At 47.5% G+C, this 136,456-nt stretch overlaps 3 protein-coding genes and 1 long non-coding RNA gene across 4 annotated transcripts; 2 read left to right on the top strand and 2 right to left on the bottom strand.

The window, feature by feature from the left end:
* The first annotated feature begins 15,818 nt into the window (after window positions 1-15,818).
* On the top strand, window positions 15,819-45,071 carry CD80 (CD80 molecule). Its single transcript, XM_021299677.2, has 7 exons — window positions 15,819-15,954; window positions 16,094-16,193; window positions 29,945-30,274; window positions 32,890-33,171; window positions 35,138-35,263; window positions 38,196-38,319; window positions 42,580-45,071. Exons 2-6 carry the CDS (start codon window positions 16,112-16,114, stop codon window positions 38,300-38,302), a joined length of 927 nt encoding a protein of 308 aa, XP_021155352.1. The 5' UTR covers window positions 15,819-15,954; window positions 16,094-16,111; the 3' UTR covers window positions 38,303-38,319; window positions 42,580-45,071.
* Window positions 45,072-46,876: 1,805 nt separating this feature from the next.
* Window positions 46,877-54,912, bottom strand: TIMMDC1 (translocase of inner mitochondrial membrane domain containing 1). The gene is made up of 7 exons (XM_065065263.1): window positions 54,720-54,912; window positions 54,412-54,577; window positions 52,960-53,048; window positions 51,094-51,161; window positions 50,091-50,169; window positions 48,425-48,535; window positions 46,877-47,855 (listed from the first exon to the last, which is right to left on the bottom strand). Exons 1-7 carry the CDS (start codon window positions 54,812-54,814, stop codon window positions 47,756-47,758), a joined length of 708 nt encoding a protein of 235 aa, XP_064921335.1. The 5' UTR covers window positions 54,815-54,912; the 3' UTR covers window positions 46,877-47,755.
* Window positions 54,913-55,278: 366 nt separating this feature from the next.
* Window positions 55,279-72,574, bottom strand: POGLUT1 (protein O-glucosyltransferase 1). The gene is made up of 11 exons (XM_065065257.1): window positions 72,416-72,574; window positions 72,011-72,101; window positions 67,512-67,655; window positions 66,935-67,070; window positions 64,250-64,371; window positions 62,547-62,606; window positions 61,407-61,506; window positions 60,609-60,667; window positions 58,351-58,518; window positions 57,788-57,844; window positions 55,279-57,155 (listed from the first exon to the last, which is right to left on the bottom strand). The coding sequence occupies exons 1-11, from the start codon at window positions 72,486-72,488 to the stop codon at window positions 56,999-57,001; spliced, it is 1,167 nt and encodes a 388-aa protein (XP_064921329.1). The 5' UTR covers window positions 72,489-72,574; the 3' UTR covers window positions 55,279-56,998.
* Window positions 72,575-87,883: 15,309 nt separating this feature from the next.
* Window positions 87,884-90,709, top strand: LOC135579612 (uncharacterized). The gene is made up of 2 exons (XR_010473084.1): window positions 87,884-88,186; window positions 90,123-90,709. It is a non-coding gene; the product is annotated as an uncharacterized LOC135579612 (long non-coding RNA).
* Window positions 90,710-136,456: the final 45,747 nt, after the last annotated feature.

Below are 136,456 nucleotides of genomic sequence, written 5' to 3'. Positions count from 1 at the left end.
GTGCAGCCGGAAGGGCAGAAGAACATAGAGGAAAGCTGCAGGGTTCCCCAAAGGGACAGGAAAGTGGGAGAATGTCTCTGAATCAGCACAAAATGCCTGCAGCCCTGAGGTCTTTGGATGTCATCATTGTTTCCTGGTTCCTGAGCTCTTTCAGCTTCCTAAAAACTGAAACCAAGATGCACAATGGAGTTAAGTGACATGTGAGATGTGTCATGGAAAAACTTCAAGGGCTCCTCGCTGGCAGATAACAGGCAATGAGCAAACCTGCAAACACGGGGTGGGGAGGGCAGCAGTTTTCAGGGTCGAATGCATGCATTGATGTCAAAGGGATCTCCTTGTGTGAGTCCCACAGGATGCCCACGAGGTGGGTGAGGAGAGCACTTTCCATCCAGGAGCACCTCCAGCTCCAAGATGGTGCAGGGCAACGTTGCCCTGACTCACCCTGTGGCACGGTGAGATGGGCATGACCACTCCTGCTTGGCAAGGGTGGCCTTCTGGTGCTGAGCCATGCAAAGAGTTAAAGACTCACTGACCTCTCTTTTTGCCGTTTATGTTTGTTTGTATGTTTTTTTTTGTTTTGTTGGGGTTTGGGTTTTTTTTAATGAAAATTTGGGCTGTGGTGGACCAATGGGCAGGATCTGCCTCCTGGAAAGTACCACCTTGGAGCAGCTCACTGATGTGTCCCTACCATGTGTTGGACACTGTGGTTAGCACTCGCTTAGACTCAGAATTTTCCTTCATATTCATCTGGAAAAAAAGGGTAATTCTTTCTGACTAAAAAAAAAAATGTGCCTCTCTAGATGAGCCCAGAGTTGAGGGCTCCTATTTGGAGGGGCTGTGAAGGGTAGCACTGCACTGCTGGAGCTACGTACTGGTTTAGACCCTGTGGGACATTGCCTCAGAACTACATGAGACCTTCAGACCAAGAGCTGGAAAAAGGCGAACATCACAAATGCACAGTGCACCCTCTTAAAAATGGAAGTGCCCCTGTTCTAAACCCTACAGCTGCCCCCAAAACAGGACTGCAGGATAACATCTAGAATTCTCATTTTTCACCTCTCCTATTCATCTTCTGCTTGCCCCTCAGGTTCAAAGGCGACTTTCCAAGGGACCTTCTGGAGCCCTCAAGCATGTTCCTTTTGGACCAGTGCCAACCCCTTAGCAGTCTCTCATTCTTTTAATAGCGCTTTTTTCTCTGTAAGGCTAGCAGGCACTTTTTTGAGTGGGGAATATTTGTGGGCTTACCCTAATTCTCAGTCCCCAGGTGCGTGTCTCTCTTTGTCACTGGCCAGTAAATAGTAATATGCTGTAATGGGAGATTCAAAACAGGGGCAGCAAATGCCACGTGAGGTCTGCCGGGGACCTGGCGGGCTCACTGCGGGGAGCCCGCGTGGCGATTGCTGGTGAGGCAGTGGGGCATGACCCCACACACACACGAGAGGGATGCTCGGGGCTGCTGCCCTCACCCTGGCTGGATGTTGGCAGCAGGAGATGGGCACCTGGCAGCAGCAGTTGCTTCGGGCTCTGCGCTTCCTTCACCCTAGGCATGGCAGGACGCTTTCTGCCTTGGTTTCTCCAGCTGACCCTAGTGAGGTGGTGACCCTCATTTGTTGCCTGTCTTCCCGTGGTAATGATGCGGGGAGGCCCTTGCATCCCTCTGTCCTGTCCAGGGAAGCACAGCTGACGAAGGAGAGAGTGTTCCTGCAAACTCAGCCTGTGCCTGAGGGGAAGCCAGTTGCAAAGAGGTTCTTCTGCCTGGACATGGGATCATGCATGGCCATATTTGGGGAATAGTGCGAGAAGTTTTGAAGGTCTTGGCTGAAGCAAGTTTTGGAGATGGCAGCAGAGGAGGTGGCCAATTTGGGTGGCCAATTTGTTTTCGGAGAATACTGGACTTTGGCCTCTTAATCAAGAAACCAGATGTCACCGCTTAAATATCTGCCTCTTTCTGTCCAGTCTTACCTCCTTCCACAGACTGTCCAAGAGAGCATCTGCCTCGCTGCCCAGGGCAAAAGGCAAACAGTGGAAAATAAGTGTGATCTGGGCATTGCAGCACCTGTCACTCTCCTCAGGATGCTTCCAAAAGTCCTCTTTAACACAGATTTTAAAAGAAAAATTCAAAATATACAAAATACCCCACAAACCACTAAGTCTAGCTGTTTCAAATAACTGTAAGTCTGCAGACTAGAAGAAGTAAGCAGGGTAGTTGCTTTACCACAGAGAGAGGCACTGCAATACTGACTTGGGAGAATCAGAAAGGTCGCTGATAAAGGGAACATCTCCTGGGTGAGCTGAGGGCTGCAATCAACTCTCTCATGTCCACATCTAGCAAAAGGAACCTCAGAATCATCTTTACTGCCCCTCCATTAGGTTTTTTGGTTGACTTGCGGGAAGACAGGAGTGTGTAGGACTGGGACCTCCCCAGCAGGCTACAAGTCCTGCTTTTGAGCCTGGGGACATGCACGAAGCAAACTTCACCGGTGCCTGTGCTTCTGGGGTTTGGCTGAAGCAGCGGATCTGAGGCTCCCAGGCTGGCAGGCCGGTTACTCCTTGATGTAAATCAAGTGACATTTTCATTTTCGGTTGTGCGCCAGCACTGGCACTGTGCTCCCCACCTGCAGGGTGAAGGCATCTGTGGGCCTGCATTGCTGTCCCTTCTGCCACTTGCTTTCCACAAGCTGCTGGTGGTTGCGACCATGCCCTTTCTGAGTGTATCAGGGGGACTAGCGGAGCCCATTGGAGGGGTGCCGTGCCTGTGAGCAGGGGGGCCCACCAAGCCTGCCTTACAGCCCCTCTCAACTCTACCTTATAGCCACTGGCAGGCCGAATTTGGAGGTTCCTGGCACGTGCCGATGAAGATAAGTCCTAGAGGGATGTGGTGGGTTAAGCATGGCCAGCTGCCTAGAGATGGGACGGGAGGAGATTTCATCATGCTGTAGGTTGTGAAATGTCATGTTCTTCCTGTATTGCAGAAGCAACAATGTCTGAAGTGTTAAATGTGCTTTCTGCTTTGAAAGCATGTTTCGCTTTTCTATATAAAAAGATATGATCTGGGGAATATTATTGCAGGCTGTGCTGTAGAAAAGATGTGTCAGGTTCAAGGAATATGAAGAACAGCCACAGGAGAGGGAGTTCAGCCTTCTGGGACACAGAGCACAGTGCATCTCGTAGCCCTGACAGTAGCTCTGCTGAGGCTTCTGATTTTGCAACAGCAGCAGATGTGACCAAGCACTTGTGGTTCTCACAAGCAAGGTGTGCTTCCATGCTACAGCAGATGCAAATTCACTACTGGGCCTCTCCAAAAACTACTGCTCCTCCTCTTTCCTTCCGGCTTTCCATCCTCCCTGCTGCATGCATCCTCCTCCTACTATGAGGGTCATCCTCCTGCAGCCTTAAGCCTGTTTGGCCCTCCATCCTGCCAAAGTAGAGCTACATGGAGGTGAGAGTATAAAAATGAGGGTGGGAAAGGAACAACGCTGGGGAGTAGGGTCTCCTTTTTCTTTTGCCAGCAAGTTGCAAGTATGCTCAAGCTGTCTAAGGAAATCGCAGGTTGTGTACAGGCGTGAGAGCTCAGTGTGAGTGAGGAAGAGGTGGAGGCACTAGCTGAGGTCTGGGGAAGCAGGTGGATGGGAACGGTGCTCAGAAATTCTTATTAGCATATTGGGGAGTGCTAATAGCACCAGAAACCTGGCAGGCTGAAGGGTGACTTTCCTTAGATTGAATGACTTAAACTGAGACTAGGCAAAATCTTAGGTATGGTGGGTTAGGAAAAGCCCTGTGGTGGCTTTGAGTTAGTTGGTTGGGTGGTTATTTTCCACCACAGGGATTTCTCTGATGCTGGATTGTGACCTGAGCCTTCTTTTCTGCTGTTCTCTTCTGGCTATTTCTTCACCAGCTCCCTCTAAAACACCACTGTTCCTGAGCATGATTCCTATTTTTGACCATTTACCCAAAGAACCAAGTGGTATAAGAATTAGTGTGAAAGGGCTTAGGGGCAGCAAAACACGACATTTGAAAGGTTACTTCTGTATTTGATTTTTCATGAATTAAATTTCAGAGAATTGGGAAGTGCTAGTGTGTCATGGAAGAGGAACATGTGAACAAGACCACTGAATGCTGTTTTCTCCATTGCTCTCACAAGGCTTAAAAATATTTGCCTGCTTCCTTTCTGTACTTGCGTACTTTGCATGATGCAATTCAATGGTGACATTGTCTTGATGCATGGAGAAGTCCTGGCAGGAGGAGCAGGGAGGTGTTGCAAGAGGTCTCCCTTCTTCCACCTTCACCTTCACCCCATGCATGTACCCAAACTCACAGGGGAATGAAGGCTTTGGAGGAGTCCACCAAAGACACCTCTGTGTTTAGCCCTCTGGTGTGTTCCCACACCAGCCCTGATATGACAGAAAGGGTGGGCAAGCTCTTGGCAGCAATCACTAGGAAAAGGAAGCTGCTAATTTTGAAATCTCTTGCTCTTAAAACTGAGATAGCATTTGAGATATGGGGGGAGATGTTTTGTCACTGGTCTGCCAGATATGTGGCTGCACAAAGCTGCAAGACAGTGTAAGGGGATATGGTTTGGGAAAAGAAAACAAACAAAACAAAAACCAAACATATTTGATTGGTGATACATGTCAAACCTCAGGTTGTGAAAAGTCAGCTGAAAGTTAAGAAAATCCCAGCTTCAGGAGACAGAGGGAGTTGTGGGAATAAGGATGCTGAGTCTCTTGTAGATCCAATATTGCTGTGGTCTGTAACGCCCCAACAACTGTGGCTCTGCCCTGCCTCGGAGCAGTCACTTCTGCTTGGAGCAGAGGAGAAAACAACACTTGCACCTTTGTTCTGTATCAAAGACCCCTTTGCGGTGTTTTATCCCAAACCCTCAGCAGCGGGAGCACAGGACCGCTTCTTGTTTGACACGGATATGACAAGAACATGAGCTCAGGGGTCAGGCTTTGTGTCAGAGCAGGCATTTGCTGGGTGTGGGAAATGTGTTGGTCTCCAATCTGTCAAAGCAGCCATCGTTCTGGAGTAGCTGGGGGGCTGTAAGAGGCAGAGGAGTGTGAGGTCTCTTCGCATGCTGTTCAGTCATCTGCTTGCACTGGGACTAGTGCTTGGGAAGTGAAATGTTGCGTATCCCATCCTCGGTCTCCAGAGCCTTCTCATTTTTGCCACTGAATATCCCTGACGTGCCAGCCGCTTTGATGTAACCTAGCCATGCGTGGCTTAAGTTGTCTTGGCTGTGATAGTGAAACCTGTGAGGCCACGCTTGGACTGACACAAATGTATCCAGCCATAAAAGAGGCTGGTATGAGGAACCCGTAGGTGCCTTGTGCCATGGCCAGGAGGAGGCAAACTAGAAGAGCTGATTGCGCTCTTTGCTGAAAAGGGGGTGGTTGTATGTGTGGTTAGGGGGAAATGAGGGGCAATATAAGCCCCAAGTTCAGGAGCTGGTATGTGAAAGCACAGTCCATAATTTCTACCAGCAGAAAGGAACGTAGCAAAGGTCATTGTTATAATTAAGAAACCGAGGCTGGAGAAGTATGTGAGCTGGGATCTCCAAGCAGCCAGCTAGCCTGACCTCAGTAAATGGGAAATGAGATAAAGTGCAAAATGAGTTTACCAAGGCTATCTCATTCCAGGCTATCGAAGTAGGTTTATTTTGATAAGATAATTGACTATGTAGACAGAGGACTTCAGGAAGGCAGTCCTTACAGTGCTACAGGCAAAGCCATTAAGCTGGAGAAACGGGATTAATGTGAGCGTTGTAAGGATTTACCGAAAGAAAGGGTGTCATGAAGTTGTGCCTCAAGGGAAGCAAGCAGGGTGGAAAGGGGTTATTAATAATGCTCCTCAACAGGGTGATCTTGTTTACCCAGCAGGAAAACAAGCTCTAATAAGATTCACTCAGATTTGAATGGCAGTCACTGCAGAGATTGCTCAGGCCACAGCACAAGAAGAGCTGATGGCACCAAGGACTGAAATAAGGGAAACAAGATGAAAGTCAGCAGCACAAAGCACAAGATTGCATGTACAGAGAGAAGCTGTAAGATGTTTTGCTCCCAGCTTGTCCCCGCCTTTCAGAAATTAGAGAGAAAGCTGAGTTTTGATTGATCAATGACGAGTCCTCACCATAGTGTAACCGAGAAAAAGGTGGTGGTGACCACAGATGAGAGCTTCCCAGCTGATTGAAAGACACCTTTGGGTGGGCATGCAGCAAGCATGGGGGGTGGCTCTGGGCAGCCCTGCCAAGCTGACAGAGGACAGGGCAGAGAGGGCCAGGCTCAGAGGGAGAGCCCACTGTGTGGGGAGAGACTGAAACAGCATGGCCAGCACCCAAAGGTGTGCAGGGGCATGGATGCTGAGCAGGAGAAGCTCCTTGTCAGTGACAGTGTCAGTGACAGCAGGGTGCTGATGTGGGAAGATGGACAGTGCCAGTGCCTCACCAGGGCAAGGGGGAAGCAAGTCTGAGAATGCTTCTCCAGGTGAGCCCACTGCAAAGCTACGCTCACCCAACAGGGCTGGTGATGCTGGGTGTCCACTGCTCGCTGTGCCACCTTGCCCTGAGATATATCATTCCCACAGTAGGAGAGACAAGCCTGGGTGCTTGGGAAAGCTCTTCCAGACCCATCTGCTTCAGGCTCATTTCCAAAGGCGATCTTAGAGTTGCTGGTGGTGCCTGCAACCTTCTTCTGAAGGTCCTCACCATGGTGCAGCCTTCTTCAGAAGGGTGAAAACTTGTGAAAACCAGAGCTTGGCTGTGGGTGCTGGAGAGGGAACCTGCATGTATACGGGCAAGGGCAGCACATTTGCCAAACAGGCCAAACACAGCACCTCTGCCACGGGATCACTTTGTCTCCTCTCTTAGCTTCTCATGAGCACATTTAGGTCTTGAGCCCTCCCTCAGTCTTTGCTTCTCCCAGTGCCCTAAATGGAAGACAAGATACATTGGCAGAGCAGCTGAATTTAAGAGACAGGCTTAACCTGAGCCTCACAGCGATGGATAGTGCCTCTGAAGAAAGGCACAACAAATGAAAAGGTAACCGTGCCCCAGCGGTCCGACGTTTTCCATCAAAAAAGTGTGATACCCATGTAAACGGGGAAGTCCCATGGCTCGCACTTACAGAAAATCACTCTTTTTTAGGTTCAAAGGGAAAAGAAACAAACCAAAGCTGGACAACACATTTAGGTTTGAGGTTTAAGTGTTCTCAGGTTTGGTTCTTGTTTTAGGCTTTGGGGGCTTTTGCTTTTGTTTGTTTTCTCCTGAACTCCCCCTCCCACCTACAAATGTCAACCTGGCAGGTTTCTGGAATTGAGTCCTGTTGAGCTTTGCTTCCTGAAAGCCCTGAATTTGCACTTCCCATGTTGCCATCCGATTTGTGTGTACACCAGAGCGAGCTATGTCTGTGGATGCATCAGCAAGGACAGATACATAGCTGTCTCTAAATAAGCAGATCTGCCAAAAAATGTTGTGTTTGGCAAGAAAAGGACTCCAACATGAGGAGTGGCTAGTCTGCAGGTTGCCAGCACAACCTTGCTGCAGATGGAGGTTTTGGAGTCTTTTGGTACAGATCCCTCTACTTGAGCACATGTAAACTGAAACCACCTAGTGCTTTTTAACATACACATGGGCATATTTTTTCATAGGGTCAGAAAAAGCAGGATCCCTGACAGTGTTTTTTTGACCATTGGATTTGTTGTTCCAACACAGAAACAAGCCAGAGCCCAGTAAACATATATAAGCACAACCTCAGCACAAGGAGAAAAAGCTTCTTATTTTCTTACTGTTAGTCTTAGAAATAGAAGTTCCTTTTCTCCTTTTTTTTTTTTTTTTACTGGATTTTTTAATAGATCAGTCTAAACCATATCTGGTGTATAAAATTTCATCCCAGCAGAGCTAATGCCTTTAAAATGAAGACTAACCACAACCAAAGCAGAGGATAACAATGCCTAGCAGCACTGATTACAGGTAGTGCTTTCAGCTCTGCTTTTAACAGAGGGTATAATTCTGCTCTTCAGGCATGACTCCTGTTGAAATCAGTGTTGCTTTGTATATACAAAGCTGTGTCAAAATGGTATTCACACTTGTAAACACTGTGCTTGACCATATGGGGAAATCGCAGGTAGGAAGCTTGGCTGCAAGGTAGCGGCATGCTCATCGATTCTCGTTAACTCCTCATTTACATACTTAGTGGGCATGAGGTGTGATTTGCCTTACTCCGTTCTCAAAGACAGGAGAGGTCTGAACACAATGGTTTGAGTGAAATGAAATACAACAGTCAGAGCTGATTTAATGCCCAGTTTTTGCCAAGAGGGACCTATCCCTTCTCTCTGCCTTCAGCCTACCAGATCCTGTTACTGAGACTGGTTCCTGGACTCCAGTAAATTGATGAAACTGACAAAGATGGCCAAGAAAAGCTATTTGATTTGATTTGTGTTCTTCGTGGGGTTAGCATGTTGAAACAGATTCCAAGGGGGCACTGAGGGATGAATGTTTCAGGGTGAGATTTGTCCCTCTCTCTGATCGACCGTATGGAAGTAATTCTTGGGATTTTTTGCAAGCCTACATCTTAGAAACCAAGCGCCATGTGAATCAGCTGTGGATTACTAAAATCAAAACAATATTCTGAAGAGAAAACCTACTTACAGGTTGTCAGCCCTTAGTCATATTGACAAACTCCTCAAGTTGGCAGGACAAATGTACAGCAGACCTCATGTAGAAGGCATATGTAAAGAGCTAATTCTCAAACATACTACTTCATAACTTGATTCATTCATTTTACACGTGCATTTTCTTATCCGCATGTCATCATATTGGCACACTTGTTTAAACATTTGCTTGCTTACATTTGCACTGTGCCAGTTTCTCACTGTCACTGTGGTTTTATGATTAGGACATCTTGAACTTCCGTGGACCTTTGCGAAACCTCTAGGACCGAATCCCTCAGACCTCACCTTCATGCGATCCACCCTGAAGCCGACTAAGAGCCTTACGCTATTTTCCCCAGTGCACGCAAGGGCAGGCTCTGTTCCCCAGGTAACACAGAGCAATACTGTCCTGTCTGGATCAGAACCAGACTGAAAATCATCTTCCCCATGGTGCAGTCACTGGTGCCAAATAGCAAAATGCCTGATTAGGCAGGCTTTCCAGAGACCTGCCTGTCCTCAGCTGCACCCGGCACTGCTAAAACCAGGAGCTGGGAGCACAGGTGCCCTGCCTGCCTGGAGAGAGAAGGCTCCAGCAGCCCTCTCAGGCAGGAGAACAAGGCAGGGAGTGTTCTGTAAATGTGCATAACACACAGCAGCAGCTCTCTGAGGTCAGGCAGGTCCCTTTCCAATGCTTGTTCATCGCTGCATTTAAGTTTCTTACATGTAACAGAATCATAGAATAGTTTAGGTTAGAAGGGACTTTCAAAGGTCATCTAGTCCAACCCCCTGCCATGAGCAGGGACATCTTCAACTAGATCAGGTTGCTCAGAGCCCCATCCAGCCTGGCCTTGGATGTCTCCTGGGATGAGGCATCTACCACCTCTCTGGGCAACCTGTGCCAGGGTTTCATCCCCCTCATTGTGAAAAATTTCTTCCTCCTGTCTAGCCTGAATCTTCCCTCCTTTAGTTAAAAACCATTACCCCTTGTCCTGTCATAACAAACCTTTCTAAAAAGTCTGCCCCCATCCTTCTTATAGGTCCCTTTTAAGCACTGAAAGGCCGCAACAAGGTCACCCCGGAGCCTTCTCCAGGCTTAACAATCCCAACTCTCACAGCTTGTCCTCACAGGAGAGGTGTTCCAGGCCTCCTCTGGCCCCTCTCCAACATGTCCCTGTCTTTCCAGTACTGAAGTCTCCAGAGTAATAGCACAAAAACCTGAAAATACAGCCCAGCATGTACTACCAGGTGCTGCATTTCAGTGGTGTTTACCTGATCACTCACCTGGTGCAGCAGCCAGTAACGCTGCACATGGTGCTGTGTTGTCCCTCCTGCTCTCTGTCCCTGAGCCACAGTGAGGGCAGTCAGGACCAGGCCATCGCAGGCACAGTTGTGCTCCCCCCACCAAGCTGCCATGGCCTGACAGCCAAAGCTGCTTGTGACAACAGGACCAAGGCTCTCAGCCCCTTGTGAGCCAGCAGACGCCTACAAAGCAACCAGCACAAATAGCAACTTAAAGCACAGAACAGCCAACAACAGAGTTTGAGCCACCCATGTCCTGAAATAGTTAGTGCAAATGTTAAAAAAAATCAGACCAATTCTTCCTTACAACCTGCTTCTGCCAAGGGCTGTGACTCTCTGGCAGGGAGAGCTGGCACAGCCATTGCAGGCAGCGCAGCCTGCTTTGTTGAGGAGAACCAGTGTATCTGCTGCTCTGTCTTCACACGCTGGGGTGGAAAGCAGGGAAGATCAGATTCCCCTTTATGAGCAGGTGAACCACTTCTGCTGCAAGAGGAGATTTTGCGGGAACTAGCCTGGGGGGAGGTGGTGGATGAGGACAACTGTGAGCATCAGTTTGCATACTGTGGGGCAGCAACCCACTCGCTCTTTCCTGCATGGACCATGTGGGCATGTTCATCTTCTGTGTGGTGGGTACACAGTGATGCCTCACAACAACAGCATGCAGTGACCAAGTGGATCCCATACATCAGTTTGCTGCAAGGGTAACTGAAGAAGGCAATGCCAGATTATTAAGGCAACTTTGCTTTTGGCAGGAAGCCCTGGTGCTCTGAGCAGTAAAAATCAAATATTCACACAGTAACAGGGATGAAGTTGCGCTTGCCAAACAGTGTGGGTACATTTTGCATTTACCTCACTTGAATTAATTTCCCACATTTCCTCCTCTCTGTTTCTGAGTCCAGAAGATTTTTTTTTGACTTTATTTGTCACTCCTGACTTACAATGGCACAGCAGACATACATCACATCAGCAAAGCACGTTATCTGCCTGTGCATGGCTAGTCCAGCACCAAGCAGTGCTGCCTGCCCTAGGCATTACTGGACTCTGGTCCCAGCTGGGCACTGTACTTGTGATACTTGTCCTGTCCCCAGCACACCTGGACAGCAGTGACTCTGTGCCTTGATTTTATGAGGGCAGAGTTGGGCCCTTCAGATTACTAAGCTAAGGAATCTGTGGATTTGACTAGTTGAGTGATAACGGGAAACAGACTCTCTCTGCTAGGTTGGATGTTGTTTGATTGCAAAGCCCTTAGCCCTCAGAAAGGCTTGCCACAGCATATAAACCTCTCCTGAAGGCCGGAGCACCGCTGATCTCTGGAGCGTGCATCACACTGGATGGGCTGCAGAACAATGGTGCACCAAGCCCAGAACACTGTGCAGGGGAAGGGCACAAACACTGGCTCCAAGCCCACCTCCCAGGTTTAAAATGGCTCTTACAGGTCCAGTGACAACTTCCTTGGGCACAGGAAGGTGGGGAAGTACAGTACCAAGGGGATGATACGAGGGGTGGATCCCAGCAAGCACGTGTGACCTTTGCTGAACACAGGGAGAGAACTGAGCCCCGCACAGGGACACTGCCCCAGGTTTCTTCCTTCAGTTCACCTGAACACCAGTGCACATTGAATGCCAAACCCCTTGAAGTGGGCCATCACCCAGTGGCATCTTTGGATTAAAGTAGTTTTGAGACCTCTCAGAGAAGCGTCTAGGGCACAAAATGGGCAGGCTCCCTCCCATGCTCTGAGGGGCTGGAGATGTCTGTCCTGCTCTGCTGAAAGTATATTACCCATGTGAAACATGCCTTTGTTTCCTGGAAGTCTCTTTTTTTCTTCTTTTCTTTTTTTCCTTTTTTTTTTCCTTTTTTGCCTGTAAACAAGACCATACTTGAGCTCTAATCTGTGCTGAGATGAAGGATTTAACTTCTTCAAATCTTGCCCGCTTTACAGTCTGAAGGTTGGGGATGGCTAGGGGGAAAAACAAGAACAAGACATTTCTTGAGCTGTGGGGTTTTTGTTATTGTTATTTTCCTTTGTAAAACGAAAGTGTTTTTCTGTAGCTCGAAACTATTGGATTTTCCTCTTTTCCCCCAACGTTTTTTGTTTTGTTGTTGACATTGCGTAGGAGACAGTCTGTCTTCGTGTGAACGACCTAACTTCTTGGGATGCTGGGACTTGTTTGGTAGGGCTGCCTTCTGCCCTTCTCTTACAGGAAAAAAAGAAAAAAAAAGATGTCATTTACTTCCACTGGTGAACAGATGAATGTTATCAGCTTGATTCAGTTCATTACTCCATATACCTTGTATTCCACATGCTGGTATTGGAGCCATCCAATGCTGACAGGATGAGAGGAAACGGCCTCAAGGGAGATTCAGATTGCATATCAGGAAAAATTCTTCACTGAAAAGGTTGTCAAGCACTGGAACAGGCTGCCCAGGGAAGTGGTTGAGTCGCCATCGCTGGAGGGGTCCAAAAGATGTGTAGACGTGGTGCTTAAGGATATGGTTTAGTGGTTGACTTGGCAGTGTTGGGTTAACTGTTGAATTTGGTGATCTTAAAGTTCTTTTCCAACCTAAATGGTTCTATGATTCAATGAAAAGCTTCCTAAAAAAGTTACTTTGCTTTGCAATAGGATCATTTCACTGACAAAGATGTTTTTGGAGCACCTGCAAAACTATTTTTTGGTGATGTACATCTCTGGAAACACATCTTGGATACTTCTCATCCAACCTAGACATTATTGTATTAAAAGTACGCAGATGTGCTTTTAGTTCAGATTAATGCAGATGGGAATATCCATTTACCTTAAAACCAATAAAAGGGATCCCAGTTCTGTAGGAGGGAATGTGGTTATGAATCCTCACCAGAGAGTAGGTGCAGTGGTTTTGTTTTCAGTATTTACACAGTTCTGCCCTTTATGATATTTCTCTGAGATTTCTGATATGTCAACTGAGAAATAAGGAGGGGCTGTGTTTTGTTTTGTTTTGTTTTTACCAGTCACTAAATGTTCAAAATAACAATGTTTGACTGCACCAGAATTATGTTTCTGCAGTGGTGGCTCTGCCATTCAGAAAATATTGGTATATCAGATGGTTAAACGTCAGGGGGTCTACGGGAGGAATCTAGCAGCAATATATTTAACCAGCCTTCCCTTTGAGTGCAAAGGATTTCTACCACAAGTGCTGATTAGTGAAATTAATTTCCTGTACATAGCACATACGCTGCAGAATTTCACTTGTCTTTTCTGCTTTTTTCCTAACGGTTTTGTGTGAAAGCAAAGGAAAAATGTGGTGTGTGTGACGCTTTCGCATCTTCCTTTTTTTTCCACAGTAATTGTTTTTAGCAGAATTTAAAGGAACTTTCTTATTAAATTCAAATCTCTGCTTTCATTCTGCAATGCTTCTTCTACCTGTTTAAACCTTTTTCTGGAGCACATACAGGTGAAATGCTGAAAGCCTATTAAAGTGTGCGAGAAAGCTTATTCCTATGGGGATTTCTCTGTGAATTAGTGTTCTTATAGAACCCACTACAGTGCTTGTATAAAGAAGCCTCTTCTGAATTGTGACTTCAATATGTATGAAATTAGCATCCTAAATGTTAGGGAAAGATGCATAATACCTCTTCCCTTGAAGAGGTGGCTTCCAAGAATCAAGGATATGCGCTTAGGGAAGCTTTAATTGATGGAAAAAGTGTGACTTCTGCCCCTGATCAAAGCAGAACAACGCACTTGGCTGCTATGCCCTCTCTGTTCTTGCAGTCTCCTGGAAATCAGGGAGCTCTCTGAAGAAGATACCAAGAGCCATGATACCTAGAAAAAGGGAAGGAGCTTTAACCGATAATACACTCCTTGAGATCAGCTATCTATCGAAAATTTAGGCAGTCTTAATAAAGTGATTAGCTGCCCTGGGTTTCTCTGTGGCTAAAAAGCGGGGGTATGACGCCTTCTTGCTAGAGACTGGCAGCTGAGGAGCTCAATCACTTTCCCTGGGACTGCTTGTCTAAGAGTAGTGTTAAACCCCAAGCAAGAAATGCAGATGTGGATGTAACAGACTGGAGTTTTCTTTCTAGTTGTAATACACTAATGGCAGAAATATTTAAAACAAAAACAAAAACAAGGCAAAAAAAAGCACTTGAATTTAACATGAAAGTGACATGGTAAACTGTAGAGCTATAACTGAGTTGCCATAACTCTATAATGATGCAGGACACGTGATTAGGGTAGGAGTAGAAAGTGAATGGACCCATCTGACAGTCCCTATTTGCCTAAAGTGCTGCACGGCTGCGTGGGACATGCAGTGAGGGGAGGATGGACCAATGGCCGGAGAACTGGGACTGTGACTTAGGGAAACAATGGATGAATTACTATAGTCATGATATCTTTTTCTTCTCTGAGTGCTATGAATATACTTGTATATAAACACATGGTCCTAGCATTTGCCAGTTGTGCTGGTCTTCCTGTTGGAAAATGCATGGGTAGAGTACAAATGTACAGGATTTAAATCAGAGCCTGAATCTCCAAACATGTGTGCTAGAAACCCCACAATGGAGAGACACAGTCCCAGTCTGACTCAATGGCAAACTCCTTTCTGCCCTTTCATATGGAATCATTTTTTTCTCTACGGAGAGCTGTAAGCTGTTCTTGTTCTGCCATTTGATTTCTCTGTAGAATACCACCTAGTTAGTTATGCCAAAATAAAACTCTGATTTGTATTATGATCCAATGAGCCCAATTCACTTCTACATTAGTACATCTACTCCATCTAATCCAAGGCATCTATACTGAAGAAAAACTGGAGCAACGTTGTGGCAAATAATTTCCGATAAAAAGGATGCATTTGCTTTAAATCAAAGTAATTTAAATCAGCAAGACAGAAATCTGCATTTAAATAAATTATTTTCATCTTGGTTTGCATGTGCACTTTATTTTTTTTCCTTCGAGACAATCAGGTTTTCATTGCTGTGTATCCCTCTCACTGTGATTATTAGGGCTAAATATAACCCCTTACACTATGCCGGGGTTTGTTTTATTTTGCAGTAGGATGTGCAATATCTGTACAAATCTACATCACTTAGCACGTTTCCTCCCACGCGCTCTTATTTACTAAGTGTTTTGTTTTTCTGGTTAGGATTTGCTTCAGGCTGGTTTTGTTTGGCCGCTGAGGCTCACGAGGGCTCTACCTTTCCAGTCTTTAGAGCACAGACATCCCACACCTCGCCCTTGAGCTGGGGCAAGCTGGGGAGCGGGACAAAGGGGCTGGTGGTGGGTGCCATGGGCACCTTCTGGAGGAGCTGTGGGTGTCATGGGCACCTTCTGGAAGAAGAGGACCCGACACTGGGGAGGCAAGGTCTCCTCCATGTCTCTTGCCAGGGCTGATGGATGCTCTCTGGAGTCCCTTCGGTCCTGGTGACACATCCGGAGGCTGCTCCCTGTCCAGACGCTCGGCTGTGACGACCAACACGTTGCAGCTTTGGTGGTCTTTCTTAAATCTTCTTTGTGTAACTGAACTTGTTGGATTGCATCCGCCTGGACCTGAAATAATGGTGTGTGGGGTTTTTAATTTCAAATATAATTTTATAGGATTATTCCCACAGTAGTGTCAGGTGTTTCACTTAGCTGCATTTTAAACTCCAACTTGAGAGGCTCCACCAGTGCTGGCAATGCCCAACACTTACACTCGATGCCAACCGATCACAGGCAGGGCCCTTTTCTGCCCCATCAACCCAAAACTCTCCCTCCCCCGTGCTGGACGTGCATCTGTATCGTCAAGGAGAGGCGAAGGCGGCACCGCGCACACCGCCGCAGCCTCACACACGCCCTGTGAGGAAGCCGTGGGTGGGCGGGAGGCAATTTATGAGGCCGAGCGCCCGCCTGCTGCCCGGCCTTCCCCCGCGCCTGGCGGGGAGCAAGCGTCTGGGTGGCTCTGCAGCAGAAGCCAGGTGCCTATGGCCAGGCACTGACCCCCTGCCTCCTCCCCATCTCAGGGGGTGGCCTTGGGGCTGCTCGCCCAGGGAAGCCACAGGTACCCCGTGGCGCCACGGCACACCGGGCTTGTGCTCGTGTTTTTTTGAGGCGGCAGCGGGCAGGAAGGAAGGGGGTGTAGCGGGTGCTGTGGCTCCTCAGGCACCATTCCCCTTAACTGTGTCCTCCTCTCCTCCCAGCCCAGGAGCTACAGGAAGATGGTGTGCCTGCCCGCCGCCCCGCTGGCCCTGAGGAGGCAGCTGGGGCTCTGGCTCTTGGTGGGGCTCTGTCTCAGCGCGGGTAAGCAGGAGCGGCCGGTGGGGGAGCACGGGATGGGGTGTGCTGGATGCCTGCCTTTGGGGGATGGCAACCCCCCAGGGCACTCGTTCTGGTGTCTTCTGCTGGGGCTGAGGCTTGGGGGCAGCTGGCTTGCTAACCATGGTGGCGAGTGCTGGGGACCCATGTCTGCCAGCTCCCGGAGAGGCGAGGTGGTCACCCATCCAGGCTGAGGTGAGAGCAAGGAGGGTGATTTCAGGGTGGCTGATGTCCACAGTGAACATGTGGCGCAGCCCCTCAGGTTTTAGCTTCGGTGGTGGGGTGGTTTCTGCTTTTTTTTGGACGACTGAAAGTGAGCGCACAGTGGGGACGACCAGGCAATGGCAGTGGGTTGGAGGGTTTTCTCCTGCAGCACAAGTTCCCATGAGAAGGCTGCAAGGGCTGCCCCCTGTTCTTCTGCGAGGACCTGCCACAAAGCTTACTGAAGTCCACAGGTCCCCCCCAACCTCAAGAGGCTTGGGATGAGTCTTCTCAGCTGTGTGAAATGTTAACCTTGAAATGACACAAAAGTCACTTCTCAGCTGCGTTTCGTTGTGGATGCAAAATAGGTTGTGCTTATTGGCAATTTTAGTGTCTCATTGCAGCTAATGATACTCTGGAACAAAGCGAGGCTGAACTGAGGCTTTGATTAAAAATCAAGTGATGCAAAATTAGGAGTTTTTCATGCTGATTTTGTGAAACTTGGAGATACTTGATGCTGACTTTCATTTTGAGTTTCAGTCTCAGAATCTTAAAACAAAACTCAGAGAATTTAACAGGGATCGAAGCACAAAGCTCACTTGTGAAGAAAGTAACCACCTCAAACACCACCCATGAGATCTTTGCTCTCCTGTCTTCCCCCGCACTCCTTCCCCTACCTCCGTGCTTGTGAAACTCGTGTCAAGCGTGGATGTATTTTGCCCGTACTGAAATAGGCAAACAATCCATCATGTGCAGAATGGTTTCCTTCTCTGTACTGTAAGAGCTTGTGATTAATGAAATTGTGAGCATGTTGTAATTAGCCAGTCATGTAGTTTCTCTAAAAAGGATTTGGATTCCATGGACAAAAATGGGCAATAGCTGGATATACAATCTGATGCATGCTAATAGCCAGTACTAGAAATAGGAGTTTGATGGTAGAAAACTAGATATTCTTGTAGTTGTACCTTTTTTTTTTTGTTAATATGGCTTACTAAGGGAATGACAGTTTTTCCTGCTTTCCACGTCTCCTTCTGTTTCTTTAGGCCCCTGCTCACAACTTTCAAATCCCCTGCCCACTTTCAACCAAATTTGACAGGGAGGCAAAGATGGCAGAGATGCGGCATCCTCGACCACTGCATAGAAGCCTCTGGCTAGCCACAGGCAGCACCCAAATAGCCAGAGAAAGGGTAGGAGGCAGCTGCAGGGGCTGTGAGAAGTGTGGTGGCGCCAAGGGCTTGGTGAGGGACTGTAAGGCAGGTCTAGACATGCCTGGGCTGGGAAACAACTCCATCTGCCTGTAGGGTTTGGTCATCCTGTTGCTGAGACTTTCTTCTCCAAATCTGATCAGTTACAAAATTCTGGGGTTTAATTCTGCAAGAGGCAGAGAGGAAAGAAAGGTTTTTTAAAAGCATTACATCAGCTTTTGAGGCACAATTGTTAGATGTTTCCCACACAATGACTCTGTGGAACTCCTGGTTCCTCAGCAGCAGGTTGCTTGGCAGGCTGAAAAGGGCAGCACACTCAATATGCTCTCTTTCTCCCTCTGTATGCACATGTACACACCCTGCCACCTTTCTCTCCAAAAAGAGGTATTCCTACACAGTGAACCCTGAAAATACATGCTACAGTACCCACAAACAATTGGTTTTAAAAGCTTTACTGGGACTTAGAGGTGATGCATTCCCTAGGTCACCCACAGGGACCACAAGGACCAACTTCTGACCTTGTCATGGCAAAATGGTGAAGCCCAGAAAGGGAGTTTGCCATGACCCTGCCAGTGACTTCCCACACGTTGTTAAGCGGGTCACCAAGGCCAGGATTTACAGAACTGACCTCATGTGGGACTGGTCATGACCACAGCAAGGCACAGTCAAAGCTGGCACAAAGAGCCTGCGGCTGCTTCTTGCACCCTTGGGTTTATTTAGAGCCCAGGGGTTCTGGCGCTTGCACATCTCCACACCGTAGTGATCTGAAAGGTCAAGTAGGGTGCTAGGATGAGAGCAGATGTGTTTCATATGCCCTACCTGAGTGAAATAGCAACACAGGGAACGCCAGGCTGAATATTTACATCATAGCAGAAGGCATCTTTAAGAGGTCTTAATTAAAAAGGATGATTTGAAAGTTGTATTTCATAGGAAATCATGTATGCCCAAGCTACATAGATATATTTGTTTCCTCTGTAATTCAATTTTGCTACTCTGGGCTTCACCTGAAGTGACCCACTGAAATGCAGGAGTGATTTAGAGCTGCTTCTGAGATGTCATCTGCTGCTGGAGACACTGATGTGTATGGGCACCCTGCTGCCTCAGCACAGGGGAAAAGTGGCAGAACCAGCCTTGATTACAGCCTTGATTACAGCACAAACTTATTTATTTACGGTCTGCATGCATCGCCGATATCCCCATGGGCTTGTTTTTCTCCTGCCATTTCACCTTTACACCTACCTACAAATATCAGGATGTTCTCAGTCCCAGTTTGGTGTATCAGGAAGAAGTTGCTAGAAATCACCCCGTATGGCCTTTCCCTGCCCTAGCCCTAGGCCGACAGAGGTTCCCCTCCCCCCTACTCTGCCCTGGTGAGACCACACCTGGAATATTGTGTCCAGTTCTGGGCCCCTCAGTTCCAGAAGGACAGGGAACTGCTGGAGAGAGTCCAGCACAGGGCAACGAACATGATTAAGGGAGTGGAGCATCTCCCTTATGAGGAAAGGCTGAGGGAGCTAGGGGTCTTTAGCTTGGAAAAGAGGAGACTGAGGGGTGACCTTATTAATGTTTATCAATATGTAAAGGGTAAGTGTCACGAGGATGGAGCCAGGTTCTTCTCGGTCACAACCAATGATAGGACAAGGGGCAATGGGTACAAACCGGAACACAGGAGGTTCCACTCAAATATGAGAAGAAACTTAGTCTCAGTGAGGGTGCCAGAGCACTGGAACAGGCTGCCCAGGGAGGTTGTGGAGTCTCCTTCTCTGGAGACATTCAAAACCCACCTGGACACATTCCTGTGTAACCTCATCTAGGTGTTCCTGCTCTAGCAGGGAGATTTGACTAGATGATCTTTTGAGGTGCCTTCCAATCCCTGACATTCTGTGATTCTGTGATTTCTGTGTGCAAATCTGGCATAAGCACTGCTTGCAGGGCCCCAGTGAGCCTGGGTTTGTCCGTGGACTATTCCTTTTAGACATCCCTGGAGTTTTCATCTGACCGGGGACTGTCTAGCTCTTGGTTTCTTCCCAGCATTGAAATTTTTTGGGAAGTTTTGAGGAAAATCCCTACAGCTTTTTGGAGTTATTGGAGAGTCGGGAGGGCGGGGGGAATAGCTACTTCCCTCCGCGCTGTGAGCGAGCGCTGGCTCACAAGTAACTCACTCTGGGAATCCCCTCTCACATGTTACTGCCAATGAAGAGCTTGGAGCAGAGCTGGGTTTCACAAGGGGACAAAGAGGGTTCGAACAAGAAAGATTCGCCGTTTTGTGGCCCTGCCAAATATTGGAGTGTCTAGCAATGAGCTTGAGGTGCTGGGCGGCTAACTTCCATGCCAGCTCCAGTGTGGATTGTGCCTGGGGCAGATTTCATGGCGGGGATAACAGAAATTTTTCTTTATGTACCAGATTTGCCCGCTTGATCACTAGATGCAAATTGAGTTTCTGTCTTATTGCTTTTGCTGCCTTCAGCTGTTTTTTTAATTTCTTTTTTTCGGATGAGTTTCTGTCTCCTCCTATTCCAGACATGCAGAAAAGAAACATCTTTCGTTCAAAACCAAGAGCAGCAGAACTAAGCAACTCCTTTTTCTGTCTGTCTGTCTGTCTATCTATCCAGAGTGAAACCTGCTGTAACAGCTTGTATGGAGAAACGGAAACTCAACTAAAGTCTCTTGCTTTTACTTACAGATGTCTTAATTTCTTCTGTTGTGTTTTCTTTGTTCGTTTTAATGAAATAATTCCTTAGAAAAACACAGAAAATTAAACATTGACAAGCTACATTCTTACACAGTCAAAATACAGTCATACGCCTGCATACCGAGTTTGTAAATCTACCAGTCAAACGTTCCTTTCACTCACTTCTTTTTTTTCCTTTTCCAGTTAGATCCGAATGAACTCAGATAACTTCAGTGATCTCACATTACTCTGAGGGGAACAGCTTTTTTGCATTTCTTGGATCACTGAGACATTTGTAACCTTTTTTTTTTTTTGCAGCGTGACATTCCTGCATTTAAACATGCAAAGTTTGGGGCTGAAGTTTTTAGGTGCTGTGGTAGGTTACCAGCAGAACTTGCCACCCTGTCCTCCCTCACACCTTTCCTGCCCACTGCTGCCTCAGTTCTGAGAGATTGGCTTAATGGCCATAATTAATCTAACAGAAATGAAGGCTGCCACTTATCCCCCTGCCTCACTTGTGATGAGTGAGACTTTTGCGGGGGTCAGCCTGCTCTCTTCAGTGCCAGTCTGCTTTTACACACAACTCTTTGTACCCTGGAGGGGATGCAGAAGCGCAGCACAGCTGAGGGGACCAAACAGGTCCTTGCCACCCAAAGTGTGATCCTGCTCCTCAATCCTCCGCTTCCGTCTGCACAGTCCGTCCCTCCTTTACACTAATTCTGGCATGTCTCTGATCCTTGAATGAGCTAATTCAACTCCCAGCTTAGCAGAAAGTTTCTGGGGCTTTTTGCTCCTTCTTTTACACCAAAGTGGCATGTTGAGCCATCTGCAAGGAAAAGAGTGGGAGAATGTGGGGTTGGAAGGGAAAGGGGAGCCAGATCACCTCTTCTCGCGTGGAGAAGACATGAGATGCATGTCACTGTGTCATCCGGCTGCACCCTGAGGTTGTGCCAGGCTGGAGGAGAATTTCCACGTTCAGAAAAACTCTCCTTCCTTTTAAGCCTGTGTTTCCCACTACCAGTGCTGCATGCGTGTAGATGTGGTATTTTTATGAGGTGGCAAGGCAAATGTGTTGAATACAGTGAAGGCTGTTTGCTTGGCAAAAAGGAGGTCAGTTTTGGTTTTAAATAGATTAACTTAGTTTAATTGTAGCTGTTCTGTCCCCTTGGAGGAACATCACTATCGGGAGTCTCAGAAGGTCATTTGAGAATATGTAAATCTTTCCCAACACGGAAATGCCACAGGCTTTGCTTCTGCTTTTTCACTGTTATGCTTTTAAAATATCATTGGTCCCAGGGGACTCCCTGGCTGAAAATAAAAGTGCTGACTGCTGGCTAATGGTGGCCTCTCTTGCTATACTGCACTCCTAGGATGTTCACCTTGTGGCGAGCCCAGAATGCTACCATATCATATAAAAAGTTGTTACAAAAGATCACCAAGGCAGGTCTTTCTGTGCACCGCTGCTCTCGCCATAGCAGGTAACCTCCAGTGTAATTTTACATGCCCAGCAAACAAGGATTTCATCCCCATGCCAGGGAAAGTACTTCAGTCTGAAGAGACATCGCTGTCAGACGCTGCTTTGCACCCTCCAAGAGCCCCTTCCCTGCGCTGCCCTGCGTTGCCGCCAGCCGCTGCCTCCAGCAGCCCCTGCCCAGCTCTCTCATTTCACTCCCTCTGCAGCTTTTGTAGCTTTCAGACACCTCTGGGCCACTTTGGTCTCGTTTCACTAGTCACCCTTCAGTTAATTACCACTTTCCACGCAGCACTCACATAGGGCCGTTTCCTTTCTCCTCCTGCCAGGCCTCCAGCTGTGGGGTTATTGTCAGGGTTGCTGTCTGCAGAGCATTCATGAGTTAGTGCCTGAGTGGGGACTCAGGTTTTTATAACAAGATAATGGCTGGCAGGTCTGTAGCGTTGGTAGCTGCACTGGTGAATATTGCTATGGCTGTGGGCAAGTACTTTAGAAGAAAAAAAGTAATAATTTTTCTACATTTGATTGGTCTTATGTGAGAGGTATCGTACTTGATTTTCCTGGTTACTGGGCACTTTCAGCTTCTATTAGTTTCCAGAGTGGGCTAGCTACTTCGGGAGTATGCGAGGCAGTGAGATTTAGCAAGCACTGAAGAAAACCAGGGCCTGAAGCAGTGGGGAGAATCTCAACTTCAAAAGCTCTGCTGCGAGGACAGCAGTATGCATGGCCGTGGTACTGGAGGAATTAGGAAAATTATCTGAGAACATCTTCAGCTGGGAGATAAATATAGAGGAAGTACAAAGTGATCCAGTCAGCGAGGGACAGAGTCTGCAGGGGAAAAAATTAACAAATTTATTTTTGTCTTTGTGTGCAACAAATCTCCCCCAAAGGCCTGTCTTACACAACTGCCACATCTAGTTTCTGCCCCCATGCTGGGAAACCGAAAGAGTGCTGAGCCAGTTGAAGGAATTTCATCTCAAAAGGAAATAAAATATGCAAATCCCCTGAGAACATCCAGATTTTGTGTTCTCCCCCCGTGCCCTTTTTTATTCTAATAGGGTCACCCACTTGTGTGCTAGGAACAGAGGAAAGAGGAAGGTTCAGAAAGGCTCTTCCCCCGGTCAAAGGTGTCCTTCTATCCCCATCGCTGGTGTCCCTGCTGGTATGCAGCACAGGAGATAAGCAAGCCCTTCTTCTTCTCTTCCCCAACCAACACCCCTGCGGAGGGCTCTGCAGAAAAGGGGAAGGTCTTAAGACACAATATAGTCCCCACCCCACCTGCAAGTACTTTGGCATCTCATCTCCATCTCCTTGCTTGGATCTGACCTCTTGGCTACTGCCAAGGTTAGAAATTTGCCCGCTGACTTGCAAAGAGTTGCGATCTTACTCATGCTATAAACAGAGCAAACTGGACATACCCAAGCTGTGGGCTTGTCCCAGCCGGGGCAGAGGTGACTCAGAGAGCAGTAGATCTATATCTCAAGAAGTACCGAAACAGAGCTGGGTACCACAGGAGCAAGAAGGAGGGGTCCCGGCTGGCTAGAGCTGCCGCAGCACTGCACTGAGCCCTTTACCAAAGTATTTCAGGTTCTTTTTCATCTTCTCAGTTGCCGATTACCAATCATGGAACTTTTCTGTGATTAATGGAGTTTCCTTCCCTTTGAAGCCAGGTTTTTGACAGAGTCATGACTCAGTAAGGGCAATTCCTTTCATTCCTGGTCTGGCTGTGTCGCCTTGCTGGTTTTTGTGGCAAAAGGCTATCAGGGGGGTGTGAAATCTGCTTTCTGATGGTTAAGACAGGAGAAAGCAGAGCGTTCAGTCTGCAACCTGCAAAGGAAAATGTAGTCGGAGGGAGAGCTTTGGCAGGAGTAGTGTGTGTGTCTAAGACACCAGCATGTCTTGAGAGCACCCTGTGAACACTCTAAAATCACTGCTTATCAAAGTATGCTCAAGGAGACAAATAAGATTGATAATTTCATTTGTCATCAACAGAACCTCAAGTTAACATGCTGCTGGAAAAAAAATCAATGGGATTAGTGCACAGTCCCAAAGATGGGCTGTATTTCTGTAAACACAGGATGGTGTCCTCTGGTTTTCACAGCTGCTTCAGGATTTCAAGAATTTTTCCACTAAAGGCTTTGCATGTGAAACAAAACAGTGTTAAAACGGAATGGAGGTTGCTGAAGGAATCAGGCACCAACACATCATGGGAATATTATAATTGTTGCCAAATCACACAGTATAGAGCGGGGTGAGGCAAGTTTAGTGTTTTGTTTGTGAGGAATGTGGCAATGTGAGGATGGGAAGTGCATAAAGCCATGAAAGGCAGGCCGTGCCCTTGCTGTACCGCTCTGAGCATGGCAGCCCGAGGTTACAGCACAGAAGCAAGCAAAGCTGAACTTTTAGAAAAACCTCTTTAAACTGTTCCCCTACCTCAGGCAAGGCATCACATCATCATAAACCAGGATTAATCCCGTGACTTAATGGGCGCGGGCACACTCAACTAGTATGAGTGGGTACACGGAAGCGAGACTGAGTGGGACTGCTGCCGAATGAAGTGCGTCGCTGTTCTTCTTTGGGACGTCTTCTCTTCTGCTTCTCTCTCTCACCACATTTGCGATGAGTAAGGGAACACGACCCCACAAGAGGTCACCGTGACATGAGCAAAGCAAACTGGGTTCGCAGCTGCTTGGCTTTGCCAGAGCAGCTGAAGGGCAGCAGAAGGCCTGTGGCTTCTGACTAGAAGTTTGGGCTTGGGATTGTGCAAGGGGAAAGGGCCATTCCTCCCTTCTCTGCATGCTGAGACCTCCTTTTGCATGCCTCTACCTGCTGAAGTGGAATCTGGGCAGGAAAAGCCAGGGAGGCTTGCCAGGCACTTGTGCCCAGGTTAATACACGGTCACAGACTCATTAAAGAGGACAATAGCACCACCTTTTCTCTGTTGCATCCTATCTTTCTCATTGCACAGGGTATTTACTGCAAAACGCAGAGGAAGGCAGTGTTTTTATGTGCTGTTGGGCTGTCATGAAGGCTCCATGCAGAAGTCATCTGGGCATCTAATGGGGTCTTCTCTGTGATCAGTGCGTTCACAGGAGTCTGTCACAGCACTGATTTGAATACAAAGCATTTCCTCATGTATCCCGGTGTAGAACAAGACATTTGATGAATTTTAACTCCATGGAAAGCTTTGGTAAAATCTTATTCCTCACTTGTAAAATCACCTGGGATAAAGAAAAGACCAAAGGGGAGTTTCTAGTCCTTTAAAGACTCAACTTTTCAAAATCTCTCATTTTTCAACTGATTATCTGTCTTCCTCAGAAATCCCCCCAAAATACTTTGTCCTCATTGTCCTCAAAGGATAAATCCTGCAAGTTTGGGGTGAATGTGCTGCTCACAGAAAATGAGGAGCCTGAGCTGCAGAATTACCCGGGGACTGTTGGGTATGATTCCCTCACTGACCCCAGGGGATGGCCAGCAGGAGAAAGCCGCAGCTCCACGAGACGTGTTTTCCTTGGCTGGCCCAGCCCCAGTTACCAGAACTGCCCTTGCCTCACCATGGCATGATGTACACCTCCTCCCAGAGCTGCCCCAACTCCCTTTTTCCAGTCCACGCACCGGCAGAGGGCAAAAAAAGGTATCATCAGCAAAGCCAGTGGTGCCCATAATTCAATATTAGAGAGACCAGGTGCTGTTGCAAAGCACCTTATGGAATAAAAGCAATGCGAGGCTGTTTTCTCCCAGTTTTGGTGTGCCACAAACAATTTGCCTCAGAGCTTTTTGCAGGACTGTCAGTCCAAAAAATGTGCAGATCCACTGTTTTACCTGATGCTTACACAGGGGCAAGGGAATCATAGAATAGTTTTGTCTGGAAGGGACCTTAAAATGATCTAGTCCAACCCCCCTGCCATGGGCAGGGACACTTTCCACTAGGCCAAGTTGCTCAAAGCCCCGTCCAACCCCTGGCCTTCAACACTTCCAGGGATGGGACATCCACAACTTCTTTGGGCAGCCTGTTTCAGTGTCTCACCATCCTCATGGTGAAGAACATTACAACACTAAACACTAAACTCTCAAATAGCTGAAATTACACAGTCCAGTCATTGCAAAATCCAGGCGCACATCTCTTGAGAACAGTTTTCATCTAGCAAATAACACAGCATGCATATAAATCCAAAGTAGCAGTAAGACTTCCCCTCCTTCCCTCAGTGAAGGTAAATCATCTATGAAATAGAGAGCACCAAGGGAGATGTGATAAATTCTGTCATCTGCCATCCCAGACTCAGGATTACAGGCCCACCAAGAAGGACATTTCCCTTCATGTGCATTGCTTTGGGGGTTGTGTCTAAAGCAAGGTAACCCAAGCTAAAACCAAGAAAAGGCAAAGCGGTCCAGAAGGGCAGAAAAATGGAGAACAGAAGGGAAAGAGAATGGCTTTGGGGTTTCTGTTCACCAGGAATTATCTGAAGAGCTACAACAGCTCAACGCTGCTTCTCTAGAGCGTTGTGTCGCCTTTTACAGTCAAATATCTCTCAGGACTTCTGTCCCAGAGTCAATCTGCCATCCCCTACTGCCTGATTGTATGTGCGGCCGGGATAACAAAGGTCTCTGTGACCATGGAATTTCTGAAACACAGCTTGGGGAAGGAATGAAGGAAACAGGGATACAGGCTCAACAGCTCTCCTGCTTGTTGACTCTTGGAGCAAATGAGAAAGGACAGTTTTCCCCTACACTCACCTTTCTGTTCTAACTGGCCTCACCACATGGGGCATCTGCAGCACAGGCATAGTTTGAACTAAACATGTTTTTCTGCCCAGGGAACAGAAAGTCAGCCCTTTCATCAGTTCAGCATTGCCACACGCCGAGGGCTTCCAGTGTCGGAGTGACTGGTGTGCACATCAAGAGAGCGGGTGTGCTGCAAGGGGGTGGGAAGGGGAGGGATCCTCTTATTTTTTTTCTAGAAAAAGGTGGGTATCTCCCCTACAGGCTGGTTACAGAGACCATTCAGCACAGAAACGGGACAGAACTGGATTTTCATTTTTGCTTTGCAGTTCACCTTTAAAGTGAAAGGGGACTTCTGTGGGGCTGAATGACTCTTTGTGGACTTCGGTTCCTTCAGGCTCGCAGCATTCAGCTTGCAGTTTCAAGGGTACAGAGCCTTTTAAGGGTAGATGTGACATCAGCAGGAGTTTCCAGCCCCTGCACATGTACTGCCAAGAAGGTTTTTGTTCTCCTTTTGGTTGCAAAGGACACTCTTAGGGGCAAAGCGTGCAGAACCTCATGCAACTCATGATGCTATGTCACCATGACATTTACATTACGCCTACTCTTCCCCTATTGCTGCAAAAGAAAATAGAAAATTGTCTTTATTAGGCTCCACAATCCCAAAGTCTGACTGGCTGCTCTTGTGAGTCTCTCCAACAATAGTAAGAGCTGAACTGTGAGAATAAGCGAAGATGTGGTTGAGGGGAAAAAACACACACGCATACAAATGAATGCAGACATGCAGGAGGAGGAACTTCAAGAATCACATCCTAAAGAGGGCTGCTTTTAAGGTGGACAGGAGGAAACGCTTTTTCACACAGTATATAATCAAACCGTGTAACTCCTTGTCACAGGATGCTGTGGAAGCCAAAACCATACGTGCACCCCTGAAAGGGCAAAAACTGTTCCAGCAGCAGTGATTAAACTGCTGATGTCAAGAAAACCCTAAAATTCTGGCTGCCAAAGACTGTCAGGGAACAGCAGGTCTTACCCTGTGCGGTGTGGAAGAACTGTTTTTTCTCCCATTTTGCTACCAGTTGCTGGCTGATACAGATCAGCGGGCTGAGTGGGCTCCTGCTCCGCCGCAGTCTGGTTGCTCAGAGTTTGTGATGCATTAGAAGGGGAAGTACAGGCAGTGTTGTGGGGGAGAAATGTGTTTGAAATGTGTTTCCCTTTGGAAGATCAATGAAGCGGCTGAGTGGAGGGAAACCAGTCAAAGGAGAAGTTGCTTGTTTAATTATATATTCTATTTGATTTAATTAAATTAAAACATTCCATAGTGTTGCCAGGACCTCCCCAGTATTTTTCAGTGTGTTTCCTACAGATTAATGTAAAGCGTGCAAGTGGGACATGGACAGGTGTGCCGCAGGGTAGAGGGGGTGAAAGCTTATTTCATATTTTGTCACATGCTCGCTCTGGGCTTAGCTTCAGCAAGTGGCCTCCAATGCTGCCCCAAGATCTGTCTGTGCCGGGTCACAGACTGAGTATCTGCTTGTCTCCCTCCAGCACTGGCAGCTGGAGGATTGCGAAGCACTTTCATCAGGGTGTGCTGCTGGGCACAGGTCAGCATGCCACAAGGGTCTGGCTGCCAGCTGTGTGGTGGCATCCCAAGGGTCTGGAAGTCATAGAATCATAGAATAGTTTGGGTTGGAAGGGACCCTCAAAGCTCATCTAGTCCAATTCCCCTGCAATGAGCAGGGGCGTCTTCAACTAGATCAGGTTGCTCAGAGCCCTGTCCAGCCTGGCCTGGAATGTCTCCAGGGATGAGGCACCTACCACCTCTCTGGGCAACCTGTTCTGATATTGTCACCGCTAAGCAAATGAGCCCTGGTGGGTAACAAGCTTCTGGCTGTTTCGGACACTTCAGCTGAATCTGAATGTCACACACGGAGTGCTGCGCTCTGTGCCTCTGTACAGCGTGGCTGTGGGTAGGGGTTAGCAGTGGCAATAAAGTGTGAGCAACAGCCAGACTCTGCTGAGGATAGGTGGCTGTTCTTAGGCTCAGCTTTGCCAAATGTTCAGTTCACACTTCAGTCTGAGGCTTTGCACGTGGAGTCTCACATCCACCACTGGCTGATGCTTTGCTTTCCCCATCAGTGAAACACTGCCTGGTCAGGACTTTTTCTCTCTCAGACATGTTTGTGAAGATCTGTTCTCCAGGGAAAGAAGAGGGAATTTGAATCTCCTCTGTCCTGAGGCTGGCTATTCTCTTGTTTTGCTCTCAGCCAATGGAGTGCATCATATTGGTATCCCCCCTCCACTACCAGAGATGGGTGCAAGCAGGGCAAGTGTAAAGCAGCCTGATTTTCTGTACTAAGAAAGCAGGCTGTCCAGGGATAAGCATCATCCTGAAGGTTGCACAAACCCAGGCAAAAGCTCAGCCACCTGCCAGGCCTTGGTAGAGCACAGGACCATGGATTAGTACTGGGTTACCATTTCAGCAACACCAGGAGCTCCTTGCTAGGCTGTTCCCTCACATGTCAGATCCTGGCCCCTACCAGCACCTACCTACTGCAAAGAGGAAGGCGAGTGGGAAAGCCGGGCTGACCACGAGAGTGGCGTGCATAGAAGTTGTAGTGTGAAGCAGGGGGAATTACTGCTAACCTGGTGAAAGTTGGACCTGATTTCCCCCTTGTGAGGGCCTCAGCTTGTTATTGTAGGCACATGCCTGTGTACTGGGTATGGCACTGACACAGTCACTGGGCAGGAGTTGGGGAATGCCTGTGCTGCTTTGCAGGTATTCCCAAGGGAAGCCCACAGGCCTTCACAAATACAAATTTGTCTTAGCTATACTAGGCAAAATTGTTCATTTGCTAATACTAGGAAGCTGATAACTGTGTGGCTGTAACCTTTGTTTACTATTGTAGGGTTGCTTCTAGCTTCTGGGATCTTGAAAGGTTTGGGTTTTTTTCTTATATTAAAAAAATCTTCTAAAATAACCCCAAAACCCCCAAACTAGTAGTCCACTGTGGCCCTGTTTGGCATACAGGGAACTCACTCGAGGGTGACACAGACTTTCCAAACACTGAGCTCTGAAAAGGAGGAGCAGAGGAGATAGCAGTTTGGGCATGTGTGTTTTTATCCCTTTACATGGAAATTCTTTACTCTGAGGTGTGGATTTTTTAAGGGACCAGCAAAATTTCTGTTCAGGCAGGTAACTCTCCTGCCTTTCCCTTCAGAAATCCATGCAGAAATCATTGTGTGCCCTCTCTAGCTTGGGATCCTAAGTAGAACTGGAGCATCATATAAAAGGCAGTGCCAAGGTAGACTTCCCCTGCGTGCAGAGCTGAAGTTGTGAACAGCTGGGTGGGTTATGGGGTATGTTAGTGGGCGTAGACAGAGCTGAAAGACACAAGCTCTGTGCAGCAGATCCTGGCACAAAGCTGTACCACTGTCTCACTGACTTTTGTTTGTCCCCCACCTACAGGCTATGCACTGGAGAAGAAAGTAATCAAAGGCAAAGTGGGGGCAAAAGTTGGCCTGCCTTGTTGTTATGAAATTCCCAGCTCGGAAAGCCTACAAAATTACCGGGTCTACTGGCAGAAGAACACCACAGATGTAGTGCTTGCCTACTCAGAAGGGAAGATGATCTCCACGCCCAAGAACCGCACAGAGATGAACGAAACGAACCTCACTCTGTGGATCTCCCCTGTGAAAATTCTAGACAGTGGCCCTTACCAGTGTATAGTTCAGCACCTCAGAACTTCGCAGAACTCAGTCGTTGTGTGTGAAGAGGCTGTCACCCTCTTTGTTACAGGTAGGTGGATTGCTTCCTGACACCTGAGGCTTTCTGGTGCCAGCCTGTGGGTGTAAGAGACACTTCTCCAATCAGTCATAGTGTAGCAGATAGACTTCCATCAAGTCTGAAAGACTGCTGGAAAGTGTGTTAAGGCCCCTGTATTTCCATACTAGCAGCCTCCCCCCTTACCTTTCCAAAGCTACACCTGGTACAGAAAATTAACCTTTCCCACCACCAGCCCACCATCCTCCCCTTGATGCCCCCTCTTGGGCAAGGGCCCCTCCCAGGACACCTCCCCAGGTACCACTGCTGGTGAGCAACCTAGGCCACCTCTGCCTCCTGCTGTCTTTTGGGCAAAGCAGAGACCAAGCCCTTGGTGCACAGGAAGCATCCAAGCCAAAAGAGGAACAGGGTGTCATTGCTTCTCTGTGGCCGCCTCAGCATCTCAGGCCCACATCCAGCCCCAAGGCTCTTCAGAGGACTGGCCAGCTTGCTGGCTGCGCTGCAGCTCCACAACCTAAGGCTGAGCTCAGCTGGAGATTTGGGGCTTTTTACCTTAAAGAAAAAACTTGAGTCCCTTTGCTCAAAATGAATCTGAATCTTTTCTTGGAGGCTACAAAAAGTTCCGTTGACATTATTTTCCATTTCCATTTCCACCACAGTTTTTGTGCCGATTGATTTCAACCAAAGGCAGAGATACTGGTAACATATATAAATATACACATATATTTGAATACCTTTAGCAGCAGAGAGTTCCAGGAATCTTCCAGACAAGCCAGTGAATGAGCATTCCCCATCGGGAATGAGATTCATCAGGAAAAAACCCACAAGATCCTGAGTTTTGGCCATTGCCTGCCTGTCACGGTGGGGTTATGTGCAAGGAGACAAATTTAGTGATCTTTCTGGGAACCAATATGAAAAAAGGGAAGTGCACTGGCAGCACCCTCTCTAACGGTGAGGGCTGAGGAGCCAACTGCATAAAAATGTGAAACAACGGATCTCTTTTCCTCTCTGCAAATAACTCAGGTTTCTTTCCTTCCAGAAACCCCTTTGCTATCTTAACAGGCCGATTGTAATAATTGTGGTGGACTTCTGCTCCCTTTGGGAAAGTGGGATCAGTTATTGTGGGGATCAGCAAAAGGAAAGCTCCCCTCACCCCTGCTGGAATTGGGTTACTCTGAGAGAGGCAGAAAAGTATTAATCCCTGGTGACTGATCGGGGAGCCTCGATGAAGGCAGCTGGGAGCTTTGAAGGGACTTAGATGTCAATGCCACATTGCTCAACAGGTAGTCAGCCTGGAAGGAAATGTGAGTCTCTCCTTGTCCGCTGCTGGTTCAGCCGTGCAGTGTTGAGCAAGGTTCTTTCACTGGTTACTAGTTACCTGGTAGCCTAGCCCATGGGTTCATGGTCAGCAGAAGCTGTGGGAGACACATAGCGACTGTCAGCCTTATCCCAGCGGTCATGTGGTCAAGTGGTGAGTCAGGCAGGGAGCGATCGCAGACAAAACCGTAGCTGCTCCAAAAATCTGAGCGATTTGCTGCAGCTCTGTGTCTGGCCATGCCACGGCTGGGTCTGTGCCTGAGGGGCTGGGCTGGCTACAGACCTACAGCTGGCAGGGCTGGGAGGGAAAATCTGGTCCCTTTGGCAGCGGTGGTGATGCTGTGACTTAAGCCCACCTGCAAACTAAGCTGCTTTTTCTGAGGCCTCTCTTGCTAAAGATGTCATCACATGGAGATTTTTCCAGCCTTAAATATTTCCTTTTCCACCCCTTGCCTCCTCCTCCTCCTCACCCTGGGCTGTTTATTACAACTCACGGGCATCTTCAGTTTTACCAGTGCAACTGTTTACAGTAACACGGTGAACCAGATTGGCAAAGGGAAGCAGGCTTAGAACACCACCTTTCTTCTCCTTCTTCACTTGTGTTAGTCCTCTCATCCATTTCACCATGTAGCCTTACAAACACATCTGACCAAGCAGGAAGGCATGGAACAAGCTGTGTGTGTGGGAAACCTCTGAAAACTGTCTTTGGCAATGAGAAAAAAGTCCAGTGAGAACATGGTCTGAGAGGACCTGTGTATTGCTATGCATATTTGCAATGGCTAGTATGACTTGGTCTTGCTCTCAGCTGGGCCTTCTGGAGGGGCTCTCATGGAGAAAACGTAATTCAGTTTCTTGCTGACCATGCAGGCTTAGAGACCAACATGCGACTCACCTCCTCTCCCAGCAGAGATGGACCCTCTGTGAGCTTCTGGCTGAGACAGGACTAATGAGGGAGGGAGAAGGAAATTGTCCACCCTGGCCTCCAGTATGGATTTTTATTCAGTCCCCTGTTTCTCCTACCTGTTTTATGAGTCCTTCTGTTGTTCCACAAACTGGTGTATGCTGAGAGAAACAGCAGCATTGGAGGGGTGGGGTCACGAAGTCTGTGTACTGCCCAGGCAGGAGAAGAAGCAAAGGCCAAGGCCATGTCCAGTCAAGGCTGTGAGGAGAACACTAAGGCACAAGACAGGCCAAAAAGATTATGATAAAGGAAGAATGCCCTGTGTGGGAGTCTTTGCTTTGACTGTGAGTGATCAGGATTGCGGCCCTTGCCGTAATCTGACAGAATGTTAACTAAATCTTTCTTGCTCCAGCTGACTTCACTGAGCCGAACATAACAACAGAAGTATCCGCTGATTCCTGTGAATTAACTGAGATGGTGGTAAGATGTTCTTCTCATGGAGGTTTTCCCAAACCCAAAATCTCTGGGACCCTCAACAACGTGTCTGTGGTGTGGAATGCCAGCTGGGTGTCCAAGTCCAGCCTCAGCCCGTACAATGTCACTGGCACACTCTGGCTCAACGTGACCGAAGACATCAGCATCACTTGCTCCATTGAAAATGATGGCTTTTCCAAGTCCACCAGTTTGTTTCTGAGTACGTTTTATTAATAGTTTGTGTTACAAAACCATTTTGTTGAATCTGCTGGTTTGCCTCTGAAAAAAGCGGTAGATTTTGTGTATATGTTCATGCAAGGATGACCCAATGATCCCGCCTGTGGGCTGCACACCAAAATATTTCAAAGGCTGTAAGACAGCAGGGGTGGGAGAGGAGAGTCACGGCAGTGACTGGCAAGCAGAGATGGCTCTGTCCTCCTGCTGCTTTGCTATGAGTCACAGCTGGGCTGAGGGGGCAACTGGGTTCCATTGGGATCTGCTGATGTCAGCCTCGGTGTCTCCCACAAGCTGGGGCTGCCACCATGCTGGGCCCCTCTGTACCAGCACCGTCTTGCTGCCAGTTGCGTGATACAGATCTGGTATTAGAATGGAGGGTCTTGAGAAATGTGCGTGCTGCAAAAGCCTCAGGTTGCACTTAAAAATAATTTCTTCATTTAACAAGCATGTTTGTTCCTGCTTCAGCGACAGAAACTGTCAGCTGGGGTCTAGGGAAAACTCTGCTTTCATACACATATTTAATATAGGCTTAAGTCATACAAAAAAAATTCCATCACTGTGCGTGGCTTGAAAGTGATAACATAATAGATAAGTCTGTGCTCTGAAAAGCTTGAGGCACAAGGAGAAACAGCATGAGGGAAGGCAGCACACTACAGTCCAGATGTTTTGCAGTAGAAGGGGATTTGGAAGAAAATTCTGAAAGCCAAAAGGATTTTTTTTAATGTTGTTACCAAAAAAGTATTCTGAAATGTCTCTGGGTCTGATGTTTTCACTGTAGAGATAAGGGCACCTTCAAGGGAAGCAAGAGAAGTGCTGTTTTTCCTTGGGAATTGTACCTTATTCATCAAGGCACCTTCTTCATCAATCTTACTAAAATCAAAGGGCCTTGTGAGGAGAAGTGCCATTCAGCTTCAGAACGAATGCCAGAAACTAGTGCTTTATGAATATTAGTTATTTCTAGATGTAGTGCATAATGTCCCTGGAGATGGTAATGGAAGAATGTTATGAATATCATGCTACATAGAAAAGGAGAGCAACAAAAAAAAAAGTAATAGTAATACGCTGTTGTCACGCAGATCCTCAGAGGAGAGTGCAATCAACAGTGACAACAGCAGTCACAAAACCCCAGGTTTTGATTTTTAAGATGTGGAACCATTCCCATTTTGGTAAGATGGAAATGGTCCTCCAAACTAGTCTTTCATGGACACAGAGCTCCAGACAGAATACAGCCTCTGGTAAACATAGGAGGCAAACCCCACAGTGGGAGGGAAGATTGTGCAGTGCATCAGGTTTGTGTCTTAGAAGCTGAATGATGTTTAATTGTGGCAGATGCAGATGATGAAAATCTGAAGACCTATGACCATGCACCTCCTGTTGAATTAGTCTGGTCCTAGAATGGCTCATTATCTGCTCTCATGTCCAAGTGGCAGAATGGTCGTCTCCAGTGGTGAAAAGCCAGAGGCTTCACTGCCACAACACTCTTCCTGCCATGCAGAAATAACTCTATTCTTGTCTGTTTAACACATCATTCTCTGTCACCTGTGAATTCAGAGAGGAAAAAAATTAGGCATAAATCTGGAGGAAACAGTAAGAAAAAATGCGGAGTACCTTTGAGAACAGAAGTTTTCTAGATGTGGACTCAGACTTTGCCACCAGTTTGTTTAAAAACAGCTTATGTGTTTTTAAGTATTGCCTGTCTCAGTCCTGTTCTGGACCCAGCATTTCAGATCCTGTGGATGTGTTAAAAACTTCAGCACATAGTAAATGTGGGGTATGGAAGAAATTTAGGTGCCAGCTTTATCTGTTTGTTTATCGAACAGGTGAATTTTCAGGCTGAATATCTGAGTTAGAATTTGGACAGAATCACCAAAATTCACATACCTGCTCTTACATGAAAATGCCGATATCTTCTTGGGCTCTTTATTTATCTTTTATTTCTTTTGTTTCAGAAAAAACAAATGAGTGCATTGTCCCTACTGTGCCTCCATCTTATAATGTCATTACTGCTTCAACTCTCATCATTATCAGCTTCATTGTGGCTATCGCCCTCACAGCAAGATACCTCCAAAGGCATGGTAAGTTTAGCTCCTTTTTCTGCAAACAGTCTCTTATTGCTTATGTAGTTTCTATGTAAAATACACATTTATAGAAATGATACTGACACACTAGGTATTTTTGTACCTTTCTTCTCATTTCCTTTTTTCTTTTTTTCTTTTGTTGTTGTTTTCTACTGTCACAAAACCTAAGCCCAACTCAGGACTTTCCTACACTTTGAGTGCAGGCAGCACTAGGTTTGAGAGTAAAGGGGTGATGAGGAGTTTTGACAGCAGACCAGAATATTTCTAAAATTGGGGGTATACAGAATTGAAGACATTCACAAAGATCCATTTTTAGGTATGAAGATGCTTGAAGATGCCAAGAATCTTGGTGATCATGAGCACTGACAGTTTCAAAATGAGATCTCTCTACACACTCTACTTAGACAATCCCTTAGAAAAGTCACAAAGCCAAAGTTACAAAAATACACAGAGCTGGGGCCACAGAAAGAACTTAAGCATAGAAATGTCCCACTTTTAGAAGAACCCTGACCAGGAGAGATAGATGTGTCTTCTTTGTATGGCCAAAACTGGCACGGCTGAGGTGCCTTGTCCCACTCTATGAAGTCTCCAGTAACTCCAGACAGGTCTTCAGGAGTTTTTCAGTGGTAAAGGGGACATCAGGCATCTCAGGCTTAGCTGGCAGCTGAGTAGATTTTGTGTTTTGTTTTGTGGCTCAAAAATAATCTCACCTGTTAGCTGTTGCTCCTAATAACTTCTAAGCTGACCTAGCAAGAAAGTGCCTAAAGATGTGGGTAGACATCTAATGGATTTATAAAGGCAGGTAGCCATCCAGCCAGTATTGAAAGTCACCAGCAGCAGATGTCCTATCTGCACCCTGTTAGCAGCTTGGAAAAGCGGTCCTGGAGAAAGACAGCAGGCCTTGCAACACAGTATAAATATCACTCAATCAAGTTCTGTCAGGTCACTGGGGGAGTCTGGAGAGAAGAATCCTACACTGAGAATGCTCTGTGTTTGGCCCACTTAAACCAGAAGCCACCAGTCTGAGCGCCTTAGCTCATCACAGGTGCAGTGGTACCCCTCCTTGGAAAGAGGTTGTTTTCTGGGCGTCAGGGACTCAGTTCACTTAGGATGCTCATAAGTTTGCCATGCTTGTGTCTTCTTCTACCTCTGTTTCAACTTCAGACAGGTTCACTCCCAAGTCAGCGGTGTGGAGGTAGCATTACTATTTTTCTTTTCGCCTCCTCACCAACCACATCCCTTCAAAAACCCAATGTGGCCACTGAGTCAGGCTGGGCTAATTTTATTTTTGGTGTTTTGTTATGAAGAAAGGAAGCTTCTGGAAAGCAGTGACTCTTGGCTACATCTGTGCACCTCGTCATTTTCCACTCATGTGGCCCTGTGACACCAGTGCTGGTTCTCCCCGGCTGTTCCCTGGGGCTGTGTCAGTGGGAAAGCAGCGAGCAGGTTGAAATCAAGAAAAATCACAGCTGATCACAGCCTGTGCTGTTAGCTGCATGGATAAAGAACTGGAATTGGAAGATTTGGCTCTAAACTAATATAGGCTGGAAACTAAAAGGTTCCTCACCATTAAATTAGTAAGATTCTGGAGCATTCTGAGATAGCCTTTTATATAGAAAATAAATTGCTTCTAAAGTAGATGCAAGAAGTACACCAGTGTGGTAGGATGTGATCACCTGCAACAGCATGGGACATGGCTGTATAAACTGGAACTTCCCTTTCAGTCCCATTTTCCTAGTATGCACAGGGAGCAGCTTTGCAAAGTCAGGCGGTGCTATTTTGTACAGCCGTTTCCCAGACCAGGCGCAGACTGTAAGAAACACCAGGTAGAGCTTCAGTCCAGTGCCCCAGTTTGTACAGTTGTCACATTTTGGTGCTGCTGTGCACCACGACATGTCTGGGAAGGGCAATATTTGTCCTAAGAGTGCTTCCTGCTGGTGTGGTGACAAGAGCTATTGTGGGAGCTGAGAGCAGGTCTGAGAGTACCTCTTGTTCTGGCACATGGAAAGCTGGGTCGGGAGCTGCCTTGTTGCTGAGAGTGGTTTCTGAGCTCAAAAAGCCACACTTTGAGGAGCTGAAGTGTGGGAGGGAAGAATAGAAAGACAGAGCAAAACGGAAATCAGAGTTTTCAGGTGCGTGATAGTGACAGTGACCAAAACACGCAGATGCTTTGTTGAGGTTTGTAACGCGCTGCTTTGAGGACCTCACAGCTATCTTTGCAATGGAAACTCTCTAGGTTTTTCGGTTTGGTTTGGTTTTTGCTTTGAGGTTGTTTTTTTTCTTTTGGCTCTTCAATTAATTTAACACAAAGCACTAAGATTAGACCAAGATTAGAAGTCACTTAAGGAATAGCTTAGGATCCATGTTGTAAAATTTGTGCAAGTACAATTTGCTGTGATAATACAGACAGATTCATCTTAAATTACTAAAACAAAGTCATTCATAGATACTGAGATACTAAGGGGACCTGTTTAATCTGAACTCCTTTTAAAGCACTGAAAGAGTTGCTTGGCTGTTTCTAACACCAGTGTTCTTTCACTCGCTTTGTAAACCACATTTAGTGACATGTAACTTCTAACATTATTTCACTTCTGACCTTATCTTAGAATGTAGCAACCTGTCTTTGTGCCCGGCTGAGGTCCTAGGTGATGAGAACTGTTTTATCCATATGACACTAAATAGATAACATTTATATATAACAGAGCTTTCTATCAGATCAGACTATGGGTATGGGCTAGACACAATCAGATGTACTGGAGGAATGAGTCCTGCCGAGAAAAAATAAGAGTAACTAGAGCCAAAAGATTCTTTTCTTCAATTTATTTTCTCCTTCCTTTCCACTGTGTTATACTTTGTTGAAGAATACATTTGGATTCACCACTTTCATCTTCTGGAATTCCAGATACTAATAAGGGATCTTCTTTTTTAGTCCGTTCTCGTTGTTGTAAGCCTCGGGATGCAGTGGAAGAGGATGTGAAAGAATGTATGAAGCCACCCTTGACCTCTAAAATGACATCTGAAACATCATCTGTATGACCAGATCACATTTGCAGGTAGTTTTCTTCACCATTCTTCTCTTGGCAAAATAGCTTTTCAAACAGAAGAGCTAGCAGAATTGCAGCCCTGGACTTCAGCAGGGCAAACTTTGACCTTTGCAGGCAAGTGCTAGGGGAAATCCCATGGGCAAGGCTGCTTGAAGGTAAAGGGGCCCAAGGTAGTTGGTTAGTGTTCAGGGACTGCTTCTATCAGGCTCAAGATCAGAGTATTCTGACACGTAGGAAGTCAAGGAAGGGAGCCAGGAGACCTGCGTGGTTAAACAGGGAACTCCTGGGTAAGCTCAAGTGGAAGAGGAGAGTTTATAGATCATGGGAGGAGGGGCTGCCACTTGGGAAGAATATAAGGCTGGTGTCAGAGGGTGTAGGGAGGCAACTAGGAAAGCTAAGGCCTCCTTAGAATTAAACCTGGTGAGAGGGGTCAAGAACAACAGAAAGAGCTTTTTCAAATATGTGGCAGATAAAACTAACATCAGAGGCAATGTAGGCCCACTGATGCATGAGGTGGATGCCCTGGTGACAGAAAATACAGAGAAGGCAGAGTTACTGAACGCCTTCTTTGTCTTTGTCTACTCTGCCAGATGCTGTCCTGAGGAGCCCTGTACCCCTGAGGCCCCAGAGGAAATCAGGACAATGTAGGAGTTTGCCTCGGTTGATAAGGACTGGGTTAGGGAGCAACTAGGCAATCTGGACATCCATAAATCCATGGGTCTGGATGCGATGCACCCATGGGTGCTGAGGAAGCTGGCTGAGGTCATTGCTGGACCACTCTCCATCATCTTTGCCAAGTCTTGGGAAATGGGAGAGGTGCCTGAGGAGTGGAGGAAAGCAAATGTCACTCCAGTCTTCAAAAAGGGCAAGAAGGAGGACCCGGGTAACTATAGACCGGTCAGCCTCACCTCCATCCCTGGGAAAGTGATGGAGCAATTTATCTTTGGTGCCATCTCCAGGCATATCAAGGATAAGAGGGTCATTAGGGGCAGTCAACATGGCTTCACTAAAGGGAAGTCGTGTTTGACCAACCTCATAGCCTTTTATGAAGACATAACGAGGTGGATAGATGATGGCAGAGTGGTGGATGTGGTCTACCTTGACTTCAGTGAAGCATTTTACACAGTCTCCCACAGCATCCTCACAGCTAAACTGAGGGAGTGCAGTCTGGACGATCAGGTAGTGAGGTGGAATGAGAACTGGCTGAAGGAAGGAAGCCAGAGAGTTGTGGTCAATGGGGCAGAGTTTAGTTGGAGGCCTGCATCTAGTGGAGTGCCTCAGTGGTCAGTACTGGTGTCGGTATGATTCAATATATTCATCAATGACTTGGATGAGGGAATAGAGTGTACTGTCAGCAAGTCTGCTGATGACACCAAGCTGTGAGGAGTGGCTGACACGCCAGAAGGCTGTGCTGCCATCCAGCGAGACCTGGACAGGCTGGACAGTCAGGCAGGGAAAAATTTAATGAAATATAACAAGGGAAAGTGTAGAGTCCTGCATCTGGGCAGGAACAACCCCAGGTTCCAGTATAAATTGGGGAATGACCTATTAGAGAGCAGCGTAGGGGAAAGGGACCTGGGGCTCCTGGTGGACAGCAGGATGACCATGAGCCAGCACTGTGGCCTTGTGGCCAGGAAGGCCAGTGGCATCTGAGGTGTATTAGAAGGGGGGTGGTTAGTAGGTCGAGAGAGGTTCTCCTTCCCCTCTACTCTGCCCTGGTGAGACCACATCTGGAATATTGTGTCCAGTTCTGGGCCCCTCAGTTCTTCCCTCAGAAGGACAGGGAACTGCTGGAGAGAGTCCAGCACAGAGCCACAAAGATGATTAAGGGAGTGGAGCATCTCCCTGATGAGGAAAGGCTGAGGGAGCTGGGTCTCTTTAGCTTGGAGGAGACTGAAGGGTGACCTTATTAATGTTTGCAAATATATAAAGCGTGAGTGTCACAAGGATGGAGCCAGGCTCTTCTCAGTCACAACCAATGATAGGACAAGGGGTAATGGGTTCAAATTGAAACACAAGAGGTTCCACTTCAATTTGAGAAGAAACTTCTTCTCAGTGAGGGTGACAGAGCACTGCAACAGGCTGCCCAGGGAGATTATGGAGTCTCCTTCTCTGGAGACATTCAAAACCAACCTGGACACATTCCTCTGTAGCCTCACCTAGGTGTTCCTGCTCCAGCAGGGGGATTGGACTAGATGATCTTTTCATGTCCCTTCCAATCACTAACATTCTGTGATTCTGTGATATTATTTGATTCTCGTGTGATGTTAGCTCACAAAACCATATGCAGCTTTTCATATGAGTGTGTGCCCTCCTTTAAGGTAAATAAAAGCAGTAGGGTACTCTTGCCAACTCAGACACATGGTGTTCCCTAGTCAGGTTTCTTGTTAGGTATTGCTTTGTTTGGGTTATTTCAAATTTCTAAAATGATTCTAGTGAAAAATATTAGGGGACTGAAATTTCTGGGCTGTTAAGCTGCTTTTGTCACAGAATAGGCTCTGCATGAATGACATGCAAGCTTTTGTGGCATTCACTTCCTTAATTAACATACATTTTTAGGAACTAAATGGGGATAAAGAGAGGGAGACAGAGAAATGCAAGAAAAGGAACCTTTGACAGCTTTGACTGTCAGTGTCTCCTCTGAACCTGTGTAAGGAAGCTGGTTAGTATCTGAGAGGTGGGCTTGTAGCATGCTCATCCATCCATTGGGATCTGCAGTGACGCCCCTTGCCGCTGCCCTTGTGCTCATTTTACAGGCCTCCAAAATAAGAACTGGGCAGCCTTTTAGTTCCTGTCCTGTTGGACTCATTTGTGAGTAGCTCGTCACTACTATGGATCCCACATGTGGTTTCATCCCCTAGAGGTTATTTCTAGCTGATGCCCTGTGAGCCATGTGCCTGGTCTGATGCATAAACAGGGGAACATCACTGATGATAGAACTGAATGATTGACCAGATGGTGGTGAGGGAGGGGCGAACAAGAGGACAACTCCATCTTCCCCAGTAAGATCAGCAAAGCCAGTCCACTTCTGAGATATCTCCATTCCCTTCAGCAGCTGGATGAGAAGTTTCACCTCTAAGACTTGCCCAGGAAACACTTGCATTTTATAAGGAGTTACTTTCAATAATGAGGTGTTGTGAAGGATGGGCTGTAGAAAAGTCTGGCTTACTAAGGTTTTATGACTACAAAGCGTTATATTCATTTTGGCTTGAAAGCTCAGCGGTGTTCAGGGCTGTGTCCTCCAAAAGTACATTTTTCAAGTCAAGAAGCTTAAGGAAAGATTAGCAGCTAACTGTTCTTACTCACATCATTATCCAGGTGACTGCATTTCCTGCTCTCACCGCAGCATGCTGAATTCACAGAATCACAGAATCACAGAATGTCAGGGATTGGAAGGGACCTCAAAAGACCATCTGGTCCAATCCCCCCACCAGTGCAGGAACACCTAGATGAGGCTACACAGGAATGTGTCCAGGCAGGTTTTGAATGTCTCCAGAGAAGGAGACTCCACAACCCCCTTGGGCAGCCTGTTCCAATTGCCAGGGTAATGCCATAGAGTAACCGCTGCAGAGTCCTAGAAGTCATGAATTTGTCACGCTGTGCATTGCAGTAATCTAAAAGCTTAACATTTTTGAGATGGAAAGGAGGGGAAACTATCATACAGGCAACTCGTCTCATTTCCAAACTTGACCACCCACTCGTGTTTTCCTCTGGGGAAGACCCTATCTGGAACAGATACTAGAGCCTTGGTTAGCATGAATTCTGGGGGGTTTTGTGATGGGAGTGGCAGGAGTTCACCTACTGAATAAATCCATTCCGCCACATTCCTCTTTTGTCAGAAAAGCTCACCAGGCGTTTTCTGTAAGTGGCCGGTGTTCCCCAACTCCAGCGCCTGGAGCGGCTGCTGCCTGCGGACAGGGACGGGAGCTGCGCTGCCTCAGCGGCTGTCACCTCGCAGCTGCGTGATGCGTCCTATTGCTGCTTAAATAGTTCACATTCATTAGCAATCCTCACCTCGCAGAGCGATGGCACCTCTGTACAGTCCAAAGGTTTTCAGGGTGAGCGGTGAGCCAGCCTGGAGCTCCATGCAGCGCCTGTGCTGAGCTGCCAGCTCGGGCAGCTTTGTCTCTGCTGCCATGGGAGCCCTCTGGTGGGGGGCTGTCGCAGGTGATCCCCCCTTGTCTCAGCTCTGCAACATCCTGCCTTATAGTTAGGATTAAGAAGAAGGGCGGGGGGAAATCAGTAAAACCTTTTCTTTGTGTCCCTCAGGTTTCCCATCCTGGGTATTCCGCGCTGCAGTCCCCACCGTTTGTTGTACAGCAATGCTTATTGCGTTGACCCTTTGGCTCTCTGGAAGGGGATGACAGCAGCAGTAAACTCTGCTTAAAGAAGATTTACAACATAACTTCGTGAGAATGAACACAAAAACCTCACCTACTCCACAGAAGCTGTGGAGTGGTCTTGTTACAATGAGATCGCTGGAATTCTGACTGGGAGGACCCTCTGTGTTCCTGCAACAGGGCAGAAGAAAAGTGTCGTTGCCATTGACACACGAGTTCAGGAGTTTGGGATCCTCTGGCTCTGATGCTGCCTCTATGAAAACTGGGGAGCCTGCAGAGCCCTAGCAGGTAGCCCACGGCCACCTACCCCTTCAGTCACGCAGAGCTGGCCTTTGGGAGACCCCAGACCCCAACGCATGATCTCAAGTCAGGCTGTGCCCTCATGTTGTGACTGGGAGCAGCTAAAACTTTTTATATTTGGCCTCACATGGGTATCTGCCAGTACTGTTCTCTGCTGGAAGACTATGGATTTGGACTTGACCCTTACACATATATGTGTTGTTTCTCCCCTGAAGAGGCAATAATGCACACACTTTTCATGAAAAAGCACCTTGAGGTGGGACTATATGCCTCATGCTTATTTTCAGTGCTATGAGACATTTTAGGGAATGACACATACTGACGGCACACCTAACAGCTAAGTAATATTGCTTACCTACAGCAGCGGCAGAAGTTCTCGTAACCTTTCTCTCCTGAAAGGATGGCCTCACCAACCCAGGTACCAAGCTAGAACTCCTCCAAATAATTGCTCGGAGACAGAGGAGCGTATCTGACACGGCACGGCCCACTGGTGGTGGTGCGTGCGACCACACATGTGCACGCCTTCGTGCATACACGTGTAGAAGCTGTTATATGCATTCCTCCCTAACCACACAAGTGTAAAGCCCCATTTAACTTTCTGTAACACTCAGTGGTTTTCTCACATCTGTCTGCTGTAATGAAATGTAACTCAGGGCCTTTCTTCATTAACATAGGTCTGCTTTTGTTCCTACATTTGCCTAGGAATACTTGTAAAGGTAGGCTCTCCAGATCTTGGGAGTCTCTCACAGGGACGTAGCGATTTACTTTGTGTTGAATGCCACTGCTTTCTGCCAGCGCGTTCTCTCTACCCAGCCAGGACTTGAAGAAAGTTCCCTACAGGATGCCAACGTTGGATAGGACTCATCTGATCTGGGTGATATTCTTGCCTACTGTGTAGGAAAAAGTGCTTTCTCATTTTGAGGGGAAAAGAAGAAAAAGCCCCAAGCCCCAACAAGCTTCCTAAGCGACCCTGCATACGAATCAACTCAACCCTGCCCTGAATTTGACAGGGCTTTTTTTTCCCTCTTGCTCTGTCCTACTGCAAGCTGTGCCCGTTCCCTTGCTGCTCTGTATAGTCAGCAGGGCAGACCAAAGTCTGAGAGCACTGTGCCATCGAACTTGTAGGACGTTTTGTTGCTTGAGCTGTTTATCTTGCTAGGACACAGCAAAGAAATATTCCACCCATTTCACTTGTTTCTAGCAGGTATGCACTGAGAGAGAAATTGCTGGAGGAAACAGGAAGACTAAAAGCGGTTTATAGAGGATTGAGCTATGAGAGGATAAGGGATCGAGTTGCTAGTAAAAAATAAGACACTGTTCCCTTTCTACTCCTGCAGAGTCATGCTGCCCCATCAGCTTTTTTACTGCTTTCTCATTGTATGAAGTGAAAGGAGATAAGGAAACAACACTCATTGCAGTTGTGCATCCTGCTTGCAAGCAGAACACAGGTGACACAGAAAGCAGTGTTTCCAAAAGGCAGTCCAATCTTATTGCCGGATTTATTGTACGGGCAATGGTTTATCGTACTTCTCAAGTTCTCTTGCAGTCTACACTTGTTCTTTCCAGCACAAACTTGCAGGCTGAAACACCCTCTTCTGGTATTTACTTTGCTCATTTCCAACGCTGCGTTACCACCTCACCAGCCACACCGCAGCTCTGACAGTTGTCCTGGCACAATGTTTTCCCTCCAACTATCCCATGCTCGACTGCTGCCCCTGACCAGTGACTGCGCAGCCTTCTGGAGAAGGGCTTGTCTTCTGCACTGCGCCAGACCTTTCTACATCAGCAGAGACTCCTGGGACGCTTTAAGTAACTCCTTCTGAAGGAAATGAAAAGTTTCCCTGATAAATATGTTTAACATCGGTTTGGTTTTATATCCTTGGTGAAGAAGTTATTTGGTCTATTTGTTTCTTAAGCACTTGTACTCTGAATCATGTTTTCTATTGCCTTACGCAGTATTCAGTGAATTGCACACAAATGGTTTCTGTGAGACCTTTACAGCTTAATATCTGGGTCTTTGTACCAGGTGAGCTGCTCTGTTTATCACAGGTATTTTGTATATAACTTTTTTTTCCCAGGGTTCCTCCTTTAATTGTAGTAAAAAATAAATGGTAAACTCAAGTTTCCTTTCCTCAGTAACAGATGTCTGTTCTACAGGCTGGGAAGTGGTTGAGCCTTTCACTTATTCACATGAGCCCCAGCCCGTTTCACAGCTGCTAAAAACATACTCTGTGTAGCATCAAGGGGGGTGATGCAGCAGGTTGACAAAGCTGCAAGAGGTACATCTGGCATCACGACCCAGCTGTTTGCTGTGCTCAACAGCGACAACAAAAAGGCGCTCGGATACCCAGCCTGTAACTTCCACATCTGTCACGTCTGTCAATTTGTCGGAGCACTCCCTGAGCGGTGTAGCTGTGGTGCTCAGTTTCCAACAGGTCTTCCTTCTACCCCCCCAAAAAGGGAGGTTCCTCTGCAAAAGCAAAATCCAGTGTAAGATGTTCTCACTGTACTGCTGCTACTCGTGTTACCTACGCTGAAAGCAGAGGGCCCACAACCTCAGTGCTGTGCTTTTGCTGGGGGTGTGAGGAAGGAGTTGGGGTGTGAGGAATCTCTTACTTTTGTGTTTAAAAAATAAGCTTTGAACAAAGTCTTCACTCCCCATTTGGACAGTGACTTTCAATACAAATGAGGAAGTGCAGGGAACTAAATTCAGCAAAAAATGGCTGCTCATCTCGAGAGTAGATGGAAGTCTCTGCTTCCCCTTGCTCATGTGCAGCACAAGGACATCTAGCAGCCCTTCCTTCCTTACAGGGACAGAAAATCCACACGACTGCTACACCTTGGCTCTGCCTTCCCTCCCACGAAAGAACATCCCTGCAACCATGGTCAGACGCGAGAAAATTAGTATTCTTTAGACACCACAGCAAACACGACTGAATAGGAACAGAGAAAGACTGAGCAATGACACAGCTAAATGTCATCACAACTGCTGAACAGATAAGAGTGTGGGATACTGGGTGGGGATGTAACAGCAAAAAGAAAAAAAGGAAAAATATAAACACAAAACATCATTGTGTAAACACAATGGCAAAAATGTGACTCAGAAAGGTTTGCTATTTTGTTTTTTGAGGGGGCAGAGGACAATAACACTACTGTCACCAGTGGATGCAGAGCTTAATACACGAAGGGGTACAGACATATCCATACCTCTGCTCATTCAGATGCTTCACTTATACATAGAAAAGGAAAATCAAAGCCGGTTGATGATAACCCTGAAATACACGTATTTCTTCAATGAAAAAATGAACTACGCTGAGGTGTTTAAAAAAAACCCAAACAGCTCACTTCTTAAGTCAGAAAACACAACACCTTCTTGGAAGCAAGCTGTGCCAAAAATCTGCTTTGGGTGGGTGGAATTGACTGTTCATATTTCAATTAACAGTAATCAGCTGTAACAGAGGAAAAGCATCCAACCAGAACAGACTGACTGCTCTTTTCTTGCGGGAACGAGACCCCAAACCTCCTGCCTGGATGTAATTCTGTTTAATAGGAGAAAAATCTCCAACAAAGAAAGGAAACCAGAATTCTGACCCCCTATTTGAGGGACAAGGTGATGGGCCACCTGGCCTTTCTGGGCACAGACCATTGTCACTGTAACTTCAGCCCTGCCCACAGGTAACAGCTGTGACTTACCACTTGATCTCTGGTACAAAACAATAACAGAGCTGGTGCTCTCCTGGCTTGTGTCTTTGTTATTGCCCTGCTAGAGGAATGTCTGACAGTGCCACCAGACTTCACTGCTCGCTGGCAGGACTCAGATAGAGCTCTTCTCATGGGGTATCGCCCATGTACATTCCTCTAACGCAAATACTACACCAACATCAAGTACATACTGCACTAAGATAAAGAGCTCACGGACACAGTCACCACTGCTAGATGGCTTTATTGAGTGTCTCAAACCACATTTCCCCAAAGGTAATCCCCTAATTTCCAACCTTCACATGAAGTTAGAGGCCTTTTTATTGTTGTTTAAACTCTCCACAGTGCCAATTCTTCCACCATCATCACCAAAAATAAGTCATCCTTTCTGTGGCCCCCTCAGCCATACCTTATTGAGGAACCCAAACCATGTTATTTTTCAGGGTATTTCTGCATCATTCCCAGTTCTTCCATCTTCCCCCAACATTCATTGCAAAATACCCCAAGTACTCTACGAACCAAGTGTGTTTTCCTGCTAAAAGCCTGAAGAAACCACCGTCAGCAAAACAGCGTTGGTCCCAGCAAGGCCAAGCCAAGCCAAGCCAAGCCAAGCCAAGCCAAGGTGTGGGAGGCGGATGGCGAGAGGAGGAGAATGCTCGCTCTGGTGCTGCCTCTTTCGTGCTTCGACAGCAAGTTCTTCAGGCACTGTCTGAAGAGCAGCTTTTACCAGAGCATAATTAGCTTTCAGAATCAAGGTACCTTTGGCATCCAGATTACTCACAGGCTCCTTTGCCTTGAATACTTCAACATCGGTGGTGGTTTGGACATTTTCAGCAGCAAAATGGGTTCTAGACAAGGCTCTGGGGCTGCCCTGCCAAACCTAGATGATACTTCCTAGTCTGCAGAGTCTGCATTTCCACCTTCTCAGGTGAACCACGTTTGGCCCTTCCAAGCTCTTGTGCAGTGATATATATCCATGGACAATGTTTTCAGCAAAACACTTTTTCACAAGCGCATGGAAGACTTCCATGACCCCTTGACTGAAGATTTTTACCAGCAGCATCAAAATACTTGGTAGCTGCTTACAACAGAGATCTGGAGAAGACTCAGTAGCTCCTAGATTCTCTTGCTCTCTCCATCTCTGGTCCTCCATGAGTGTTGCTTTCTGTTTGGCCTAAGACTTCAGTCACACTGAGCCTGGATTGCCTAATGAGAGAAGAAAGAGTGCAAAGTAATTTTATGCCTATATCGTCCTGACAAAGGCATCACTGCACAATCCCAGCTCTAAGTTTCTTCTAGAACTGGCACTGTTTGTGAGTTTTAGTAAGACATGCAACGAGCATCATGGCCTCTTCTTCTCAAGGCCTCCAGCTATCCTTCTTCTTCCCTCCCTTTAATGGGGATGGAAAGAAGGCAGCACTGAAGGGAGAAACAGAGTTCTGGTCTCTCTCAATTTTGGCAAAGAAATACTGATGTCCTTGTTCTACTTGTCTTCTTGGCCACTGCAAACATGAAAAAATGATGCAGAGCTACTGAGCCAGGGCAGGGCATGAATTTTCAACAAAATACCTCATTACAAAATAAGCAGCAACATCTAATGCTGGGAAAACTGTATCAGCAGTTCTCAGACTGGTATGTGAAACGCACCAAAAACCGAGAGCAGAAGGACCAAGGTTTGGAAAACCTACTGTGTCACGGTTTCTTTAAATGTTTGCACCACACAGACCTGGACACACTTTTAGTCAAAGACTCGAGCAGGCAGAGCTGTTCCTTACCACTCCGCTAACTTCTGCTCATACAGCTCCCTGCGCTCACGATTTCTCTTCTCTTGCAAGGTCTCACCAGCAAGCTTCTGCATCATCATTAGGAGGCCTCCTGCAGGGATCCTAGAGGAGGAAGCGGAAAAGTCACAAGTCACCCAGGGGACACACAACAGCAATAACTTACCAGCATCGGCGAACAGAGCATGCGGGGGCCACCCACCAGATCAGTGGCATGTCACGCTCCCCAATATTCACACCAGGCCACAGATGAAGGTGCTCCTATTCTACTGTCAGTTGCCAAACGCAGCCTGTCTTCACCTGTGACTTGCTCTAGCCCCTTCAATAATGTATTTTGAATTTACTCATTGACAGGCACACATAGGTCAAAGGGGTGGAAGGATTTAAGGTGCTCAAACAATCCCTGTAGATCACCTAACCCATCACTTAAACCAGTCACACCCCTGCTTAGCTTCTGTCCACCTCTGCAGGTACTTGTGTTTTCATCAGTAACTCTCCCTCGGCTGCTTCCAGGCTGGCCCACAGCTGACACCACCCTGATGGTGCTAAATAGCACATACAAAGCTCATTCTCTTGTCCCTGCAGGATCCCCAAATTGACTTGCGAGGATATTCAGAAGTCAGTAATTTCACAGAATCACAGAATGTCAAGGATTGGAAGGGACCTCAAAAGATCATCTAGTCCAATCCCCCTGCCAGAGCAGGAACACCTAGATGAGGTTACACAGGAATGTGTCAAGGCGGGATCTGAATGTCTCCATTTGAGAAGAAATCTCATTTCTGCTTGAAAAGCCAAACTTGTCCTCAGTTAAGAGGTCATTTTCCTGATGGGGAGAGCCCTGGAGAGAGAACCATGGGTTCCTCCATGCCCAGGGAGCTCTAGGAAACACACAACTGCAAGACATACACGAGGATATGTGCCACATTACAGCCTTGCGTTGTGCAACCCAACTGTGTATCATGTTCCTAAGTGTTTCCTAATGGCTGCTGCTCCACATTTCAGCTTTGATGGAGCTTGTTTTGTAAAAAAAATATTTTTACACAGATTTATAATCTAGGGCGCGCAGTTCCCAAGGCGCCCCCTTCTTCAAAAGGTGGTATCATTACACCCCAACACCCCTTGTGCGCTGTCTGGATTCTGAGCTGCTACAGAAGCAGTTGCTGATGAAGCTGAGAGAGGAACCCAGAAGCTGTGTCCTTCACTCCTGCCTTTATCCACAGACAACACAATTCCTTACAGCAGATACCCAGTGCTTCCACACACAACCACTGGGCTCAGCAGTGACAATGCCAAGGAAAGGGGACAGGAGATGTGGCTATAGCCCATCCTCATAATTTGCTGTTTAACAGTAGTTTGCATCTCCTCTAACAAGCATATAGCAGCAAGTGAGATGCTGTATTGCACCAAGTTCTTAGCACTGAGGAAACACCACAACACAAATCAAGAAAAAAAGAAGAAAAAGAAAATTATTTAAAGGCTGGAAGAAAAGTCATCATCATGAGGTCCCAAGAGAGACACAGAACATTCCTCAAGGCAAGAGAGGAAAGGAAGCTTCTGTAGTCTCCTGTCATTCACAGCTTGGTGTGCAAGGCCACCATCGAACAAAACCTTCAAAGAGCAGCTGTGCCTCAGTAACTCAGCAGCAGCAGTTGCAACTCACCCAAACACTGTTCCAAACACGACGCCGCCTGCCAGTCCCTGAAGGCCCAAGTGCATTCTGAAAAGGGCTCCTGTGAAAGCTAAAAAGAACCACAAACCCACTGAAACCACAAACAGCCCCCCACCAACCATCACATGGAGCTGCTTTGGTGCACTTCTGCTCTCCATGGGCTGACATCCACCTTTAACAGAGCAGAAACCAAGCGCCGCAGCCAGCGGGAGGAACCCCCACCAAACTGTCACCCCAGCCTGACATACAGGCGCTGCCACAGCTGGAGCTGAGCTGCTGCTGCAACACTTCCCCAGGTCTTTATTCACATGGTCTCTGCACTAAAACATTGCACAAATCTCCCTCTGCTTCAGGAAAACTCCCCAAGAAATGCTAAGAAGTATCTATGAAAGTAAAACTGAGCTCTCTGCAGGCTGGAGCATGATCCCTCCCCCCTCTCTTTTTTCTGTTCAACTGCAGCTAATAATAGCACCTGCCATGTAAGGCAGAAAATCAGTAAAGCACGTATCCAAATGTAAGGGCAATAAAGCTGGTAAAACCGAACAAGCAGATCACTTACCCGGGCCCCTATTGCCAAAAGCAGACATGCAAAACTTGGCACGAGAAGGGTAGTTTATAAACAGCACACTGAACCGTCACAAAGAGCAGAACTAAGAAATGCTCTCCCTGCCAAAGATGTGGTTATGAGAGCGGATTATGCTCTGAGTGTTGCCTTTTCCCTACTTTTCAGCAAGTATCTTGAAGATGGACTGATAACTGCAAAACTCCCCATTGGTTTCAGAAGTGCATCGATATCTCTCTCTTACAAATACAGGCACGCAGCAGTTAAATAATGGAGCAAAGTCACAACTGCAGCCTGTAGAAGAGGAAACAAAACCCAGGAGCACAGAAACCAGTGTACTGCCCAAATCTGAAAGATACAGGTTCTGCTTATGCTTTTCCGTTTACGGCCCTGGCTCATAAAGAGAAAAGTACAGAGAGACAGCAGCCTTACCTCCCGCCGAAGCAAAATGACTGATGGTGGTTTTATTGCGGTACACAGACAGACCAGTGCTCACCGTGCTGCAAAGATAAGGCACAGAAGAAGTCAGCAGTTGCACATGGAAGAAGACAGGTAGCAAAACACGGCCTGAAATAAAGCTGGATTTCATTAAGCCAGCCCTCAGGCCGCCTCTTACTGCCCTGTTGCCCATCTGTCCAGAGCGCACACACCCACCAGCCACCAGTGCCTCGATTTCTGTGACTCTACTGCAGGCAGCTGCACAGCCAGAGGCCGGGGAACACCAGGATTCACAGCCTGGATCTGCGATATTTTTTCTTTTTAATCAAAGATTTCTTTTCTTCCGTCTCATATTCGAGGATAGAATAAAGTGAGCAATGAAAAGGTCCTGTCAGTCAGTAATCCTGATGTAAGACCCCAGAAGCCGAATCTGTGTGTCGGAAAAATCATGCCTGATAGACAGTCCCTACCACTAGAGCTACGCCACACACACAATGCCAGCAGGGTCACCTACTCTTGCAGCGTGACATTTCCCACCAGGGCAGCTACACCATCTCCTCTGAAAACATCAGCCAAAACACTCTCTGTTCTCAGTTCGGCAGCCACATCCTCCCCAGCACTTTAGCGAGTCTACTGCATGACATCTGCAAGTCAACAGCGACCTTCCTCTCCTTCCCAGAGCTATCACGTCACCCTGGCCTTTGTACAAGGTCAAATTAAACTATTTGGTTTTAAACTGCAAAACTCTAGATCCTCACAACGGCAGGACAAAAATCTTCAACTGGGACCTTACAGAAATGCTGCAAATAATCTTCTTCCAAAGCCTTTTATGACGGGGTGGTGGGAAAGGGCGAAGATCTGGCTGCAGGGGAGACCCCTGGTGGAAGGTGATGAGGCCACACGCCAAGCCCAGGAAAATGTAAAGAAATCAAAGGCTCCAGGAGAGAAAGCAAACGGTATGCTGGCTGAACCTAAGAACTAAACTAAGCTAAATGGAGCCAAAGAAACCGAGAGAGACTGAGGAAGAAGGGAACAAAAAAAATTAGGGAGATGGAAATACAAAATAATGCTCGTTGATACTGCTGGTGTCTTAAAAGCAGAAGGGGAATTTAAACAGAACATACTTACTGACACAATCAATGCAGGTTTAGGGCTACACATAAATTTACCATTTTGAATGTGTGGGAAGGAGATATTCCCAGTTTAAAAGGGCATTATTTGGAAGAGCATGCTTAGTTTGAAGCTAAATTGTCAGCAATATACTGACACATCTGGGGGACAAAAATGAACGAAGCAGAACAGCATCTCTGCCGTGATTGTGTGTGTGTAGTAAAAATGCAAAGGCCTAAAGAGGCACATACAACTGGTAGATCTGACGTTCAGAGACAATCATCAGCAAGAATTTGAGGTCAAGAACAAATAATTGTGAGTAACGCTAGTGTATACAAACTAGGAGTAACGAGATATAATAAAAAGGAGAAAAATTAGGGTGGGACAGAAAACTCTTCCAGAAACAGCCAACACACTAACACTCTCCCAGACAAAAAGGAAAGGAAAAAGAGATGAAGCAAAAGCAGAAAGAAGCCATCAAGTCCAGGGAAGAATGGTATTCAAGCCAATAACAGCATGGATTACATGGAAGGAATGGAGCTTTTTCAGTTTTAATTGTAGTTCACTACAAGATCTGAATTCTGGGCTAATTATAAAAGGTGAAATCCTCTTCATGTTCACACCTTATCGACCAGACTCAGGGTTAACACAACACTCTGAGCCTCAGTCCATCACCAGCACTCTCTCGAGGAGCAGCAAGCACCACGGCATACACCGGCTCTTCTGATGCTGCCATCAGGAAATACTTACTTGAATATTGTCACAAAAGCCGCCACTCTCCAGCTCCAGCGCCAGCCATAGCGGAGGAAGCTCCTGAGACCAGCTCGGTGCGCAGATTGCTGTGGGGAGAGAGGACACGGGTTAGGGATCACAGCCCCGCTCCTCCTGATACCCTGACCCTGAGGGATCAAGTCAGTCACCTTCACAGCAAAAGCCACCAACAGGAAAATCAATCACTTATTCCAGTTTGTAACATCAACTGGTCTTTCTAATCCTGGTGCTGAAACACGTCTGGAGGGAAAGGGAGAGCTTTCTGAGGACAGTACAGCAGAGCAGCAGAGAAGAAAGGGGCAACCCACTAGAAACTAGCTCTTAATTATTATGAGTTGATAAGTATTAATAAATAATAGCCATTAATAAATAATAACCATAATAAGTAAACAATAACCACCTACTGTAAATGTTAAGAGACCACCAAGCTCTGCAGTTTAGCACTGGTGCTTAAAACTTTGGCAATAAGCAACTTTTTAAAAGACGTGATAAACAGAAGCTTCATAAAAATTACAAATACTGCAGTTAATTCCATGAAAATACATAAATTCTCTCTTCCAGTGCCTGTGGTGTTAGTGCTTAGCCTGGGTCCAGATACAGAACAGTCAGCAGAAGGACAGCGTGAAGCCAGGCACCAGTACTTGGCAGACAGCTACGCTGGGGACAAATCCTAATAGTAAATGACGTAAAATTAGACAGATCTTTAAAGATTTTTTTTCTCCTAATAATGCAGGTAACCAACATTTTAAATGAATTAGAAACCTCCAGAAGTTTAACTGAAGAAAGCTCTGAAAGTTCGACTCTATCTACAAAATGTCACAATTGCTCATTGTTGTGAGGTGTAGTGATAAGCTAAAACAATTTTAAAGTGTGTTAAAACAACAAGCATTAAAAACATAAGAGGACAACGGCAGTTTGATGCTATGGGGTGAGTTCTCTCGCTGACATGCTGCAGTTTAAAAGGCAAAAAACTTTTCGAGACATATTAATTAGCCATTTGATAGAATGGTAAAGGTTGTTATCAACTTTTCCTGTGACAAAGGGCAATTTCTGTTAAGTTAACCGTGTAGAATTCGGGTAACATGGAACAGCTAACCTACACAGCGTCTGGTTAGACAGACTGTAGGTGTTTACATACTTAAACAAATCGGTATTTTTATCAAAGCCAGGCACCCGTTCGGAGCTGCACGTTGTGCTTCCCACCAACACAAGGGCACCCGGTCTCCCAAGGACTCCTCCTGCTGTCACCACCAACCGCCGGCCCCCGCGGCGACTTGTTCCACAACCGGAGCCCTTGGGAGGCCAGAGGGTTCTCCGGGAGCCGCGTTCCGTGCGGCGGGAGCCGACACCCAGCGCTCCCCCGAGGGCAACCCCCGGCCCGCCCCGTGTGACCCCAGGCCCCGCAGGCTCCGCGGGTGGCGGCGCTCGTACCACGGCGTCGGCGCGGTTGTGGAAGAGCTCCCCGTGGCTCCGCTCGATGAAGGCCTTCCGCGCCTGGTAGAAAGCGGGCAGCCCGCCGTACATCCAGCCGACTATTCCCCCGGTGAAGGCCGACTTGAGGATGTTCACGGTCTCCTCCGGGTACCGCTGCCTCTCGCTGCAAGGGAAGGGAAGGGAAGGGCTGGCCGGGGGAACGGCGGCAGCGCCGGGCCCAGCGCCTACGGACACCCGACCCGACCCGACCCGACCCGACCCGACCCAACCCAACCCGGCCCGGCCCGGCCCAGCTCGGTGCTCACTCGCGCCGCAGAAGCTCGCGGAGCCGCTCCCAGCCCGCCTGCGGCGGCGGCGCCGGGCGGCCGAACTGCGGGGCAGCGTCGACCCCCTGCGCCATGGCCCTCCCGGCGGCTGCGGCAGCGCCCCCTGGCGCCCCGGCGGGGAACGGCCCGAGCGCCCGCAGCGGGGGAGACCGGCCCCCCCGCCCAGGGACAGGTGAAGGGTCTGGTCGGCTCTACCCAGAGGAAAGGGTGGGGGCTGGTTTAAGAATGCGGGAAAAAGAGGAGAGAGGAGAGAGAGGAGAGAGGAGAAGAAAAAAAAGGAAGGGAGAGGAAGGGAGAGAAGAAAAAAGAAAAAGAGATAAAAAAGAAGAAAGGGATCAGACTGAAAATTCCCCAGTTCACACAGGTGTCTGACCAGCATAAGTTTCCAGCCATAGTGGCTGGAAGTAGAGACACCCTGAATATTGCTGTGACAGAGAAGAAACAGAAATACACGCTTCACCATCTTCAGGGAAACAGCTGGGGGCTATCCAGATGTTTTATCACAACTCCGGCTAAGCAACGATGAATACAGCAAAACTCAGTTTTTGTCTGTTTTATTCCAAAAAGCATTTCATAAAAAGTATTTAAAAAAAAAATTATATGTAGCTGTTTCAGTTTCTCAGACTGCTATCTCTGCCTTGACTGAAAATACAAAACCAGAAAAACCCTTCAACTCTTGCACAGTTCTTTTCCTCAGAAACCAGGCTGTTTGAGTACCCTGATGATCCAGGCACCGGTCATGTAACCGGCACACTGCCCCAGCAACCGGCACTTGACAAACAGCGCTGGATGTCACGTCCCCGTGGCAGGGTCCAGCAGCGCCCCGAGGCTTGTGTGTGGGCACATACATGTGGAGGTGCACTTGGCGTTATCGTTCCGTGTAGCGTTTTCCTCCTCTCTGATCCAAGCTGACTGCAGAGGAGAGCAGGAGCTGCTGCTATGACTCTTCCATCAACGTGCTGCTTCCTAAGCCATGAGGCCGCTTTACCGTCACGGGTGCTCACCCCGGAGGCAGCAGCCCTCCTGGGATCCCATGCTGCTGCCCTCCCTCTTCCGAGCACCTGTCTGGATGCCAGAGATAATGCTGCTTCCTACCAGGACTCTCAACTCAGGGGGGCACAAAGCATTCTAGAAACTGCACTCCCTCTGAGCTGAGCAGCCTGTAGCGGGCATAAATACAGCGAGCGCAAGCAACCTGTGACTGAGCTCAGAATGAGTAATGTGAGGAGTAGCTGCCACCGTGTGACCGAAGACATTCCCTCAACCAGACTGAAAAAGGAGTGTAAACAGCAGTGGGAAAGAAAAGCAAACACTGAAGTGAGCAGATGTGTTACTAGCCTCAGAAAAAAACAACAAACAAAAAACCCCACAACCCTAGGAAGATAACAGAGAGGATCAGAGCAGAGGATCTGTGAAGATATGGGAAAAAGAAGATCTGACTCTGCCTCTGTGTATACTTTCTCTGGGCTCTTAAAGATGCCTGGCCAGCCAACTGGTGTTCCCAGGGGCCCAGTGGCTATGCAGACACCCAGCTCAGCTGTCGGAGGATGAACCGTCTTTATCTCAGTTGCCAACTGCTCGACTCTGCTACGCAGCCTTAGCACTGCAGCAACATCATCACCCCCAGCCGCTTCCCCATGAGGTAGGTAGTTTACCTGCGCAAGGATCCTTTGTCCTTTCAGTGGCACATCAAAGCCTCACCATCAGCCCCTAAAACCTGACACAAACATAAGCTCCAGGCTATCTAAAAACATCACCCCAAATCCCCAGTACCTGCTTCTGTCAGAGAACACCTAATACCCTAAACGCTATCACACAGGTGAGAAAACATCGACAATTTGCTAAAAAATGGGGACGTATCTCCCAGCTGATTGTAGCTGACAGTCTGTGTACCTTGCCCACAAGTACAGAGGACTTGGTAAAAAGTCCAGTAAAATTAACAGAAAGGCTTCTCATTGACTGAATGGGATTTAGGATCATTCTGAAATGGGTAGTAACTAAATCCCAAATGCTAACAGCCCTCTTCCAGACATGAAGATCACTGCCCCATTTAATAGCCATAATCCAACATTCTACTTAACATTCCTATGGTGACAGTATGACCGCGTCCCGCTGTACAAGAACAATTTCAAAGTCAGCCTATTGCTGTTCTCCTAGTGTAAAGGGTGAGAAGTCTGAGAGAACAAGAAATAAGATACACTGATCTTCAGATTTCCACAGAGATCAGTTTGAGCTGAAGAGGAAAAACAGAGGAGTCTCTATAGTTCTGTTTTCAGCCATTCAGAAGTGATCTCGCTGTAGCTCTTCCTCCTTTTCACTTTGTAAGTCAAGGTTTGGGAATATTCAGACAGCAGATGCTCCCAGTAGCAAGAGACATCCTCCATCTGCAAGTGCTCAGTGATGAATTGGCGTCCCCTAGAGATACACAAGGCACAGTCAGAACCAATTTCCAGTTCCTACAAGACTCTTTTGTTTTGCTTTATATGTATATCAACTTTCACTCTTCCGTGTTTCAAATGAGAAACAACATGCACCGCTCTGTACCGTCTAGTTTAATTTCACATTTTTCATTCACGCTCACAGCTCTGACAGTTGCAGTGCTTTTGTTATCCTCAAGATGGTATTTGTTATCTGGGATAATAAATATCAGCTTTCACATATCAGATACAGCCTGAGCAGCACCGATGCAATGCTGCCTCAGAAGCCAGTCACTGCCAGCCTGGATACATTATGCTTATAACACAGACACGGTTCCCAGGGGCCAACTCGCCTCATACTGAGAAGAAAGCTCCCAGCTTCTGAGAGCTTTCAGTGGGGTTCCTGACATGGGTCACATGTGAACCAAAGACCGAAGCATATAATTTCGTTCTCCGCTTCCCCCTGCTTATTACGAGTTCCTCAACTCTCCTGCTGTTATTGCAGAAGATCTGTTATACTGCACCCTATTAATACTATGGTTGTCTCTGAGAGGTAACCCCTTCAAAAGCTACATAAGAAAATGCTTTGGAAGAAGAGTGTCTGATAGCCAGAAGGAACACACAACTTACCTCTCTGAGATTTCTTGTGCTATAGCATCATTTTCCTTTACAAATTGCAACAGCTCCCTAAAATTAAGACAAAAAAATGCTATGAAACAAGTAGCTCAAAGGAGAACACTGTCCCTTAGCTAAACTATAGTGGAGGATGAGATTAAGGATCTACAGCTGAGTGGGGGACTGGTGCTCCTCATTTAAGAGCACAGAAGAAACCTGCCAATCTCAGTTGTTCCATATCAGTTCTGGACAGCATGCTGAAATCTGGGAGCCAACACATTTTTGGCCCTGCAATACATTCCTCTTCCCCTCACCCATGCTGCAAATTTAAGTGCCCAACGCCTGTGGCTTTCAGTGAGGGTAATAGACCTCCACACCCCAGCGAAACTGTTCTAAGAAATATAAGCACAGGATTCTTCAGGGGCAGCAATGAAACGAACATGACCTCCACGAGCCTCTGTCTGATGCTTACAGTGGAGGCACTTCTTAGCATGATACCAACGAAACTGCCCTCCCAAACACACCAGTGTTTTCCTGTGGCACACAGTGCTCCCCTGAGCACATCTGAGGTCTCACACCTGACGTTAGAGAGGTCTGATCGGACTGGGATGTAGTGGACCCAAGGCTTCAGCTGTGGGTAGAAGAACTCCAACCACTCTTCTCCAACATGGAAGACGAGCGAACCACACAAGAAAAGGTGTTTCAGACGGAAACTGGCAGCCACTCCCCGGAAATTAAACAGATACCTTCAAAAGGAGAAGCAAAGAGAGGGACCTGATCACACTTGGCATTTAGTGAGGAAATGCACTGAGCAGTTGGGCTGCGAGGTGGGGAGCAGATGGGGGTCTCCCTCCCACTAAGCCAGGCACCTGTTGCTGAAACTAAGGCAAGACGTTTATGTGAAGCTCCTCACAGGCAAGGTGAGCTAAGTTAAGGATGTGCTAGGTGAGCTGCCGCTGCCTGTCAAAACTGAGGCTAAAAATCAAGGTGTGCTGCTTTACCTCTGATAAAGACACCTCGCTGCGACAAACTAAAAGAGGCCTCATGGACAGCTGCCAACAAGGCAGGGAAGGTCACAATGTGGATGCTGATCCTGTGACTCTACACTTCAGAGAATTTCTTACCACAAGGAGCTTTTTCCCAATTCTCTGTTGTCTTGGAGTGAGCTTTTTTGTTCATTGTTCTGCTTTGCCACATCTATCTTGGTTGGGTTTTGTTTTGTTTTTTCCTCTGGGATTCTGCTTTAATCTGAATTAATTGCTTCATATTAACTTGGGAATGCAACCCTAGGAGGTTAAACAGGCTAGCACACAACAGATGGACTTTGCAGATAACAAAGAATCCACAATTTTGTTTCCCATATTTTCTGCCAAGTTAGTAAAGTGGGCTTGACTGGGGGAGGATTTCTCGTAGCGAACTGTATCTCAGAGGGATGTTTGTTTGCTTACTTGCTTGCATTTTTAAACCCACATTTCTCCAATTATATGGAAAGCTGTTTTTCCTGTGGGTAAAACCCCTCAGTACATAGAAATAATCTTTGAAGTTGAACATTTTGGGCTGGAGGAAGGGAGTTCTTCCTTTAATTAAGTTATTTGGGGTAAAATGGGGATTATATATTATATATGTTTGGCGTGAGATGGAAATTACAGCTAAACTTAGTTCAGCAGTAAGTTACAAGGAATAAACCTGAAATTATCTTGCATCCTTTGTATTACCTAGGAGCTCAGGGCAGGGATGAGGAGCTTGCTGTATTAGTAACTGAACAAATACATGTAGAGAAGTGACAAGAACAGGGGTCTGGAAGTGAGGAGATGCCCCTGCCCAATTCCAGACACATCTTCACCATCTGTGACCTCAGCCAGGTCATGGGGGCTGCTCTCAGACATTCTGGTATAGCACCAACACTGAAGAAAGTGGAGAGAAGTGCACGTCGACCCTACCAGACCCGAGCTATGAGAAAAGCGTGTGAGAATGCCTTGGCCCATACTGTGCGAGGGGCTTAGGAGGCATCAGGAATTGGAAAGTCTCTGTGTAACAGAAGGGAGAAATCTGGGCAACAGTCTAGTGAAATATAAAATGAGACAAGTCAATCACATTTGCACAAAAACACAAATCCAGCCAAATGACTGAGTTCTTCTATCAGCAGATTCTAGCTGGTAGAATCGTAACTAGGCAATTTTAAAGCAAAACGTCAGACATACAAGTACATACACACTAAGAGGATGTTTTGGTTCTTTTACACAGAAACCCACAATATTACACCAAAAAGCCCTCCCTAAAGTAGTTACAAAACAAAATAAAAACCACAATCTCCCAAACAACATACAATGTATGGATCAATACTGTATCTACTTAATTGTATTTCCCGTTGTCTCTTTTACTATATACATCCAATGGCAACACTTGCCCCAGTATGCATCTAAAGATGATTCCTTAGTTCCATATGTCTTTGAAGACAGTAATGCTACCACTGTAGCACTGAAAAAATAATTTGGAACACACAACTTGTTACAGGAACACAAAGAACAATGGAAAGAAAGCCCTTCTTACTAGAAAAATAAAATAAGATTTTCCATCTATATGTTTATTAGCGACCTAAGACCTTTACTTTCCCCAAAGCACTTTATTTCTCCTAACCTGACGTAGGAAAACTGATACTGGAAGAGGCTATGCTAAGCTCCCCAATTTTTAACCACTTTGTGTCTTTTCACAGTCTTTCCTGTCTGCATGGAGCTGGTCACTGGAATCAGGTCTTAAGATACAAAGAGACCTTATACCATGCAAGGAAAGAAATAACCCATAGCCCTTGAACAGCTTTACTAATCAAAACTCTTACTTGTATTTGCAGTGATCAACCAGTGGAATTTCCTTTGCAGGAGGCTTCCCTAAGGTGTCCTTAAAATAAACAGAATTTTTACAAAATCAGTAAATTTTATATAGTGATTTCATATTTGCTTTCCTTCTCAGAAACAAAGCTGAAGTCTCAAAACCCTCCATTCCCACTTCTGAGAAAACCTTCTCTGGTGGGCTTTTAGAAGAATTATGAAGAATTTGCGGCCCTTCAAACAAGAAAAAAAAATCGGTAAATTACACACTGCGTGTAAGCAAATGCCAGCACAAATACACTAATGATAATGTTTAGCTGGCAGCTACAGGGTGGAAAACAGCTTGGACAATGGACTATGCGAAGCCAAGTGTAAACAGATTAGCCAAGACAGTCTGGAGAGAGCTGGACTGTGGACTAAGTATGGAACTAAAACATTATCAGCAACAGTTATCAGAAAGACCAAGCAATGGAAATGACAGAAAAAGGTTTAAAAAGACTGACAACACCACACAGGCAGCTTGAGGCTAGAAGGGGAAGAATCGGATTGGCATAGATTTTCTTCTGTGTGCTAGTTTCCTTGAACAAGAAGCGTAGATGGGAGAAAAATGTTTGACCTCTAAGGCTCTAGAGACTCCTTCCTTTCATTGGTCAGAGAGATGTGGCCATCAAGGGATCTACAAGCCCCCCTTAATCTAGACAATCACCCACAACTTTCCACCAAGATGCACCTCTACCATCAAAGCCCTCATGTAGTGCGACCCCTTCTGGCCTTCACACTCAAGATCCTGACAGATAACACCCACAAACCTTCTCAGATTTCCAAGCTTGGTTTTTAGTGTACTCAGCATCAACAAGTTCAGGATTTTCGCGAGACAGTAGAATGAGGGGATCTCTTTCAGGGCTCGTTCTGCAAAAGAAATGCTGTATCAGTCATTGCCAATCCACCTGACCCAATGCAGCTAACAAACAACAAGACTCAAGATCCTGCCCCTTTATGAGTCTGATCTCACTATGTGCCCCAAAAACATTATTAAGTGCCTATCACACAGTGTATTTCTGTCCAAGGGCGTATAAGCGGAAGAGAATGAGTTATATGTACCGAAATTATTCGGGGCCCTGTTTCTTTATTTCACTTACTAAATATTTCATAGCATGATTTAAGCAACTCCCAGGACAAATCAGCAGAGATGTTGTTTCCTTCAGGCCTTATCTGAGGGGTGCCAAATATTTTAACTCCCTTCTAAGTCAGAGAGCTAAGAAATGTTAAGCATCTTCAGCACTTGATCGCTCTGACACTAATTTAAAACACTACTGATAAGCAAGGTTATTACATCCCCAAAACTCACACCTCATCATCTCCTGAGCCTACCTAGTAAGACTTCAAATCTATCCCTATTGGGGATGGAGGAGGAACAAGGTGTTGGAGGAACAAAAAGGGTTAACACTGTTTTCAAACTGTCACTGAAGAGAGGGTAAAAATAATCTTCTCTAATACCCCACCACTTAGGTAACTTAAACCAAGAATACTTGTTGATTCCCTGTCAAGCACTTGGCATAGAGAATAAAGTATTCATACTGGCAAGAAGCATGCGTGTCAGTATAAAACCTTTAAATTTGTATCATGCACCTGCAGTTCACTTCAGAGAACAAAACAAGCTGGTTCCTAGTGTGACAGTTTTACTCCTTAAGAAATAACGTAGCAAATCCATCACAACTTCTTTTTCCAATACTAGACTCATTATAATGAACTAGTTGCAAATAGCAATTCTCACAGAGAATCACTAATGGTGAAATGCTGCTGTATAAAATGTCTCAATTTCCTTACTTTTAAAAAAATACACTCTGGGTTACACTTGTTTAGGTCTTGAAGGTACAGAAACTTCTTCATACAGACAGTTGTCATGGTCTATGTTAGTAGAATCTCCTGCTAGAAGAAAATATGCTCACCTTGATCCTCGGAAATATCCTTTAGAGATTTTTTTCATCCATGGCCATTTTTCTGCAGACCTGAAAGTATTGTTTATACATGGCAATAAATGATTTAATAAAACCATGAAACAGAGGCTCTCATCTATTTTCACAGCATGATCTCTTTTTTTTATTCTTTTTTTTTTTTTTTAAGGAAATCACTTTCTTCACTATAGCAGAAAAAAACTCCCAGCCAGGTTCAATGAAACAGGTTTTCCTGTGAATACTGTGTTTAAGGCAACATGATACAGGCCACTTTTCAGAACACCTTTCAGTCAAAACATTGAATTACACACAACTCCCTCACCAGACCTTTAAGGACATTAAAATTTAACTAAAATTTGAATGCACTTTTTGCATTGTTGCTTTATCTTTTGGTACTTCACTGAATATGAATAATGCAAAATAACTAGAGTTTCTAATCACCTTTGTTTCCCATTAAAAACAAAAAAAAAAAAAAACAAACAAAACAAAAAACAACAACAAAAAAAACACCAACAAAAGAACACACACAAAAAAAACCCAAAACAAACAAGCAAGCAAGCAAACAAAACAGCAACAAAAAGGCCTGCATGGTGTTTCACATTTAAAGCACGAGGGTTCATTGTTTTGCCAAATAACTTTCACTTTAAATCTAAGGGTATCTTCAAAACAGCTGTTCATGTTTTATTTCTGTCAGTGCAGTCACCTGCCTCCCTCTGGGGAACTCCTTGTTGTATTTTTTTGTCACACCTGGCTTGACATGTAGATCCTGATTCCCAAACTGATCTGTGCAGGTCAAGCTTTGCATCTGCTTGTAACCCAGTGACATAAGCAGGGTTCAGTGGGAAAGCAGGGACAAGTAAATGCTTTGGACCTTCATTATACTATATCACATTATATCATCAGCTATGATCTATCAGCTATAGATCTTCAGATTCTGAAGCGGAAAACGTTTAGTCTCGCGTTCTGATGTTAAGTGACTGACATTAAGGTGTTGGGTTTTTTCTTGTTATGTTTCTCTGTTCACTCACTGTTGCATATTGTTTGTCACTCTCCATGGGAAACAGCCCCTTATTCTGCTAATAGTCAAAGATCCTGCCAAAAGAAAGACTCCCAGTCAGAAACATCTTCTGTCTTACTATCGGCCCAGTAATGACTCTTGATTCTTGGGAATGATTCCAGGTTTCTCTATTGCATAACACTCAAATAAAAGGAGATCTAAAGAAGGCTTTTCTTTACCCTTCCAGACGCTTATACAAACATCCTGTATCATCCCTGCAGTGAAAAAACCACAGGTCTTTACAGAAGTACTTGGAAACAAAGGAAAATATTTCCATGTGTCAGGGGAGATTTCTGCAGGCAAAAGATAACTGCTGCTTTATTGACAAACCCTCTCCCAGCAAAAATGATAGTTATCTGGCCCTGATAGCATGAATAATGTGTCTACTTTATCCTCTGCATTCCTTACCAAACTGTTGGAAACAGAGAAGCTAATTATAGCTTGTAGTGACATCACCTAAGGTTTCCATGGAGAATTCTTACACAGCATTTAAGTTGTGTGCAGGACACACCACAAGCCAACAGACCTACGACCTTGGACTTCAACATTGCCCTAATGCTTTCCAGTGCTAGCTGGCTTTTACTCTGAATTGGTTTTCCATTAAAACCCCCACACACACATATCCATTTGCAAAACATACCTTCTGAGGTCTTCTCTCATGAGGTCCCAGCGTCCTAAACCTGTTGGGTAAATTGGCCAGACAGCTGGTCCTCCTTCCCAAAATGTCCAGGCAGGATACATGATATCATTGTATTCGGGTGTCTTAAGAAAAAGGAGAGTAATGTAAGAAAAAGAGTGACATCTATTTCAGTTTACTGACTAAGCCTGCCAGGAATGAACATCCTTTCTGGGAGTTCTTTCAGCTTTCTCCATTACTGTTCCATAACCAGAATGAGAGCTTTGTGGTCGTGGTGGTGTTGCTGGGGTTCCTATAACGACAACCTAATATTGAAACGTTTCCATGATTTTAAAAAGGCTGTGTCTTGCTGCATGACAGCACAGGACTCCCATGTTAGAAAATAACAAAAGAGATCCATCATATAGCTGATTAGTAAATAGCAGAAGACCTGTGCTCCACTCACCTTTGTGCCTGTGTGTATTTTCTACTGTTCATAAGTTAAGAGGCATTATTATCTCCTTAGAGAAAGGTACACATATAGATACTTTGACATTTAGGTTTCTAACACTTCAGTTCATTCCAGCCTTCCTAGAGATCACTTAACAATTCACTGTAACAAATATACAGGTCATGTAGGAATTTCAGTTTCTCACTCCCACTTGTATGTTTAAATCCCTATTTAATCAGAGGGAAGATCAGCACTTAAGTAAGACTAAACGCTTTCAAGAAACTAGACTATAGGTCACTTCCTTGCACTAGTAGTGAACTTACAACTATGCATCTATCTGTCACCTGGAGATCAACTGGAGAGAGTCCAAGGCCACCAAGATAGGAGATTGGTGCACATGATGTATGAACAGAGCCTGAGGAATGGCTTTGTTCATGCCCGGTAAGAAGAGGCTTGGGATTATCTAAATGCTATATCTTACTACCTAATGGGAGAGAAGACGGAGACAGACTCTTTTCAGAAGTGCAGAGATAGAATGAGAGTCAACAGGCTTGGATCACAAGAAGGGAAATTCCAGTTACATACTGGGAAACATGCTTTTGCTTTGAGGGAGGTCCAACACTGGCTGTGGGCACCCTGTACCCAGGAATGACCAGAACCAGGCAGGACACAGCCTGGAGTGCCCTGATCTGTTATAGCTGGTCCTGCTCTGAGTGAGGTGATGGACTCGGTGACCTCCTCAGGTCCCTTCTAACTTCAGTTTGTGCTTCTACGATCTGCTCCTTCTCCATCCTTCTATAAACAGGCATTCATAAAAAACCGTGACAGCTCCACCAATACCCCAGGGTCAGCCTTCTGATATGCAGAATAGGACAAACCTCCAATCTGCTTTCAGCCTTAGAAAACACCCTGGACCAGCATCCTATAGCCTTCCAAACACTGGCAGGTTAAATGTGAGCTGTGCTTTGGTCACTGGGTTTCAGTTGAGGACATGGCTGAGGTTACAGTTGAGATATGGGACAATGGTGACTGGAGAATATGGGACAACGGTGACTGGAGAATATGGGATGGGACAACGGTGACTGGAGAACTCGGTTTCTTGTGGGGACCTGCAAGGCATCTGGGGGCAGGATTATGAATATGGCTGCAAAGATTAAACTCCTGCAACCTGTTCTGTGTTAATTTGGGTTCTGCCGGTTAGAGCTAAGGTTGTCAATGGTCGAGGGGCAAGACAATTAGCTTTACGCCTGGCAGTGAATGTGGTTAATGAATGACAGTGTTTGTGATGTTGTAGTGAAATTCTAGAGAGAGTTTTAGGATGGCTGGGGACTAGGCAATAGTTATGGGTCATATTACTGTTCAGACTGCACAAGCTGAAGACCTGGGTTCAGAGTAAGATGCTACAAGTTAGCAGAAACAGAATAGAGTCTGAACTAGCAAGAGAAAATGGTCTGTTGTTTCTTTTTGCACCTTACTGTCTCTGCTGGGCTTCAGCCAAAGATGGGATTGTGATCAGGGTTAGGTAGCAATAGTGCAGGACTGGGGCACATTTGGCATACACTAAATAAAAGCAAGTTTAGCTGAAGCTTCAGGTGTAACAGTATTTTGTTGAAAGGGATAAGACACTATGTTACAGTGACGTTTAACAATGGGAGAGGTAGGAAAGCATATGGGAGGGCTCTTGAGTCTGGGAACAGAGAAGCAGAGAGAGATGTCTCTATGTGTGTGTACATCTCTGCATGTATGTGCAGGTGGGAAAGGGAATCCGGGAAAAAGGGTTCACAGGATACAGCAATATTACTGAAAAGAAGATAAGAAACATTTATCTGTGCTACCAAAAAAGAGGACTAAAATATTCACATTAAATGACATTAACTCTATGACAGCTGATCAAAAATTCTTAACAATGCTGATTAAATTAAATTGATGTAGTTACGGCTACAATTTTAACAGAAGAGTTCTAGCAAATGACAGTGATACTGACACATAGCCCATCCAGCTGTGCATCATTCCACTGTGGCAGCAGTACGTTTTTTGACCTGGCAGAGGAAGTAATGAAAGGAAAAACTGTTCAATTGAATAAATCTGCAAGTCTGTCTCACAGAAAACTGGAAGTGAAAGGAAACATAAAGAGCAAAAAAGAGCAAGCAATTTTGATGCACAGAAAATCCGTGGGGAACCATCCTCAAAAATACATTCCCAAGAGGAAGGAGAACACACATGTCACAGAAATGCTCAGCTTTTAAAGGTGTGCCCACCTTACTGAAGGAGAAGATTGGGATGACAGGTTTCATCCACTTGGGGACCTGAGGGTAGTCTCGCACATTGATCACCATTTCCATGTCAGGGAGGCGGCTGATGATCTCCAGAAGGAAATGCTCAACTCCACTGCATCTGTGGAGAAACGACATACAGCAAAGAGCTATAAGGAGAAGGGAGAATCCTGCAGTCTCTTGCAGGCCTTTCTCTCTGCACAGGAGCAGAAGAGATGGTGAGCCTGAACCATATCATGATGTAGGCTGGGAACTGCCTATACCAGCTGCTGAGCCTCAACACAGTACAGACAGCACTGAAGCAACCCATCCTGTTAAATCTGGCCTGATCAGCAGCTTTCTTTGGGATCCCATAACCAAACAACCTTTTCTACACTGAAGTCCAACAATGACATTCACCTCTTGCTACATTTAAGCCTCATACATAATTTTCTAGGCTCCTGCTCCAATAAGGAATTCACACCTCTGAAATATCATTGTGCTCAGTGACTTTGAACTCATCAGATTTGGAAGTACTCCCGCGTCCCAGCTGCGGAGGCAAGATCTTCTGCACAGCTCTTACCTTGCAGGGAACAAGCAGTCCTGCTCACGGTACAACTTGTTCTTAACGATTTGGTAGTGTGTCCCGAGCTTCCGGCTCACCACATCTGATATTATCTCCTTGGAAATGCCACCTCGAAAGGGAGCCAGGTCCTGCTTCCAGACACTGAAACAAAACAATCAGCCATTATTATGTACAGTAGGGAGGATACTGTGCATTGAATAACTGCAGTATACAGAACAGACTTATAGCTAAAGCAAGCTCTGTGTAGCTTCCAGGAGCTATGGTACATGTGGCATAACGAAGAATTTAAGTCACTTACGCAGAGACTCAAAGGTCCAATCTTCACTCATTGATTATGTGCTATTTGCCTGACAGAAAGCCCAGCACAGGTCTGAGGCTAAATCAACTTGGACAACTCTAGCTACTCTCCAAGAAAGCACCTTACACACCGTGACAGGTTATGGGTAAAAGCCTTCAGCTGACTTAAACTTTGAGTTGCAAAGCTTGTGCTCTGGCTTTCCATAAATGATGGGCCACACCAAGACCAAACTCCTCACGTAATGTCACGCTATTTAGACATTAAAAGAAAGTAAGAGTCTAGTTGCAAGGAGCAGCATCACCAAATAACGCTGTGTCCACTGAAAGCCAGCCCAGCAGGAGAGACCTATGTAGCATGTGATCTGTGACATCTGCACATCACCAGTGAGCTCCAGGAATGCAGTATGAAAACATAAACCTAACATACATAAGAAAATGCATAAGAAGGATGCAGTGCAGAGAAAAGTCCCATCAGAGTTCCAGACCCGAGCGGACGGAGGAAGAAATGCAGCCGACTCAATATGAGTGATAAAGCATACTTCAACTTTATTGATGCACTAAGCTGGTTTATATAAGACTTACAATAATTATGCATACTCGTCATCTATTAATTGGATAGTATACAGTAATTATGCCTACTCGTCTTCTATTGATTGGATAGTATACATAATGAGCTCAACCTTCTTGTGGTTTCTCTGGAATGCAACCTCCTCACCCTGCTAGAGATAATTCCCCAGCTTGTTTATCTAAACGCTCAGCTGAACCAGAGAGCAACCGCTCAGTACTTTTCCACTATGCTACACCAGGCTCATGCTAACTGAGGCCTACTCATGTCAACTAAAATGGGCTCTGCTCGTACAGTTGCTTGGTGGACTCATGTCCATGCTCCTTGAGCCAATCCCCAACAATGCAGTTTATATAACTTTATTCTAAAGGTCCTCAGATTATAGAATCATTTCAGTTGGAAGAGACCATCAGGATCATCAAGTCCAACCATAACCTAACTCTAGCACTAAACCATGACCCTAAGAACCTCATCTAAATGCCTTTTAAACCCCTCCAGGGACGGTGACTCCACCACTTCCCAGGGCAGACTGTTCCAATGCCTGACAAACCTGTGAAGAAATTTTTCCCAATAACCAATCTGAACCTCCCCTGGTGCAACTTGAAGCCATTTCCTCTCATCCTATTGCTTGTTACTTGGGAGAAGAGACCAACAACCTCCACGTTGCAACCTCCTTTCAGGTAGTCGTAGGCAGCGATAAGGTCTCCCCTCAGCCTCCTTTTCTCCAGGCTAAACAGTCCCAGCTCCCTCAAGCTTGGAACAGTTAATGAATACTATCAGATTGTAACAACTATGGAGATGTCCTCCCCACTTTTGGCAGACACCGCATCAATGCCTTAGTTTAATACAGCACTGTTGGGGTGATCCAGCTGTGAGGGCAGTCAAACACCAGTACAAGTTGCACAAAGAGGCAGTGGAGTCTCTGTGCTTTAAGATATTCAAAACCTTACTGGACATAGTCCTGGCAACATTGCCTGAGCAGAGGTGTTGGTCTTGATCTCAGGAGACCCCTCCCAACCTCCAGGATTCTGCTATTTTGTAATCAGATAGAACCCAGAAAAACTTCAGAAAGAATTGCCATTGTGCAGATGGGCTGACCACAGATAAGCAGTGTGACAGGGATGCAAATGTAACAAGCTTGAGAACTCGAAAAAAGTTGAAGTGTTATGGCACACCCATGTCATTTTTGCCTAAGTGACAACTGAAAGGTAGCAAGGAACAAGACAGGGCCTTCAGTCTTTGGCCACTGAGTCGCAGAAGACTAGCTACAAGTAGAATTTGATATATGGTGAAAAGTACTGGCTTTCAGCATTCTGCTGCATAATTACAGAGTTCCAAATCGGCTATCAAAACGAACCAAGTTTCTTGAAAATCATACAGCATACATCCTGTATTATCTTCCCGGATTTTATTGTAATGCCTGTCACTATAGCAGTGCTCCTTGAAAACACTTAACTGAATGACTGTTTTAGCGAAAACTAGGTTTCAAGACTCACAGCAACCATAACTTCACATTACCATCAACTATCACGTTCTAAAGCAGATTTTGGAAGTTGTAACCACTTGGGAAAGTGTTCTACCCAAAGGTGGGCAGGAGATGGTGGAGTGTATGTTTAAAGATTAGGAGATGCCTTTAAGCTGTGTCTGAATTGGAACTTGGGAAAAAGATGGGAATGCTGAATTAAAAGAGACTCTTCCTCATCAATATTCAAGCACAGTGAAGATCAAAAACTCCAGAGTGTATAAACAGTTGCCCAATATGACTCATCCGATAGTAAAAGCACTCAATCTCCCCCTGCCCCCCGCCAAAATGAGTGAGCACATCTGGTACTTTTAAATAGGAGGCTTAAAGTTGGGCATCTGTGTTTCTGCATTTGGAATCCTAATTCTAAAGGCAGAAGAATATCTTGACTCTTCCCTGAGTTGCTTTTTATCATTTAAATAAAAACACTGCTCGAAGGCATCAAAACCCCCCAGTCCTACAATCTATGCCCACATGGCAGTGATGATCTACACACCTGCAATATCTGTCACGCTGCAGCCGTGCACTACCAGAGTGAACAGAAAGGAAGTTTGGTTTGGCTATGACTACATGGCAGGTCAGCCTGCACTTGCACTGCCGACAGTGGTTTTGCATCGCATGTGAGCCTCTAGCTCTCTGCACTAAATTCACTGTAGGGAGATTGGGCGAGCATTTCAAGTCAGAGTGCTGGCATTATGCATAATGCTCCATGGTTATTAAAAAAGAAAAAAACAAACCAGAACTTGTGAATGAGCTCTTGTTGGATGATGCTTTAGTCATGTGAAAGTCAGGTAGTTAAATATCCACCATCAATTCTATTCTCACAAGCAGTGAACTAAACTCCTAAAAAGAATGCTAAAAAGTACAACACACTACCATGCCAAATGGATCTGCGTTCTGTAACAACCCTTCTTAATCAAGCTATTCAGAATATTTTGCACATACTTGATTTCTTCCACTTTTAAAAGCCCACAAGAAAGACTTGTTAGCAACACTGCACTGACAGAGAAGGCAGAAGTGGATTGTTAATACAGAAACATCACCGACTGTGTATGGGTTTATTGTATGATCCTACATGAGATGCTGACATAGTGTTTGTTGCTCAGTCACAGCAGACAAGGACAGTGACCAGTCTGCAGATGGACACACCTTCTGTTGGACCTATGGAGGCTAACCTGTTTCACACAGAGCGATCCCGACCAGCTGGATCATTGGGCTCAGGCCAATTGTATGAGGTTCAACAAGGCCAAGTGCCAGGTCCTGCACTTGGGCCACAACAACCCCAGGCAGCGCTACAGGCTCAGGGAAGAGTGGCTGGAAAGATGACTAGTGAAAAAGGACCGGGGGGTGCTGACTGACAGCTGGCTGAATATGAGCCAGCAGTGTGCCCAGGTGGCCAAAAAGGCTAACAGCATCCTGGCTTGTATTGGGAATAGTGTGGCCAGCAGGACTAGAGAAGTGATTGTGCTGCTGTATTCAGCACTGGTGAGGCAGCACCCTGAATCCCATGTTCAGTTTTGGGCCCCTCATCATAAGAAAGACATTGAGGTACCAGAGAGCGCAGAGGAGGGTGACAAAGCTGGTGAGGAATTTGGAGCACAAGTCTGATGAAGAGCAGCTGAGGGAACTGGGGCTGTTCAGCCTGGAGAAAAGGAGGCTGAGAGGAAAACTTATCGCTGTCTACAACTACCTCAAAGGAGGCTGTAGCATGGAGGGTGTTGGTCTCTTCTCCCAGGTAACAAGTGACAGGATGAGAGGAAATGGCCTCAGATTGCACCAGGGGAGGTTTAGATTGGATATGGGGAAACATTTATTCACGGAAAGGGTTGTCAGGCATTGGTTTAAAAGATGTGTAGATGAGGCTCTTAGGGACATGGTTTAGTGACAGTGTTAGGAGATGATGGGGCTCAATGATCTTAAGGGTCTCTTCCACCCAAAATGATTCTATGATTAATAACCTCCTCCTTAAGAGCACTGTGACATATGATGGCTGCAGATGTGATACTTTAGAGCCCAAATATTCTACAGCCAATTCCCATCCATCAGTGCTGGCAAAAGCATTCCCTCCCATGGCCACTGGCCTGTGCAGTCAAAAGAAAATCAGTCTCTCACCTTTGGTGGCAGCTGCAATTCGCCTTTACACATGGCTTATAGACTTCCACAGCTTTCTTAATTTGGTCAGTTATCGCTTTCCATTTGGCATCTAAAACACACAGGCAGGGGAAAAAGCTAAAAGGAATTAATGCACTAAACTACCGCCGCGGCTAGCAGGAACTGACCATGATTTCTGGTCCGGCTGGCATCACGGCAAACAGCAACACAGCAACAATGCCACCGGGGCCAACCGGCTGAGGGGGCCGGGGAAGGGGCGGAGGAGGTTGAGGAGGCGACACGGGACGCTCGGGCTCCCGACAGGGACACCCACCACCGCCTCGGCCGCGAAACCGCGTCCCGTTCCCCCTCCCCCGGTAACACCCTCACGCCCAGGCGCCCCGAGGGGCCCCAGGCGCCGCTCACCTGCCGAGCCAGGCTCCAGCCACCACACGGCGGCCACCAGCAGCGCCCACAGGGCCAGCGCCGCCCGCCCCATGCCGCCGCCGACAGCACCGCCCTGCGCATGCGCGGCCCGCCGCCGGCGGGAGCGGCTGTGAGGCAGTGGTGCCCCGAGCAAAGATGGCGGCCGCCGCCGCCGGCCCCGCACAAAGATGGCAGCTAGGGGAGCGGGCGTTGTGCCGCGGCGCTTGATGGGAGCTGTAGTTCCCGCGGCGGCTGGGCGGCGATGCTGTCCCTCCCCACACAAGGCGTGTGTCTCCGCGGGGATCCCCGCGGGGGCGACGTCGTGGCCGCAGACGGCTTTTGCTACTTAAGGAAGTAAAGGCACTGGCGTGGAGAGGGCTGCGGTAGATGGGCACTGTGTTGCAAAAACATTCGCTGCCAAAAGCAAATCTGCGTGTGCATCTGTGATAGGCATAGAATCGATCGCAGAATCACAGAATCATTTTGGTTGGAAGAGACCATCAGGATCATCAAGCCTAACCATAACCTAACACCATCACTAAACCATGTCCCTAAGAGCCTTGTCTAAACGCCTTTTAAACACATTCAGGGATGGTGACTCCACCACTTCCCTGGGCAGCCTGTTCCAATGCCTGACAACACTTTCTGTGAAGAAATATTTCCCCATATCCAGTCTCAGCCTCCCCTGGTGTTACCTGAGGCCATTTCCTCTCATCCTTCTGCTTGTTACTCATGAGGAGAGACCAACACCCTCCATGTTACAGCCTCCTTACAGGCAGTTGTAGACAGCGATAAGGTCTCCCCTCAGCCACTCCTCATCAGACTTGTGATCTAGACCGTTCAGCAGCTTCATTGCCCTTCTCTCAAATCCCTCCTAATAACCTCCCAGCTCTGCTAGTGTGGGGCTCAGAAGTCCCATGAGCCTCATGCAGGTCTTGTGCACCAGGTAGCCCTCAATCCCTTTGGGATTTTGGGGGGTAACATCCCTGGACACCTGAATTCATCAAGCACTTGATCCAACCTGTAAGAGGCTCCGTCTCCTGGCCCGACCTCTTGCTGTTGCCAAGACCTGATTCAAACTGACCATTTAGAAGTAAGTAATGAATCTCATCATTATGGTATAAAGGTTTAGATTGATTCGTATAAACTTTTCTGCAGCTTCAGGGATGTGGACTGCAAGAAAGAAGAGAAACAGCAGGATTGAGAATTGGTGCTTGAGTGTCATCAATGTAATTTGTAGGACCTTCTCTTTGCAAAATGGTTTCTAGGAATACAGTCTTCAAAACGACGCTTCACATAGTGTTTGAGTCAGCCTTCAGGACACAAGCTTTTCAACCCAGTGTTGGATGTAATAACCATGCTGATAAGCTGCCAAATTAATGTAGGTAAGAAAGGATATGGCTAAGTATACACTGTCCTAATGTGAATCCAGACCAGTTGATCAACGTTTCTTACCTAGGTTGAATGTGGGAAGGCCTTTCAACATTTCATGGGGTCTATGTACTAAAATGTGAACACTTAAACCTCCATCTTTGCTAGTCTGGATCCAGTTTGGTGGTTTTTTGATTGCAGGGGGAAGTTCTGTGGCTGCTTGTTAATAGGAAAAAGCCACATTTACATAAGTTTCTACCTATAGAGTGAAGGCTGACTGATTAACCACACAAGCCACCAACTCAACTTGTCATATAGGTCTCTGTTGTGTGAAACTGAATTGGTCCTGTAGGTATCCCTATGTCTGGATGGAGAAGTAGCTACCAGAGAACAGACCAAAGAGGAAAAGCATGTGCTGAGGAGGAGTGTGAAGGTTTCTCAAGGACTGATAAATCCTAGAGACTGTTAGTCCTGCCGAATCTGCAAGAGCTGATAAACTCTGAGCACCAAATGTCTACTCAACCTGTGCAAGGCCACAAAGTCAATGGTAGTTACTAACCATGGGTTGTGTGCCTGTAGGGCAGAGGCTGCTACATGCAGACACGAACTGCAGGATTATGTGTACATCTGTTGAAATAAATGATTTTGAGGGACTTTCTGAACACGTCCTTGGAAGCTGTTAGCATGTCAGCACAACCCTCTACTGAGTATACAGCTACGGTTGTCCTTCAACTGGGTAACTGAGTGATTGCGCGAGGGAACTACGAGGGAGTAAGTGAATGTTGTGCGTGTTATCTGCTATTAGTAGTAACAGCTTCCTAGAGTGAAAACTTTGAGTACTTCTGTCTTTCTCTTCCTAATCTCCTGTTGCATAGCCTGAGAATTTTCAAGTAAATCAGGGGAATTAATCCCTCCTTTTCATCTTCTCCTAGAGTCTATTTGTCTTCCTTTAGATTTCTGCATAGAGTCTGCTTTCTTCCTTTGCCTCTACAGTCTCTCTCACAGCTGCAATAGTTACAGATCCAAAGCCTGAAGCTGGTCTGAAGACTTCCCCAAAAGTGTGAACAAAAGTAAGGCAAAAGCAAAAATGTCTGATGCTCTTATATATCCATATTTGCCTCCACTGGCCTCACTCAGCCTTAGCCATCTCTAGGCAGCTAATCCACCCATTATTTCTAGCACAGTTTTCTGTCCTCCCTCTCAGGTTCCAGCCCAGATTTTCCTTCTTCTTTCCTGCCTGACTGAATAGAGACATCGGCCTGCTGTTCCAACACCATCTCTGGTTGTTTCTCAGAGCTCCCCGCTAGTCTCCTACACAGCCAGTAGAACTGTAGTAGTTCGCCCTGTAGCAAAGGTTATTTCAGGTGCTTTCTCTGAGGCAAAGAGTAGGAGTGGTAGTCAGCATAAATGTTTAATAGGCCCTGAGAGCTAAGACTTTAAGATGAAGATCCTTTTGAAGCTACATTTACAGCCTCTGCTCTCCCAGGCTTTGTGTAACGAAAGCACCCCGGGCCACTGTGGTGTGGTTTTGGCATGTGCTGTAGTTCCCCTCAAGCACCTTGGATGGTTGTAAGCTTCAGAACCCCTTGACTCTCACTTCAAACAAAGCCTTTGCCTCACCTTCTCTACCTTCTTAATTTCCTGCAAATCCAGAGCTCTGTGCAGGAGCATCTGGCTCTGATCTTTGATACCCTCCCTCAAACGCAGTCCCTCCCTCATTTTTTTTCTCTGCCAAATCAAGCACAAACACCCACAAATTTACTTTCATCGTGTTCCATGTGCCTGGAGTGAAAAATCACTTGGCTGTAAGTGTGGTGTCCTTGCTTTACATATTCAGCATAGGTTAGAAGAAGGGTGCTTGGGAAAGTGTTTGGTTCTCTAAGCTGGTTTTAAGACTGAGCTAAAGGAAATGTGTTTTCTAGATCTTGCATTTCTCTCAGAGTTGTGGTTTGCCTTTTGTAATTGCTACTGTCTGCTTGTGCAGAGGTGCTCATGGGGGCTTTCTCCTTTAATTCATCCTTTTGTGCCAAACAGAATGCCTAGGCATTCTGAACCCCTCAAAGAATGGCAATCTTTTCTTATGAAGAATGGCCATCCTACCTGCACTGAAGTTCTCCAGAAACATGGACAACTAGAGAAGGTTTATTTACAGAGAGTTAAGGTGGTGCTAGTCAAACAGGACATTATAAATTAAGCTTCCAATAGTTGTGAGATAGCTGATGTGTGGCTCTTCTTATAGCTTTCACGCTTGATTGTCGGTGGGGCTAGGCTGCTGCAAAAGGCTTAGGTAGCCTCAAAGCTCAGCAGAGTGAGGAAGGAAGCTATACGGGATGCTGAGGTTCAAAACCCATGTTTGACATTACCAGCGCATCTGGGGCTGAGCCCAGTCTTCACCATAAGAAGCCACACAGTTTCAAGAGAGTCAAGATTGTTTCCTGCTGGTGAGCTCCTTGTGGAGCTTGTTTTCCCTTTGGCTCTGAGCTGTGACCTGTACCACTCAGCCCTGTGGAGGTGTTGGACTGTGGCTGGCAGGATTCAGGAAAGCTGGCCACATCTTCACTGCTTGGCTTGGGGGTGTTTGGTATTGAATATTCAATTACGTTATGCAAAGAAAACTAACTGTGAAACTGTTACAGCAGCTCAAGTACTGCATGAGAAGTGCAGTACCAGAATATGACACCCCGTAAGGGCTGGGGTCATGAACTAAGGCTCAGACTGACTCTGCAGCTGAGTTGGACTGGGCAAAGCAAGTGCAGGAGATCCCAGAGTTTGGTCTTGATGAAACCCTATCCGCATCTGCCAGTGAGGGAAGTCAGTAACCCAGCCCTCAGCCCAGCCTGAGGTTTTACAAAGGCAACCGAAACAATAGAGGATCCAGCAAAAAGTGGGCAAGGCATCTGTAGCTTAAGCCTGAGGTCACAGTTTAAGTACTTGCGCGTTCTGTGGGAGCAGCACAAACCAACTGCATCTGGTGCCTGAGAGAAGATGCAAGAACTGCTGTGGTTTCATCCCTTGAGGAATCTGCATGTGCCAGGAGATGCCTGTGCCCATGGCAGTGATGACAGTATTATAAAGAATTTTTCCTAATGGCAACAGAGTGTAGCAGCCCCAAAAAGGAAGAAGGACACCTGTTGAGTTTGAACTATATGTGTAAGTGCACATCTAAACGTGGGACCAGGACTATATTCAAGTCTTTTTATTTGTACCACTAAAAAAACCCAAAAGGAACAGTTCAGAAAATGTAGGATTTTTGTTTTGTACAGTAAAATAAACTGAGGGATTAAAAGTCATCAACACACCTGCACAAACAGCAAACTGGAAAAAGCACAGATTTGTAATGGTGAAGTACAGGGGGAATTTGGTATCGGGCCCTTCACCTCATCAAGGGAATGTATTTAATATGTTACCCATTTGCCTTTGCAGTTGTGTTGTAGGGTACCAACACAAGCTGAAATTGAATATATTGCTATAGAAAAGGCTTTGGCATTAGGCTATGGCTGTAAAGAATTTAAAATCTGTTCGAGAGGCCATGTTAACTAAAACTGATATAAATCACGTTTTGCCATTGCCAGTGGGGATCTGGCAAACACTTTCCTGCAAACAGAACATCTCTTTCTTTAGCTACAGTTGTGTAACTTGCAAATTGAATGTGAACCTGAGAAAGATTTAGTAGTTGCAGGCATACTCTCTAGTGCCTTTGACAAAAATGCTGTGGAACAAAGTCCCAGGCTAGATTATGTATATGTCAATTGGGGAAAACAAAATAGAAAAACCCAGCCCTGTCGGTTCTCAAATGAAATGCAGACTTTTACTTCTAGTGGTTTGCTGAGGACGAGACACTGCGGGATGTAATTAAGGTTCTACTAGAAAATGATTTGCACAGCTTATTCTGTCCCTGTTTCAGTTTAAAATGATTTAGATACCACTTCTCTGAGGCATGAAGAAAACTGATCCTTGAAGTGTTGCAGGAAAATAAAGATACAGAAAGCCATTTGGAGCCTGAAGGCAGCGCGAGACATCTCTGCCTCCCTCAATAGTCAGAAACACAAGTGATGTTAAACGGAGGAGCGTGTGCCAGTGCGAAACACTCACCCTCCCGAAGGAACTTAACGAAGGGAGTTGCATCAGCTTCATGCGGGAGTCCTGAGCAGCCATTTTCATATTGCTGGGTTGTCTTTACTGGAAGGCACTACGGCATTATAAGGGAGCAGATCGCTTATATCTGCTGACAGTGGGTTTCCTATACATAACAATAACGCCTGACAATGGACGACAGTTCAGTACAAGCTTAGGTGTATTGCAGCTATTCCCCAGTGCCTAAACTTACCCCGCCTGTGGAAAGCAATGTCAATATACTGCCAGAAAGGGGGCAGTGTCCATCTGTTGCACTTCGGGCACTACTCGGTTGCAGCGGATTGTCACATCTGTGCTAGCAGAAACCAATATACAGGGGTGGGTTGGCTGAGGTAAGTAAACAGAAAAAGTGGAACAAAAAGGTGGGATGATTTTGTAGCCTGGGATTGGCAGTGTTTCACAAGTGATATAGATGCATAGTAACAGCAAGAAACAGCAATTACAGTGGGGCGTGCTCTGCAGGGACTTTGTGATCATGTGAAGCCATTGCTGTAGGCAGCGTGTGCTGTGGAGAAACAGACTCACGTTTCCCAAATTCCAGAGGGCAGTGGGAGAGTGTAAATTGCGCCCTTTTGTGGTGGTGGTGTCAGGTTAGAGCAGCTGTAGTCCAGAAAGGCAAACAGCTAGAAGTAGTGGGCTTTTTGCTGAATAACCTTGGTAAGGGCTTTCCAGAGGACACAGGTGACAACACAAAACATCTGGGACAACATGACATTTATTAGGGGGAGCAGCCAGCTTGTATGTACTTGGTGTTGTCCATTACTGGGGTGTAGTTGAACTTGGCTCCCCAGGGAAGCTTTGGGCACCTGTACCCCTCTCAGAAGAGGTGCCACCATGCAGAGGCTCACAGCACCGATCATTTGGAGCTCAGATAGTGATTAATGCAAAGCTCTTTGGTGTTCCTGCTTGGGAGTAACTCCTGAACAAGGTGGAACATGGGAGCTCTGATGCGCTAATTCATCTGGCAACAAACAGCGCGTTCACGTATGAAGCGCCGAGTGTTGAGAGGGCTCTGGTTCCTCCAAAAGTCCCAGCACTTGTCACTACCAGTGTCATTGCTTCAGCTACTTTGTTTGCTGAAGACTGCCATCACTAGAGAATTCCTAGATGTTTGTGACTCCATAGACATTAATTCATTCAAGTTGTTAAATCATTGAAGCATTGAGCCGTAATTGTGAGCAGCTTTGTTCCAACTACTCTTTTTGCAGAGCTGCAGAAAAACTGTGCTTTCCTGTATGTTAGCATTGCTTTAATGTAATAGAATTTCCTTCTGCTAATAAACTGAGGCATTAAGTTTCTAATTTAGGGATGGGATAAAATGAGTTGTGCTGTGATTTCTAATCATGGGAGAACTCTTCTAATGTGCACATGTTCAGAGTTTGTCTTATAAAAACGGTTTCTTAACAATGCCCATTGCAGCTAATTTGTAACTACATAGTGTAAACATTGATTTCTAAAGTTTTTTTAATAGATCCCCAAGCTACTTAATTATCACTTACTGACCCCTTAGTTTGGTTTCCTCAAACTTTATAAAAGCTGGGTCTCAAGTGGCAAGAAGATGGACAACTTCTTATTCCATATCTAACAGGACAGGAAGGTCTCCAAAGCATTACTAGTTCACATCTTCCCAGGAGAAGGACCTTCATGGTAATACTCCTTGTAGCTGGACATCTAGAATGTTCTTTCTCATTCAGCTAAAGCTTCTATTAAAATCAGGGAGAAGCAAATTCAAACCACAACTACTCCAGAGTTTAAAAAATCCTTTCTCTCGTTAAGCCTCTTGCTTAAGTAGCCTTCATTCAGGTCTGGCACACCTTTTGGTGTATGAACCAGCTGGATTCTTCAACATCCATGTCTATGTGAGTTGAGGGGGAGAGAGCAACCTGCTTTCTGAGAACAATTTGCTGTGAGGAAAGTTTTCAGGCTAACTTAATCCCTGTCACAGTTCCATTGACTTGAACAGTTGTCAGAGCTGAACTTCACTTTTCGAGATTGAGTAGATCGGTCTCTATCTGCATTTGGAAAAATAAAAGGTGAGACACATGGAGGGAGACTGGGAGACCATAAGGAAATTATAGAAGGGTCATTAGAGACACCAGAGATTTCAACAGCTTTCAAGGCCATTGCAGACCATAAGGTACCTTCCTTATTGTCTTTGTTTTGCTGTAGGCTAATCACCAACATATAGCAGGCACTAAGCTAGAAACTTGAACACACCACCTCAGAGTGCCCCCAGCACTGCCAGTGCTACAAAAATAATAGTTGTACTTTACCCATCAAGTAAACGTTACAGTTTGTAAAGGATGAATAATTACCAGCTATTGAAGATCTGAGGAGCACGATGTCAAAGAGCTGGCATGGAGTTCAACAGACGGCTTCTATTCCTCTAGAGCAACCTGGGACATCTGCTTGTAATAGGACTGGAAAGAATGTCCTTTGACTAGGAATTCAGGCCCTTGGACCATGTGCTGCAAGCAGCTGTGTGATGCAGAGTGCCCACAAGGCTAAAAGTACATGGCTTATTCAATCCTCAAAGCAAGATAAATCCTGTTGTGATAGCATTTTTGGTTACTGAAATATATTGAGAAGACTAGTAGAGAAGTAGGAAGTGTGAGAAGTGCTAATATGAAACAGGCAGAGACTGATTTTTACTCTATTTAGGTAGAAAATTTGAGAAAGGCATTTAGTGATGAGAGAGGAACTTCTGGAAGAGACTTCCAAAAGCAATACTTCTTCATTTTCTTGTTACCTCCTATCATCAGAGAGCTAGATCTACCTTAAAAAGGACACAGACAGCCTGTCAGTGATGATAGAGCATAGCTCAGAGGTGCCCACCAGTCTGAAACAAGTAATGAAACTTTTCTTCTTGTCAAGTACAGTATCACTGAAAACTCAGAAAATAGGATTGAAAGAGGCATGCGATGCCTTCTAGTCCATCTCCCTATTCAATAGCATGGCTAGCTGTATCTGTCATTCTTGGGCAACATTTGCCCTCTTTTTAAAGACATGCAGTGATGGAGCCTGCCCAGACCAGTAGGAAATTTTGGCCCATTTTCAGCTTTCCTTCCATGGTAAGTCCAAATCCTGTCTTCCAATGATGGCATTGTAGCACCTGTGTGGCTAGTCCTACCCCAACTACCACATTTGAATAGCTGATTTTTCCTAAGTGACTGTAGAATTTTGCATGTCTTTTTTGAATATATTTTTCCAGACTTTCTCAGATAATCAAAACTGTTTTGAATACTGTCTGTTTTCCAGCATATTTGCAGCCCTTCCCAGCAAGGTGCCATCTGAAAGTTTAATAAGCTCAGCCTCTGTTCCCTCATTCCTGTCGTTAATGGAAATATTGAATAATACAAGTTCTGGGAGAGTTCTCTACAGAAATCAAGCTTGATGCATCTCTTCAGTTTGATGAAGAAGTAGCAGTAACTTTCCTGGTGTTGTGGTTTAACCCCAGCCAGCAACTAAGCACCACACAGCCACTCACTCACCACCCCACCACCCCGACCCCGCAGTGCGATGAGAGAGAGAACTGGAAGAAAAAAAGTGAGAAAAATTGTGGGTTGAGTTAAAGACATTCAATAGGTGAAGCAAGAGCTGCACACGCAAGCAAAGCAAAACAAGGGATTCATTCACTGCTTCCCATTGGCAGGCAGGTGTTCAGCCATCTCCAGCAAAACCAGGCAACATCACATGTAATGGTTACCTAGGAAGACAAACATCATCACTCCAAACGTCCCCCCTTCCTTCTTCTTCTCCTGGGTTTATATGCTGAGCATGATGTTATACGGTGTGGAACATCCCTGTGGTCAGGTGGGGTCAGCTGTCTCGGCTGTGCCCCCTCCCACCTTCTTGTGCACCCCCAGGCCACTCGCTGGTGGGGTGGGGTGGTGGTGTGAGGAGCAGAAAAGGCCTTGACACTGTGTGAGCACTGCTCAGCAGTAACTGAAACATCCCTGTGTTATCAGCACAAATACAGAACATAGCCCCATACTAGCTGCTGTGAAGAAAATTAACTCTCTCCCAGCCCAAATCAGCACAACTGGGTATGAAATTTCCCCCTTTCTCAACTGACGATGAAGAACAATTTGCTTTCATAAACTATGAAATGTTCCAAGTTTAAAATCTGTTATGAAGAAAACTCTCAAAAAGACTGGGGAAGTGTAGAATATGCCTAACAGCAGAATTTACTCATAGACTATAGAAGATCCGTGCTCTAGATGTAAAATCCATAAACATTTAAAGGGAGACAATCTGCTCAAGGAAATTCTTTAAGTATTTATGGCACCCAGCCAGACAGCTACCAGGCCGAGACACCTCCTGGCCTTAAAGCTGGAGTGTTACAGAAATAGTCTGAGCAGATTGTTGGAAAAAAATAAAACCAAACCTGTGGAGTTAAGTATTTTGGAACAGGTATGACCTCTATAGAAAGCTTGGCAATTCCTTAAAGGTTTTATTCCTTTGAAAAAAGCTCTTATGATTTGCTACTTCTGACTCTTGAGTCAAACAGAGATCTCATACTGATAGCACATTGATCTGCATGTAGCTAAGTACTTCTGAGACGTACTTCTAAGGATGCTTAGAAGCATTCAAATGACCAAGAGGAGTGCTTGAATTTTTCAAGGTGGTGATGCCTTGTACCTTCAAGATTTAAGCCAACCTCTAACTTTAAGGCATCAGGAAGAGTGCTCTGCAGAAGGCTGATTATTCCAAATGGTTGTGCTGCTGTTCAAAGGGACTTCAACAGGCTGGAGAAAAGGGCCAATGGGAGTCTCATGAAGTTCAACAAAGGGAAATACCAAGCTCTGTCCCCGGGCGGGAAAAACCTAATGCCATCAGTACGTGCCAGAGGCTGAAAGGCTGGAAAGCAGCTTTGCAGAGAAGGACCTGTTGGTCCTGGTGGACATCAACATGAGCCAGCAATGTGCCCTTGTGGCCAAGAAAACCAACAGCTCCTGGGCTGCATTAGGAAGAGCATCACCAGCAGGTCAAGCAACATGATCCTTAGCCTCTGCTCAGCACTGGTGAGTCACATCTGGAGTGGTGTTCAGTCCTGGCCTCCCCAGTACAAGACAGACATGGGCCACTTGAACAAGTACAGCAAAGGGCCAGAAAAATGACTAAGGGCTTGGAGTGTTTCTTATATGGGGAAAGGCTGAGAGGGCTGGGACTGTCCAGCCTGGAGAAGGGAAGGCTCAGGGGGATCTTCTCAACGTGTATAAACCCCTGACAGGGAGCAGTAAAGAAGGCAGAGCCAGACTCTTCTGCACTACATATAGTGAAAAGACAAGAGGCAAAAGGCACAAGATGAAACACAATAAGTTCTGTCTGAACATAACAAAACACTTTAATCTCATTTCTGTTTTGTGGTGGTGGTTTTCTTTGGGCTTTTTGATGGTTGTTTTTTTTGTTTGTTTGGGCTTTTGTTTGTTTGTTTGTTTTTTGTTTTGTTTTGTTTTGTTTTGTTTTACTGTGACGAAGGACTGATCACTGGGACAGGTTGTCCAGAGAGGTTGTGGAGTCTTGGAGTCTCTGTCCATGAAGATACTAAAAAATGTGACTGGCTACAGCCCTAAGCAACCTGCTCTAGTTGACTCTCTCTGCTTTGACCACGGTGGGTTCCAGGCAATTTTCAGAGGTCACATCCCACCTCAGCGATTTTGTGATTCTTGGGAACACTCTAACATGTTCCTATGAAACATGGAGACATCCAAGGCCAGGCTGGACAGTGCTCTGAGCAACCTGATCTAGTTGAAGATGTCCCTGCTCATTGCAGGGGGTTGGACTAGATGACCTTTGAAGGTCCCTTCCAACCCAAACTCTTCTATGATTCTATGATTCATGTGTGGCACCATCCTGAACAGAGCACTGACTTGAGTCCCAGTTTGCACAGAAATCCAAAAGCGGAATTCACATTTTAATGCCAGGAAATGAGAGAAAGGTGTCTGTTCCCCGTGTCTCTCACACTTAGCAGAGACATCTTTCTCCATGTGCCAACAGATGCCAAATTAGCATTTTACACGTAACTAACTCTGGAAAGGCAAGAGAAGGCAGTGAAGAAAGCCCTGTGTGATATAAGTGCAGACCTTTCTATATGTACAAGTCTGGATACATAACGAAGAATGCCCTCACTCCATTACACAGTTTATCCTTTATTATTATAGTTAACTTTTCCTATCATTATGTTTTTGATTGCAGGCATAGATGGATACGTAAATCATCCCCAGTCTGACCTAATGATGAAGCAATTTTATTTTCCTTCCTGCAGTGGGGGAGGACACAGAAGAAGCCAGTGATTCAAGTCACAGCCCTAAGCACAAGGTACCACTAGTTTAAAATGACCTGTTTGAGACACAGGGGATGGGGAGCTGTGGAGCTGCTGCCAGAAAGGTCCATGGGAAGAGCTGGGAGCATGGCCTGGTGAGGGACAAGAGACAGCACTTGCTCCAAAGGTAGACTCCCATTTCTCTACGGGGAAACCACCTGTCTTTAGGCATTTCCACAGCGTGTAGGGAAATGGGACTGGAATGAAAGACAGAGGCTGTGTACCAATAAATGCTTTGCTGATGCAACTGATTTCTTCCCAGCAGAACCTCGAAAACCAGACAATGAGCAAACAGCATATTGAATTTTTCTGCAAGGTACATAGCAGCATGTATTTTTCTCAAGTTCTCAAGGAGGTCTTTTCTCTTCTGTCTATTTCTTCTTTCAACGTCCTTTTTTGCCAAGTTGTACAGTCTTTGTGTGCACTGCAGAGATGCTTCTGTGTATATAATCTGTCCAACAGGCTCACAATATGTAGTCAAACGCTGCTTTCTGAAGGCATACCTACATAGATAGGATCCCAAGAAATAAATAATTATACAGTTTACATTAGATCAGACAGCATTACCTATTGCTCAAATGTAGGATTCCTCTCTCACTTTGGGGTGCAGAACCTGAAGCAATGATTGTGCTCTGATTTCAGGTTTTTCTGTGACAGAGCTGCTTGGGTTACCCTGTAACAAAAGCAAGAAGGCAAACATTGTAAGGGACATTTTAATGTGCGCATAAAGTCAATCGGTATTTCCATACTGCTTCTCTATATCACAGAGCAGTAGTGGTCCAGTCTTTCTATACTAACATCCAGTCATTCTGGTCAGAATTCGAGGACTGGCCTGTTATGGGAACGTAACTGGTGCTGTGTGAGGGAGAATAGAAAAAAGAGACCATTAGATCACTGCATATAGATGGCATGTAAATTTTTTCAATGACCTGTCATCAACAGCTGGCCTGTGTAACCGGGTGGTTTGAACTGCAATTGCAAAGTGCTGCCATCATGCTGGTATCAGCAGCTTCTGCCTGCAAGTGCCACCTTCTGTGGAGCTGGGCTGGCCTTCTGTGACGGCTTTTCCAACAGACCCCAAGATGCTGTGACAACAGCTGTCTGCCACCATGACACCCAGACAACATATTAATACTCTCTCTCCAGTACAACTAGCTGCTGAGCTCTCTGAATCCCAGCCCTGCCATCCTCATAGGACCTCTGCAGTAAAATAAAATGGCCTGCAGGTCTGGGGTGAGGCTGCTGGAGCTTCTCCTGTTATCCCAGATCTGAGACTCCAGGAAGAAGGAAGAATTTCTCCTTCCCAGAACAGTGTTTCTCATTAGCCCTGGTTTCAGGCAAACAATTTTTGGATGAACTGGTATCCTTCAGCGGGACAATAGTATCTTAAATGCGCTCCTTTTGGGGTTGTGTGCTTTGTGCATTAGTCCCCCCTGTCTTGAATGATGTCTGTATTTACAGGTTTATCTAGACAGTGTTGTCATGTCCAGGTGGAGTAGCATACACTGAAGGTTTAAAATTTTTTTTTTAGCTGTGGGGTGTTTCTGGTTTGTTCTTTACTGCACCCTCCTTGAAAGGGGGGTTGTGTTGTGTTGCTGAAGTGGCAGCCTTGGGCAAGATGTGATACACGATTTCTCTCACCAGCTCTGGGGTTTGGTGCCAATATCAAGGTACTTTGCCTTGCCATCCCCTCCTGTCCTTCCCTCCCTCCCAAGAAGCAGGGAGAAAATGCTGCCCCTGTCCTTAGCCCATATCCATTTGGGACACGGGGGGCTTCTGCCTCAGTCTCTAGGAGAAGTGGGAGGAGCCCCTGCTGCTAGAGCATCTTCAGCTGCCGCCCTGCTGAGGTGCTCCTCCTGCTGCGGAAAGTCTAAGTCCCCAGCAGCTCTTTTAACCACCCTCCTCATACTACTTGAAAAATAACTTTCTCTTGTCATTAACACTGATCTATAGCCGCATTAATGTGTGAAATCACTGGGTGTGAAAATAGTGTACTAACCGCTACTTAATGTAATATTACCACAGTAATGTCTCTAAAAATATCTTGTCCACTTGATTGCTTTCATTGTGAACTAGAGATAATGTACCACTTACAGCTGATGATTAAAATTCATAAAGCTTTGGTTCTTAATTACAGCAACTTGCAATCAAAGTGAAATGTCAGATCCTGAATGTTGTTTATCTGTATACAAATTCAGAAAAACAAGAAAATATAAGGACCGTCTACACAACAAAGCTGAGCTGCTTTGCTTTAAGGTTAAGCAAAATAAATACCCATGTGGGTACTTATTGAGACAGGTTGGAATCAGTGAGCATGAGATCTTTGATGCGGCAGAACTCATTTCTCATGAAACACATTTTCAAATGTTTAAATTATGGAAGAGATTTGGAAAATACATTGATGAAGATGGAAATGTAAACTTGATAGAAAACTGTTGTGAGTGGATGGATGTAACTGATGAATGTGCTACGAATGGAAATTTTGCAATGCTGGCTCAAGGTTAAACATAAGAGGCATCCAATGAGGGAGACAATCAAAACACAGAAATGGATTCCCACTGCCATGGGGAGTCACCATGGTGGCTGGCAGAAGGGGGTAGACTCTTTGGCTTCAAACATCAACATGACTTAACTATTATCATGCTCTTGGTCAACGACGGCACTGTAGATCAAAATCACATTATTTTGCGTGCCCTTAGCTCTGCATTTCCAGAGCTATGTGTTGTGGGTTTTGTTTGTTTTTAAGTTAATGTTAAGCTCTGAGGGTTCACAGTGCTCTGGGATGTATCTTACCCTAAATTTACTAACACACACCCTCAGCCCTAACTCCACGTCAACGTAGCTCCCTCCCTCACCATTTTTTGGTTTTGTTCTGGTATGTGAGATACAAGCATAACTAAGTGTAGAAACTTCAGTTCTATTCCATTTATAGTCCTACTGGCATTCTCCATTTGTCGTATCTGTCCTGTGCCAGTCTGGAAAAATCCAAACCAGAGGGAGCCAGTTTCTCATAACATCAGTAAAACAAAATAACATTAGAACAATAGGATCGCTTCCTCACTCAATCTGAGTAGCTCTATTTCTTTCTTCTGATCAAATGTCACTTTGAAGGAGATCTGGCCCATTGTTTGGAAACTTCTTTAGAAAAACGAAGTGTTTTTTTTTTTCCCACAGGATATTCCCACTGTCTACACACTGATTATTTTTTGCATCCTTTTTGCCAGTAAATTAAAAAAAAAAAAAAAAATCTTTGTATAAATGGGAAACCAAACCTTAACAATGGTATTCATTTTCCTAGGCTTTCCACACTACCTGTCCCTTCAGGTGCTACTCTTCCTGGTGGTTTCAATCACCTATGCAGTGACACTCAAGCGCTCAATTTTAGAGCTGATCCAGTACACCCAAGTACTATTCCCTTAGCAGTTTTTCTCATAGACATTTGCTATTTGCCTACCTCTGTTCCATCTACACTGGCAAACATTTTTGAAACAGGAAAACCATTTCCTGCACTGCCGCCTCGTGCAGCTCTGATTCACTGTGACTTACCCTGGCACGGGGTCTGTCCTGCTGGCTGTCATGGCTTATGATGATTCTGTAGCTGCCTGCTGGTGTTTACACTACTTGTGTATCACAAACAGCACGGCTAGTTTGCAGCGGGAAGGATTTCTGTGGCTGTGTGGCTTGGTGAGCTCCTTTGTACCTGCTCTTCTTGTGTCACCCTTTGCCATCAGCAATTCCTAACAGCTCAGGGGTGTCCTGGCTGCTACTGAAGCTCTCCTGCTCGGACTGCTGCTGCAGCCTGAGCTGCCCTTCATGTGGATCGTGCTTCGACTGGAGTCAGCCTGCTCCTTGTGCTCTTCTGCATTGGTTTCATGGGTGCCATCCAGAAGACATGCTCGGCCACAAGTGGAGCAGAAGCCCCTGAGCAATGTAGAGGCAAAGTAAGTCACCTTCTCTACCTACTTCTGCTCCTTCACAACTTCAGGCTAACCTCTTTGCCTGGGGCATACTATGAGCTTATGGGGATGTTGGGTCTTCATAGCAGCTTCAAAAGGTCTCTCACAGAGTCCTGCTTGGAGCTTTCCCCTATTTAGCACTTGATCCCTATTTCAGTTTATAAGGTGTATGTGGCACAGTCCAGGCCAAAAAGGAATATTCTCACCATGAAAAAATACTGTCTTATCCCTCCTTTTGACACCCCAGCCAGGAAACCAGTAGGAAATTTGAGGCAAAGGTCCTGTTCATCTTTATGTTGCAGATATCTTGGCCCCTCACATCTCAAGCAATGGGTTTGCAATGTATTACTTCTTGCAAAATCTGTGAGACGATTAGCCACCCTTTGTAGTGCCAAATGCATCATGGTCTATGTCAAGTGGCCTGCAGCTGCAAGCAGCATCTGTATGTATCTCCTATCTCCTGCTTCCAGAGCTCCCGGTGCCTGAAAAAGCTCATTTGTGGGTAACTAAGGTAACCCTCCCCTCCATAGCAGTGTACACCATGGACATACCCCTCTCACCTTACTGTTCAGTCCCACTTTTGGGGCTGTTCACAGTGCCTTGGAGGTTTAGGTGCTTCTCTCAGGGGCTTGCAGCTGTGGTGAGGATGTGAAAGGAGATAGCTAAGCTCTGTCTACTTTGAGCACAGCGGTACAGATAAATGCCCCAGTTTTCATGGTGCAGTTGCAGCTGTCAGAACCTGGCACAGTAGTGAAGAGAAAGGTAACTGGGAGCTGTCTGGCTTGGGGGAGGAATCCGGGATTTCCTGAGCAGCCCAAGCCCACTGAGGAACGTGTCCTCAAGAGGCAATGTCTGACACCTATCCCACCTGCGTGAAACACCACATGTCGAGAAATGTAAGGTGAGCACAGTGGGCCAGGTTTGCAATTCGCCTGTTGCCTCTTCAACATTTCCTGAACGGGGCAAAAAGGCCAAAGCGGGGGCAGCCCTGGCAGTCGTGCTTTGTGCCACTGGAAATGCTGCCGGCTCCCGCTGCCATATGCTGCAAGTTGCTTGGGGAGAGAAGGCTCTCTCATGCCTCTCACGTTAGCCTTTATTCCATACAACAGGTTCAGGGCTGGTGTTGACAGCTTTGCACCTAGGGGTAAGAGAGTTAATTTAGATTGGGCACTTGTTGCTCCCTTGTCCTTTCTGGCTGAGGACAGATCTGCTTTAAATACTGTACTTGTTACCTACTCTGTGAGCAAGAAATTAGACTGTGCAAAGGAGGCGAGGAGGTACAACATGTAAAAAACATGTCCTCCCACTCTCCCTTTTCTGCAGGATAGGCGATGTTTGACTTCACACTCCAGGAAGCAGCTGAGAAATCCTTCAGATGGTTAAACATTTCAAATGGTGTGGATGGGAAAATGTCCTAGATTTAAAAATTTTCGCAGATGTACTTGAGTTACAAAGTAGATCATGAAATGTTTGTGGAGATGTTCTTACCCTCCTGCTATCGACATCATAACAAATAATCGAGTAAGGGAGGGGAAGCAGGAATTTTAAGGTAAAAGTGAATGGGTGAGGCTAGGTTTCAAAACAAATAAAAATGACATGCTACACTTGCCTGGTTTTGGTTTCCCTGGCTTCAGAGAATATTTAATTTCTGTGAAATTTTTCTGTTTCAGTTTAATAGCATTTATGTTTTGAGTGATGCTTTCTGTCTCAGAGGGCTGTGGTTCTGGTGACCCCAGGCTGAGGCTTGGGCTAACCGATGGTCACTGGGGAATCCAAAAAGGAAAATTGCCAGTGTTGGTGTGTTACCATATAGTAAGAGGAAAACGTATTCTGGAATACATAATACTGCTCCTCAGCAATGCTTGGCTTCAGCTTCTCATTCAGCAACACAGACACGAGCGATTTTTCTTTCACTCTGCAGCGAATGTGATGTTGGTGAAAGGTCCTGGCCTGACCGCCCTGGGAATTGAGCCCTGTGTAAGCCCTCAGCACAGAGGCAAAGGATCCTGGCTACAGGCTGTTCTTCTCATCCGGTTTCAATGATGGAAGAGGAAACAGAGTTTATACAAAACCTAGCCCAGCCCCCAGAAACATCTTGCTTTGTTTATGTTCCGAGCTGAGCCTGCGACTCCGACTGTTTGGAAGAGCTATCCAGACATTTCTCCATCTGACTGACTTCACATCTATTTCTCGGTCTCATCGAGAGATCTGGCTTTTAGCTCCCGCTCGTGACGTCCCACTTTTCTCTCTCTCTCGCTCTGCTCTCCAGCGTCTGAAAGATCCATGTATAACGTGATTATGCAACCATGCAAATGGACACAGTTCTTTTCATTTACTGCAAACCCCGCTTCGGGTCTTCTGTTATGAAAATAAAATTGTTGGTGAGAGACACACTGTAGAATGTAGCAGTAAGGGAGTTTTATGTGGCTGGGTTTGAATGCTTGAAGGTGGTATTAGAGATGGAAACAGACTATTTGAAATAAACTGGTGTGCCACCATCTCTCCACAGGAACCAGCATCAGTTAATAGACTCAGACAGTTCTTCTCTGAATCCTTTCCCCCTAGGAAATGGCAGATACTTGCCTTCCTGCTTGTTTTCCTCAGCTGGAGGTCTCCCCCCCCATCCCCCAAAACCCGGAGCTGCAGGGAAATTAGTGGTGCAGCTCTCCCTGAAGGCTAATTTGCACCCTCCCACTGTAAACAGGCAGCTGCCTTCTTCACTTTGCACCCAGGCAGGAGGGCCTTGGGGGCCAGTTAACCACAATGCTGCCGCAGCTGCACCCAGTGCTCAACACCAGGGCTCCCAGCACCTGGCGGGGGGCGATGGAGGAGGAGGAAGAGGGAAGGAGTCCCTTACACAGGGAGGGAAACCAAACAAACTGCACAAAGCTTGTACTGCTTGGTTAATGATGCAAGACACCTTGGCCCCCGCATGTTATCCCTGTAAGTGAAGACACCCCTCTCTGATGCAGTAGGAGTAAGACCTGCTCAGTTCTGGTGGCCTGTCTCATCACAGTGCCCAAGTTCCTTGCCGGGGCTTCATGGCCCTTATCCCATGGGATGATCTCACTAATTGTCCCTGTGTTACATGTGCTGAGAGCACAGGCACAGGGCAGGCTGAGATCTGCTGTTGCTGTGGGCTGCAAGCTTGCATCCGTCTTCCTCGGGCAACCCCTTCCTCACTCTCCAGTGCTGGTGCTACGCATTGCCTGCATAGTGAAAGGGTTACATTAGCTCTCTCCAAATACCTCCAGAAAAGCCATTTTTCCATTTCACTGCCCTTGAGGAGGGTCTTACCTATTCCAAAGTTCCCTTTAGTGGATAACCAAGGTTTCTGTCTCCATCCAGTTCCATGTACTGGGTAGAATCACAGAATCATTTTGGTTGGAAGAGACCATCAGGATCATCAAGCCCAACCATAACCTAACTCTAGCGCTAAACTGTGTCCCTAAGAACCCTCATCTAAATGCCTTTTAAACACCTTCAGGGATGGTGACTCCACCACTTCCCTGGACAGCCTGTTCCAATGCCTGACAACCCTTTTTGCGAATAATTTTTTCCTAATATCCAATCTGAACCTTTCCTGGCACAACTTGAGGCCATTTCTTCTCATCCTATCACTTGCTACTTGGGAGAAAAGACCAACACCCTCCATGCCACAACCTCCTTTCAGGTAGTTGTAGACAGCGATAAGGTCTCCCCTCAGCCTCCTTTTCTCCAGCTAAACAGCCCCAGTTCCCTCAGCCGCTCCTCATCTGACTTGTGCTCCAGACCCCTCACCAGCTTCCTCACCTCCTCTGCACTCTCTCCAGCACCTCCATGTCTTTCCTACGATCGTAACCAGGGCTCCTGATACTCCCCAGATCTGGGGAGTGGTTTGCAGCTGCCGTGCTCTGAAGAAGCAGCGGGAGGTCCTGCTGTGGCAGCCGCTGCAAGGGAAGAGACGCCCGCCCTTGTCCTGGAGGAGTCCGGGGGGGCGGGTGAGGGACAGCGGCAGGACAGGCCGCGGGGCGAGAAGGCAGAAAGCAGGGTGCCCCTCGCAACGGCTCTCCTGCTGGCGGGAGGAGACGGGGAAGGAACTGGCCAAGGTCGGTGGGTGCCGGCGGCGGGGCGGGCCCGCAGGGGCTCCCCGCGGTGGGGAAGGGGGGGCTCGGCTGTGCCGCGCCCCGCAGCCCTGCAGGGGGCGCCCCGTCCCGCCGCGGCGAGGCCGGCAGGGGGCGGGCGCGGTGCCGCCTGCAGCGCCGCGGCGGGGCCGGGGTGGCCGCGCCGGGCCGGGCCGCGCCTGCCCGAGGCATCCCCTCGGCTGCGTGCATGCTTACCGCCTCGCCCCCCCTTTTGCTCCCTTCCCCCCCTTTATTTCCTTTTTTCCCTTCCAATTCCCCCCCCCCTTTTTTTTTTGTCCTTTGGGGGAGGTGTCATTGTCGCTGCCTCTCTCCTTGAGTTGCATTCGTCTCTCGCTGTCCTCCTTCTCCGCCTGCCTCTCCATTTCCTCCCGCTCCCTCCGTCAGCTCTGTGTAGCCTGGCGTGTTTCTCTGTTGCTCTCCCCGCCACGCAGCCCTCCTTCTGTGCAGCTCTCTCCACGAAATGGAGCTGAACAATTGCACCGGAGCGGATTTTTCTGTTACTGCCATATGTCCCTGTGCCGAGGCACCATTTCTCTTGTGGTATTTTGAACGCGTTCATGCTGGAAATACTAGGACGATAATAAAACTGTGAATTTCTGCCTGTGCCTTTTTGGATCGTAATGAGATTTGAAATCCAGCATGAATGAGATCTGATGGATGGTTGTACTGATTTCTTTGAGCTGGTTTAGTTCAGAGACATGTGAGATGCCCAGGCCAGATGGATACGGGTGGGAGAACCTTTCAGGAGAACATGCCCCTTAATGTTACCTGCCATCCAAGTGCCAAGAGGACATACCAAGTCACTGCAGTGGCATCATTCTTTCTCTTTTTTTTCTTTTTTTTTTTTTTTTTCTCCTTTCCGTTTGGAGATAGATGTGGTTCTGCAATTAAAGAACCACTTGTAATTGCCCAGTTCCTTAAATACGAAAAGATGATGCCTGCCTTTGTCTGCAGGGTACCTGAAACGACAGAAGCTGTGATCAGTGTACACTGCCCTGTTCAGCTTAATATAGTGTTAGCCGGGGCTGCCTCTGTAGCACAGGACTCCCTCCTCTTGTCCTCTTCTCTGCCCCCTTGAAATCCCTGCCCGAGCACCCAGCAGGTCCGACCCTTCTCATGCATGGGGGATTCATGGCCCCAGTGTCTCTCCTGATAAAAAAGGAGCTTTGAGACTGGGAGCTGTACTGCCCTGTAATTAATGTACACTCAGCCTCAAATACACAGTGACAACAACTTAAATGTCAACATTCCTAGTTAATCCCTTGCTAACAAAATATGCCTGGAAAGAGATGGCTCTGCATAATCTCCAGAGAACAAGATCTTATTTTAGCAGTACAAGCACTTGGGAGATTTCCTCAGTTTGACCAATGAAACTGAAAGATTGGCTTTGATAATCACAGCTGTAAATGATGCGTTTGATCTCCTGAGTGAGGAAACCCACTGCGTGTGGCAGAGCATACAAGCCCTCCTCTGCTCAAGCCCTCCTCCAGAGCAGCAGCAGGCTGGTCTTCCTGGCTGGCGTCTGTATGACAAGGGATGCCATTTCTGTTCTCTGATATTCGCTGATCTTCCCTCAGCTCAGCGAGGTGTCCACAGAACCTTCCTGAGTCACATTTTCCAGCCCAAACAGCTAGCAACATTAAAAAGAATAAGGTATAGGGGTAAATTGGTTTTAGTATCCTCACGGGAGCATTGGAGTAAGGACCATAGACATCTCTATGTGTTGAGACCAGCCTCATGCTAAACCCAGTCAGACGCTGAATGGTGTTCACATCATCTCTCTGCGGCTGATTTAAACATCTAGCGTAGGTGAAAGGCAGAGGACCCAAGGTGAGGAGACGAAGCTCCTCGCTGCTCAAAGCAGTCTAACATTTTCAACACCCTGGCTGCCCGCAGGCAGGACACTTGCGCTTCCAAGGCTGGCACCCACAGTCGCAGGGCAGCAGCACCCCCCCAGCAGGCTGCACAGCCTGGTGGGCCCTGACACAGGATTTCTTGCCTGGGGTAAATCTGTGCCTGAGCTCTAGGCCCAGCACATAAACACATAGAAAAAATGGTGGGCCATGCTTCTGGGGATCACCCCAATTTAACACGCAGCCCTTGCATCTCCTGGTTATTTGTGTCTGTGGTGTATAAACACGTTGGAGAATTTCGTCGTTCTGCCAGTGGTTTTCTATCACTGGGTTCCTGCACACCAGTGTCACCTTACACTCGATGATAAAATGATATCTGCTTCTTTCCATTGTGTTTTATGTTGGATTTTTTTCCTTTCTTTCTCTTTGTCACTTCCTTTCTGAAGGCTGTCTGAGGGCTGCTCTCCCCACCATTATTTCAGTCTCTCATTTCAGCCTGACTCTGTTCGTGCCCTCTTTCTCACACCACCTCTCTTTTATTCTGCTCTGTTCTTCCACCACCACCTTTCACCAAAGCCTCTTCCTTCCCTACCGCGTTATCTTCTAGAGACCTATCGACCTCCCTTTTCTCCGTTCCTACTCTCTCCCTTCCATTATTTTCTAAAATATCTTCTCTGTCTCCCTCCTTCTGGCCACCCAGCGCTTGCCTGTGCCTTAGCCATCCCTCCCCAGCTCCCCGTCATGGAAACACTTTCCCCGCAACCTTGCGGTTGCTCCATGCCTGTCACACGCCACGGCTACGCAGTGATGCTCCTTTCGCAGTGCTCCAGCCCCGCTCACCTTCACTCGGTGCCCTGCCCAAACAGCCTGCACACCCACTGCCACCCCTCCTGCAGGCAGACAGCCACGGCTCGGGCCGGGAGGACAGGCAGGGGGAAGGCTGCTTGCCCAGCCCTGTACTTGCTTGCTCTCCAGCATTTCCAGCTCACAGCAGTTGGAGGTAGGTTACTGGTTGCCCTGAGCTTTGCCCTGGCCCAGTACAGCTGTGCTTATGGGTAGAGCTGTCCCTTCTCCAACCGGCCCTCCTGCAGCCTCTCATAGAGTCACAGAATCACAGACTGGTTGGGGTTGGAAGGGACCTCTGGAGATCATCTAGTCCAATCCACCTGCTAAAGGAGGTTCACCCAGAGCAGATTGCACAGGGATGTGTCCACGCGGGTCTTGCCTCTGTCCAAAAGAGACTCCACAACCTCTCTGGGCAGCCTGTTCCAGTGCTCTGGCACCTCAAAGTAAAGAAGTTTCACCTCAGATTCAGATGAAACTTCCTATGCCTCAGTCTGTGCCCGTTGCCCCTCACTCCATCACTGGGCACCACTGAAAACAGACATCCCCCAGAGGAGTCCTTCCCCAAGGACATATTTGGCCCGGCATTGCCCATTACTCCTCCAGAGGGGCTCTTGGGGGCTGCAGTTGTTGCCCCTCTCCTCTGCCCCTGCCCACAGCTTCCTCTGCCTTGTCCACCCCTCACCACTGCAGCCCTCAGCCCTGCTACAGCCCCCACCTTGGCCCCAGTGGGATGGAAATGACAAGGGCCGTGTTCAGCTTAAGTTAACACGGAAAGATGTGACTTCTGTGGTAGGATGGGCTCCCTAATTATTTAGGAATGAGTCTAAGGTGCTTGAATCCAAATAACTGTCAGACATGGCTTCACGTAGCCCTGAGCCACCCTCTAATCATCTTGCTGTGCCAAAACAAGCGTGCAGCACACTCAGACTCTGGAGGTAATCTGAGATTTGCAAAGCCCCCGTACTTCTGCAGAACTTACTTCTAGTGCTTCCATCTTTCCCTGCCTTCACCTTATTCCCGACTCTCTTCCCATCTACTGTGACTGTTTTCTATTTTTACTCTTGACAAAGGCTTGTGGGCTTGGAGGCTGCTGTTGTAGCTGTAGATGTAAAATGCCTGCTGCGTGGTGTTTGTAATGAAAGAACCACTCCTGGAAATTAACTAATTCACAGACCTAACTAATTAACCCTGCAGCCACACAGAGCTGTGGGGGAGTGTCAGTGTGGTTTCAATCCCAAGGGCACTGGGCTGGGGGAGAGACTGACAAGGGAGGCAGGGAGATCCTTGTCCTTGATTTCCAGAGGTCCCTTCCAACCCCAACAATTCTGTGACATTAGCTCTTCTCCTGGCCCCTGCCACTGTACACAAGTCATTTCCCATTCCTGTCCCCCTTCCCCATGCCCTCGCTCTCTTCTTCGGTTGAGCTGCTCAGGGCAGAAGCTGTTTCTCATTACACTTATTCAGTGCCTTGTACAGGGAGACCTTGACATTGGTGGGGGCACTAATCACTGCTGTTGTACAAACAATAAATACTGGGAAGACAAAGAATTATGGGAAACAGATAGCTCCAGATGTCAGTTTGTCCGTTCCTGGATTTTCTTCCTTTGCTCTCTCTGCCTCTGGGAGAATGGCTGCATGGCTTAGATGAGAGCAGGTTGATTCCTCTGTGGTGGCACCACATCCCATCTGTCCTTCCCTTGAGACCCAACCCAGCCCTGCCTGGAGCCAGTGAAGAGATTCTTGTGGAAAAACATTGGAACTGGACCAGGCTCTTCCACCATAAGCCACATAGTTTTGACATCAACCCCACCAGTGTACAGAGAACCCTGGGAGCCAGACGAGGTCACCCATGCTATTTCAAGGCTAGATGTTTGGTAGGAGAGGTATCCCTACATCCACACTACCCACCCTGGCTCACCTTCCCTTGGAGCCACTGGAGCTCACTGGGAAGCTCCGCTGGGCACCTGTGCGGTGATCACCGGCAGCATGTGGATGGGGCAAGCCCACTGCCCAGGGGCTTGCTGAGAGACTGCTAGGAGCTTCCCTGACCCATAGCGGGTCACCCTGTTGTCCTGCCCACTGCCTGCCCCCAAGCAGGCAGTGCAGTAACTGCAGATTGTCCCTGCTGGGACAGTGGTTAGGACTGGGCTTGCTGAGTAATGCACAGCTCAGATGAGTTCCTGGGGCTTGGGGCGGCCAGAACACATGAACTAGAAAAACCCCATTCCACCAAGTCCCAGCGGGTTGAAGCGGTGACAGCTGGTGCTGTTTGGGATCAGAGACTGTGCCTGATGTCATGGTTGCCTACACTCCCAGCTGACATGCAGAGCCAAGCGCTGCCGGGACCACATCCAGCCCGCAAGGAGGCAGAGGCACTCGGGCCGGGGACCTAAAATTTGGAGAGAAAGCAAAATAATTGCTGGATGAAGCAGGAAATATATTCAGCTCCCTGACTTGAGCATGCCTTCCCACAGGGCTGCCAGGCTGTGCTTGCTGAATGTAAGCTCTGGCCACCAGGGAAAAGGGAGTGGGAGCTTTTCTGGCTGTTGATGGAAACTCGAGGAAAATGCTCAGAGCTGGGCAGTGCTCGCTGAGGGGATGTACGACAATGACTGCCAGGCTGGGAGTATGTGAGTGTGCGTGCTGGGACATACCTGGCACTGGGGAAGGTGATAAAGCATACCTGAGATCACTTTGGGACCAACCCTCTGGATTCCTCCATCAGAAACAAATCCCCTGATGTCACTCATTCCTCCTTTTGCTCCCCCTGGATATGGCAAACATTGACATCACAACGCAAAAGGTGGTGAAAAGATGTCTGTGCCAGTAAAGACCCAAGTCACTTTGCCCAAGCAGCACTGTGAAACCTTGTAGACTTCAAAGCTCTGGTCTTGATCCCATGGAGCCATGGTACCATTTTGAAGCTGTGCACACAGTAATAGGGGTAAGGCTTTTTACTGCTGAACTAAGGAAGCAGAACTAGTACTTGACCCAAGCCAATTCATGTCCCATCAGCTCTGCTATGCTTGTATGCTCTGGTACAGAGTTAGCAGCAGCAGAGGTAACTAACTCTCTGTACTGTATAGATGTCAGTGTCACCAAGGTGGCAAACGCTGCAAGACCATGCAGATGGGCTCTTCAGGGCATTGGCTGACCTGCTAGATGCGTGAGATGTAGCTTTCAGAAGGATTGCCTTTTCACCAGGTGTCATCCCCATCATTGCAGAGATGTACCAAACTGTGATTCCCAAGTACCTTTGAACCTGCCCCTGATTTGGCAACCCTGCCTTGCTTCATAAGGATCACTCCAGTTATTGCTATGGTTGGTTACTGTGAACCTGTAGAGAACCCAAAGACAAATGTAAGTAACTGGAGTGTTGAAAGCCTCCTCTTTGTAATTTCATCCTGTAGGACTTATGTGTTTGTCAGGGCAGACAGTTGGAGGTCAACTATGAGGGCAGAGCCAGAGCTGAGAAGATGTAAGGATTAAACTAGCAAAACCTCTATCTGTGGTTCAAAACCACTTGTGCTTTCAAGTTCTGCCAGGCTACCAAGACTGGATGTGATGTCAGTCTCCTGTACCTGGCTCACACATGACTTAGAGGCTGTGCTCCTTTTCACACCAGATCTGCCAGAAGTCTGGAAGAACCAGCTACTGTACTGGTCCTTACTATGCCCACATTTGACCTGGCAGTGCTCAGCACCATGAGTTATGCCAGTCTGGGCTTGCCCCCGGCACCTCTGCAGTCACCTAGATGGTCTAGATACCAGCTCATGCTGAACCTGGAGCAGGTAGCTCAGGCTAGCAACAGCAGAGTTTTTTTTTTTTTCCAGCAACTGTGGTTGTTAATTTGCCTGATAATAGCAACAGATATTTGGTTGGGAAAAAAAATCAGTGATAAAAGACCAGTTAGCAGCTTGAAGTTTTAATTCCTTTACTGTCCCCAGTTGTGGCACCCAGCCTCTATGCACTCTGGGTCCTAGCTGTATGCCCCAGCTTTGCAAGGTTTCTATGGACCATCACACACACAGGTACATGCCATTCCTCTGCCTCATCCCAGTCCCTGATCTGTTGTCCTGGCCTGATTATAGAATCATCATGGCTGGAAGAGACCCTCAAGATCATCAAGTCCAACCATGCCCCTGAGCTCACCCTGCAGCACTGCACCACCTCAGGGGCTCCTGGGTGAAAGGCTGGGCTGGGCTGCGACACAAGGGACCCTCCCACAGCACAAACCACCCACTCGCAGGTGACTTTGGACCACCCTGCCCCATCTCTGAGAGAGACTCGGGAATTGGCTTAGCACTGGAGCAGGATGGCTGGAAAACCCCTCTGTGGTTAACAGCTGTAATCTGGGCTCATCCACCCAGACCCAAGCGCTGATCTGTGCCCATCAAGGAACTGCTGCTGGTGGGATAAGGGTCTGGCGCTCTGCAAGCACCCAGGCACTGCACCCCAAACACACACAGTCCTGCCCGAATCCCCGGTGCCTGGCATGCCCCTGCCTCCTGGAGCCCGGTGTGGGCAGGGGAGAGACAACCGAGGGTCCCCGCTGAGCTGAGGGCCAGGAGCGGGAGGACTGTCAGGTCCAGCCCCAGCCCCGCTGGCGGGGAGAGGGGCGTGTGTGCAGCTGCAGCGTTGGGCAAGAGATGCTAATGGAAACCAGAAACGATTCAAACTGCAGGATGGTGGGGGAAACGCTAACAACGTTACGAGCTTGGAGCTTGTAGCAGCCCTGCTAGTGAAATAACTGCTGGTGAAATAACTTTTCTTTTCTTATTATTTTTTTGTTTTTGGTTAGGACACAGAGGTTTTTAATCTTGTTATACTAGGGCCAACAATATTCTTCAGTGTCAACAGGATCTTGGGTGAGCCAACATTTTTCCTGCTAAGCACTACCAGAGAAAGAAGAGCAGGACGTTGTACCCCCTTCCCATGCACTAATCACTGGGAGCATCCCCTGTCTCCACCGTCTGCGGGCCAGCAGTGGGTGAGGGGGTCCCTGGCAGGGCAGCAGCAGCTCTTGGGGGTGTGCTGACCCTCTTTTCCAGCAGAAGTCCACAGGGCAAGCATGCTGCAAATGGCAGTCTTTGGAGAGAGAGAGAGAGAGAGAGGGAGAGAAAGGCTGGGAGGGCTGGAGCAAGTCTTTTTTCTCCTCTGGGAGGTGGCAGAGCACATTCTTGGTAATCATTTCAGGCTGCTTGGGAGTGGTGCGTTGTTTGGTTTCTCTTTGGTTGTGTTAATTGTGTGGTAAGGTGCCTAGAGCTTTCTATTGCCATCTTTATTTATTTAAATACAAATGAAAAAGGGATTAAATCAATTGTTCCTTTTTCTTTGCTCTCCCTTGTGTTATCATTGTTTCTATCATGTACCAGGATTTTTGCTTTTTCAGCTGGATGTGGTACAATAAGAGAGTTCCATGCCAAATTTCTTGCAGTCTCAGGAAGGCTGCACTGAGGGAGCAAGTACACCTTACATTCATGGCTCTCCCCTACTGCTATTTCACTTAGATTTCAGGGCACTTCCTAACCTTATTTGCTGACCAGGGCTTCAGTCTGTGATCCCCTGCATACCCAACCCTCCTGCGATGCAAAAATAAACAGAGACTAGAATACAGTTATCTTACCCCTTCAGTTACTCTACCTTTCATCTGAATGGGCTAAAACTATGTGACTCAGTTGGCCCCTCTTCTGTTTTAACCTCTAGGTCCTATAGCTAGGAGCAGAACCCAGGATTCCTGGGTTTGATCATCCTTCTGCTATTTAGCAAATAGTTTGCAACCAAATGGCAAACTATGAGTCGAGGCCTTCTCTCCTCGCCAAACTCCATAAAAGATAATTACTCCTGGAGTTCAAGTGGTGGCATGTTTTGCGAGAGATCTGGAAGCCTAGTATGCAGCCTTTCAGATAGACGTTGTAATTGTGCTTATGATACTTCCCCCCCCCCCCCGCCTTTTTTTTGTTCCTAACGCTTTATTAAACTCACACATTGAAAACTTGCTGGAAAACTAAGATGTCTCTCAACAATCTGCTCATCGTGGTGTGCCAGAGATCAAAATACCTGTATGTCGATTTGAGGTAATTTATTACACGTATGGACTAGTGAAATCACAGGCGTGCAGTCTTGAGGGCTGAGGAGTCCATGTCTATCATTATGTGCTGTAGCAGGACAAATACAGACTTGGTCCTTTCCAGAGGCGCAGCTGTACGTTTGCACCATGCAGAGGTCAGAGGAAGGGATGCTCTGCATGAGGGACAGGGTTCCCTCTGTCTGGAGTCTCTACTTCTCTTTTAAACTTTGACTCTTGTCTCTGACGATATCTCGATATCTGCAGACAGATGCTGGCCTCTTTGCTTGCCCTAAATTCTGTTGTACTTACCTCATTACTCTCCTAATAATGAGCTGACAAATGCTTTCACTTGATTTACTGGCGGTGTTACAGGTGTGTGGAACACTTGTCAGTACCTTGCTACTACATGCCTAATTTTTCAAACGGCTGGGTGTGCTAGCTTCCTTTGCAAAACATCCCTGCACATTTACCTGGTGTTATTCCCCTGTCGTGGGCTTTATCACATACCTGCACCCAAAGCTTCCAGCGCTATGCCCTAGGATTTCTTTCCTACCTCCCCCTAAAAAAAAATCAGGCCTTACACGTAGGTGTTGACATAACTGGCCTTCAGATAAGGAGGCGGGGGTGAAGAAAGGACATGGTGGAGCAGCCCTCACAGTGACCATGGGTATTCTGGACCAAGGATGGTCTGGCACCCACCCCGGGACAGGCACCAGAGCAGTGTGCATCCCTGCTGCTACCACCCTTGCCAGGAGCTCCTGGCTGCTGCAGCCCACAGCGCAGGTTTGCCTTCCACCTCTCACCTCTTTGTCTTCTTAAAGCAGAAAGGGACGTTTTCACTGATCAAACACTAGAAAACAGATCTTGCCGCCATCTGCATGAGCACATCGCTCAGACCAGAGGTTTTAGAGGGAGGGTGCAGGGCAGGGGAGAGTTCTCCAGGCATGGAGTGGGAACTGCTCAGGAAAGGAGGAACATCAGCAACATTTCACGCACACATTTCTTCACCAGCTGGGCAGAGCTCTTCTGCTCTTCTTCTGGTTGGGTTGCTAGGAGAGGAGTGCTCTGCCCTCTTCATGGCTATGAATAGCTCGCTCTTGTTTATCCAGCTCAGCTCCGCCTGCTGGTTACAACCACAACCGGCACCATCTCATTGCATGACGCCACTATGAAACAATGCAACTGCAAGAGGAACAGTCTCCCCTCCGGCTGAGAAGACTTCAGGAGACCTCTCTAGTGCACCACTCCAGAGCTGTCCTTCTCCTCCTCTCGCCAGGCCCCACAGCGCACCCTCTGCCTCCAGCAGAAACCAGCCGAACAGCCCCTGGTCACCCCCAGCAAGAAATGCTATGGGGCAAGACCTGCAAATCAGGGCATGAGCTGAGAAACCTTGCTTGAAAATAAATGCACGGTCACTTCAGGGTCCTTTTCTGCTCTTCCAGTGTTGGAACCTTTCATGAGCTAGAAGAGTCACTCTTCCCTTTTTAGTGAGGGCTGAGATTCTTGCATAAGCCCATGAATCCAAGATCAGGGACTTTAAGAAAAGTAACAGATGGCTTGAAAATTGGCAATAATGGGATTTCTGAGATTTTCTTAAGAATATTTTGTCTGAGGTCTGAGCGGGAGCGAAGCATCTATGCCAATGGAATTAGATAGACTTCATTAACAATGGGAAAAAACTAATGGGGCAGAGCAAAAGACTCTCCAAAATGCTGCAAAATGTGACCAAGCACAGCATTTCAGAACATCTACTCCAAGGGACAGAGGGACAAGCAGCTACCACAACCAGCCAACACATTATGAGACAGAATGCCTGTGCACAGGCAACCACAGAGAGCCACGCAAGTTCCAAGTAGCACAGTGTACACACAACTCCCAGCTTTCAGAAAAGCCTGGGCACTTGACTGAGAAGAATAAGCACTAGGTAAGGCAGAGCTCGTGGATCAGAAGAGGTATGGATGGTTGCTGCACAGGTACAGATGAACCATGCCTTCTTCTCAGCATCATGAGCTTCCACGTGTGCTTACTTCCCTGGACATCTCACCTTTCTCCGCCTGGGAATTTTGCTGTGATGAAATCTGAATGCTGTGTACCTTTATCCAGAGTTTCCACATGCCCATCAGGCCTTTCAGATAGCTGGGCTCCTGAACATCCAGAAATTCAGGACAGGTTGACTGCACACTGGGGAGGTAAATGGTATAGCATTCACACACTACATCTAATGAACCCAGAAATTGTCAGACCTGCTGTGCATATGCTGTGCAGATGATCTGCATATGTACAGTATGCCCACCCAGCACACTCTAAAGGTGTCTGGTCTACTACGTGTGTGCGAACATCTATATGGTGCAGGTGTATGTATTGCTGCTTAGGAAAGAGGACAAACATAGGGTTTTGGGTTTTGTTTGTCTGTTTGTTTGTTTCACATATTTTTCATATGGTTGTAGAGGAGGATGCAGCTGGATGCTTCAGTGCAGTAAACAAGGAAACTTAGGTATATGCAGATATATGCAAGCTAGACTATCATCTTACATGCTACTTGTTTTACAGCAGCCACATACACAATATAACTGGGGTTGTGGTCCTATTATATAAGACAATTAACATTAGTGCAAGAAAGGGGCATTGTAATTCCTACTTGACAAACACTGAGCCAAATAAAGAGAAGCTCTTAGTCTATTACAGCAGGACATAGGTGAATTTTAGACATCTGACCGCAAATTAAGATCCTGCAGACCCTTGTTCAGCTGATGCCTGGCGCTGGTCATGCCCCTCAGGCCCATCAGATTTGACAGTGAGGCCCCATGGTTTCAGCAGCCGTGCACCTCTTTGGGAAAGCTCCTGCTTGACAAGGCTAATCACAATGGCCGCAGCAGAGGAGCTGCCACAAAACGCTTCTTTGCCTAAAGGAGCAAGACTCCAGGATGGACTCTGTGCAAGCCCCCAGAGAGGCTGATGCTTCCCTTTCAGGCGAAGTGTCCGAAGGGGTTAAAGCACCCTTGGAGGATATGGGAGACCCAGCTGATGCTGCCTTCTCTACGCCAGGGCTCTCCTGTCTGCATCTCCTATGGACGTGCTCCAGCTCCCAAGCTGCCGGCTGTTTCAGAGAGTGAGGGCATGCTCACCTCTTCTGCCAAAGGCGTTAGGATTTTCGTACAGGAGTCGTGGCTTCCCTGGGCACACACACACTCCGCAGAGGAAGCACCTGCAGGAATCACCAGCCTGGCTGTTCGGGGTTACAGAGGAGAGGAGGGGGAAGCCCAAGCTCCAGTCCACTCTTGAGCGACCACTTCTGACTTCTACATCATGTCTCTTTAATGTAAAATTCATAAACAGAAGCTGGGCAAAGGGACGCATGTTTTCCTTCGTACATGGAGTGTCATGAGATCAATAAGATTAAACATGTGCTTACATGCTGTCCTGAACTGGGGCCATGAGGAGAGCAATGGGAAAGTAAACAGAAGAGAAACGTTATGGAAATGAAGGAAAGAGGGAAAATCTGCCCTGCCAAGAGCAGCAGCTCTCATCAGTTGCAAGAAGATATGGCCTCACTCAGAGTTGATTAGGCATTAGGAAGTCCAAGGACCCAAAAAGAAGACCAAGTCATCTTCATCAAGGTTCAAAAAGGACCTGAAAGAGTGGGACTTGGAGCAGTGGAGAAACTCCACAGCCATACCTGGAGAGGGTAGGTTTAGCCCTCAGTTGTTTTTCCCCATTAGCAGAATGTGAGTACTTGAAATGATCAGGCTTCAACCTATGACAATACAGAGAGTCTTTTGTTTCCCCTCAAAAGACTCAGAAATCTTGGGCTCAGAAACTGTAGGCTCAGGAGACACATCAGAGCCTTGCTGCAGACCCTGTGCGTCAGTACGCGCGGCTGCTGCCCTGTATCCTGCTGTGGAGACTGATGACCGCTCTGTGTATAACCTGTCCTTGCTTTCCACAGGATGAGCGTGGTGGCCATCCTCTCCTGAGGGCTTCTGCTGCCATGCTCCTGGTGTTTGCTACGGCTACAGTCCTACTGAGGACTTTGTGCCTGCCCCCGCTGCTTCCTGCAGCCTGCTCAGGGAGGTTTGACTGACACCTTTGCCCAAAACCTCGGTGACAGCATGTTCTACCAACTCCCAGGTGCCTGATTGAAAATGGTTTGATTTGGTTTTCCTGCCCGTCCAATTCTAGACTGCATGTTTCTCCACCTTTTTATACTCTCTGTGTTGCCTTCAGTCCTTTCACCCAGACCTCTTGGTGCTACCCTGCTCTTCCAGCTGGAAAATTTATAAGATTGTCTTTGATTTTCCAGCCTTCTCCCTCGGCTTTGCTCTTCCCCTTCTCCTTTCTCCCCAGTCGCTTTTGGTTGCAGTCTTCCTTCCCTGTTTGACCTCTATTTCTCTTTCCCGGGAAGCAGCTCATTTGCATCTGTCCTAGTATCCAAGCTACAAATTAGACCTGGTTAACATTTCTCACAGTGAAACCCTGACTCGTATAAAACTTCTGAGTTTGGGGGTTTGTAGGAGCTCTGTTTTTGGTACATGTTTTTTTCTATTGAGTTCAAAAACGTGCATTCTCCCTGCTGAAACAGGTTCAGAAGATGACCTTGGGTAGGTCACTTCATTTGCCTGAATCTGTTTTACCGATAAAAACACTTGCCTGGGTTAGTAAAACGTCTTTGAAATCACTGGATGAAAAAAAGCTATCCAAGTGGTGATTATTATGATTATTATAATTATTTTTATTAAATGAAACCAGCTGATGCTTGTGCAACACTCTTCTGGGCTCCACAGACCTTTTCCACTGAGACTCACAGAAAAAAACTTACTTCTGTTGTCCCTGGACAGGGATGTGTTTTCTGAGATTGAGTTCTGTGGTTTCGTTATGAAACGTATGACAGTCGGTCATGTGGCTTGCTTTCTGGGCCGAGTGAACCCTGCTGAACCCACACGTAAGGCAGCACAGAGTTTAATGATTCACGCGGGCTATGTTTTGGTTCAATTTTTGCCGGGTGGAGGGCGTAGGAACCTGAACATCCAGGGAAACCTCTCAGCTGAAGTCACTGAAAAAAAACAACTTTATCCAAATCTCTTGTGAGCCCAGACTCAACATGGCCCTGCTGTTGGGTGAGATCCTTTTCGGGTGTCCAGGCTGCTAGAGCTGGCTGTGCCCAGAGACACCCAGACTTTCCCACCGGAGAACTAGGCTCCCTTGCCCCCGCTGTTTACAGTGCCGGGGGCTGCAAACATTTTCGGGAGCCCATGAGGGCTTGTTTTTTATGATTCCTCTCACGGCGCCGCCGTGAAGACAGCTCATGGCATGGGATGGAGTTGACCCCCAGGCCTGGGGGGTGAGGGAGCGAGGTTAATTTGCGTGACCTTAGGGGAGTCAGACGAATTCTCCGTCGGCTCCTTTGCTCACAACAGCCCGGAGCTGAAGACATAGCGGTGGGGAGGGATGTGGTGGAGCTGCGTTGTATGTACTTCGCAGGTCTCGCCATGGCTCTTCCCGCTGGAGCCCGGCATGCTGGCCGAGGGAGGCGGGAAGCTGGAAACCCCTCACCCCGCTGCGGGGAAAAGGGGCCCGGCTGCCATTTTCCCGGGGAGACGGCGGGCGGGCTCCTCCCGGCCCCTGCGCCCCGGCGGGTGCGAGGGGAGGCGGCGGCGAGGCCCGGCCCGCCCGCCTGTCACCGGAGTTGGAGTTCGCATGGAGGAGGCCGGAGGAGGAGGAGGGAGAAGGAGGGAAAAGGAGGGAGGAGGAGGAGGAGGAGGAGGGAGGGGGACGTCTTGTTTGTGGCTTGTCAGCAGCCGCTGGAGACAAGCCTCCATGTGTGAAAGCCGCTTGGCATGAATGCCTGGGCCGTACCAAGCGCCGCGGCGCCCGCGGGGGGAGGCCGCCCCGCCGCCCCGCCGCCCCGCGCAGACAATAGGCCCCGCAAGGGTTCCCCCTAAGTTGCCTTGATGCTGCCCTAGCGCCCGGTGAGCGCAGGCCGCGCCGCCGGCAGGTCCCGCTCCCCGCCGCCGCCCCCGACATGCCGCTCCGCGCCTCCGCCGCCTGAGGCAGGTAAGCGCCGGCCCCGCCGCCCGCCCCGGCTCGGCCCGGCCCCGCCGCCCCCGGGCAGCCTGCGCGCCGCGCTGCCGGCGGGGGGCCGATGGCTGGCGCCGCCGCCCCCGGGGCCGCCTCCCCGCCGCCGGCTCCCCCGGCGCGGCGCGGCCCGGCTGCCAGCAGCGGGGGGCGGCGTGTGCGCCGGCATGTGTGCGTGCGGGCGGGCGGCTGCCTGTGCCGCAGTCAGCCCCGGCACGCTGCCCGGCCCCCCCGGCCCGGCCCGGCCAGGCTTGGCCCGGCCCGGCCCGGCCCGGCGGGGGGGCGGAAAGTTTCGCGGCGATCGGCGGCGGCGGCCGGCTCCCCGGCTCCGTGCCTCAGTTTCCCCGCCGGCGGCGGCCGGCTGGGAGGGACCGCGGTGAACGGGGGGATCCCGGGAGCGGCGCGGGGGGAGAGAACCGGGACCGAGCGCGGAAGGGACAAAAAGCGCCTTCCACCTGTTGGCTTCTGTCCCGGCGGCTTTTGGGGAGATGGCGGGCGGAGGATGGGGCGATGGGGGAGCTGGGTGCTCCCCGCTGCCCCGCTTTGGGGGGGCGGCCCGGGGCAGGGTGGCACGCCGGCGTCTTTTGTCACTCACTTCTCCATCCCTGTGCCTTCGGGAAAGTCTGCTGCGGGGATGGGAGATGCTCGTTTTTTTCCCCTCCTGGATGTTGGGAGATTAAATGAGATGTATTTACAATTGCCGTTTATCAGCAAGTAAATACCTAGCTCGGCGTGAGAGCAGCAATGTGAAGCCAGCTTGCTTGCTGGAGGTTTTGTGGCTGTTAACCTACTGTTGGTGAGGTGATAATGTGCAAGAGCAAAAAAAAAAAAGAAACAAAAAGAATCAGAAGGCAGAGAAGCGCTGATCCTCACACCCGGCCTCATTACAGCATCGGCACTGGGCTTGGTTATAATTTGGAGGGTTATTTTTTCCCTCAGAGAAGCAGAAAGCCTCCCAGTATGCCAGGTGCATCCTCGTGAGGTCTTTTAAGTTTGTCATCTGACATCGTTCAGGTTTCATTGATTCTAGTTGTTTTGTTAAAAAATAACCTACAAGAATCTGAGCTGCACAAATGTTCATCATCCTAATGTCCTGACACAACCTAAGCGAGGCAGAAGCCGAAAGGGGGAGAGAGAGTGAGGATGTGTGCTTTCCTAGTCAAGGCTGGGAGGAGAGCATCATGTGTTGAAGAATATGGGCAGGAATGGGAGATGGGGGAGGGAGTCTAAATTGTCCTGAGACCCTATTCAATCCAGCAAGGAAGATGGAGGATGTTGCTGCTGCAAAAAAAAATGTATGGCAGAAATCTCAGCCAGCTTCTCTCTGACTTGTTACCTCCCTTAAAAAAATAAATAAATAAGCAGAAAAAGAATCAAAGCAAAACCCTGTGATTTGCTGTAACGTTTTCCATGATACCTTTTTCCCACACGTTTTACAGTCAGAGAGTCCAGTGATGGAGGTATGTGAGAAGCAGGGAGAAAGACTCTCAGGCTTTTCGTCACAGGAGGGGGAGAAGTATCAGATCATGTTTGAAAGGAGACTTGCCAGGCAGTGAGAAAGGGAGAAAAAATGCCTGTTCCAGGCAGCTGGACCTAAGGAGGAGGCTCTGGCACCTATGGTTCTGATGCTGTGTGGAAAACCCATGGAGGGAGGATGTAGATAGATGGGGGAGCGGGGAGGAAGGGTGCCCAAGGAAGACCTTGGACCAGCTCCTTGGGGAGCGTTAAAAAGAGGGGGAATTTTGAACTGAACTGGGACGTGAGCAAAGATGGAGTATTGCTAAGCTGAATGTGATGTAGCACGGCTTTTTGGCGTGGAAGAAAACGGAGGTTGAGTTTTCTGTCTCGGCAGAGCTTGGGGCAGTTGGTAGGGGTAAGAGATCTTTGTAGGCATCTCAAGGGGTGATAGCAGTTTGGGCAAGGATTGCAGATGAGGGGATGGAGAGGGAGCACGTGGCTTGCCTTTCCATGGGTGGTTTGTCTGGTAGGGGGACCTTCTGTTAAAATGTCTTTGTAAATTTCTGTTATTTATGTTGGAATTTGGCAACAGCAAGGACAAAATATTGGTCCCTTGTGAAAATGTGTGTGGGCATGAAATAAAGCTTTATCATTAATGCTTCCTTGCACACAGCCCCTCTGCATGCATGGAAGCAGCAAGTTTGTGCAAACATACCTGCTTGTGTAGAGCATTCTTCCTCCCAAGGGGCAACATGCACATGTTAAGTGTGGTTCCTGCACAGACATGGCCCAGTTCTTGTGTTTTCCTTATTCTATCAGCCTGGTAGCAACAGTATTTTACAGCCAACTTTGCAGAAGCACAAATTATGATCTGAGGCACAGGGCAGCTGAGACTTGAAACCAGTGTGTGCCATGTTTTAGCTTTTCCACAGCATTCCTGTGATGGAGCAGGCACATGACACAGACATCGCGCGCACAAACGATGCCATAAAAATGTTACACACATTCATATGCAGGGGGACTGATCTTGGGTCAGACACACTCAAAGTTACTTTGGGAAGAAGGTGAAGGCAGAATGGCAGTGTCTGCTCATCGCAGACAGGGCTGGCACGTGGCATCCACACACATAGATCCACGTGTGCATGCTCCACCTTTTCTCTCTGGGATCACCTGTTGGCATTCCAGCGCAGGGGAGTTTTGCAGCACCCGGATGGCGATTTGATGCCCTTTCTGTCCCAGCTTGGCGCTGGATGGGCTTCAGCCACAACAGCCTAACGACAGGGAACACTAATGAGCCCCCGCTTGGCATGGCGAGCAGAAAGGCCAAAGGGCTGAGTGGGCATAAAAACAGTGGTGTGGAGCCCTCTGGCCAAAGCCTGAGCCTCCACACAAAGGCTGGGGAGGGTGCGAAGCCTCCGGATTTGGGAAGAAGACTGCAGCGCTGTAGTAAAGGCATGAGAGGAGACCACGTTTTGGGGAGGAGAGCAGGCTGCTGTTCCCACATCATCTGAAAACTCAGCCTGCTGTCAGGACAGAAGGAAGGCTTGTGCATATTTTATGTCACTTTTCTCCTTCTAGGACAAGCTGCTGATCTGATCAGCTATGCGCTTTAAAATCCTGGACGTGCTGATCAGCAAGTATGACTTGGGGCCAGTAACCAGCCTTGGCCTCCTGCCTCCTCTGCTCCTTTGTGGACAGTCGGTTGCATCCCATGCTGCCCTTCCCTGGAGAGTGTGTACACAATTAAACCCTCCTTGCCGCTCCTCAACTGCAGCATGGGATGTGACGAGCTGCTTGGAGACGGGGGCAGAAAATGGCAATGTGTCAGGGCTAGTGGGTGGGAGGGAGGTTGGGAGGGCTGTTGACCATTTCTGGCGCTGTTTGCTGATGTCTAAAAGGAGACTAAATGGGTAAATTGGTTTTCCTTTGAACTGGTTATGCGTTGCTCTAGTCAGCTGCTCTCACCTCTGAGATATTCAGTGGAAGCTCAGGAACTGGTGGGGCTGGTGGTAAACGAAAAGTATTTCACTCCTTCAGCCCGGATTTTGTGGCAGTGGGGGCTGTCAGACGAGAGGATTTCTCCTCAGCGGTTATTTGGTGCTGCTCCTGCCTGGCAGAGCCACTTGAGCCACCGACATCGCTCCTACCTGCTGGAGATGGGACCGCCACTCACTGCTGCTCCCTGCCCTGCACCTAAGGGTGTGGGTGTCTTGGGCATCGTAGATTTGACAGCAGTCTTGCACACACAAACACATTATTCCTGTGTACTGTAGGCAAACTCGCTGCCCTAAACACCATTTTAGGACACATGGGGAAGCAAATATTTTGCTATGTGATGTGGACTTACGTACGTAACTGAGTTAATGTCATCCCTACTTTATGCTTTGCTTGTCCTGTTGGAGAAACGGCAGTCTGGGACATGGAGATCTTGCAGAACGTGAGATCCTGACAGTGATCTGACGGGTGGCCTTAGGGAAATTGCTTTAAAGCTCGGATTGATCTTCCTGCTGAGATCTGTGAAATGGGGGCCCTGCTTGCCCACCTTCCAGGGAAGGAGCTGCACACCGAATTGCTTGTGTATGCTTGCAAAATGCCTCGTGCTCCTGTGTGGATGCCACGGCAGGCTCGCACGCTGTCACACGAGCTTTCGCACCCACTGTGACTCGTGCTACGATAGATTTTGCTAGAAGTATGCGCACACTCAGTGCTCTACTGAACAGTGAATTCTGTTGTCCTTCCAGCAGAAAACTGCGTAACTCGCCAGTGACACGGGCTGTACATGCATTCCCATAACAACAGTATTATAAACATATGGTAAACCTGGTATAGCAACTGCTGTCCGTGTCTCCGTGCGGAACAAGGAGCCGATTAACAAAAACTAGGGGCTGTCTGAGGCTCTATCTCCCCAGGCTGTGATCTCATCAGCTTTCCCAAGCTAACCACAACCTGGTCACTGCTCGGATTGTAAACTTAGGGTGTGTGTGGGGAGAGCAGTTTGCAGGAATGGCTATTTGTGATTCAGTCCGCTTCCCTCTGACTCAGTACTGAACCATCTCTCGGCAGGGTATTTGGGGATAGTACGCTTAGGACATCGTGCATCACTTTGGTTCTTGGAAGAAATTCTGCAGTACTCAGGCTTGCTTACAACTGAGTTTTGTCTCGGCATCTTTTGTAAAAACAAAACCCTAAAAACTACTTCTGACTATTGAAGACGCCATGGTGATTTTTCCCAAAAGAAGGGGGGGTGGGGATGGGGGTGGTCTTAGCCCTGGGCACTTTGCCAGACTTGAGCTCAGGAAATTGCAGTCTATCTAGGTAAAACTCCCCTATAGTTTAAATGAAAAAAAGTATTCATCTCTTACTGTCTTAAAGGGTTAGCGCTCTGTTTCTCTGGAGCTTTAAACAGACAGCACATTCTTGCTGGAGAGGTGGTTACAGTTGCTTGCTGGGAGAAAAAAATTTTATGCAAAAACAGGGGCTTTTTTGCATTTTGGGAATGCTTCTAATTGCAAAATGCTGCATGTATTTTAGGTTATTGCAAGGCTTGAATGAATATGTGGATCAACATACAAGTATAAGTGCAAGGAAATACATTGGTGTGGTGTATGCGCAGGGGGCAGGCAGCTAGCAAATACATGTTTTTTCCTGTAGCAGTACAAAAAGGACCAGTTTTTTAGTCTTGTGTGTGTGCATCTGGGGGCTGGATTTTGTATGTTTAGCAGCAGTTGCTTTTGTAAGCTGCTGCTAAGGCACGTAACTGGCCGTGTGCAATTGCAGTAATGGAATGTGAAAATGCAACTACACACAGACCTGTAATCTTGCATGCAAAACACTGCTGGTCTAGTTCTCCAGGTACAAAAAATGGTCTGAGGTTGTACTTGCCTTTCCATTTGACTGCATTCACCTGCATTTTTCAGGTGGCAGTGGTGTGTATGGAGTGCTGAATGATCGTCCTTGCTATTTTTGCTCCAGGAAGATGGAGGAAATTAAATGGTTACTAGTGATTGGGGTAGTACATGTGTCATGGTAAGCACACAGTGAAGTTGGGTTACAATGATAATTTCGTAACTCTTTGAATTCCTGGGGAAATGCATGGGCGAAGAAGGAGAGTGAAGGGATGAGCTTCCTTTCTCGCTACAGTTGAGGGATATTGAACCACTGAGCTGGTCCGTGGTGTGAGGGCCTTCTGCCCAATCCAGCACTGTCAAGGCCCCCCCAAAACAGAAGCTGCACTTGGGCACAGATGGATGCAGGGCTGAGTATCCACAGCGACGAGGACCCAGGTACTCCATCTCCAGCCCAGGGCAGCACAGACCAAAGTGTGGAGCAGGTTTCTTCCTCCTCACTCAGCCAGGGCGGAGTTGGGGGGCTGGGGTAACAGCTCACTTTCTCCACTACTTCACTCTCCAGCTTCTCTGGTGACAGCGATAACAAAGGGCTGCTCAGCATTAGGTGATATGGATCTCCCAGCCCGCTAAACCTGAGTCCCGCAGGCTTCTCACCAGCCCTCAGGGCTTGGGTGTCACTGTCTGCTCACCGCCTGGGGTGGCCTGGACAGTCCTCCCACTGACTGAAGGCTGCACCTTCTCCACAAGGTCCAGAAGCACAGATTTTGTCCTACCAAATCCCATGGTTGTATTTTGAGATTATTTCTTGCCATCTTGGGTCCTTGACTGCAGTCACTTCCATTTTGCATGCTGCTCTTTGTAATCAAATCTATCAATGTATATTTAATCTGCTTGGCACCACGGTTCGTAACTAGGCACTGCTTCCCAGCCTTCTGTCACTTGTTTTCACAATTACCATCTTTAAGTTGGGCTGGATGCCTGCCGCTCAGCTTTTTGCCCGGTTGCTGTACTGTCTTGGAGGACCTGTGGTTGACAGTCAGTTCCACAGTCAACACAGCTCCTGTCCTTTTATCTGAACATCAGCCAGGTGTGTAGGGCTCAGGTAATGGAAACTAAGCCTGTTGGATTTAATTCTCCTCTCTGACACAGATTTGCTCTGTGTGATCGTGGGCAAGTCCTTTAACCTCAGATGGCCTCAGCTGACTTATCTGCTCCAGAAAGGTGTTGTAAAGCTTAATTATTGCCAGCTCTTCAGAAACCCAGGAGGAAAAAAAAATGCATTTTATTCAGGAATGTCTCTGACCTCCCTGGCCTTTCTAAGCCATCTTGGTGGTACTAGGAGATATTATTTTTCCTCCCTTAATAATGTTTCTTCCATTTTTCATCTGTACATTCACCCACTCTCTCAGCTGCATGTAAAAATGCCAAGCTGTCTGAAGTCATGGAAATATTTTTATAAACTTGACAGCCACGACAAACATTCCTCCTCGGCAATAAACAAACAAGGTACACAACCTGCCATTAACTTCAGTTTATAGCAGAGAGACCTTCGTCACTCATTGATGAGGGAATCCTAGACAGTTCCTGTGCTAGCAAGCCATAAAGTAGAGTTGTCTGAGGTTAGGAGAATACCGGATCCTTTGGGCTTCTGTGTGCAGTGAGTAACTGGGAAGCTCTGTTTGCCCATGTGTGTATGGGAGTGCCAGCAGGCACCATGTATTTGGTTTATTTAGGGCTCTTACAAGCCATATTTGGCTCAGGAGTACGTGGCATTGGGGGCTTGGTGTTTGTTTGTAGCACAAAAAGCCTATTTTCCATAGTGGCAGTTGAAACCTGAAGGTGGTACAAATTAAACTGAATCAATATTAGACACCTAAAAAAACAGCTGCAAACAAAAGGTGTTGCAGGAGCTGTAAGCTGGTGGGGTTGGCAAGTACCTGAACCCACCCTGCAACATCTTATCCCTGTGGGTTGTTCTCCACGTAAGAGCTCAGACAATGCTTGTTTTGTTGCGTTCTAGGTTAATTTACTCTGAATATGTCTAAATCCAGATCTCCAGAGACTTTGGTGCTGGCAAAAAAGAGTGGGTGCTGCTCTTTTTCTTATGTTACTTTGGGTTATATCTTGTTATTCTAGTAGGACCTCTTCCTAGCAGCTTTGGGTAGTGAGTTCTTTCCGGAGAGAGGAAAATCAAGACTCCTCTACTTGTATCTTTGGCGGAAGACTCTAAGTAGGGAGCTAAGCTCCTTGCTACCATCTCACTCATTCACTGCCTCCCTTGGTCTCTGCACCTTAGTTCCTCCCTTCTTAAAATGAGGATGGCAACTCTTCAGTCTGCTTCCACAAAACCTTTGAAAACAAAGAGAAAAATATGCAGGATTTTTGCCTTCCTTCTCTGGGAGACCATAAATCCCTCCCCTTTCCCCTCTCCCCTTTCCTCTCTTCCCTTTCTCTTCTCTCCTCTTCCCTTTCTCTTCTCTCGTCTCCCCTTTCTCTTCTCTCTCCTCTCTCTCCTCTCTCTCCTCTCTCTCCTCTCTCTCCTCTCCCCTCTCCTCCTCTCATTTTAAGAGTTCTTATTATATTCTGTCCCTTCAGGTCCCCTCTGCTTCCACCACTCTTGCAATCTGTCTCTCTCTGCTGTTTCCACATCTCCTTCTATTTGCAGCTCTCTTCCTTCTGTTCATGTCATTTTCTTCTCTCACCCTGTATCTTCTCCCCTCCCCCACCATTCATGCGCCGCACACTCTTCCTATCACCTCTAGCTAGTTTATCCAAATTCCCCCTGGCATGTCTCTCTGCCCTGGACCCCTTTTTGTTTTCCCTGGCTGTGTGTCCCTGCAGCCTGGCCGCATGGGGGGTGCTGGCTTTGGATGGGGCTGCCTCGGGTGTTGTTCTGAGCGGCAGCACGGTTGTCACTTCAATGTCTGTGTGCTTTGTTTCTCCCTGTGAGCCCGATGAAGTCTGTAGTCTCAAGTTTTGTCTCCTCGTGTCACCTTGGACATGGCCTCACAACTTGTTCTGGTCCTGGTCTGCTATCCTACTCCCGTTCCCCCAGCTGGCTCCAGACGTTCTGCCCTGAAAACGTGGGTTGTGTTCTGCCTGGCTGCTTGGAGACATCTGTGGTTGTCAAGAGGAGGGTGACTGTCCCCTTGCATCACTCCCAGCTGAGTTCAGGGTCCCGTGCTCTGCCAGCGAAAGCGGTGATGGAATGTGGAGAAGACTAGCACCAAACATCTGGGGAGGCCTCTGCATCTTGTTAGAGAGTTTCACTGAGCCAGCAAACTGATGTCCAGCGGATTAGGACAGCTGTGCTGTGTTCCTGGGAGACCTGCGCTTAGCGAGGGATGAGAGCTGCTCTTTGGATGGGACAGGAGCAGTAGGGTCACTGCATTAGGGAGAACCTCTCTCCCATCCTACCCAGAGAGCCACCTGATCCCACAAAGAGGCCATCACACTATCTGATGTGGAACAGTTTCCTCCAAGTCAGCTGGAGAAGATGCAGCCACCTTCCTGCAGGAACAGGATTTTGGCTGCAAGGATCCTGGCCAGCAGCAACACTTGAAAAGTGGTGTTTTTTTGGATATCCCCTTATGGACTCTGTTTTGCCTCCCATGATGGGGACGTGTGACATGGAGAAGTCCTTTCCCTGGGACAGGGGGAGGAGGCAGCAGCTAGGCTGATGGGAGAGCTGGCCGAATCAGTGTTCATCAGGTGTTCCTGGCAGCAAGGCACGAAGAGGTCACGCACATGGCTGTGTGTTGAAGTTCATCCAATGTCCTACAGGACAGGGCATGGTGACTTTCTGACCTCCTGTGGAGTTTAGCTCTGTTTCTGGGTAACACCACATTTGTCCCTGTCAGGCGTTACTCAGTCCCAGGCTCATAAAAGTCATGAGTCTCAGGTCTCTTAACCAGACAGGTCCTGATTTCTTCCTTCTGTCTCTGCAACAGACCAATCTGTCCTTAGCATGCTGCGATGGTCTCCTCGTGCTCCATGCAAGGTGCTGTACACCTTTTCCCATTTTTCCCACAGCCATTTCTCTCTTTCCCTACCTGCTTCACCTGTTTTACCTGCTCTTTCTCTCCCGCTCTGCCTCTGGGCTAGGTCTCTCTCCAGACTCTTTCCAAAATCAAGTTCCTCTGTCTTGTTTGTCTTCCCATCTGGCTTCCTTGTCTCTCCGGTCATGCTGTGAGCTGTCAGCAGCAAGGGAAGATGGACCATTTTAAGAGACCAGAGGGTGTTTGGCAGAGCAGAGGGGGAAGGAAGAGTATTACTAGATCAGGGTCCATCATTTGCTGATGTCTTTGACCTCTCCGAGATATGTGCTATTAGCAACATGGCAGAAGTCCCCTTCCCCCAGAAGAGCAATTGTCCCATTCCTTCTACATCATTATTGGCAAGCTCCAGAAAGGTTAATGAAGGCATTCACAGCAAAAAGAAAAAGCGCGTCTTCCCGTGTTTTGCATAAATTAATCTTGGAGGATTATGGAGCAACCTGTGCATAGGGCAGCACATGCAGCTGTGTCTTTGAGACTTGTCACCCAAAATGCAGCTCTGGGAGTTTCATGTAGGTGATAGTGTCCACTGCAGCCCTCGAGATCACCTTAGGTTAAAACCTAGGTAAAAAGCTGTGGCCTCCCCACCCATCTTTATTTGTGTTTCATTGTGTCTAATGGGGACCTGGTAGGAGGTACCCAGGAATGCCCACAAGCCTCCCCTTTCTCAGGTTGCAGTGGATCCTTGTTTCTGACAGATCCTCTTTAGAAAATGCCCTGTATCAGGTTTCATTCCCACTGGATTTTTTTCTGTCTGAGAAGTATGGAAAAAACAATTCAATTGGTTTTGAATCACAAGTGGGAGCAGGAACCAGCCCTAGAAGATAAGTGTTCTGACCTTTACTGCACTCAGATAACTGAAAATAATAACAAATAAAAACATCTTGTTTCTAAACCTCAGATGTAGGGATGTGTCCCTGCCTTATGCAACAAGACCTTGAGCTATGGCTCTTGGGAATGTTGAAGATACGAACCTGGCAGCTGCCTGCAGTAAGCGGCAGCCCCTTTGCCTTCCTTTTGAAAATGCAGCTGGTACCAACCCAGATAATCAGAATAGGAGGGGACAGGGCCAGTGTCCCCAACTCTTCTGCTGTCTTGCTGCTGGGACCCTGGGTGTTTTCCCATGCCTATTGCTCAGGGAGAAGGAGAGTTTGATTATTCTGGTCTGTTTCCCTGCACTTTCTGCCTCTTCTTTTCACATACAGGATTGACCATATAGGGCCATACAGGGCTGGCCACTAATTTGACCTCTGCATGTAGGCAGACCATGGATAAGAGTATGAGGTTCTCTCTGAAAAAAAAAAATAAATGTTAAAACCCTCAGATTGGTGAGTGTTTGAAAATAACTGAGGGAACCTGTCTGGAAGGAAGACGTATGGAACTGTGACTCAACAGCAAGCTTCCAGGGTCTGGGTCTTGGGTCACTGACTCAAACCTCCATCATCCCCTGCAGATGCCCCTGGGGAGGTCCATCAGAGATGGCCTCTCTTTGCAGGCCGCTGGTCACACTAACTGTTCGTACACTGCGTACCAAAGTTCTGGTAGGGGACTGGGGTCCTGTTGTGCAGTGTGCTGTCCAGTCTCCGGGAGGAGACAGTGCCTGTCCTGAAGGACTTATTGTAGTCCCAAATTAGAGCATTCATGGTGCTTTCGGTCGTGGTGGTTGATGATGTGAACTTGATGTTCCCCCACCAGGATGTTGCTTCCCTTCCCTCCTCTGTTATGCAGGGAGTTTGTTTGTTTGGCTTCTGCCATCCAAACCACAGGCAACTGAAGAGACGCCTGGATGCAGAGCTTGGGGAGGATATTAGGAGGTTTCTGGCACTCTGTCAGTGTAAAGCATCTTATTTATTAGAGTCTAATGCCCGTTTGGGATACACTTCTGATCTAAAGCTCCTGAATTCCTCCCTTTTAACACTAAAGATGCCATTCAGAGTGGCCCCCTGGGCCCAATGTGTGCTTCTGCTGAACACTGCCCTGATCATATATCTACCCCTGGCTTGCTCAGACTTTGAGTCCAGTGATTTTGTTTCCCTTAGATGACCTCCTCCAGCTCACCTCTTCCTGCAGGAGTTCCAGCAGACACACAACTAAATATGGTTCAGTGGGCTACTGTACTACAGTGTATGGAAGCATGTGCAATTTCAACATGCAATCTGATATGTGTATGGATGCTTGCATTCGTATCTGCTAGTGTGTTTGGGCTGGAGGAGGTAGCAGCGAAGGCCTTGGCAGCTGGAAAGAAAGGAATGATGGGCTTGTCAGGGGAGGGTGGAGAGAGTTTGGTAGCTGGGATGAAGATTGGGTAACAGCTGGAGGGGGAGATCAGATTTAGGATCCATGTTGTTCACTTAAGAAAATAAGAGAAGGAGTAGTATGTTGTTTATTGGGGACTGTGTTATTCTTGTGCATTATTCATTTATCTTCTGCTAATGGTACTGCATAAAGAAGTGGCAGTTCTGCAGAAATTTCACAGACAGCTGGAGGATCAGTTCCAGGAGGTATTGTAACCAGGTCAGGGTGGTGTAGGGAATCCTGCTGGGCTCACTTTTGACAGGCTTTGGAAAAGAGAAGATTGTTCAGGAGGTATTTGGAGGGGAGAAGCAGGGGGGGGGTGTCTGTGACTCACCAGGGAACAATGATGGCTGTGAGGATAAAGGGGCAGGCTGGAAGAAGACCTGAAGACAATGGTGAATTCCTGGGTTCAGACGCTTTAGGATTCCAGCCTGAAGTACGAGAAAGTGTAAGAAAATGAAGTGTTTAGAAGAAAGCTTTAGGAGTAATAAAGGCAGCTGGTAAGAAAAAGCCAAAAGTAAAGAGAAAGCATGTTTTACTACATGCTGTGCCTTGAAGTGAATCCTGGAAGGCTTGAGTTTAAGGCAGCAGTTGGAAGAAGGGATGTACAGAAAGAAATGGCCTGTGCAGTGAATATGACTGAACCATTCTTGACTTACCTGTGCTGTATGATAGCACAGACCCACCAGTTTGCAGCCACAGCAGATGTGACAGGCTACACAGAGGTGTTGGGGTACTCTGGCTACCCAGGGACAGGAGGCTGTGTAGGTTCATAAAGTTCGTAGCTCAGACAGATGCCCAGATCGGTGCTCCCAGAAGGTTCTTGGATACTAGTCCTTCCTTGCATTTAAAAGATGTCCAGTCACTGTGGGAGGTAGGACTAGTATTTTGGTAGGTGACATTCCCTGCCCATGGCAGGGGGGTTGGAGCTAAATGATCTTTAAGGTTCCTTCCAACCCAAACCATTCTGTAGTTCTATGATTCTTTTACTCAGCCACAGAACTTCAATCAGCAAATACTGCAGGAGGAAATCGTGCTACTGGTGCAAACCATCTTTGGGTGAGAAGCAACTGTTGAAATACTGGCCAACTCATAGTCCCCAAAATACTCAGACAAAAATGCAGTGGTCAAAGTTTTGTTTTTAAGCTTTGTTTTACCCACCAGTTCAGCTATGGCAACATTATGTGGGGAACCCCCTACTTAGTGCCTGTGACTGTTTCCATAAACCAGGGGCAGGTCTCAATGGTAGTTGCCTTAGTGTCTCTTCTGTGTGAGAATCTCAGTGGTGAGCTGGTGCAGAAATTTTGGAGTTGGAGGAGAGGAGGAGAAACTTCAACACAAACACAACTTCCTGGGCTGTCCTTTATTTTTCTGACTGCAGTGTGAAGTCAACTTTGTCAGATACAGTCAGGCTGTATCTAACATGAGGAGGAGTCTTGTAGCACAGAGGGGCTTTGCAAGGAACTCCATTAGCTGGAGTCAGCCTCTTCCCTCAGCCATCACATACAGCACAGCTGAGCCACCATCACTAAACAGTGTCAGGATGTAATTTCTAATTATACGCAGCATTGATGCAAATCATGCAACAAGTACCTATGGCTATCAGCATGTTTAGGATTTTTTTTTATCTATAACTCACTGTAAGTCTTAACGCCATGCACACCCTGCAGCAAACCTCCTTATTCTGTGCAGCAATGGTGGTGGTATAAGTAGTGCTAAGTGCACTGAGAAGTTGTAACCACAAATGTGTGAGAGTGGCTTGTAGGTTTTGAAGGAACCGGTGGACCATGATGGGACACAGCTCTGTTGATCCACTGTGTCTATTAGAGCAGAAGGTGCCTTGGGCCAACCAACTGAAACACCTTCAGAGAGCGTTTTCTCTACCTTGGGAGAATCTGAGATCTGGTACTTGCGTTTTAATAGGGCTTATCCTTTGGGGAGGGACAGTGTTTCAAAATCAAAGTGCTGGTGAGTCCAGGAATGATAAAATCACCCTTGGATTTTTTTTTTGTGTGTGTGAACTCCTAGAAGTCATCTATGTTGGTATAAATGAGATCATTTGGCCTAATTAGTTCCAAGCTTAATTAGCAGTAATTATCCCAACATGGGAGTAATACCCGAGTAGGAAATACTGAGTCCTCGATTAGATAGATCTCTAATTGGTGTTACAATATTGTAATTAAAGCATGCTTGTACGCCTCTGCCTCTGCAAGTGATTTGTTTTATGTCTGATTAAACAGGGAGTCCGGCAGCCTCAAGGAGGCCAGGACATCACCGCTGATTGAAACAGTGTATTATTCTTTGTTATAGGAAAGAAATGATGAATCACATATATTAGGAAACACTGTGGGCCAAATTAATCCTTTGAGTAATTGCCACCCGAGTTAGGGAAATTACAACAGGGGTAAATTTGGCCTCAAGTGCATAGACTCTATCTGTATATCACACAGTTAAACAAATACTCATTTGAATGTGCAGTCTGGCAATTACACCATCAGACGAATGCAAGTAACTTAATCTGCGTTTGCGATCACTGGATTGCACGGGTGAGTTTGTTTGGCTGCTGGGTTATCGTTATTAGATGGCACATTCCGCTCAGATTTTGCAGGAGCTGGTGCCCCATGTCCCAGGACACTCTGCACCCCGAAGCAGCCGTCAGAGTTTCAGATGGTTGCTCCTGGCTGCAGCGTCCTCTTCTTGCCAGGGTGAGACCTGAACGGTACCGCTGGGGTCACCAGGAGCACTTTGCAAGCGGAGGAGAGGACAGATAAAGTGTCCTCTTCCAACATAGTTACTTTTAATCTAGCTGGTCTGACTCTCCCTAGCAGAAGACACTTCAGAAGAGCAGGTGAACAGGTGTTTTTTGAAGAAGTTTAAGAGAGCGAAACGGGAACTTTCTGAAATTAGTCACCTTCAAAACACGAAAGCTTCCTATGTCTTTTTAAGAAACCACCTCCTTAGAAGTTGGCAAGTGCGCCGCTTTATTACTTATCTCTTCGCTACATGAGTGGGCGACTGTACTTCCTGATTTGGTTCTTCAATATAGAGAGATCATCAGCATAGGTCTGTAGAGGACAGTAACTCCTCGCCTACGGAAAGTAACAAATAGCAATAAGGATGCATGTATCTTCTGGCTGTCGCAAAAGATTTCAAAGCACATTTGAGTCACAGCCACAGGAAGGCATCAGCTTAATTCCATTTTACAGCTGCAGAAACTGAGGCACAAATCAGTTGCTTCTCTTGCTGTAGCTCATGGAGCTGGTGTGTATGGCAGCACCAGGAATGCAGTGCAGATCTCATCGCCTAATGCTTCACCCACAAAAACATCTTTCTTTTCCAAGGGGGAGAGTCCAGAAGGAGGGAGATGACTAGAGCAAGGAAATAAAATACACCAAATTCTGTTAAAGCACTATTAAGGATAAGAATTTAAACACCCCATATATGGGAAATCAAAGCAAGGGTTTCCATAGCAGCATTGCTTGGCCATGTTGTATACACACTATTTTGCATTGCTATCATGATGTCAAAGGCATATTCTAATATCTGTGTGTGCAATATGTCTGAATCAGAGTTGCTATGAAACTTAAGGCTGAATTACACCACAGAGGCATATTCTTGTGCAGTGCTGGGAGGAAATAATAGAACTAGGTTTTGTTAGAATTTTTCTCCAGTGATACATTTTTCTTAGAAAATTGCTGATTTGCCAAAACTATTGGTATTTTCAGGAAAAGTTAGTTCCAGTTTCATGTCCCATCTTGAAAAAAAACAGAGAAAAGTTTTGAATCTGTCAAAATGAAGTGCTTCAAGAAGGTAAAAATGAAAGTTGCATTTAATCCATTTGGTCATAGTTCCTAGGTATAAGTTTTGAAAACTACCTTTTTTTTTTTTTTTTTTTTTTTTTTTTAACCCTGATCAGAAATAGGACAATGATTTGGAATAAAAAGCATTCCCTTTCACCCTACATAGTTCCAAACTGTCCTGGGAGTGGGATGTGACGAGGGAGCAACAACGTCACTCAACCATGTGTGTGGCTGCCTGGTGCGCTGCAGTGGGAGAGATCACCCAGCGAGTACCTCTCTGCCTACCTGGTATAAGTAGCTGTCAGGTAGAAAAAAATGCCTGTGCAGTACTGCTTACATTTTTCATACGGTGAAGCTTTTTCTAAAAAAAAACCCCAATATCACCTGGGTATCATAAGGTTAAGCCTTTGGAACAGGAGGGTTTTGGGTGGGAGCTGCTGTCTCTCACATTCACTCCCTTCAGCAGACAATGGGATGTCAGCGAGGGGGGAGCTGCTGCCTCTCTCTAGTTGATGCCCCACACTAAGGATGGAGGGACCTGTTCTCTCCTCATGCATGGGCAAAGGGGCCTCCTCCACAGCAGCACAGCTGTTCCCTTCACTTTCCCCCCTCTGCCCCCCACTTTCAGCACCTCGTCCGTGCCCTGAAGCTCTCTGGGGTAGAAGGAGTGATGTCGCACCCCGGGCTGGGAAGGAAGGCTCGCACTCATGGAAAAGCCCTGTGAGTTGGTTTGGCATCGCTCTTCCTGCTGGCAGCAACGTTTCCTCGCTGCCAGCATTCCCAAATGTTGGTGTAGCCTGCGTGCCAATGTCTCCGTTCTCCCTGCTCCCTCATGTTGCAATTGCTAATTTCTGTGCCTGTGCCTGAAGAGCTGTAGTTTAGACTTGCTTTGCCATGCATCGAAGCCATTCTTGTTTAGGAAAGAAACTGCAAAAAGGGTGTGGGAGAGGAGAAAAGAGAGAGAGAGCTTATTTTTCTTATGTGGCAGTGATGGATGCTGGGTACTAGAGAGAGAGAAGCTGACAAACATCTGAATGAGTGGAAGAGACTCCTAACCCAAAGGGAGGAGTTGTGGTTTAGGTTAAAGCCACAAAGGAAGTGAAGGAGGTTACCACTTTCCTGTCTGTGGGCAGGAGGTTCTCCTTGTGCTCATTTGAAGGCTTAGTTCTTGCTCGTTCTTCCCTAGGAACATACTCATCTGTGTACTTCTTGAAAAGCATTCGATCTGGCGTCTGATCTTGGGAGTGACAAACATCCCCTTTATCCACAGAAATCAGCAGGAGCTGGGAGCTAAATAACTGGGAATCGCAGTCTAATTTATGGAGCCAGATATTCTAAAGCATCTTGTTAAGCCACATATCTTGTTTGGTGCTAAAGCATGTAGCGTATTTCTCCGTGCATCTTCCTCTTGCTGATTTCACTCAGATTTTTTGTTGTAAATATCCGTACCTCTGGGCCTGCTGGCTTTCTGCAGGTCTTACTTCTCTCTTGTTCCTGAGTGACTGGCAAATTGCATAGCCGTTGTCCCTGGATCTAGCAGCCTTGTGTGCTGATACAGGACAGATTCTGTGTGCCATCGGGCTCATACCAGCACGGCCTGTGATCGGTATTTTCCTTGATTTTTCACCGCATGCATTTCTTCTAATGGCTCAGAGGTTTTACCTGTATGTGGTCGAAAAGTTCGTTGTCTCGGCTCTGTAGCTTTGCTCTTTGTCTGAGAGAGTGAGTGGTTAACCCCGGTGTGCTGCACAAGGCATGCCAGGAGGGAGATGAAAGAATACGGGATTGCTCTTACAAGAGAGCAAGCCTTGTCCTAAGTCTGAGGAGCACTGGCCTGTGAGCCGGCTATCTTAACCCAAGCTAACAACTGGCAACTGCACAGTGAGAACCACTGTCCCTGACAGCGACTTCAGTATGTGCCACCAGTGCCTTCTGATCACTGTGTGCTGCTGTACATGAAAAGAGCATCTGAAAGGTTCTCCCTGAAGAACTGTTATGTGGTCTCTAACCTTGCATTAACAGCTCACCTTAGCCCTAACCCTGGCCTCAGGATGCAGCAGAGTCATTTCATTTACCAGGTGTGAAAATCATATTTTGCCATGTGAGAATGATTACCAGGTGTGTTACAGTGCTTGTTTTTTTTTTTTTTTTTTTTTCCCAGAAACGCTCTCTTAGAACTACAAGATATCATTAAAGATTTATGTGTGGCACATGTGCCCTTTTTTGCAAAGTGTTCCCTTTTAGAGACCGTCACAGTATTGATTTCAAGTAGATTTTCCTCCTCTGTTTTAAAACATTTCCTTTGCCTATGGATTTTCAACACTACTCATTGGATCTGTGTGCAGTATGTTCCTCAGACTATACTATCAAGCCAAAGTCCCATACTGCTGGCCTTCAGGGACCACTTTTGAAACTGGACAGACTATTCTTTGGCTGTGTTCACTCAGTCCTGAGCAACTACCCAGCATTACAGCCTTCTTACCCCAGGATGTATGCTGTTGTCTGAGTGAGCTGTGGGTCTGTTTCAGCATGTGCCAGTGGATCCCAAACCTAGCCTGGCAGCAGCCTCGAGCTATCCTTTGCTTGGAATGAGTGGTGTTTGTTTAGATGTTTTAAATAGAAGGGAAAAACAAGCAGCATGATGAGGAAGTGAAGAAACTGGAGTGGTAAGCAGCTGAAACTGTAAGGTCATTTGATTTTCCTATCAGCATTTTATTGCTCAAACTCATGCTTGTGGCCATTAAAGTGAGGTGTGGGGTTTCTTTTTGGAGAGGTCAGAGGACTCAGCAGGCAGGCTGTGAGGACCGATGCAGCACAGAGCCCGGAGGAGTGCAGTACCACTGCCTTTCAAGGGGAAGTGCCCATGAGGAGGGGGCTGCAGCCCACCAGCCATCGCTCTACCTCAGGATGAGGCCCTGGGGTCCATGGTCTGCTAGTGGGAGAAGGATCTCTGCGACAGGCAGGGGAGGGTGTGGGTTCAGCCATCTTTTTGTGGATCATGTGTGTAAGGCATTGAAGACTTGGATTCAGACCTTAAAGCATCTGGCTTACAGTATTTGCCTTTGTTTACTGTAGTGTTAATAGCCTTAGGGCCACAGAAAGTGCAGCTTTATTGAAATCATTGGAGTTGTGCTTGCTTATGGCAGCAAGGAGCTGGGGACATGTTTTTTTGGAATGTTTTGCCAGGAACATAAACCCTTTTCTTTGGGAGATGCTTTGTAAGGATGGTTCAAGTAAGTGCCTGGGGAGCATTGTCCTAATGGAAACAAGATGTGGAAATGATAGGGTCTCAGAACAACTGTTATTTATTCCCCACATCTGTGACTTCAGAGCCCACCATTCTAAGGCTCAGTCCTTCTCTCCTTCCTCATTACCATCACATCTGAGTTTTGAACATCACGTACACCACCAAGAGCTGGGACACCATGGGGGACACTGCAGTGTCTGCACATGGGGAACACAGGGACCTGGGTGAGGAAGCCAGCTGACCTGCATGGGACCTGGCAGACTGATGTTAACTGGACAAAGCAGCAGAAATCTTTGTTATCCGATTCTTATGTGGAAGGTACCTGTGCTTCAGCATTTAGATGTTTACAAGAGATTCGTGCTACAGTCTTTGGTGCAGGATACTTGTATAAAAGCAATTACCAAAAATGCAAGTGGTTCTTAAAGACACTGTGGCCAGAGTATGACCTGCATTCCTTTCATGCTGGCTGGACTGCTGGCATTTGTTTTGTCTTGGTTTGACAGAAAGGACAGGCAAAAGGTACAGGTTGTTTGTAGGATCAGCCAATCTTGTAAGCAAGCCAAGGCACAGGGAGTGTATCCCATCAGTGTAACACTACCAAGGCAGGTCCCCTACACAGCACCATCTCACCTGTTAAATGGGTGCTCTGAAATATAAGGATATAGACAGAAAAACATGCTGTCCTAGGTGTCTCTCAGGACCTGCGAGGCAGGTATTGTAAGCAGATGTATTCGTGCTAGGGAAGAAACAAATATGATTTAAAAGAAGCTCGCAGATTTTGTGCTCAGATGGACTAGGAACATTCACACAGTCTGTTATTGCAGTTCAGCTGTGAGAGGCCAACACCTTCAGCAGAGAGGGACTAGCGAAATGTTTGGGCAGCAGTATGTCTGGTCATGACATCTGTTGCTGAAGTGCCCTGGAGTTTCCACCATAGAAACGCACCAGTAAAAATGCAGAAGAATGAGAGTGAAGCATTTATGTAGCTAAGCTAAAACTCTTGAGTGCCCTCTGATAATGAAGATTCCTGGTTTTGTTGGTATATTCCTCTATCATCTAGGATCTTGCAGATCTGAAAGCTGACGGTGATTACTGCAGAAAAGAGTCAGCACCACAATGATGATAAGACAATGTCTAAACTAAAGAGCAAGGGGAAAATCTTGTTTTCTTTGGAGGGATCTCACTGTTTTATGTAATCTTTGTATAACACCTGTAAATCAGTGACTGCTACTTTTGAAATGTATTTCCTTCATCAAAAGCTATTTGAAACAACAGGTAGCACCTATCCATTCAGTCTAAGCTCCCCTGACATTTTTAGATGACAGATAATGAAAACTGGCTTCATTATAACTCAAGCAATTTCATCAGACTGTCACCAGCAAACAATGGCAAATTAAAGACTGAACAACCCTCAAGTCTACTCTCTTAGGTACCTGTGTGAGAATACCTGGTGTCTTTTCTACAGCTTATGGGAAACAGAAGAGGTGATTTCTCAGATGGGAAGCGTTCTGGTATATGAAGTGCTAGAGCTCAACAGGAGCATGCTAAAATCTGTCTGGAAACCAGTGGTCAGAGATGGCATAAAAATGGAGCTCGATTGTGAGAATGATCGTGGGTGAGAGAGACGTCTTATCTAACAGAGCGCTGAGTTCTGCACTGCCTTCCGTTTATGAATGGATTTAAAGCGTGGTGCCAAACAGAGCATATTGCAGTTGTCTAATCCGTAGGTGACAGAGGCAGGCATGATAGTAGACAGAGCCGCATCCAAGAGGACTCGTCAGAACAGCCCAGCCAGCCTGGCACTATTGCTACCTGATCTGCGGGAATAGGTCCAGGCCCCTGAGTCTGAACCGCCGAAGGGAAACCTGGTCGAAGGAGCGGCTGTTGAGGTACAGTGCTACCTTGTCTTGCCCTCCCTATCTCTCCCCAGCCAATGTTGCTTCAGGCTTGCCTGGGCTGAGCATCAGTCATTCAGGTTCTTCCCCCCTTGCCCCACCAGCCCCAAGTTCGTAGACTTAACCATGCTACCCCCCACAGTTAGAATAAAGGGGGACAGAGAGCAGAAGGGGCATTTCACAATAAAACGTCATTTATATGAGAGGGCTGCGATGTGGAAGAGGCTAGCACCGGGGAGTGAATTATAGGGGTCCAGAGAAGAAAGAGGCTGTGGCAGAAAGAGAGTTGTTATTGGAGGACACAGGGAGCAAAATGACTGAGATAGAGGGTGTAGATAAATAGTTAGAAATAGCCGCAGTGGTGTGATTTGGAAGGAAAATCAGTCACTACTTCAGTCACCAGTGGTGTTCAGTTTAGGGAGCTGAGTGGTAAATTACAGGCAGGTTAGGACTCCAAGAACATCTGTGACCCTGTGAAATTCTGGAGAGAGAGAAGTTACAGTAACAGTGAGTAAGATTCAGTTCTCATCTATCTGAGCATGAGTATCTCAAGGTGAAATAACAGAAGGAGGGGAGGCGGGAATATTGATTCCTGCCTCACAAAACAGACAACAACGCCTACTTTTTCATAGCAAGAATTTAACCATTCGCTTTAACGGGCCAGTCTGCAGTACAGTGGGGACTTGGTTTCTTCTTTGTGTGCAATCTAGAGGGGAAACCATGCTGAAGTTATTTTTATTTTATTGTAGCCTTGCAGGAGAGACATGAGCAAAATTTTACCTTCAAACATCTGTGTGCTGAATGTCGGGGCAGCTGTAGTCCTTGAGTGTTACCCGGCTGCGCTGCTGCCCTGTCGCACAGCACGTGGGCACCCTGAGCAGCTGGATGCTGGAGGAGCAGCACTGGAAGACACAAAAAGCCTGTTATGCTCAGAGGGCTGGTGTATGTGTTGGTAGCAGATGACTTTTTCTGTCTGTCCGAGGACAGACTTAGTCTCCTTCTATTTATTCCATGAGAATGATGCTTCTAATGAAAGGTGCTTTCTTCAGCTGGTCATGGCTTTCTCAGAAACACTCCTTTGGGAATGGAGTTTTCTTTGGTTGGTTTTACACCACAGAAGTCCACACGTGTGTACCCCAATGTGGTGGGGCAGGCATTACAGAGAATGTAGCTGTGTGGCTGTGCAAGAGGGCTTGCTGTCTTCAACTAGGTTCAGCAGGTGGCTGGATGGAAGCAGGGGTGAGAATGGCAATTTTCTGGGCTGCTGATGTGTCTTGTCTCACTGAAGTAGCTGATAGTCATACACATACAGAGTGTAAAGTAATGGCTTAAAAGGCTCAAGAGTCAGGCGATTCCACAGTCAAAATCTCCTGGTGGCACCACAGCATTCAGCATCAGCAGTTCCTTGTAAAACATGGGGTTGGTGGAATGGGAACAGTGTGCCTGGGCAAACATTGATTTTGGAGTCTGCTGTATGTCAAAATTTCCCACCTTTGTTTAGTATGAATTCGTATTTTACATGTGTTGCATGAACATATGTTTCCCCAGATTCTGTTTACCTGATTTCCCTTCTCATTCAGTATCTCTTCTCTCCTCCTCCTTCTTCTCTCTTTTTTTTTTTTATCATAGGAGGTAAAGCTGAACATTTATCTCTATGGCTGCATGGTATTTGCCTCATACCTGTTTATTGCCTTAAGAGATGACTTTCTAAATAGGCCAAGAGCTTCCTGCATTTGGAATGTTATAATATGTGGGATTTGTATGTCGCATCAGAGTTTTGACGTGGGATAGTGTCTTGAAGGGAGGCAGCTCAACTAGAAGGCTCTCTGGAGATCCAGAAGAGTATTTTAACCATAGGCTCAATTCCATGCTCCAGACCAAACTTGGTTAAGGCTCAGATTGTTTGGATGTGCATGCACTAATAGGAAAGCACAAGATCAAGCATTTATCTCTTTTCAGTGTAGACAGGAAAAGTGAGAGCAACGCCTTTCGTGCCCAACAGAATTTGCCATGATCTGACTAATGTTTCCATAGGGTAATGTTGTGCACACAGTGCTGGTCAGATCCATCAGCCAGTCTCCTTCCTCACAGAGCTCTGTGCACTGTGCAGCCATTGGGGCAGTACTAATCCGAATAGGTGAGCTACAGGGGGTCTTATGCCAGCAGTGGGGACAGACATAGGGGTGTGTGTGTGTGTATTTTGGGGGAGGATGTGTGTGTGTCTGCATATGCGGATACAGACATTCATGTGGATACATATGGATTTTCCTTCTCTGTGAGTCTGTGAAGTCCCACAAAAGCCCCCGTGCAGAGGGACTGTTCACCTGAACCAAGTTACGAATGTTGTCTGCTGTTTGCAGGACTGAGGTTTGGCAAAACTGGGAAGACTCAGGGTAATGTTTAATATCAAAAGACACTGAAAGCCACAACAAGCTCTTCCCCTCCCCCAGGCCTGATTTCCTAATCTTTTAGGAATAGTTTACAATAAATAAAAGACTTTCTGAAAGAAGTTTTTTTTTTCCAAGTTAATAGTGGATGTTAAACTACCCTTCCCTGTGGTCCTTTCCTATCCCTTTCACATTTTCTAGCTTTAGACTTCATCCTGCAGTAAGATTCATGAAGGCAGCTCCCCTCTGCCCATGCAGAGAGATCATGGTGGCATGCGAACTGTAATCACCTGGATTCCTTACAGAAATGGGTTGTTTCCTTTCGAGAAGGCTCATTAGAGCACGCAGCCATGTAAAACTCAAAGCTCATACGAAAAATATTTCACAGAGCCTGATGTCTCATCTTGCAGCTCCTCTGATCATTTACACCAGAGCAAAAAGAGGGCAAAAATCCCCAAACCTAAAGCAAACAAACAAAGCAAAACATCCTCTTAATGATGTGTGTTCTTCACCTCCAACAGTGATAGCATTTTACACCCCCTTTGCGCAGGTGTACATGAATGCAGAAGTCGGGAGGCAGTACAGAGAGCAAAGCTCTTAAGGAGTTAGTGGAGCTTCCATGCTGGAAGGTTATAATCACACTGAAAGAGGGAAATCTTCCCTCAGCAGACAGGAAATATGTGAAGCAATTTCAGCAGAGAGTTGCTAGAGACAAAATAGTCCACAAACCGAAAAAAACACTTTGCATGGCCCAAACGTGCCATGTCAAAGCTAATGGTGGGGAATCCTTTGGCTGCAGGAGCAGTGGTGTACTGGCTACAGATGCGAGTAGGGACTACATCCTTTACCTGCAAGGAGGAGCACACATCCCTGATCCTGGGTATAGTGACTGTTGGCAGATCCTTCTTCCTGGTACAGATTTTCTCGAGGGAATGTTTTTAAGCATGAATGACTGAAAAGGCTCAATCTGCTGTTGCATTTGAGGTGAAACTTGTTTTATGTGGAATGACTGTGGTTGGGGAAGAGGCTCAGCTTCAGAGTGGATGGTCAGGAGCAGGGTGTATCTTCAGAAGAGAGCAATGCCTCCAGCCTTCACATACTGAGGCTCCGTGTCGCCATTCACCTGCCCTCAATCCCATCTTCAAAAGTTCCTCTTCCTCAGATGTTTCCACCTCCTCCAGTTGTGCCAGTTCAGCCGCTTGTGGGGATGAAATCTGCATGGGAGCTGGTCTGGTGCTAAGGATTTCTTCCTGTTAGTAAGGTTTTAAAAAAAAAGTTGCATCGTTTAAACATCTCACCTATGAGTGTAGCTACATAAATGGTTTAACTGGTACAAGTGAGCGGTAATAACTGTGAGAGAGCACGGCAGGATCCTCTTAAACTGGGCCTGCTACGGATGGAATAGTGAAACGGAGCCACAGCCCTACATGCTCTTAACGTTATTTGCATGAGCAGCTCCATTGTGTTTCAGTGAGACTCTACTTACACATGTAAAATTAAGTGTTTGCAGGGCCGGGCCCTTAAAGAGAATAAAAGCCATGATTGGGGTGTACCATGCTATGAACCATATATAGAAAGTGTAATGCAAATATATTTTGCTGGCTGGCCTATCTCGTCTGATCTGTCTGCTCTGCAGAACTGGAGCTCCTGTAGCAACTTTCCTTAGGCTTGGATGGTGCTAGTGGAAGAGGACCTTGCTTTTGAATAGAAAGGCTTGATCTTCTGTGCCTGCTGCAGCCAGGGAATCATGAGGAAACTGTGCAGTGTGGTGAGAGCTGTAATGTTTCCAAGATGTTCTTGGATTTGCTGGAGTGCTCTAAAGAGCCGCTTCTCTAGGGTAGCTTTTATGAGCTGGGCCAAGGGAGGGCAAGGCCCCAATGCTCTTGAGGTTGGCAGCGTTGGTCCTGTGGTCTGGGGCTCCGTTACCTGAAATCCTGCCTTACAACCTGTCATCACAGTTAAGATCATTTGGAAGCCTGTTGTTGTCAGTTCCCATGGTAAAACCCTTCGAGGACAGCAGGAGGGATTTCTCAGCAGAGAATCCCTGCTTTGGGAATTCACTGCTCATGGCAGTTTACTGTGGCAGATTCCCAAAGGTGGTGGGTGAAGTAGCAACTTAACTCTCGAGAGTGAAGCAGAACACCTTGATAGTTGCTATCCGGAGCCCCAAAGAGAGGAAGGAAGAGACATAAAGCCGTTGGAGGGGAGAGGCTTGGTGTGGTTATTTGAGACCGCTGCCTGCAGAGTTGCACAGTCATTTATAACTGTTTGAAATGTGGGGGGATGGGGTCGGGGGGATGGGAGGGGAGTTGGAGGAACTACAGCATCTGCGAACTAGTAGGATTTTATGCTCCTTTTCTCTGGTCTAACTCCGCAAGGGACAAGACAGCCAAGTACCAGGTCAGAGGAGGGAAGAGAACAAAAAAGGAAGTCAGCTAACACTTCATATTTTATCGCTGCTGTTGCATATGTCCGGATTGAAGCACAGGGTAAGATTTTCAAAAGTACCTTCAGGAAACGGAAGTTGGGTGCCAGTCTTCCTTAGGCTCCTTAGAAAAATCCCAGCTTCTACTGCCCAGGGGAAACAAACTTTCTTTTAAGCAAACCACAATGGGTCCCTGATGTCGGTGAGAGCTGGGGACTGGGTCTTCTGTATAAAACACCACGAGATGTATCTGTTCATTACACTATGTTTTGCTGCCTGGTTGGTCTGCTGTGTACTGCTGTTGCAACCTTTCCTGGGCTTTGTCCTCTGGTGTGGGACATGTAAAGGAGAGGAGGAATTGTTGGTGTTATATTAAAAAAGACCCATATCAGTGTGAAAATAGAGAAGGTTTATATGTCAGGTAAATAAGCGGCCTGAACCGATGCCAACAAAAGTGGTGGTTCAAGTGGAGCTGATCAGTCAGGTTTCACCAACGCTTCACCTTTATAGGACATCCTGTTGTGATCAGTGGGAAGGTCCAGGTAGGTCAGTTGGAAGGACTGGCCAGAAGTCAGTGGTTTCCACCACTGGGTCTTGGATCTTGGGAACTTTTAGACTGAAGGACTTGTCTGAAAAAAAAAGTAACAAGAGGGACGGAAGCAGGAGGCATCAGTGGGCTGAAAGTCAGTCCAGTGAGATCTGATTTGCAAATCAGGAGGGGCTGAAACCCGCTGTTAAGAAGTATCCCCCTCAAGGAAAGAGTATCTATCTAGGGTGAGAGGTGTGAATTAGCTACTGTTGGAGTGCTCAGGAAGTTGTAAAGAGTTCTTTAACGAAGTTACCAAGTGGGAATGGACAAGGGAAGCGGAGCGAGACAAAAAGAGGAAAAGCCCCTTGAGGGCTGAGCAGAGAGGAGGTGGTTTTATCTGCCAGGGTGACGCCCAGTGTGAATGCTCAGTGCTGAAATGGTCTTCTTCCAAAGACTTGGGTTGTTTAAAAGTGGGAGTTGGACAAGGTAAAGAGTGGGTCGTTTGAGGATAGAGTGAAAACATAACTCTGCATTTCTATTCACTTCAGTTGTATTGGCAAAACAGGTTATTCAGGCATCGCGGATATGCAAAAATGATCAGCCTGCTTTCTCTCGTTGGGCTGCAGTGGTTCTGTGCATCTGGGTGCCACTGCTGGTTTGGAAGGCTCTTCCTCACAACTCATGAGATTGCCGGTTTTAAGAATATTTTGTGGAGGTGAAGGAGTATTAGTGGATGTTGAAGGTGCTCTTTTCACAGAGTAAGTTGCAAACTGAAAAGGGCGGGGGGATTGCTACACATCTTCAAAACTCATAACTGCCAGCTGGTTTCAAACTACATTGATGTTTAATCCCCCAAACACGGAGCATTTGTTCAGGATAGGGCCCTCGAGCATATTTAGGAGTTGATAGGTTGTGTCTGTTTGTGATTACTGCCTGGTTCCTCCCTGTTTATTTGCAAGCTGCTGCTTAACCCAGTGCTTTCTCCCATCAGAAGAGGCCCTCAGAGTGGCTCCATCAACTCGCTGGCAGCTGGTGGGCAGAGTCAAGTTGCTCAGCCACCAGGTAGGAGAAACGTGCTTCTCCTGCACAAGTTCTCTATTGCTATTCTTCCTAACGATGGCCAGCTGTCTCCTTCCTTCTTTAGATATACAGAAGGGAAATTCCATGCTTGCTGTCAGCGGGCTGAGCAAGCGAGTTGCTCCTGGTGCTGCCTACCCACCAGCCAGCACCTCTGGGCCGTGCCCCTTTCGGGATGACGGCTGTGCCCGTGGCTGGCTGCGATGCCCAGCGCCCGCCTCGGCTTCCCAGTGTGTAGCAGCCCCTCCACGGGCAGCTGACGCCTGCCGCCGTGTTGAGGCAGTGCCCGGCGAAGGTGCCATGGCACAAGCCGCCCAGGCAGCCGCGGTGGCTGCGGGCAGGACGGTGCTGAGGAGGGCTGGCGGGGCACCGGTTCTGGGCCGGGCGGCCGCTCTCCCGCAGCCCCCCCGGCGCCGGCGTGCGCGTCCCTCGGGGGCCGTGCGAGGCCTCAGGGCTTGGCGGCGGGCGCCCCCCGTCCCCATCACCCCGGGGCCCGCGCTGTTTCCGTTAGGGGTGCCGTTAGGGGGCGGGACCCGCACGCCGCCTCAGGGGAGCGCGAGGTGCTCGTGCGCCGCCGGGAGGGGCGCCGGGGCGCCGGTTCCCGCGCTGACAGGGACCCGCGCCGGCCCCTCCCCGGGCGCCTCCCCTGCGGCTGCGGGCACCGGGGCACGCGGAGCCCCCGCCGCGGCGGCGGCGCGGTCCCGGCCGGGGAGCGGGGTGCAGGGGGTGCGGGTTACTCTCTGCGCTCGACTTCGCGGAGGGGAGTTGGGAGAGGGAGTGTTGCTTGGCAAGGGGCGGCCCCTTTAAGAAGCGCCCTGGGCGCGCGGTCTCTTTAAAAGGGGAGGAGGGGGTGGGGCCGCCCCGAGGCGGGGGACAGGCTATGTTAATGGCGGGGGCGGTGCCGCGGAGAGCGGGGACGGGGGGAGGGAAGGGTGGGTGGGTGGTGCTTCCCGCGGGGCGCTCGCCGTGGCGGGCCTGTGCCTTTAAGAGCCCGGCTGCTACCACTGTGTAGGCGAAGGCGGGAGGAGAGCGTGTGCGGGGTGGGGGGAGAAGGGGGGGAAAGGGATGCAGTCTCCGCCCTCTCGCTGGGGAGGGGCGGGGCGAGGGGCCGGGCGAGACCACTGCCCGGAACGGGGAGTAAGAGGCGGTCCCGCCGGCGGAGTGAGTAGGGGACAGTACCATTCCTGGGGCGGGGCGCGCGCGACGGGCGGTACCATTCCTCGCTCCGGGTTGCGGGACGCGGTGGGAGGGGGGAGGCGAGGCGGTGGGGGGCGAGGTGGGGGGGGGGGAGCAGCGGTGTGGGGAAAAGGGGGGGAGGGAGCGCGCGGGGGGAGCGGGCGAGAGGGGCTGCGATGGGCGGTACCATGTGTGCGGGAAAGAGGGGGGGGGAGGCGCTGGCGGACAATGGAGCCTGTGTGTGTTTGCGGGAGGGGGAAGGACCCGCCGTCGCCGGGGGGAGAGGCTGCGCCGCCCCCTCCCGCCCGGGGCTGAGAGGAGCCTCGGCCCCCGCCCCTCCCCCACGGCCCGGCGGTGAGTGTGGGGGAGGCGGCGCGGCGGGCACCGGGCGACCACCGGCACCGGTCGCCGCCGCCCGCCCAAAGTTTGAGAGTTGGGGGAGGCCCGGGCGCCGTGGGGTGGGACTGCCGCTGCCGGCTGAGGGGAGCGCTGCCCCCGGGACGGCGGCGGCTCTCTGGCGGCTCCGCTGGCGGCGCCGGGGCGCTTGGGGCTCTGCTCGACTCCGTGGCGTGCCCCGGGGGCTCCGCTGCGCTGCGTGCAGGGCTGTGGGGTGCCCCGGGGGTGTGCGGCGCGGAAGGGGGTGGAGGATGCTCCGAGGTGCGTGGGGTGCCCCGGGGCTGCGCTCCGTGGAGGGCCGTGAGGGTGCCCTGGCGTGCGGGAGTGCGCGGGGGCTGCCCCAAACCCAGCGGTGAGGGGTGCTTTGTGCTGATGGGGGTGTCCGGAGGGCTGCGCTCTGTGAAGGGATGTTGGGGTGCAGGGGTGTCTTGGGGGCTCTGTTCTCTGGAGGGATATTGGCGTGCAGGGATGCCCGGGGCTGTGCTCTGTGGGGGGCCGTGTGGGGTAACGTGGTGCTCACGGGAAGGTCGTGTTGCGTGGAGGGGTATGCGGGGTGCTTTGCACTGTACTGTGGTGCAGGGGATGCCCTGGGCACTGTGCTATATGGAGGAATGTATGGGGTGCTCTGGCTTGCAGGGGATGCTCCAGAAGGTTGTGCCGCATGGAGGGATATGTAGGATGCCCTGTGATGTCGGGGATGCC

The sequence above is a fragment of the Columba livia genome, chromosome 1 (genome assembly GCF_036013475.1).
Source record: "Columba livia isolate bColLiv1 breed racing homer chromosome 1, bColLiv1.pat.W.v2, whole genome shotgun sequence".
Classification (NCBI taxonomy): domain Eukaryota; kingdom Metazoa; phylum Chordata; class Aves; order Columbiformes; family Columbidae; genus Columba; species Columba livia.
This window is presented reverse-complemented; position numbering and strand designations above follow the sequence as displayed.

Coding starts and splice junctions, on each gene's coding strand:
- TIMMDC1 (XM_065065263.1), bottom strand. CDS start 54,814: ATGGCGCAGGGGGTCGACGCTGCCCCGCAGTTCGGCCGCCCGGCGCCG. Junction 50,170..51,093: donor TCATTTTGCTTCGGCGGGAG/GTAAGGCTGCTG, acceptor GGTTCTTTTTAG/CTTTCACAGGAGCCCTTTTC. Junction 47,856..48,424: donor GAGCAGAAGTTAGCGGAGTG/GTAAGGAACAGC, acceptor TTCTCTCATTAG/GCAATCCAGGCTCAGTGTGA.
- POGLUT1 (XM_065065257.1), bottom strand. CDS start 72,488: ATGGGGCGGGCGGCGCTGGCCCTGTGGGCGCTGCTGGTGGCCGCCGTG. Junction 62,607..64,249: donor ATGAGAGAAGACCTCAGAAG/GTATGTTTTGCA, acceptor CAATACTTTCAG/GTCTGCAGAAAAATGGCCAT. Junction 61,507..62,546: donor GGATATTTCCGAGGATCAAG/GTGAGCATATTT, acceptor TTTCTTTTGCAG/AACGAGCCCTGAAAGAGATC.
- CD80 (XM_021299677.2), top strand. CDS start 16,112: ATGGTGTGCCTGCCCGCCGCCCCGCTGGCCCTGAGGAGGCAGCTGGGG. Junction 30,275..32,889: donor TGTCACCCTCTTTGTTACAG/GTAGGTGGATTG, acceptor TTCTTGCTCCAG/CTGACTTCACTGAGCCGAAC. Junction 33,172..35,137: donor GTCCACCAGTTTGTTTCTGA/GTACGTTTTATT, acceptor CTTTTGTTTCAG/AAAAAACAAATGAGTGCATT.